The sequence below is a fragment of the Panicum virgatum genome, chromosome 6N, assembly GCF_016808335.1.
Source record: "Panicum virgatum strain AP13 chromosome 6N, P.virgatum_v5, whole genome shotgun sequence".
In the NCBI taxonomy this organism is placed as follows: Eukaryota; Viridiplantae; Streptophyta; class Magnoliopsida; order Poales; family Poaceae; genus Panicum; species Panicum virgatum.
In genome coordinates, this window is record NC_053150.1 from 49,463,639 (window position 1) to 49,583,426 (window position 119,788).

At 48.8% G+C, this 119,788-nt stretch overlaps 11 protein-coding genes and 2 long non-coding RNA genes across 22 annotated transcripts; 7 read left to right on the top strand and 6 right to left on the bottom strand.

The window, feature by feature from the left end:
* The first annotated feature begins 22,091 nt into the window (after positions 1–22,091).
* On the top strand, positions 22,092–26,277 carry LOC120678430 (pentatricopeptide repeat-containing protein At4g17616-like). Its single transcript, XM_039959616.1, has 4 exons — positions 22,092–22,418; positions 23,036–23,155; positions 23,256–25,209; positions 25,343–26,277. Exons 2-4 carry the CDS (start codon positions 23,078–23,080, stop codon positions 25,396–25,398), a joined length of 2,088 nt encoding a protein of 695 aa, XP_039815550.1. The 5' UTR covers positions 22,092–22,418; positions 23,036–23,077; the 3' UTR covers positions 25,399–26,277.
* A 2,067-nt stretch (positions 26,278–28,344) lies between these two features.
* LOC120677303 (triacylglycerol lipase 2-like) lies at positions 28,345–31,254 on the bottom strand. The gene is made up of 8 exons (XM_039958450.1): positions 30,966–31,254; positions 30,669–30,788; positions 30,131–30,271; positions 29,923–30,033; positions 29,682–29,825; positions 29,527–29,570; positions 29,235–29,410; positions 28,345–29,121 (listed from the first exon to the last, which is right to left on the bottom strand). The coding sequence occupies exons 1-8, from the start codon at positions 31,149–31,151 to the stop codon at positions 28,799–28,801; spliced, it is 1,245 nt and encodes a 414-aa protein (XP_039814384.1). The 5' UTR covers positions 31,152–31,254; the 3' UTR covers positions 28,345–28,798.
* Positions 31,255–37,969: 6,715 nt separating this feature from the next.
* Positions 37,970–44,364, top strand: LOC120678799 (uridine kinase-like protein 2, chloroplastic). The gene is made up of 14 exons (XM_039960176.1): positions 37,970–38,264; positions 38,402–38,493; positions 40,018–40,087; positions 40,182–40,300; positions 40,857–40,953; positions 41,121–41,200; positions 41,341–41,535; positions 41,620–41,703; positions 41,824–41,884; positions 42,576–42,636; positions 43,089–43,182; positions 43,281–43,353; positions 43,472–43,554; positions 43,643–44,364. The coding sequence occupies exons 1-14, from the start codon at positions 38,078–38,080 to the stop codon at positions 43,784–43,786; spliced, it is 1,440 nt and encodes a 479-aa protein (XP_039816110.1). The 5' UTR covers positions 37,970–38,077; the 3' UTR covers positions 43,787–44,364.
* A 994-nt stretch (positions 44,365–45,358) lies between these two features.
* LOC120679382 (uncharacterized protein At4g15970-like) lies at positions 45,359–47,994 on the top strand. The gene is made up of 3 exons (XM_039960967.1): positions 45,359–46,127; positions 46,818–47,189; positions 47,302–47,994. The coding sequence occupies exons 1-3, from the start codon at positions 45,900–45,902 to the stop codon at positions 47,788–47,790; spliced, it is 1,089 nt and encodes a 362-aa protein (XP_039816901.1). The 5' UTR covers positions 45,359–45,899; the 3' UTR covers positions 47,791–47,994.
* Positions 47,995–48,077: 83 nt separating this feature from the next.
* LOC120679383 (60S ribosomal protein L17-like) lies at positions 48,078–51,286 on the bottom strand. Its single transcript, XM_039960968.1, has 7 exons — positions 51,149–51,286; positions 51,017–51,053; positions 50,870–50,910; positions 49,120–49,350; positions 48,926–49,028; positions 48,783–48,850; positions 48,078–48,419 (listed from the first exon to the last, which is right to left on the bottom strand). Exons 1-7 carry the CDS (start codon positions 51,149–51,151, stop codon positions 48,387–48,389), a joined length of 516 nt encoding a protein of 171 aa, XP_039816902.1. The 5' UTR covers positions 51,152–51,286; the 3' UTR covers positions 48,078–48,386.
* A 4,064-nt stretch (positions 51,287–55,350) lies between these two features.
* On the top strand, positions 55,351–57,529 carry LOC120677248 (exocyst complex component EXO70B1-like). The gene has a single exon (XM_039958394.1). The coding sequence runs from the start codon at positions 55,527–55,529 to the stop codon at positions 57,333–57,335; it is 1,809 nt and encodes a 602-aa protein (XP_039814328.1). The 5' UTR covers positions 55,351–55,526; the 3' UTR covers positions 57,336–57,529.
* A 12,558-nt stretch (positions 57,530–70,087) lies between these two features.
* On the top strand, positions 70,088–73,244 carry LOC120679462 (sulfite oxidase-like). Of its 2 annotated transcripts, none has more exons than XM_039961053.1 (12): positions 70,088–70,254; positions 70,810–70,925; positions 71,006–71,068; positions 71,147–71,183; positions 71,292–71,373; positions 71,528–71,646; positions 71,723–71,818; positions 72,015–72,125; positions 72,203–72,304; positions 72,389–72,436; positions 72,541–72,756; positions 72,846–73,244. In XM_039961053.1, exons 1-12 carry the CDS (start codon positions 70,180–70,182, stop codon positions 72,972–72,974), a joined length of 1,194 nt encoding a protein of 397 aa, XP_039816987.1. In that variant the 5' UTR covers positions 70,088–70,179; the 3' UTR covers positions 72,975–73,244. The 2 variants fall into 2 exon arrangements, with proteins under 2 accessions (XP_039816987.1, XP_039816988.1); XM_039961054.1 differs by having other exon boundaries at positions 70,090–70,254; positions 72,569–72,756.
* A 220-nt stretch (positions 73,245–73,464) lies between these two features.
* LOC120679463 lies at positions 73,465–75,131 on the bottom strand. Of its 4 annotated transcripts, none has more exons than XM_039961057.1 (5): positions 74,832–75,131; positions 74,520–74,690; positions 74,308–74,421; positions 73,973–74,131; positions 73,465–73,876 (listed from the first exon to the last, which is right to left on the bottom strand). In XM_039961057.1, exons 1-5 carry the CDS (start codon positions 75,036–75,038, stop codon positions 73,874–73,876), a joined length of 654 nt encoding a protein of 217 aa, XP_039816991.1. In that variant the 5' UTR covers positions 75,039–75,131; the 3' UTR covers positions 73,465–73,873. The 4 variants fall into 4 exon arrangements, with proteins under 4 accessions (XP_039816991.1, XP_039816989.1, XP_039816990.1 ...); XM_039961055.1 differs by having other exon boundaries at positions 73,465–73,881; XM_039961056.1 differs by having other exon boundaries at positions 73,465–73,881; positions 73,994–74,131; positions 74,832–75,128.
* Positions 75,132–75,869: 738 nt separating this feature from the next.
* On the top strand, positions 75,870–80,497 carry LOC120679461 (nucleotide pyrophosphatase/phosphodiesterase-like). Of its 5 annotated transcripts, none has more exons than XM_039961050.1 (8): positions 75,870–76,171; positions 77,581–77,672; positions 77,813–77,873; positions 78,054–78,173; positions 78,469–78,816; positions 78,950–79,082; positions 79,168–79,373; positions 79,468–80,497. In XM_039961050.1, exons 2-8 carry the CDS (start codon positions 77,636–77,638, stop codon positions 80,207–80,209), a joined length of 1,647 nt encoding a protein of 548 aa, XP_039816984.1. In that variant the 5' UTR covers positions 75,870–76,171; positions 77,581–77,635; the 3' UTR covers positions 80,210–80,497. The 5 variants fall into 5 exon arrangements, with proteins under 5 accessions (XP_039816984.1, XP_039816981.1, XP_039816982.1 ...); XM_039961047.1 differs by having other exon boundaries at positions 78,506–78,816; XM_039961048.1 differs by having other exon boundaries at positions 75,921–76,171; positions 77,750–77,873.
* Positions 80,498–86,443: 5,946 nt separating this feature from the next.
* LOC120678279 lies at positions 86,444–87,759 on the bottom strand. Its single transcript, XM_039959415.1, has 2 exons — positions 87,708–87,759; positions 86,444–87,588 (listed from the first exon to the last, which is right to left on the bottom strand). The coding sequence occupies exons 1-2, from the start codon at positions 87,757–87,759 to the stop codon at positions 86,444–86,446; spliced, it is 1,197 nt and encodes a 398-aa protein (XP_039815349.1).
* Positions 87,760–90,080: 2,321 nt separating this feature from the next.
* LOC120679765 (2-alkenal reductase (NADP(+)-dependent)-like) lies at positions 90,081–92,242 on the bottom strand. The gene is made up of 5 exons (XM_039961420.1): positions 91,850–92,242; positions 91,517–91,694; positions 91,100–91,254; positions 90,788–90,870; positions 90,081–90,631 (listed from the first exon to the last, which is right to left on the bottom strand). Exons 1-5 carry the CDS (start codon positions 92,081–92,083, stop codon positions 90,253–90,255), a joined length of 1,029 nt encoding a protein of 342 aa, XP_039817354.1. The 5' UTR covers positions 92,084–92,242; the 3' UTR covers positions 90,081–90,252.
* Positions 92,243–96,344: 4,102 nt separating this feature from the next.
* On the top strand, positions 96,345–97,803 carry LOC120677451. The gene is made up of 2 exons (XR_005676331.1): positions 96,345–96,876; positions 97,645–97,803. It is a non-coding gene; the product is annotated as an uncharacterized LOC120677451 (long non-coding RNA).
* Positions 97,804–103,827: 6,024 nt separating this feature from the next.
* On the bottom strand, positions 103,828–105,883 carry LOC120677329. Of its 2 annotated transcripts, XR_005676271.1 has the most exons (4): positions 105,635–105,883; positions 105,037–105,520; positions 104,271–104,360; positions 103,828–104,090 (listed from the first exon to the last, which is right to left on the bottom strand). It is a non-coding gene; the product is annotated as an uncharacterized LOC120677329 (long non-coding RNA). The 2 variants fall into 2 exon arrangements; XR_005676270.1 differs by lacking the exons at positions 105,037–105,520; positions 105,635–105,883 and having other exon boundaries at positions 104,271–104,635.
* Positions 105,884–119,788: the final 13,905 nt, after the last annotated feature.

Sequence of the window (119,788 nt, forward strand, 5' to 3'; positions counted from 1 at the left end):
TTCCGCAATTTTTCCCCTTGAAATTTTTTTTATCACAAAACGACAAAAAAATTACTAAAAATAAAAAAAATGGTCGAAAAATCGACCGTACGGACCAAAAATTACGGTCGCCCGCAAACTAGCGAACCCCGAAAGGACCTCCCTCCTCCCGTTCCCTCGTCCCTGATGTGCGTGACAAATGGGGCCCAGCCGCCAGCTCTTTCTTCCCCACTGAACTGAACTAAGATTTAGTAATATTGTCATGGCATGTCACGGTGTAACATTACAATCCGGAGCCCTCCAAGAACTCATATTTAGTAACACTAGAAACCTGGCGCAGCTTTGCCGCGCCCTCCGGTGAGGTGAGCCAGTGTTATAAGGTGGGAAAACATTAAGCGTCATAGTACTATTTCACTTTTGTTTCAGATTAGATCGAGCTTTCTAATGGGGAAGGAATTTCTATGTAAGTTCAAGACGATGGGAAGCTGTGATAGAGTTGCGATCTTGCAGAAGGCAAAGAGTTTGTGAGATTTATGGAATTGCATGATGGATCGATTTGGGATGGGATCCAGAAAAGTCTAGAGATTTAATCCCTGACCAACGGAAGATCTCGTGTTCCGGCCGGCAAGCGACGTGGCTCGTCTTGTATTCTATTTTGGCCTGATCACAGGGTTAAGTTCCTAGAGATGCAGAAGGGTAAGCGTCCCTAGCTACCTTGCTGGAGTAGCACTGCGTGAGTTCAAGAAGCTTCGGGAAACTAACCTATGCGCTAGTTTTTGTCCAGCCGTTTGATCAGAATCGAATGGACCATATTTGTCGTAGGCGTGGCGCAATGGACATGCCCGTTGTATTACTGAAGTTGATGGTTAGTTTAGCCAAAGATAAATTTTGCATACTTGTAATCATTGTTTGAGCTATTGCTTTGTGTACCATAAAAGTGGTTTTTTCCTTTGTAATTAGGTATATGAACACGATTAATGTTATCTGAATTATTATTTATGTAGTATATTAGTGGTATTTGTTTGTTATAATTGGAAATTATCATTTAAAAGTAAAGACTTTGTTATAGCTGGCTGTATTTTTGTCCAGCTGCACGGCCACCGGATGTGCTTCATCCGTTCCACATTTTCACGAAGGGAAAATTGGCCGGTGGACACCGTTAGAATGTGTCTTTTGCTCCAAGCCACTAAAAAATGATGACTTTGCTGAGACACATTAGAATTCTATGTCAATTTGCTACTGGACATTATGGCTCAAATAATAATATTTTCTAACCAAATGGGTTACAAACCACTCATAAGGACGAGTATACCCCTGCCGCTGGTTGGCGCTCCCACGCAGCACAGATCGAGCCCCCATGCACGGGGGCGAGAGGGTTCGGCCGTGAGGCGAGCACCGGTGTGAGGGAGGAGGACAGGGCTGAGGGACTCATGAACTCACGGCGGCAGCGCTGGGAGCGGAGGTTGGCGTCAGGAGCGGTCCTGCCGCGAGAAGCGTCAGAAGCAGGGGGGATGTGGCTGGAGGTGCGCGCACCAGTGCGGACGCCGCGGCGTGCGAGTGCTGCTGTTGCCGCGTGCGAGCGCCGCCACCGCCGCAGCCGCCGCGAGCGGGTGCCGCGCCGTCGGGAGCGGCCGAGTGCGGGTACCGACGCCACCGGGAGCAGGGGCCGGGTGCGAGCCCCGTCGCCGCGAGGAGCAGGGTAGGAGGGCGCGTTCGCCGGACGACGGAGGGCCGCCGCCTCCGCTGGATGTCGTGGAGCCTGGCCGATGGGATACGGCTCGATGCAGGTTTAGGAGGTGATTGTTTTGTATGAGGTAGGGGGTAATTTTGTCATTCCTTCTTACTTTCCGTTTAATCTGAATAGAATATAGGATTTAGTGTCCTACAGCAAATTGGTATGGTAGTGCGGTGTGTCGTGGCAAAGACATGTATTTTTAGTGGCTTGCAGCAAATACCAACTTTGAGTAGTGTCCTCCGCCCAATTTTGCCTTTCACGAAAGAAGGGCCCGACCCAACTTCCCCCACCACCTACCCACTGTGACATCCCGGGAAATTTACTAATTAAATCACTCGCTAATTTATTTTCAAAATTTTTTATCGTTGAGCTCAAGACCTAATATCCGAATTTCTGCTGTCCCGACATTCGTTTTCCCACTGTCGTTTCATCTTTTTCCGCCGCCTGTACCCTCCCTCTTTTTCCTCGCCGCCGTCCCATCCCGCGCCGCTCGGCCGCCTGTCGGCCACGTGCGACCACTCGCCGCGGTCGGCGCCGACGCGTCTCTTCCTTTCTCTCTTTTCCCCTCTCTCCTTTTCTTTTTCTTTTTCTTTTCCCCTTTTCCCATTTTCTTTTCTCCATTTTCTTTTTCTCTCCCCTCTCTCCTTCCTTTCTCCTCTGCCGCGCGCTTGGCCCGGCCCCCTCGCCCCCTACTCCGCCACGCTCGCCCGGCCGCTACCGGCCCGGCCCTCGCGCGCACGCCTCCCCTCCCTGCCGCGCGCACCCGAGCCCCTGCTCCCTGCCCGCGCGCGCTCACCCCCGGCCGCCTCCATGCGCCCACGCACGCGGTGCTCGGCGCGCCGAGCCGCAACGCCGCACCACCCGCCACGACATCACTGCTCCCGGCCCCGCGTGTTGCGCCACTCGCGCGCAGGCGGCCGCGCGCAGCACCGCCATCACCGCTGGCCACCCCGGTCCCGCTCTCCCTTGCTCCCCATGTGCACCTGCCGCACCACTCGCCGCTGACCCACTCTGCTCCGCCGTGCGGTGCTGCACAGCTCGCCGTCGCCCCCGCGCGCGCGCATGCACACCATCCTCCCCTGTTTGGCCCATGTGCGCGCCTGCCCACGCCGCGACACCAGCCCGCTGCACGCCGCGCCGCACGCCGCTGGCGCCCTGCCCCGCCGCTGACCCCACGTGCGGCACCCCGCTGCTCGCGCTGTCGCAGAGCCGCCGCCTCGCCGCTCGCGCCAAGCCCAGCGCCCGGTCTTTCCCCTCCGCGTGCCACAGTGAGCGGCCTCGACGTCCTCGCCGCCGCACGACGCTCCGCGACAAGCCAACGCGGCCAAACGCTATTAACTCCGCCCGCACCGCTCGCCGGCCGACCTCGCCGCCACGGCCTCCCCCACCGACCTAAATCGCCTATAAAAGGGCACCCAGCGCGGCTCACACTCCCCACAACCCCGCTCGCCGGCCATAGCTTCCCTTCCTAGCCCGCAGCGCCGCCGCCGCAGTCTCCTCCACTCGCCGCCGCTCGCTCCCATCAACCCGCCTCTGCGCGCCGCCCCAACCCGAGGTGAGGACGGGAATCACACCCGTGCACCTCCCTTCCCCTTTCCCCCTCGTTCCCGATCGCCGCCGTGGCCCAGAATGGCCGGATTGGCCGCCGCCAACGCCCTATGGCCGCCTCCTCTGTTTCCCGTGGAGGGAGGAGGTAGAAAGGGGCATATTTGCCCATAGCCCCCTCCCCTTTCTGCTATTTGTTAAAGAGCCCTTCCAGCCTATTGGCATTTTCCAAAGGAAACCCTTTCAACAATTCTATTTCAAAATAAACCCTTCCCTCATATAAACTTAATTCTAAATAGACCCCTGACCTTTCCAGAATGATCCAGATGTTTCCAAAAATTATAAACGGTCCCCTGCCTTCTCGAGATTAATTACAAATAGGCCCCTAACTCTTTATTTAACCCCTAAACCTCTATATAACCTATCATTTCATACGCCAAATAATCTCAGATCGATCTGAAACTTTACCATGCCTCTCATGTTATAGTTTTGGCCATGCCATTAGGAAATCGCTCAACAATATTACTCCAAACTCCATATCTTAATTATTTCCGATTCGAGCTCAACGATAAAACTTATATTTCTTTTTCTTGATTGTGTGTTGTTTATTTGCGTCGTAGACCACGGTGTGAACGAAGGAGAGCCTGTTGATGAGCAGTACTGCGAGCCAGCGAATGAGGACCAGTTCCGCGACCCCGAGCCCGAAGGACAGTGCTTCGACCAGGACCTCCCCGAAGGATTCGAAGACGGCAAGTTCAATCCCATCCTTTGATGCATGCTTTTGTCCTAGTTTTTATAAACACAACCCATTGGCCTGTTTTACAAAATTGCAAATGTGTTGCTTGCTGAAATCACGGTTTGATAGCCACCCCTTGATTTGTTATGATCATTCCTTGACCACCTAGATTAATGTCTGAATGTGTTGTTTGGACGTTAATCGCTGCTAGAGCGCTACGCTTAGGACCTTAAAATTCAATACAATCTATTTTATAAAGGAAAATGTGTGAGTATGTGGGAAGAGAAAAATGTGAAATTTCGAAAGTTGAGTTAGACGGGATGGATGGCATTTTTGTGTGATTTGCCGTTGGTGTGCTCGTGCCTGTGTGGCAGAGCATGGAAGGGAGATATCCATCTTGTCACCCCTAAGGATCGAGTTGGTGTGTCATCTCACCTAACTCCACTATCGTGCAAACCACTCGACCGTTGAATGGGCAACGGCTTAGCATAAACCCCACTAGTTAGTCTGATAGCCATCAGGAGAGCTGAGAGCAACGGGTGATCAAGGAGAACGAATTAACTCTGTGTAACTTATGCCCCGGTTACAACCTCTGTGATAGGTCAATGACCCCTTGGTGCATCCCGTGATGGCTAGTCAGGTCTAGCTAAGGTGGGTAATGGCTTTGTTGGGATCTGCACCGACACTAAGGTGATCGAGTTGTGGTACCCCGCTTGTGGGTAAAGTTGCACACCTCTGCAGAGTTAAAACCTATTCGAATAGCCATGCCCACGGTACTGGGCGAGTTACGATGTGGTCACATAACTAATGTTTATTCTGGGATGGGTTGGCGTGAGTTGTTTTGGAAAAGTGTCCGGCAATTGTTCCGTGTGCTACGGCGGATGAGGAGTCCGGTAGCAGTTTAAAACTTGGATCCTGTGTGGATCAACCCTTTGTCTTACTCGGTACAAAAAAACTGGTTTTGGAAATACTTTCTTTCAAAACGAACCCTTGCATAAAATCTAGCTTTCCGCAAAAATAAGCCTTAACCTTATCCTTGAATTACCCTGTGCATTATAATCTGTTATTTCCCCCTCCGTGGGTGTGGTTGGACTTGCTGAGTACGTTTGTACTCACCCCATCCTTTATTTTTACAGAAGAAGATCCAGACTTCGTTCTAGACGACGCTGAGTAGGGTACCGTCCTGCACCCAGCCTAGCCTGTGGATTAGGGTCACCCGCAGGAGATACCGCATGGCGCAAGACTCCGATGACCCCCTTTTTATATTTAATATCATTGTGTGGGTGTGGGTTGTAATCCTCGCGATAGTGGCGCTTCTCTGCACACTACCGCGTAGAGTTGTACGGTGATGAACCATCTGATGTAATAAATGTGTCATCAGCCTCCTAGGACTGATGTTATTATCACATTTAAGTCTTCTCTTATGAGGGGACGCTTCACCTACCCATCGCCCCCACCCCCCACGCGGCTCTCTCGCGAGGTGATACCAGGACGCGCCGCCCACTGCCTCCCTCCCCCCACCTCCTCCTCCCGGCCGACGCCGTCGCTGAGGTCGCCAGTGGCGGCCAGCCACCCCCTCCACCCTCTCTCTATTCCCCATCCCCCCAGCCTCTCTACCTCCCACTGTACCCTGCAAACCCTAGGTCTCGCCATGGATGTGAGCTCGTCACCGGTCGTGATGCCGGTCTTCGTCAGGTCGCTGGACGACTCCTCCCCCGCCCGAATCTGTGCGCTCCCGAGTCATGGCCATCTCTCCTGCCCGCATCTCCACCCCTAGCCACGCACGCTTCCTGTTGGGGGGACTCGACTGGGTCGAGCTCCGCCGCGCCAGCTTCCGCGGCATCGTCTTCGACAAGGACAAGACGCTAACGGCCCCCTACGCCCCCGCATTATCGCGCCACTGGCCACTATGTTTGACTGGTGCCGGGCGGAGTTCCTGCCCGGCACCTTGCCGTCTATAGCGACTCCTCAGGTTTGGCTGCTCCCAAGAGCCATTGCTACGTGTTGGTGGGTGGGTGCAGGGTTGAAGGAGTACGATCTGGACAGTGTGGATGCTAGGGCGAATCGAGGCGGCCATGGAGGGTGTTCATGTGATCAGGCATGACAAGTTCAGACTCACTGCCACCAGGCCCAATAGTCTTAATAGTTCATACCTGATCATACTAATTTGGTTTGATTTATTGGACAATCCACATTATTAATTCTGTTATTGTGTGGAAATGGGTTTGTTCATGGTAGTGACTTAATGGGTACATTGCAAACTGTAGGAGTATGATGTTTGCATTATTTATGGAACTTTCTAAAATCTTCTGCAATATCCCCTAGTTGCTGGAAGAAAACTATTTACATTGAGCTAATTTTGTTCTTGATGGTCCATATGCATTCTGTTTTTGAACAATGTTCGTATGCATTTCATCGTTAACCCACTGTTTCGCATCATCACTTTGTTCGATACTTTTATTTGTATGAAGATACTGGGCACTGAAATTCACCTCACAATTTGAACAATAGGCATTCTGTTTTTGAACAATAGGCATTTTTATTAAATAATAGAAGCATTTTCCATACTTTCTTATAGAGAATTATATCAATTACTAGAAGCATTTTATTGCTTTTCAGTAGGCAAATACATCTGTCGTGGTGTGGCAAACCACAGCCGGGTGGCGGAAAGCACCCGCCTAAGCCCAAAGGGTGAGTACTCGGGGGTTAGCTAGGACTAGTTCGATCTCGCTCAAGAAGCACGATGAACACAGCAGGATTAGAGTGGTTCGGGCCACCGGAGCGTAATACCCTACGTCCACTGTGTGTTGTATTACTTGTGTTGTGAAGCTGAGTCACCGAGGGTCTTAGGTGTGTCTCAGTGAGCTTCAGAGCTTGTTGTGTATAGCGAGCACCTCCCTTTTATATCTCAAGGGAGGCGCGTACATGGCCGTTGGGTCCCCGACAGGTGGGCCCAACGATGTAGTATAAAATAACGTACTGTTCATATATTATGGCGTTGCAGGCGGAGGAGGTCTCATTCCTGGATTTCCTTGCCTGCCCGCGGGGATCCTCCGTACAACATATCCATGCCCCGTCTTGTCGAAACGGCGCCAGGGTATAGCTTGCGGCGTTGCCTGCAGCATAGCTGAACGGACCGTGTAGCTTGCGGCGTAGGCGGTATGATGGAAAAGTTCCGTGCTGTCGTATCAAATTAATGCGGCGGACGGGCTCTGCGCGGATGCGGCGTAGGCGGCTCCACTGTGTACCTCGGTAATACGCGATCTACAGTGGGACCTGACAAAGGCTGCCCCGCGTGCCGCTCCGGCGGTGCATGCCTCAACCACCCACATTAAATGCGGTGAGTGGGCGAGTCTTCTAGCGGAAGACTCGCGCCCGCGCCCGCGTCTGCGGGACACGTGGCGCCTCCAGACCCCCCCCCCCTCGGCGGTATGTTGGCTCACGCGCGTGGCAGGTCCGGATGGACGCGGGAAGTCCCGTGTAACGTCCCGCCTCCCCGAGGCCGGGCTCGCTTACATCTGGCTGCTTTCTAGGACATAGACTGTCCTCACAGACCAACACCAGTCTTTTCTGCACACTTTGTCCTCACTCGTGCGCATCCGGGAAGAACTTTCCGGTCGGTCACCCATCCCCAAATTTCTCCGGGCCAAGCACGCTTAACCTCGGAGTTCTTTGGAGACCGGCTTCCGGAAAAGAAGTTGCAACTTGTTGGTATGAGTATCCTATTAATCTTATTAAGCCCTGGGTCGTGGTGTTACATGCTCACCCCCTTAAGAGACCGACGTCCTCGTCGGTCAATCCTAAGCCAGGAACGTCCTCTCTTGGCCACGTCCCGTACGTCCAGTGCCAGCAGCCCATGTGCCACGTCCGTGCGTCCAGTGCCAATGGTCCCTATGCCACATCCGTGCGTCCAGTGCCAACGGCGCATCCCAGATTCCCGCGCACTGACCCGCCACGCGCCCGTGCACATGCCGGTGGCATCTGCGCCCACACGCGCCCATGCTCATTCCTCCGCACTTACGCCCGTACGTGCCCGTGAAACCGCGAGAGTTGGCTCTGATACTATTCTGTAACGTCCCGCCTCCTCGAGGCTGGGCCCGCTTACATCTGGCTGCTTTCTAGGACATAGATTGTCCTCACAGACCAACACCAGTCTTTTCTGCACACTTTGTCCTCACTCGTGCGCACCCAGGAAGAACTTCCCGGTCGGTCACCCATCCCCAAATTTCTCCAGGCCAAGCACGCTTAACCTCGGAGTTCTTTGAAGACCGGCTTCTGAAAAAGAAGTTGCAACTTGTTGGTATGAGTATCCTATTAATCCTATTAAGCCCTGGGCCGGGGTGTCACATCCTGGACCCCGATGGGGGGGTCCGAGCCTCGGCTGTTGGCTCGGAGCTTCCCCTCCTCAGGGATACGTGGCGTCACTGGACCCGTCCCAGAGCGTGGAGCCGGTCCGGGGCTGTTGGCCCGGTGAGGTAGGAGCCTGACCCGTGGGGCCCGGCTGCTCCGCCTCTTATGGCGTAGTTACGGATAACTACGCGAGTTCTGCCTTGCTGCAGTAGGAGTGGGTATCCCTGCTACAGGGTACTGACAGTGGCCCCCGGTCCCACCTCGGGAGAGGTGACGAACCGGCAGGTGGGGCCACTACTATGATTTGGCTCTGCATAACTTGAAGCCTCTAGCGCTAGACTTATGCATACTGCAGGAGTCCTGACCGGCTTTGACCATCCAACGGGTTTTTCGCTGCCTCATCACATCGCAACGGCTTACTGACTCATGGTCCCCACATACAGTGGTACACCTAGTCACGCGAGCAACGCTCGGCATTGTTGCGGCCGGAGTAAACGGGATATTTACCACCAGCGCAGTTCCCGAAAAGTCTGGTCATGCCAGCGCTTTATGCGCGCATGTCAGCTCAGCTTTCGCCTCGCTACGCGTGCGGCCGACGGTTCAGATCCCGCCTTCACACCTTTGTTTGTTACCCGCCCTCCCTGACAGGCGGGCCTGGGCCACCTTGTTATGGACAGGGTGGTTAACACTAGGTGTGAGCGTCGCTTGGGTTCCAGCGACGGTTCCGGGGCGCGCCAGTTGGGTCAGGCTTCATAAAGGAGCGAACCGCATACCGTGGTTACCTTTCCGCTTTCGCCTTCTTCCTTCCAAACTTTGCGCCCCTTTGCCTTCGAGCCTCCTCCCCCCTTGCTCTTCTGCGTAGATTGCTCCACACCTCCACAGCGTGATGGCGTCCCTCGCTCGCCCCCGTCGTTTCCAGACCGAGGAGGAGCTGAACACGGTGCGCCGCCTGCTAGGGTGGAGTCCACAGGAGACTGCCTAGGGGATCCGAGCAGGCTCGGTTCTCCTCGGCAACCTCCGCGCCGGGGAATTTGTGCTGTTCGTCTCGCACATTTCCATCGGCGTGGGGCTGCCGGTCTCTTCGTTCCCGCTGTTGCTGCTGGAAGACTTCGGCCTCCAACTCCAGCACCTCACTCCCCACTCTCTCCTCCTGACGTCCATCTTCATCCATCTATGCGAGATGTTCGTGGGGGTGCGGCCCTGCGTCATCCTCTTCCGCCACTTCTTCATTCTGGTGAAGTCTGGGAAGGGGAAGGATGAGGTGGGGGCGTACTACTTCCAGACGAGGAGCGACCTGCCGACGCCCTACATTCCTGGCCTCACTGGCGGGAAGTGGGAGGAGTGGCGCAAGGAATGGGTGATCGCCACCACCGAAGCCAACGAGCGCCTCTCCATGCCGACCGAGGGACCCGCCTCCGACCGCCAGTCTTGGCGGGCAAAGCCGTCCCTGCCGCTGGTGTTCAACCCCGTGCTGATCAAGATCAGGTAGCTATCGGAGGGCGCCTCACCTCGTTGCACGTGCTCGGGGATTTCCTGAAGTGCCGGATCGCCCCCCTGAAGCAGCGGACACGTCCTGCTTGGAGCTTTATCGGCCCCAACGACTGCAGCAGGACCCACCGCGGAGAGGGGAGCGATCTGACCCAGGAAGCCCTGGAGGTCCTGGTGCGGGCGGTGATGGGGGAGATCTTCATCCCGGAGCACCTAATCCTTCCTCAGGGCGTCGTCCCCCTCTGTGAGGACTCACGCCTGAGGACTCACGGTGGGCTGGCAGCGCGCCAGACTGGAGGCGACCCGGACCGTGGGATCCGGATCTCTGGTGCGTCCGGGGAGCAAGCTGTGCCTAGCGCCGTGGGGTCCGGCCCCACTGCCAAGGGCAAGCAGGCCATGGCTGGTAGCGCCGCCATGAGCGGTCCCACCCAGGCCCTAAGCAGCTCTGGCGTGTCGTCGAGGAAGCGGGCCGGCGTAGGTTGCACCGGGGTGACGGGACCCCAGTCATGGAGCACGCCGCGAAGTGTCAGAGGACCGTTGAGGACGCAGGCCAGGGTAGCTCCCGGGCCCCCGGCCCTCGCGGGACCCCCGGAGTAGCCGCGCCGCCGCCACCACCGACGGGAGATGCCTCCCCCCGGCAGCAACAGCAACAGTAGTAGCCACGGGTTGCGCCTCCGCCGCTGCCACGGGGGCCTCGGCGGCAACAGCGGGAGCGACGGCGGGTGCGGGGAGCTCGGGTGCGGTGGCTTTCGCTAACCCGATGGCGCCCAACGCGGCAATGGCGGGTGCGCCAGCACCAGGCGAGGCAACGCCCGACGCGGCGACGGCGGATGCGCCAGTGCCAGGTGCAGCAGCGCCCGACGCAGCAATGGCCGTCGCGCCAGTGCCAGGCGCAGCTGCACCCGACGCGGTGGCCCCCGAAGCCCCAGCTACGGTGGCAGCCGCGCCGACACCGGGCTTGGCGACGGCGAGCACAGCGGGAGCGGGCGCAGCGACGGCGAGCACCCCGGCAATCGAGGTCCCGACGCCTGTGCCGAACGTCCCCACCCCCAGCTCCGAACCTATAGCAGAGGAAGAGCTGGAGGCGGTCTCCGTTAGGCGGCTTCTACAGGGTCCCCCGGAGTAGGAAGCGGCTCCCCTCCCCCAGGTGCTGGTCCGGGTCCAGCAGTCGAAAGAGGAGGCGACCTCTACCGCCGAGGCAGCCTTCCAGCGGGAGTAGGCTGCTCTGGAGAGCGAGCGCCAGTGCCTCGGCGACTAGCACACCCACCTGGAGAGGCGCACGAAGGCCGAAGCCTCCCATGCTGCGCATGTTCGGTCTGAACTCAAGGCCGACCAAGAGTCCTACCGAGCCAACCTTCGGAAGGTGTTCGACCGGGAGTTTGCGGTGGCGAGCCGGGAAAAGGCCCTAGCGCTGCAGCGGTCCGAGCTTGAGACTCACAGCTAGGGTATCGAGATCCGCAAGCAGGAGCTCGACAAGCTCTCTGAGACTCTGCAAGGATGGCGCGAGCAGCTGCAGGAGACTGCCAGCAAGCAGACTGTTGCCGAGTTGGAGCTTGAGGAGGATAGGAAGTCCCTTGCAAAGCGGGAATCCCACGCCAACAACATGGAGCTCCAGCTCGCGCGCCAGCGCGACGCCCTCAAGTCCCGGAAGGAGTCGGCGGCGAAGAAGAAGGCCGAGCTCGAGGAGAGGACCCGCGAGGTGGAGGCGGCCAAGGCAGCACTGGACACCCAGGTGCAGGAGGCGGTCCAGGAGGCGGTCCGGAAGCTGCAGGAGGACCAGCGCCAGGGGGGCCAGTGGATCGTCGACTGGGCGAGCGAAGCAAGCTCAGCGTTGGTGCCACTTGGAATAAGTCCAATCCAAGTGGCGGGGCCGCCAGCTTCGATTGCTGACGCCCTCCCAGTGCTGAACTCTGCTTCAGACAGACTCCGGCGTTTGGAGCCGATCCTTGCTGGCCAGCTTGAAGCCGAGGGCCGCGAGCTGATCCGGATGGTGGCGGAGCACATTCTGACTTGCCTCCGGAGCCACGACCCAGCCATCTCGCTAGCCCCCGTGGTCGATGGTCCAGTGGCGGAGACGGAGGCCTCTGCTCGAGAAAGCGTGCGGGACGTCGTCGACTTCATCGCTGCTTACTTCAAGCGGGAGCCTGCAGATCCCTGAGCTGGACATTGTACTTTTGTTTTCTGTATTATGTAAATGTAAAAACATTGTACTTGTTGAAATTTTGAATAGAAGAAAATTTCAACTTAGTTGTTTGTCAGTTCTGGTTTGCGGTATGCAGCACCCCGGTGCCCTGGCCCCCTGGTAGATAGGTTCAGTTGTTAGGACCTATCTGCCATCGGAGCCGAAGAAGACACTCCGGACCCCCGTATGAGGTTGAGCAAGCATCCTTGGGCATAGGTGTAGCATAAACTGCAAGTCGAAAGAGCAACTTATTCCCTGTGTAGCAGAAAGAACTACAGAGAGGAAAATCAAATTCGCTTGTATGGTAGTAATGATACTGCAACTTAGCTGTTTGACGCATGCAGAATCGATCCGTGATGTCTGGCTCAAAGCGAATGCTCCGGGCCCCCTGGGAGACAGACTCAGTTGTTTTGAGTCTGTCTACCACCGAGACTGGACCTCGATCTGCATGAAGCCTTTAAATCAGATGCCGGGACCCCCTGGTAGGTAGGCTTAATGGTTTGAGGCTAGCTACCACCAGTCAAGGCTTAACCTGCGTACCACTCAAAGTCACAGCTTAGTAGCAGGCCCGCGGGACCTGTTCTGGACCGGCCCCCAGGCTAGTACGAGGTCCGAAGCTCCGGATACACAGGTCCAGGCAGTTCAATGCTTGTCACAGAGTGGTGGAGTGTGTAGGCTTAGGGTGCAGAACCAAGCTAAGGCGCTACACAGGGCTCCGGACCACTCGAGGAAACAAACATGACTTTACCGGACCTGGCTCCGACGTTCCAGACCCCTCCTAGCGGTGGGTGAGGTCATTCTGTCGTACTCGATCCTTTGAGATATGGAGCTGGACCTGCCGTGTAGGACTCAGGAAGCCAACCCTTGAGCCAGAACGAGGTCCGGGCCCCTAATTACCCAGCTCCGGGTACTAGAGTACTCATTACAGGGTGGTGGAGTGTGTAGGCTTTGGGTACGTAACCGGCTAAGCGACCACACTAGACTCCGGACCACCCCAGGAAACAAACACCCCCTCTCCAGAGCAGGTCCCTAGGGGTCCGGACCCCTGTCCCAGCAGCAAAGGGGTCCGGACCTACACAGCAGTCCAGCAACTCAATACAGATCTTAGCTGTAGCGACCAAAGTGGAAGTCCGCACGGGGGTTAGAGAGGTAAAAACTCGAGAATCAAAATGCGAAATAAAATTTGACACAAAGACAGAACTGGAAGAAAATCTTTCCTTTGCAAGTTGATATACATGGCTTGCGGGATGGATGCTAGAGGCCGGGTTTACGAGGGCGAACCTCTACCGCTCTGGGCCGCACGTTAATGCTAGTCGACGGTGCGATGGATGCCAGAGGCCGGGTTTACGAGGGCGAACCTCCACCGCTCTGGTCCGCACGCTGATTCTATCTTATTACAAAGGAAAAATTCATTTCCTTGCTCTGCCTAAGTGTAAAACATACGCAGATGCTCTATATTCCATGGGTTGGGCAGCGGCACCCCATCTTCTGTGGCGAGCCGAACGCATCCGGGCCGGCATACTTCTGTAACCTTGAAGGGACCCTCCCAGCTGGGGGAGAGTTTGTGGAGCCCTGCTCGGTTCAGGATCCGCCTCAGGACGAGGTCGCCAGCCCGGAGCTCCCTACTGTGCACGAATCGTTGATGATAGCGCCTGAGCGCCTGGATGTAGCGTGCATTTCGGATTGCTGCTCGCCACCTTCGTTCATCAACGAGGTCCACATCGTTACGCCGCTGTTGTTCCTGCATGGATTGGTTAAAAGCCTGGACCCGTGGTGAGCCCAGGTGAATTTCCGGGGGAAGGCATGCTTCAGCCCAGTAGACCAGGAAGAATGGAGTCTCCCCGATGGCTCGGCTGGGTGTGGTCCGGTTGCCCCATAGTACGCACGAAAGCTCATCAACCCATTTAGCACCATACTTCTTCAAGCAGTTGTAGGTGCGGGTCTTGAGTCCCCTGAGGATCTCTGCATTCGCTCTCTTGACTTTCCCATTGCTGCGGGGGTGTGCCACGGATGCAAAGTATAGCTGGATGCCGATGTCCTGACAGTACTCTTGGAAGCGTCTGCTTTTGAATTGGGTCCCGTTGTCCGCGATGGTGCGGTTTGGGATGCCAAATCTGCACACAATGGACTTGAGGAATGCGACTGCTGATTTTTTGGTGATGTTCACCACAGGGTAACCTCCGGCCATTTTGTGAATTTATCAATGGCGACATAGAGGAACCGGTACCCGTCGACGGCCTGGGGGAACGGCCCCAGGATATCCACGCCCCATACGGCGAATGGCCATGAGGGCGGGATCATTTGCAGAGTTTGAGCCGGTGTGTGTATTTGCTTTGCATGGAACTGGCATGCTTTGCAGGACTTTACCAGCTCAGCCGCATCCTAGAGTGCTGTCGGCCAGTAGAAGCCATGCCGAAAGGCCTTGCCAACAAGCGTGCGACATAAGGAATGACTTCCACACTCGCCTCCATGGATCTCCGCGAGCAACTCGCGGCCCTCTCCCTGGGAAATGCACCGCATGAGGATACCATTGGCGCCATGGCAGTAGAGATCCCCTTCTACCACTGTGCAGCGTTTAGACAATCGTACTATGCACTCAGCGGTCACATCGTCATCAGGGAGGATATTGTCTTTCAGGTAGTCCCGGATCTCGGAGATCCATGCATCGGGAGCTCCTTGAGCAGGTGGAAGTGGCTCCATGAGGTCTCCAGGATCCTCAACAGAGCTCACAACCCAGGGCGGGTACCACAGGTGGAATGCCGCCGGGACCGCTAGCTTCGAGGTGCTAGCTTGATCCCCTTCACCCAGTTCGGCAGGCTGGGTGGTAGGTCTCAGCAACCATCTTTCGAAGACGCCCTCGGGCACGGATGCCCAGGTAGATGCTCTCGTGGAGAGATCATCTGCTGCTGAGTTGAGTTCGCGGGGAACATGTTGCGGCGCTCCTCATTGTCGGAGTCGGAGTTGTCGCGGCGGTAAACGCCCTTCAGCTCCTTAGCGGGGGATTGGTACCCCAGCTCCTTTTCCTTGGCAGCGGTCTCGCTGTCGGAGGCTTTCTCCTTGCCAGACCGCTGGCGAGGAGGGGGTGAGCCATCCTTGGAGGAGTGCTCACGCCGCCCACTGACCTGCTTCGCGAGCTTCTGTATCTCGCGGCAATCAGTGGCTCTTGGGCGAGCGGTGGGATGCGCTGGGCATGAGCCTCCGCTGCCACCTTGCGGGCGCGGGCATTTGCTATGCGCATTCTGGCCCCCAACCGCTGCCGCAGCAGCTGGTGCCGCCGCTGCAGCGACTGGAGCGCCGGAATGTGGCTCTCAGCGACTCCGATTCTTGTTCTACTTCTTCTTGCCACCGCCCTGGGCGGTAGCCCTGGAGCCGCCAGCCTTGGCGTCTCCGTCTTGGGGGGGCTGAGTGTCATGCGCGGCCCTCAGCGGCCCTGGCGCACTTGTCGGCCAGGGAGAAAAGCGTGGTAACGCTTTCCACCTCGTGCGTCGCCAGTTTCTCGAGCATCTTATCATCACGTACCCCCTGGCGGAAAGCAGTGATAATAGATGCGTCAGAGATATGAGGAATGGTACCCTGAACCTTGGTGAAGCACGAGATGAATGCCCGGAGCGTCTCTCCGGGTTTCTGCCTCACGGCGTGGAAGTGAGCCTCCACACCATATTGCTGGTACGCACTGACGAAGTTCGCTGTGAACCTCGCACAGAGCTCCTCCCAGGACTGAATCGTCCTAGGAGTAAGGTTCATGAGCCAAGTCCGGGCTGGCCCGGTCAAGGCTACATGAAAGTAGCTCGCCATGACGGCGTCGTTACCACCAGCTGCTGTGATGGCAGTAACGTACACCTGTAGGAATTCCGACGGGTTAGTGGTACCGTCGTACTTCTCCGGCAGGTGTGGGCGGAACTTGGACGGCCATGCCACCGTGCGAAGGTGGTCCGCCAGCGCGGCGCAGCCCACCCTAGCCACCGGGGTGCTCGCCTGTATCCGGGCGTTTACCGGTGGCTTGGGTGCTGCTACATCCAAGTCGGCATTGAGGTTGCGGCCCTCAATGTTGAGGCGGCGCTCTCGCGCCGTCTCCACGGAGATGCGGGCGTCCTCAACCGCACGCCTGCGGTTGAGCTCCGCCCGCAGGTCTTCTGTTCGTGCACCCCCTCACTGTGGGGGAGCGCACGGACGGCGACGCACCGCCCTGGCACCGGTGGTAGGGTACCACCGCGTTGCCAGGCGGAGGTCGTTGCCCAGTCCTTGCAGAACTGGGGGAGGCCTGAGCCAGATGGAGGAGACGGTCAACGTCATCCCGCCACTGCCTCAGGGCGTCTGGCGAGGCCGCAGCAGCCGGAGGGTTGCGAAGCAACTCCCTAGCTGCCGCCAGCGCTCCGCCGCTCGCAGCTTGTGAGGGGGCCCTTGACGAGCGCCCTGACTCTTGCCGACGTGCAGCGCGCGTCGCCGCCGACGGTGGCTGCTCCGCGGGCACGGTTGACCCTGGAGCAGGAAGGCGAGAGGCATGTGGCGCAGACGACGCCACACCCTCCATCATCTCCATGTCATCCACCCGAACCATGGAGACGAGCAAGAGATGAACTGAAACCAGTTATACCCCTACCTGGCACGCCAAATGTCGTGGTGTGGCAAACCACAGCCAGGTGGCAGAATGCACCCGCCTAAGCCTAGAGGGTGAGTACTCGGGGGTTAGCTAGGACTAGTTCGATCTCGCTCAAGAAGCACGATGAACACAACAGGATTAGAGTGGTTCGGGCCGCCGGAGCATAATACCCTACGTCCACTGTGTGTTGTATTGCTTGTGTTGTGAAGCTGAGTCACCGAGGGTCTGAGGTGTGTCTCAGTGAGCTTGAGAGCTTGTTGTGTACAGCGAGCGCCTCCCTTTTATATCTCAAGGGAGGCGCGTACATGGCCGTTGGGTCCCCGACAGGTGGGCCCAACGATATAGTATAAAATAACATACTATTCATACATTATGGCGTTGCAGACGGAGGAGGTCTCATTCCTGGATTTCCTTGCCTGCCCGCGGGGATCCTCCGTCCAGCATATACATGCCCCATCTTGTCGAAACGGCGCCAGGGTATAGCTTGCGGCATTGCCTGCAGCATAGCTGAACAGACCGTGTAGCTTGCGGCATAGGCGGTATGTTGGAAAAGTTCCGTGCCGTCATATCCAATTAATGCGGCAGACGGGCTCTGCGCGGATGCGGCGCAAGCGTCTCCCCTGTGTACCTCGGTAATACGCGATCTACAGTGGGACCTGACAAAGGCTGCCCCGCGTGCCGCGGCGGCGGAGCACGCCTCAACCACCCGCATTAAATGCGGTGAGTGGGCGAGTCTTCCAGCGGAAGACTTGCGCCCGCACCTGCGGGACAAGTGGCGCCTCCGGACCCCCCCCCCCCCCCCCGCGGTATGTTGGCTCTACGCGCGTGGGAGGTCCGGATGGACGCGGGAGGTCCCGGACCCCTACGGGGGGTCCGCGCCTCGTCTGTTGGCTCGGAGCTTCCCCTCCTCAGGGACACGTGGCGTCGCCGAACCCGTCCCAGAGCGGGTCCGGGGCCGTTGGCCCGGTGAGGTAGGAGCCTGACCCGTGGAGCCCGGCTGCTCCGCCTCTTATGGTGTAGTTACGGATAACTACGCGAGTTCTGTCTTGCTGCAGTAGGAGTGGGTATCCCTGCTACAGGGTACCGACAACATCAAACACGAGAAGCATTTTAGTATTTTCCAGTAGGCAAATACATCAAACACGAGAAGCATTTTAGTACTCAACATGTGTGGGATGGTGGGTGATCTCTTGATAAGATTTCTCCTATTTTTACTATATTTTTTCCTCCACAATGTTAATCCTCCCTAGCACTTTGTCTGAAATCTGAATATCGTCTCCATGTCATTTAACTGAACATTGACAGTTGTCTGAAAATGAAGGGAGCATTCTCCATCCAATTGTCTATTTTTCTTTTTAAGGAATTCAGATCTTTATCTCAGCTTACTTAGGTTGGAATGGCAATATTTTTCTAGGAGTTGTCTCTATGGTTAGAACATGTTATTTGATCACTCTGTGCAATTTTTTCAGCTTTTCTCTTCTCCTATAAAATATGCAGCCCCCTGGCTATGTCCCTACTGAGAGAAGACTGTTGTGTCCCTAGTTTGATAGTGCAGAAAGGTTAGTCAAGCAGACCACCCCTTTTTTCAATTTCAGTATAAGGAATAGTACACCTTGCTAAGTTTAGTTTTTTATATCGGTAGTGATCTTTTCAAATATGCCCACACACCGCACACTAGCAACTTTTTCTGTATACACAGACATTAATATGACCTTATACAGGCAATAATATTACATTTGTTAGGCAATTTAAACATGCCCACACACCATCCACTAGCAACTTTTCCTATATACACAGGCATTAATATGACCTTATACATGCAATAATATTACATTTATTAGGCAAAGTACAATATCAAATTAAGGGTGGGGCTTCTGGCAGAAGGTTCCAAATCTGTAGAACTAAGCTCAAGTTTTTTTAGCCCGGGCTTTTTTTTTTGGTCCAGCACACCCATATAACAAGCATGCCTTGCTGATGTAGTTGCAGTAATGTAGTGATTCAAGCATGCTCTCTCTTTTTTTTTGGTAACATTATTCCCCCTTTTTTCCTGCAGCCTCTCATCCCCATTTGTCACAATGCCGAGATGACTGAACCTGCCGTCAACTAACACGGTACCCCCTATCAAACTATTTTTTCAGAGCCCCCTTCGTCATGATTGCTTTCATCGGATTGAGCAGTTGCATTGCCCTCTTTTGCCTTCTTCCCACGCCCTTCCCTATTACAAACAAGTAGACTTTGTGCTCCTCCCGTGGCAAATCTAATAGGCGTGAAGTGTCCGTTTTGCACATGAGTTGTAGAAATCTCTAGCTTCCTGCTTACTTGAAAATGCTTGCCCAGTGTATGGTACTGGAGGTGTCGACCAAACCTCATCCACATCTGCTATTTCTTGGGTGTTATCAACAATAGTCTGCACATCTTCGGGGTTTTCAGCTATATTATAGTTGCCAATAGCAGCCTCAACACTGCCCAAAGCAGGCAACACTTGTTGTTCTGTACCCTGCGCAATGTCATGTACTGCCCCCTGTACTGAAGCTTGAGCTGCTTGTGTGCAATATATATAATTTCCATCTAACTCATATAGGAAGTGATAATCAAATTCTGGCGGGAGATCATTTAAATCCATTCTTTTTCACTAGTCTTTTCCTATTTTATTATCCTGCACAGCCATTTTTGATCAAAGCACAAATCTGATTAGACAACAGCATACCCAATGAATCAAAAGCAAGTTAAGAATTGATATTTTATTGGTTTCTACTAGGCAGTATAAGTCAGGTTTCCAGGCAATAATGTTGTTCAATACAAGCAGATCAGTTTTTTTTCAGGCAATAATGTTGGTCCATTTTCAGCATCAAAATCACTAAGTATTCAATTTTGATTCAATCAGGCCACAATACTGGATTCAATTGTGTAGATGGGATGGGAGCAACTAGGCGCATCCAGCAGATCTGATGAGAAACTTACACATGCATGCTACTTCTCTTTTGACCTGTGTATAGCAATTTGCACATAAAAGATCCGTGGTTTTTTGTTTTTGGAGGATGTGATTTTGTATGGATGTGTTATGTTGCTAGAACCTTAAAACCAAATTGCAGATGATGGGGCACCTAAACAAGTACTAAAAGTCTCTTATCTGCGTACATACACTGTTTTTTTTTCCTGTTATTGGGTTATGGGACTGCCCAGTTGCTTTTTTTTTGCCCTCCCCCTGCCTTGATGCTCCAGATTGTCCTGTTTTGCTTTTTGTCTCTGCTGCAGTAAGCAATTTTAGAGGTGGCGTGGACAGGGAGGGGGGAGAAGGGGTTGCATGAGGGTTCTGACGTGATATGCGCAGTTTGCCGCCAAAAGACAGGGGTGACAGTTGTTGTCAAATCAAGATAGCAATAATATAATATACTTTCCATTTTTAGGTATGCGTACAGGAGGCTTAACTTACGGCCGGCCGTAAGTTATCCAGCTTACCGGTGATTATATATGTCACCGTGTTTTTTTTTTGTTCTCTATATATTTTGAGGGATAAATTGTCTTGCTTTTATTATATAAGTACATTTTTTTGCTTTGAGATATATGTATTATGTTTATTGGTTATGTATGTTGTGGTTGAAGAATGGTGGTAAATGTGTTAAGGTGGGAAAGCGGAGTTAGTATTAAGCTTTCATATTTGCCCATTAGAAATATAGGCAAAAGTGTACAGTTAAAAAAATTATAGTAAAACATACTCTATTATGGATCTAACGCATAGATATATTCATGAGGATTCCGAAACAATTTGATTTTCTATTTTATGATTTTCTATGATTTGCTGCGCAATTTCAAAGTTTGATCAAATTTATTTATAATTGTAAAAGAATAATAGATAAGGCAAACTAGCTTTGGGCCGAATTTGGCCCACCGAGGCCCACGGAGCGAGTGGCAAGCCAGCCCAAGAAAGCTTGGATGGCGGGTTGTATTTTTGAAAAACTCGGGGGCTTTTTTGCAAAAAGAACTGAGAGAGGATGGTGGACTGCGGGTTGATTTTGTAAGAAGCTGAGGGTTTTCTGGCAAAATTCTCCGAGAGAGGAGGTTGGACTACGGGTTGATTTTTGTAAAGTCCGAGGACTTTTTTGTAAAATGGCCGGGAAACAGAAGATCCGGACCGTTCGCCCGGCCGATCGGACGGTCGGAAAAAGCGGGAGACGTGGCCACATTCACAGGCCGGGGAATTGGCCAGGATTTGTAGGTAAAGATAAAGATTAATATGGCATATCACGGTGTAACATTGCGATCTGGAGCCTTCCAAATGAATCCAACGATTCGCTGCGCCGGCCCACCCCTACACCTCTGTTTTCACCCGGAATGCTGAGTTTAAGGTCGACCGTAACTACAACAACTTACGGTCGATTCTTTTTCATTCCCCTCCCCCTCCCCCGCACCTTTCCCCTTCCTTTCCTCCTCATTCTCTCATGACGGATCGAGACCCCGACCAGTTGCTACCGCCGCTGGCCCGCCTCCCCACTGCCGCCTCCCCGCCGCTGCCGCCGCCGCTCCCTCTCCCCCTTGAAGCCGCGCTCCCTTCCCTCCCGTCGCCGCCCCCCCCCCCCCCCCCTTTTCCTCCCTGAAGCTGCCGCGCGTCGCCGCCGCGCTGGTCCCGCCACCCTGGGCCGCCGCGCGCTGGACCCACCGCGCCGCCACTAGATCCCGCCTCCCTGGGCCGCTGCGCGCTCGCCCGCCGGCGGATCCGGCTCCCTAGGTTGTGCGGCGGGCGCACTCCCTTCCCTCCTATCGCCGGCTCCCCTTTTTCCTCCCTGAAGCTGCCGCGCGTCGCCGCCGCGCTGGTCCCGCCACCCTGGGCCGCCGCGTGCTGGACCCGCCGCCGCCGCCACTAGATCCCGCCCCCTGGGCCGCTGCGCGCTCGCCCGCCGGCGGATCCGGCTCCCTAGGTTGTGCGGCGGGCCGCCGACTGGGAGGCGGTGCCGCGGGCCGGCAACGCGGCGGGGAGGTAGGTTTTTTTTTATATAACAATTTTTTTAACGACTCCTTTTTTATTTTTTGATATAACAAATTTTTACCCAATCTTTTTTTTCTTTTTGATTTTGATGTAATTTTTTTATTCTAAGCATTTTTTTGTTTTCGGATGCAAAATTTTTTTACCAATTTTTTCTATTCTGAATGCAAAAAAAATTTCAAAATTTCGAAATTTTTTGTCTCTCAAATTTTTGTTTCTAATTTTTTTTCTCGTCAAAAATTTTTCTCTCTCCAAAATTTCTCTTAGAAAAAATTTCTAAAATCGAAAAACGACAAAAAAAATTTTAAAAATGAAAAAAAACTGCTGTCCGAAAATCGATACGAGAGCCTCGCGTACGGTTGACTAGCGATACCCGTTTTCACCCCAGACTCCGTTTGCCTCCCGTAGCGAGCGCCTCCTCCCGTTTTCAACTGGGCCGCTGAAGACGTCCGGCCAGAGCGCTCCCACCCCCCCCCCCCCCCCCCCCCCCAGCCGCAGCCGCAGCCGCTGGGAGGGGAGCCGCCGCCGCCGCGGGACTCCGGGAGCGGCCCGCCGCCGCAGGAGTCCGCCGGGGCCGCCGGCGCTGGAATCCGCCGCTGCGCGCGTGGAGGTGGCCGCGGTGGTCCTGCCACCGCGAGCAGAGGAGCGGCCGGCCACGGGCCTGCCCTCACGCGGGTATCTCTCCTCTCCCACTCCTCAGGAACCACGCCCGAGACGCCATTGGAGCTCTGGAGCAGCGCCGGCGACAGAGAAGAACCGCCGGCCCTGCCCTCCCCCACGAACCGGAGTCACCCCGCTGCCACCGTCCTTCCCCCGACCGGAGTAAGTTCCCTCCCTCTAATGCTATGCACTGGATGAATAATCTGTGGTAGAGAACTTGTATGCATATTTGCCAAAACAAAGATTAAGCTTTTTTGTTCAGGCATGGGCATCATATGATCCAAGAGATAAGCTAGATAGGAAAGCTACTTTTTTATACAATTCAGTCGTTTAGAGCAGGGAATGTCTTTGTGGGATGGTTGGCACTGCCAGCTAGAACTTATTAATTAGAATCAAATCTGGCACATGGCGAATGGATGAAGGCAGAGTAAATTGTTTGTTGGCTTGGTTTAGAGTTTTTCCCCCTATTAATAGAAGAACCAAATTATCCTAGCCAACGTATGTCGTGTTTGTAGAGGATGGGTAAACTTGTCCAGATTATGTGTTCTGTGACCCTTTTGAGTTGAAAATACTATTATATGGATTATAGTGTCCTACGGAAAATTAGTATGGTTGAAGAGTGTTTCCTATAGCAAAGAGATATTTTTTTGGTGGCTATGAGCAAAAGCCATGTTTGAATGATGTCCTCTAGCCAATTTTTCCATTGTTATTCTTCTTTGTCCCTAGAATTGGGCTTGTTTTCAGCTGAACCTTCATGTCCGGCATTAACACTCAGCTAGAGTACGACACTCTTGGCATTTGGCAATGAGGGGGATCCCGCAATGAGGAGCTTGTTTCAGGCATGCTACCACTACCGACGCCTCGCGTCCTTCCCTTGCGCTGCCGAAGCTGCCTCACCTGTAAGAGCATACTGCTGTAAACAATTTGAGCTATGCTTGTGCTGTTGTGCATAGTTTGCTTGCTTTTGTGACTAATAAGATGCATGCATGTGTTGTTCAGGCCAATGGCTATGAGCCATGGAGGAGGTATATTTCCACTAGCACCAGTAAGGTTCTACCATGGGAGGCGTCATCCCGTGAAACGCTGTTGAGAAAGATAGACAGTGGTATGAAGGATGGCAATGTCGAAGAGGCACTGCAATCATTTGGAAACTACAAGAAGCTGCACGGTCTTCCTGAACCACAGGTACTGAATAGCATGATCGTGTCGCTGTCCTACATGTCTAGTCGGAGGTGGCTTCAGAGGGCATTTGACATGGTTCTCTCAGTTCATCAAATTAACAGCAACCTTCTTAACTGTGACTCCCTGATGAAGCTAGCGTTGGCACTTGCAAGAGATCAGATGCCTGTTCCAGCCTCCACAGTCCTGAGGATCATACTTGAGAGTGGAAAGCTTCCTGATGTTGATTTGCTGAGCATGGTGTTTCTGCATATGTTGAAGTCACAGGTTGGATCCTATCTTGTCAGTGATGTTCTGATTGAGACTTGTGAGAGTTTCTTGGACCAAGTTGCAGATAGACGGGAAATGAAAAAACTGGATCCAATAAAGAACAGTGCCACCTTGTTCAATATGGTTTTAGAGTCATGTGTGAACTTTAAATGCATTATCAAAGCCCAGAAAATAATGGAACTGATGTCATTGGTCGGAGTTGTGGCCGATGTAAATACAGTGGTGATCGCTAGCCATGTCTTCGAGATGGTTGGGCAACGAGATGAGTTGATACAAATGAAAAGAAGTATTGACTCTTTAACATCTTTGCCATTTCTTCAGCACTATCAGCATTTTTATGACAGTCTATTGAGCCTGCATTTCAAATATAATGACATGGATGCTGCTGCAAAATTTTTAATCAACCTGCATCAGCAACGAAAACCTAGTGTTTTCTTTTGCAATGGCTTACAGAAACAAGGTGCCATACAAATTGGTTCTGGAAATCTGAAAACCGGATATAAAATAATGTTTGATCCTGGAAAAGTTGACAGAGGTTTCATTTTGGGTAGAGAAAGCCAATTTGGGCTTGTTGTCCTTACTGACGGAAATCTTCTTCATACTGAAAAGGCTCTTGCTAAACTTATTGCAGGCTGTGTGAAATCAAGGAATATGCATACACTATCTAACCTTTTTATTATGTTACATAAAGAAGATATAGATGTAATTTCTCTTCGAGATGTGGTTAATGCATGCATTCAAATGGGATGGTTGCATGCTGCTCATGATATCCTAGATGATTTAGAGTCAGCTGGAATCCAAGTCGGGATTGCTAGTTACATTTCTCTTTTGAGAGCATATGAGAAGGAGAATAAGTCAGAAGAGTTAAATGGGCTCCTCCAGCAGATACAGAAGATTTCATCTGTCATGGATGATATTCGTACTAATTCACCATTTACCATCAAGAATATTGCCAAAATAGTGAAGGATGAAATACCTCTCACTCATTCATCTCTGTTTGCTGCTTTGGCTGAAGAAATGAAACATTACAACCCTGGAGAGCACTTGACATTGGAGTTCAATAATTCCATTCTTTTCTTCTGCAAGGCAAAAATGATGGAAGATGCACTCTGCATATATAAGCGTATGAGAGAACAAAATATCTGGCCCACTTCTTATACATTTTGCCACATATTGTGCGGTTATTCTTCAATGGACATGCATAGGGAGATTACCATGCTCTGGGGAGAAATAAAGCGCAGACTTGAATATGGAGAGCTAGATGTGGATAGGGACTTGCTTGATTGCTTGGTTCTGGATTTCCTTAAAGGTGGGTATTTTTCTAGGGTGATGGAGGTCATTGGTTACATGTCAAAACATAATATTTACTGTGACAAGTGGAAATACAGGCATGTTTTTCTGAAGCTACACAGGAACCTGTATAGGAATTTGAACTCATTGCATAACAAAACCGAAGCTCAGAACAAAAGGATTGAAGATGTCCGAGCTTTCAGGTCATGGGCAGGTATTAGATAAATAGGGCTAGTGACCATTTTGGTCCCTCAAGTTAGCAAAGGTTCACTTTGGCCCATAATGTTTATTTTGATCCTTTGCATTTGCATGTTGGGCAACATCCATTTGATGACTTGTGGCGTCAGGTAAGCATGCCCTGTCACTACTTGTTCATCACCTCTCTTTACTGACTATGCTCTGACAAAAAGTTTACCCCTGCATCCAATTGGTTCTGTCGAACCATTCAAATCTGTTGCAGTTGCCAAATAGACCGATGCATGGAGGGGCAGTATTTCTAGCCAGGCTGGCTTGAGGTTGACTTGTATCCTACTAGTTGAATTCTACCATTTCAAAATTGTTGCCTTATATTTTTGGGGATGTTGTTTGCTTTGATACAACATATTGATTCAATATCTATGACGGCCATTTGCATTGTTTGTTGCTGTAGACAACTACAAGCAGTTACTTGTGTTTGGTGCAGCACTACTCTATGATGAAAACATTAGTCATTCAAATGGGTATTTGAGGTGTCTGCTGATGATATGTGTGTTAGGCGGCCACAAACTATTTTGATCGATGAGCGTCCTGTGTGCCGCAGCAGCAGCAGCAGAGGTCTGGCCTGGGAGCAACCGTTGCACAAGTGTGTGGCAAACGTACAACAGTTCAAAGAGGCACTTGAAGCAGGCTTTTGAAAGCTCAAAGAGTTTCAGCAATGCTTTGAGCCATTTTCTCTTTGACTATGAGGATGAGATGGAGTTCTTCTCAGCATGGGAAAGGCTAATTGAGAAACATGACATCAGCGAGAGTGAGTGGCTAAGTGGTCTTTTCATGGAGAAAGAAAAACGGGCTTCACCTTATCAGAGAACCATCTCTTCTGATGATATACTCACCACTCTTCAGAAGGATGTATCGTATAATGATTTGAAAGATATATTTGAAAAGTTACCGCTGTTCGTTTTGTTGAAATTTCAGTTGATAAAGAAATGTCAATTAATACAGAGAACATGTTACTGAAAAGTCAGCTGTACAAAAGTTAGCTAATACTATATATTTATCCAAAATCAAATGTTTGTTCTTGCAACAACAATCAATTCGGCTACTAACATTGTGGTTTAGTTATCTCAAGGCAAGCCCAACGAAACAGTAGAAGCCGCATCAAATGGATCTATATTCGAGTGGCAAACTGGCAACAGCACACGGTAATAAAGTTGGTTCTGCGAGAGTCTGCATTTTGTTCAGAGCTGCTAGCGAACGCCATTCGATTCGCTGGTAACAGATGAGATAAGATCAATTAACGTGCTACTGCAACAATTGTGAGGCTCCAGAATTACATGATTCAATATGTTTATTACACTAGGTAAGATTTACATGCCATAGTCATATATTTAATTTTTCTTCCATCAAGCAATGATTTTATTTATTTTATTTCCAAAAGTAATACACATCTTTCTTTTTCTTCCATAAAACAATTATGACAATTAATATCCTTCAAAAACCATCAAGCAACAATGCCATTTATTTTTCTTCTAAAAATAATATACGTCTTTTTTTTCCTTCTATAAACAATGATAATAATATCAATTATTATCCTTCCAAAAAAAATGCGGCGCGAGGTAAGCAAGCTGCGCACGGGCGCCCAATAAGAATTTCGCCCGCCGGCAGTTCAGCTTCAACTGGCGCGGCGGTGCCGGCGCATAACCACCTGCAACGAACGATGCGTGCTGCCCCGTACACCGCGTCGCCACGCCCACGCACTCACCGAACGCGGCCACCGGAGCCGGCCGGCGCCCCGCGCCACCACTGCCCCCCTGGACCCTGGTGTCTCCGGTGGGTGTTTTTTTTTTCTTTTTTTGACTCGCGGTGGAAGAGCCGAACAGGTGAGACGGAGGAGGAGAAACTGGAACGAACTGGAACCGAGACACTTCAACATTTCGGCGCGAGCACGTGTCACGGCAAGCCGGGCCTCTCACGGCCATGGACTCGGCTCCAAGGGACACGTGGCGTACACGCAGATGCCGTGCAAGCCTGAACCGGTAAACCCAGGCACGTGCCCCGGGTAAAACAAATCGGCTACCTAAACTCTGACCTGAGGTGGCTACCTGCCTACCTATTAAAGCCCCAAGGCGTAAGCCTCGATCATGGCGTCTACGTCGCGCCAATCTTCTCAGCAAACTCTCGCTTAAATCAGCGGGTTACCTTGCGCACTGTACATTTTTTACGTTAGCCGATGCTTACTTTGTCAAATGTGTCATAGTTTGTATATACGTTGTCCTGTAAAGGTCTAAAGGAGGATTTGCTAAAGAAGGAATTTTGAAACACTGGCAAGGAGAAGAATGCTGCTTTTGGTTGATCAGTAGTTCCATACTTGAGTAGAAGAGTACGCTGCATTCTCTTCTGGTGGGCATGAGCGATGTCATGCCAAGTTTGTCGAGATGGAAATATTCAGAAACACAAGCAGGGGACCTGAAGGTTTCTTGATGTTTCTGAATTCTGACATGCCTACAGCAGTAAAGGTTTTTGGCGGCCATATATGAAGATACCTTATTCTTAGCTTAAGTAGTTGTAGGTCACCATGACTATATATTCCAGCAACAGTAGCTTATTTGTTATCAGTGGTAGTGCCCCTGGTTGTCTGACATGTCACTGTCAAGAAAGTCAGCTGATTTATCTGCTAAACAAATCAGAATACATGCAGCACCATAGCGACCTGTGTTTTCTTTTAATTTTCCAGGCCCATAGAACAGATATAAACAAGATACATAAAAATAAGGGTCAGTTTGATCCATGCCACTACAATTTCACGAAGTTGGATTTCATGTTGAAATCCATGCCACTGAGTGGCATGATTTTCAACGTGAAACCCAATTTCACGGAGTTGTGGTGGCATGAATCGAATTTTCCCTAAAAATAAACTGAACGGAATCCACCGTTCCACGTTGGTGACTTACGTAAATACAAGATCTAAATCACCTTAAAAGAAGTAAATCTCTAAAAATAAACAATTTTGAAACTCATGTATGGTCGTTCTTTCTAAGACGTATTGCAAATTCTTAAGATATGAAAATCTCGGTGTCCATGCTGTCAGCTGCTTGATCTTATCCTCCTCAAGTCTATCAGTCATCTCCAGTCGTTTCCAAGCAAATAAAAGAAAAAAAGGTACCAGTGTCTATATACGTGTAGCAGAGGTACAACCGTACAACTGAAATTTCTAGAGTAAATTATTGCAGATGTGGACTGGATAAAAAAACGTTCTAATTTTCAAATTTCTTCCTGCACCTAGATGTAGATTGAATCTCATGTAATAAGATGTTTTTTTTCTAATAGTTTCATTGTTGCAAACAGACAAGGAGAGCAAACTTTTGCAATACAGAGTGACCCGTCTGCTGACCACTGTTCCAGCGATCAACAACCTTCCCGTTTCACATCTAGTTACCAGCTAGCCTCCTTGCTCTCTCAACTAAATATCTATTTAATTACTGGATACTATATTATAACCTCTGATATACGTGTACGAAACAATCTTTAGTTCTTCAGTGTATGTAGTGAGTAGTGACCTTTCTTCCTTCTTTCCTCTTGAGACTGAATTGAAGTCACTCACTGAGCTAGTTGAAGCGATCGAAGAAGGCGATCATGTCCTTGTAGACGTACTCCCTGGCGCAGACGCCGATGACGAAGTCGAGGTGCGCGAACTGGTCCAGGAACTGCACCGTGAGCTTGTCGCGGTCGTGGCCCCGGAGGTCGTCGAGGAGGAGGCGCACGTCGGCGGGGTCGGCCAGCGAGTCCCGGCCGCCGTAGCTGAGGAAGAGCGGGAAGCTCGCCGGGATGCTGGACATCTCGTACACCGGCGGCTCCGCCTGCCCGTAGCTGGCGATGTTCAGCTCCGGCAGCACGTAGTCGTACTTGGTCAGCACGCCGTCGCGCACGGCTGCCGGTGCCGAAAAGGAGGGGGGGGGGGAAAACGCAACGGTTTTACTTCACCACTCCGTTGAGTAACTAGCGTTGACTGGCCGGACAGCGGTTAGAGAAGCAGGCTCGTACTCTGGGCGAAGTGGACCATGGTCTTGGTCGACGTCGGCTGGGGCTCGTACTTGAGGAAGACGTCGACGGCGGAGCTGTTGAGGCAGTAGTTCTTGCCGGTGATGGAGGCGACGAGGTCGTAGCAGTTCGTCCCAGGCCCGCGGCAGAACGCCCTGATCAGGTTCGTCACCGGAGGCCTGCACTCATCAAACAGAGCACGCAGAAACGGCCATCATGAGCGCACAATGAATCGATCTGAACTCAGCCACGGAGAAATCTAATTCTGGAGGAATAACGAGGACGCCGTGCGTACGCTAGCGGGTTGAACTCAGCCACGCCAAGGATGCCCGAGATGATCTGTGCTTCGAAGACGGTGAATCATTTGGTCAGTCAGCTGAAGAGGGTTTAGTCTCGGAGCAGAATGATGATGCGATGGTGGTTAGCAGTTAGCACAATGTCGTCGGTTACCTCTCCGACGAACGCTCTGGCGAGCAGGATGCCGACGGGCGTGGTGATGTGGGCGAGGTAGGCGACCGGCGTCAGCAGCGCCGCCGACTTGAGCTGGTCCACCACCCGGCCCTCCGAGAAGGCCGCGAGTGCCACCAGCGTCCCCTGAAACCGAAAGGCAGAGAGAGAGTTGATGCCGGCCTGAACTTCGTCGGCTCTGCACGACTGCAGCTAGCAAAATCGTTGGGTTGGGCCGTAGTACCATGGAGTGCCCAACGTAGTGGGGCTTCTGCCCGGTCTGCCCGCAGACGAAGTCGACCATGGCCGGCAGGTCGTTGACCACCATGTCGTCCCAGGACCAGTTCCAGTAGAGCTGAGGAGCAGAACGGATCGAAATCATCTATTAGCATTTCAGCAAGCAGCGAAGTACTCAACTCGATCGGCGTACACGTGCAGCTCGTCGTTGTTACCCGGCTTGACGGGTCGAGCGAGACGTGGCGGCGGCTCCAGCGCGTGCCCCGGTTGTTGGCGACCCAGACGTCGAAGCCGCGGTCGGCGAGGATGAACGGCAGCGACTCCTCCGGCGACGCCAGCAGCCACGACATGCCGTCCTGCCATGCCAGCACCCGGCCACGAGTGACCACGTCACACGACTTGTTGTTCTCCACTTCTCAGCTAAAACACCAGCACGCACACAAAAGGAGCGGCCAGGATCGTCACGTTCGTAAATGTTCACCCAACTGTGCGTGTGCACTGACCGATACAGGCATGCGCAAGGCCAGATCCATCATCCACGGTTAAGAGAAAGATATGTTTGGGCCCATACACGCTGACACACGCGTACACACTTTGCAGCAGAGAGATACTTGGTTTGGCTGTAAAGCTTGAGCCAAAGGAGGAAGATACCCCAGCTTGTAGCTTGCTATGAATATGATAGGGTGGGTGCTGGGCACATGAAACTGACAGGAAAGGAAAAAAAGAATGCAGGAGCCATGCACGCGCGCGTACCGCAAGGACCCCATGCTGCAGGAGCACCGGCTGCCCCGCGCGCGCGCCGCCGCCGCCGCCGCGGCCGCGGCCCCTCGGGATCCTTTGCAGGCTCAAGATGTACCCGTCCGCCGTCGTCACCTGCGTACACATGTTTCCAGGGAATTAGAGCCAATCAGGGCACGCGCAAAAGCTTTTCTTTCCTTTCGTTCTTCCTGCCTCCGGATGGATGCCGGGGGGGATCCGCTTCCTGGTGTGCGCGAAACGGATCCGGCCACGATCACGCATGCCAAGGTCGGGATGGAAGGAGCAGAGAACCTGGTGCTCCTCGCAGGGGTAGCCGAGCGGCGCCACGGCCAGCGCGCAGGGGCCGCCGCTGCCGGCAATGTCGTGGCCGCGGAAGGACGGCTGCTGGCCGGCGGCGACGGCGAGGTGCAAGGACGACACCACCACGAGCGCGACGGCGACCGCCGCGGAGGAGGAGAGGCCGGCTGGGACGATCATGCTGGCCGGCGGTGCCGGCGCGGCGGCCGTGCGCGCGGTAGCTCGCTGCTGCGCCGCCACTAGCGGTAGCGGCGGTGTGCGCGTATCGTAGTCGTAGTGCGATCGAGACGAGCAGACGCGTGCGCGCGCGGGTATTTAAAGTGCGCGGCCGCCGGCCGGGGATGGCAATGGATGGATGGATGGGTGGATCAGGAGCATTACCCCCTTACAAAATGGGGTGCACCGGTGCAGGCAGAGCGAGAGTGTCATGCGTGTGAACGTGTGAGAATCCTGGTGCGTCGCTTTCGACAACGTGGCACCTTAGGCTCCGGCGTAGCAGCGCCAATGATAGCACGAGGCATCCATCCACTTTGGGGCGTTTGGTTCAAGGAGATGGGGTGGTTGTTCATCATGAGTTCGTCTCGGTCATAAACTTTGAGGGGATGACAGTACCCCACCCCTCATGTTTACATTACACTAAGGAAATATTAGATTGTGAGAGCGATGATGTAGTGATATGATTGACTGTTCCATTTTATTTTCACAAACTAAAACAGAAAGAAGTGAGAAGTGAGGAGATGATGGACTACCCCATTTCTCAAACCAAGCAAACACCTCACTTATTCTTTTTTTATTGGCGACTTCGTTATTAGGCATCACTATGCGTCTACACAAATTTCGGTTCGTAAATTCTCACCTTGTTTGAATTTTTGAGTGATAAAGAGGTAGCAACTGCAGTGGTCTCCGCAAAGATGAAAGGAGTAGCTGCAACAGAGAAACAGAATATTATATTGATGTCCAGGTAAAACTCAGAACAGAAATGAAAGGTTGTTTTCTGAGACCTTCCAATAGCTATTCAATGCTTTGTTCTCCTTGGGCAAAAAGCATGCAGGCGTTCATGCAGCAGGACAGACAGTTAAGGCTGCGTTTAGTTTGTGAAAAAGTTTGCACAGCAACTATTCCATCGAATTTTTGGACACATATATGAAGCATTAAATGCTGTTGAAAAAAATAACTAATACATAGTTTTCTGAGACCTTCCAATAGCTATTCAATGCTCTGTTCTCCTTGGGCAAAAATTTTTCTAGCATGCAGCCGTTCGTGCAGCAGGACAGACAGTTAAGTAAGAATTTTCCTGGCAGTGATACCCTGCCGCGACAATGACGCGAGCGGTTCCAATCCATGCATGCGACCATGCCACACGGTCAGGTCAACCTCTGAAATCTAGTCTAACAGTGACGGCAGTAAATGCTGGTAGTAAAATTAGAGTACCGTATTCATTACTCGATTAAACCATGCTGCTACAGTACATTGCATTTTTTTGTGACATAAATGCATTTTAAATAATTTACCATGACTGCATACAAATTGTTATTATCTTATTTTGTTAACTACTCCATCAACGTGTGCAAACTAGTGCTTTTAAAGTTTTAATCGATACAAGTGTTATAAATTCATGGTTTTATTTTAGTCCTATAGCTTTTTTTTAATCTTTGTCCTCCCTCATTTCTTTACATTTTAACAGAATGGTCAATATAAATACTTGGTAGTCGTTTGGTTGTGAAGCTTTAGCTACTACCAATTACTCTATATATACATTTTCCATCCTTGGTCATACTTTTTTCCTAGTTCGTAATGGTAAGATATTTCGGTATGATGAGAGGCAACAGGGCGTGCATGTACCACCAATCCACCATTTGGAGTTCATGATTAAAGCAAACGAACCTTTTGAGTTGGTACAACCAGAATGTTGGAGCGAAAAGACGCAAAATGTTGGCCCAAAAGAACACATCCATTCACTAGTGGCGCTTGTAATTGTGGAGCAATACGCTTATCTCTTCATGCAAAAACACAGCACACCTGACTTCCTAGAAACTGAGCTAGAGGTACAAGAAAATCGCACCGTGCACTGTCGGCAACAAGAAACTATGAAGTTGCTTCAGAATTCAACAAGATAACAGTGTTCGCCTGCTGCAAATATTTTGCCGCTCCCAGCTGATGGGCAAAAAAAGAAAAAAAATCAAGTTCGGTCAAGCAACATGTCGTCGCACGGGGATGACATGATCAACTTCGTTTGGACTTCGCACATCAGTGTGGGCTCTGCTCGTCAGCATCCAGTACCCCGTCTCGCACACGTCTCCTTGAACATTCAGAACCCGTTCAGACGCCCGCCGGTGATGGCGGAAGGCCCCAGCTCGAAGACGCAAGTGAGAAACGGACATGCCCCACATGCCCTCCATGGCTCCATGCTCCTCGCCGCCGTCGACCTGATCTCTTGGTTTCATTGGGCTCCGAGAGGCAGAGGCTCATCCGCTCGCGTCTTTTCTTGCGGGAACAAGGCTTCGAGTAGCGGACGTGCCTTCTCGGTAACCCAAGGCGCGGCATGGCGCGTGCGAGGCGGCGGCATGGGGGCCGGCAATCATCTATTCGTCTAAGAACTGAACTTTCCAGTCCTCTGAACAAAAGGAGACTCTGGGCGTCAGCTCGAGCGTTCACATCTCCAGCAGCATGCTTGGTGCGTAGATAGTGGTGGAGTCACTCAAGTAATTCAGTGCCCTGTTGTGCTGGCAACTGGTGCCCCATCTATATGGTGGTGTTTTTTTTTTCTGTCGTTGTTGCTGCAGCTAGCACTTGTTCGGTGCCTCCGATTGTAGAGTAGAACGTGTGATCCATTTTTGCCATTGGTGAGTGCACTCGAATCGTTTATAGATAGGCCACTACACATCCTGCCTCCAACAAAAAATGGTAGCGATCGGGATTTTAAAATAGCCAAATCATCTTCTTGTAAATCGAACAGCCACCATATAATTGAAAGGATTACACTAATCATTCATGCCTGCCGACTAAAGTTTAATCATTCATGCTTGTAAATTTGAAGACCAAGACCCACCCCCGCGTCATCCTTCGTAGGCGACTCAGGGGCGACTCGCAGCCCCCGCCCACCACCTTCCGCAGGCCGCCGTCGGGGCCGCCGGCGCCGGCGCCGGCGCCCGGCTGTCGTGCCGAAGCCGGCTCGGTTGACGCCATCCCTCCTCCTAACCCCTCCGTATTCTACGTCCTCGCAAACCTGGGCTCTCCCTGCGCCGCCGCCGGTCGTCGGCCGTCTGGGGTCGGATCCGACGCCCCCTTCACCGGATCGGGGCTTGCCCGGTCCGGATCTGTGCTCCCCCAAGTGGATTTGGCCGGGTCCGGCCCTCCTCCCGCTTGGACTCCACATGTGGCTTGGGTTCCCCTTGCTGGGGCTCGCCACTGCTGGTGGCCGGGCCTCCCTTGCTGGGGCTCGCCTTGTCAAGTGCTGGTGCTGCGCCACTCCGTGCGCTTGGATGGGCGGTCGCTCTACTGGTCGCTGCCTCCTTGGCCAACGCTTGGGTGGCCACCGCCCTGTCGCCGCGCCGTGCTCTGGTGGGCGCGTGGTAGGGGCCTCTGGCTGCGTGCTCCTGAGTGCTTTGCCTCCGGCAGCTCGGGTGGCCGTAGCCCGTGGCTGCTCCTCTGCCGGGTCGTCGCGCTCACACGCGCCATCCAGTCTGCTGCTCTTTTCTGGTGGCCAGTTGGCGGGCTCTGCTTTGTTGTGGCGGTGTTTCTTCGGTCCTCGGCTCTGGGGAGGGACTGAGGTGGACGCGAAAGCCTTGGGTCTTCTCGTGGACCTATGACGACGACATCTGCGGGCGCCGTTCACCTTCTTGAAAGGCATCATCTTTCCCACCTCTTCCCTCCTCACCGGCGTGCTTTTCGCGCGAAAGCCTTGACCTTTATGGTCGGACGACGACGGCGCCTGCGGCGTTGCTCCCTCCTTGGAGGCGTTGTTTTGGAAGCTCTTCTGGTGGTGGTCGTATGCTCTCTTCGGAGAGTTCTTGCTCCTGCTCCTGCCTTCGCTCGTCTACAACGTCTGGGTTGCATTGGTCGTCATCTTGGCGGATGCTTTGCTGCCCTGTTCACTGGCGGATACTTTGCCGCCGTTGTCGTCTTGGTGATCGTTTTGGCGGATGCTTTGCCGTCTTGGTGGGTCGGGTGGATGCTTTGCCACCTTTATTGTGTTGCCGATCCTTGCACCTTTAGCGTTGTAATATCCTTTTGCAGGTTTCAGTTGCGGTCGTGTCTAGGTTCGCGGGGTTGCTATTGTCTTCCCTGTTTTTCTTGCTGTTCTTATTTGTTTTGGGGTCGTCTGCCACCTACTTGGTGGTGGCTCTATTGCCGCCTTAATAGCCTCTGCCTATTAAGATTTGTATTGGTCGTATTGCTTTTCTCTTAATGAAATATGTGCTCAAGCACGTTCGCGAAAAAAAATAGCTAGCGAATTCTTTCTGCTGCACTGCAGCACCACTTCTGGTCTTCCGTCAACAGGTGGTCCTTCACATGTCTGCCATCGCTTTAATTTGCTCTTCTTTCCCCATCAAGATCAAGGCCCTGTTTAGATCTCAAAATGTAAAATATAAAATTTTTGTAAATCGCTTGCATGGTATACTAAATGTAGTCGAAAAATAAATCGCATTACACAAATGGATTGTAAATCGCGAGACGAATCTAATGAACCTAATTAGGATGTGATTAGACACTAAATTGCTACAGTAATGCTACAATAAACATACTCTAATGATGGATTAATTATGCTCGTTAGATTCGTCTCGTAGTTTACAGACGAGATCTGTAATTAGTTTTGTAATTAGTCTATATTTAATATTTTAAATGTTGAAGATTCTCTTTTAAAAATACAAAAATATAAAATACAAAATGAACTAAACAAGACCCAAATGGCCAAAATCTGCCAGTTTTTCTGAAGCTGACTGAACTTCTCTTCAGAGTTCAGACTTCCATTGGAAGAAGCAAGCTGTCGAGTGTCGTCAGTATGGAATGGCAGCCATTACCACTTTACCAGCCGTAGGGACGGACATGGGTCGGTCTCGATCCCAGCAGTGCCAGTCTCCACGTCTGCAGGAGAAGAGCTGAGAGGTCATACTCGTATCGTATCTTGCAGCAGCGTCAAGCTGTTGAGTGCAAGCAACGTGGCTGATCCCTTGGAAGCCTGCCACACTGAATCGTTCGAGGCCATCAATTCTAGTTCCCAAGGTGGCATGCGAAAGGAGGAGTGAAAAGAATGGTGCTCCATTTGACGTGTTTTGTGCTTATCCCGAACGATCACGTAGGACTGCTGGTTGCTCTTCTGAAGCAAAGCTGGAAAAGGCAAAGATTCTTGACATCTTGCAGATGACAAACGTCGATGTGCTCCATGGCCTCCTCCTTTTGAGTTTTGACAATGGAGTACTCGTAGCAACTGTCAGCTGCTACAGTGCTACTCTTTTAAAGAGCTCTGATCTCTGGGGACATGACATGAAATTGGTGATTCGGCAGGCTGTTTTTTTCAGCCGAGATAGGCTTTCCTGAATTCCTTCTTGAGTTCTCTGACGTTGAACGGTTGAAGCGGAGAATGTAGGTGTAGAATGGAGTAGGAGGGACCATTTCCCCGGCCCACGCTTTGTACAGTTGGATGAGAGACACGTGGCGCCGCCGTATGGGGCGAAAAGCCCAACTGAAGCGATCCTGTTTCGTTTTGCCCCAAGTTTAGGCCCACTTTGTGAAAAACCAATTTTCAGCCCAGGTAAAGCTCGTCGGTCCGCGAAGTCCCCCAACCCAAAAGTCAAGCTCGGCTCTCTCAGTCACTGAGTTTGACCTTTCTAAAATGGGCCGTCTCAGCCCAAATCACCTTTCTAATAAGTTTTCCTCCAATATGTGAATTTTTAATTGCTTGATTGTTGGATGAGGTCTTGCTTAGTCCCCTGGGTGTGCCGTCATGACTCATGAGATGAGGGGCACAGAGGTCATGCTTAGTCGATTAAGTAATGGGACTTACGTGCCAGTCTCTTCAAGCACTATTAATTATTCACTTGGCGTCCAGTTGTGCATTGGCCTGATCTGTGATCTGATTAGGAGTATTTTTTTAAAGCACACTGCGCGTACAATTGCAAGATGTTTGACTGATTTTTTATTTCCTTGATCTTATCCTCAAGACCTCAACGCCGAGAGAGACTTGGAAATAGCATGTCGTTGCTGTACCAACTGGCAAGAGGCTCAAGTCATTATTTATTCATTGGGATCTGATCCCCTCCTCCCAAAGGAACTTCAATGTGCCATTAACATGCTACTAAACCCTAGAGCGTGACCCTCGAGGAATTAAAATACCACTCCCACTACCGTCTAATTTGATCTTCTAATTCATACTCCTGCTGCAACATTTTCTTAGCAACATAAATAGTATCATTTTCGGCGTCCATTCTCCAAAGGAGGCGATGGGGAAAGCTCGTGCAATCACTTTCCCCGTTGGATTTCAGTTTTGCTACCGTCTCACATGCACCGCCCTATGCTCCACTTGTCAGTGAGAGATGGCTAAACGGGGAGCATGTGGGTATTGGTTGCAGGAGCAGTCGAGCAGATGGAAGTATCTGAAACTGTCCCTAGCACATCAATGTCCATGTACTCAAGTAGCCAGCGACAGCAAGAATGGATCAGTTGGTCCACAAATATGCATTGCCAAGAGAAAAAGGAATCTTAAAAACCTAGCGAGACTTGCAGTTAGCGGCATGCAGAAAAAAATTTAATAAAATCCCAAGAAAACCAAATTGGACCAGCAGCTTCAAGGCCAGGAACCCAAGAATGAAGAATCTACCTTTCATATTCGTTACTCTACAGCGAAATGCTCCAAAAAAAATTCCAGAGAGAACTCCGCTGCCCCACTCTCTCGCCCCACTGGCCCCCGCCCCTGCACCCGTCCTTCCAGCGCCACGTGGAAAGGGCGCCCCGCTGGCCCGAGCCGGTCTACATAAACCGTCTCCACGCCTCCGCCTCCGCTACCCTCCCCCACCCAAACCCCACCTCCTCCCCGTGTCAAAACCTCCGAGCCCCGAAGCGATCGCCAGCTCAGCGCGCCGGCGACGGCGGCGGTCGCCGGAGGGGAGATGGAGGACGTGATGGACTCCGCGGTGGGGCCCCACTTCAGCGGGCTCCGCCTCGACTCGCGCCGCCTCTCGTCCTCCTCGCTCCCGTCCCCCACCTCCGCCAACGGCAACGGCAACGGCACGGCCGACGCCGTCAAAGGGCTCGCGTCCCCCAGGGCGGACGGGACCAAGCAGCCCTTCGTGATAGGTACCCGGAATCGTCTCGCGGCGGCCGCGCCCCGCCGATTGGTTTATCTCTCTCTCGTGCTTGGAATTTTCCGCTTGCCGTGGTGTGGTTTTGAATTTTGGTTTGTGGGGGGGTGTTTTTGGCTGGTGGTCTTGAAGGCGTGTCGGGAGGGACGGCGTCGGGGAAGACGACGGTGTGCGACATGATCATCCAGCAGCTCCACGACCACCGCGTCGTGCTGGTCAACCAGGTGCGGTTTCTCCTGCTCCTCGGACTCGGAGTAGTATATGTATTTTTTGTGTTCTGAGCTTGTTCAGCTTTCGTTCTATTTAGTATTTACTGTGGCTGCGCTATCGATGCGTTTGTGTTGCGAACTCCAGTCATTTAAGTGTGTTACCAAATCGTAGGTTTGGTTGCAGATTTGGATATTATTTATTTTGTCGATGCTGCAAATTGCTCTGCCTCCATATAGGATTGCAGTTGTTGGTGCGTTTGAATGCTATTCGTTTGGGGATTTAGATAGATTACGGTTGGATTATTCCTTACTTTACTCTTATCGACATATAGATTTTCATATAAACCTGGAGTGCTGGAGTAGGCTTGTATGACTTCTAAAACGTCTCATCATATCCTCATAGGTTCTGAATGAGATTTAACGGTAAAGCAAGACGCATCTTACTAGGCCTTTTAACTTGTGGATTATGTTTGTTTTGAAATGGTAGAGAGTTGATTTCTTCTAGGGAGGTAACTGCGCAGAGACCATTAGTTTGGCTGCGACGTTTTGAAATCGTTTACTCTGTCAGTGCTGTAAATTGCCTCTTCCATACAGAACTGCAGCGTTTGCATGTTAGGATGCTCGTGGTTTGGGAATTTGGATAGACTATGGCTAGATTATTTGTTGCGTTAGTCTTACTCGACTTATAGATTTCCATATTAACTTGGACTAAGCTTGTATGACTGTAAAAGCATCTCATTTCGTCTTCATAGTCGTTGAAATGAATTCAGTAGTAAACCAGGTCAAAGGGTACAAGGTGCTTTTAACTTCTGGATAGTGTTGTTTTGGAATGGCCATATTTCTGTTATGCTAACACAAGCATGAAATGGTGAGATACTTTGTCACTACTCACTAGGAAGTGACTGCACAGAACATCAGCTGATGCTGGTCAAAAACTGGTGTGCCTGTAGAACTAACATGGCATTTCTGTTAAGTGTGGAAGTCTACTGAATGTTTCCTAAATAGCATACAATATTTCATCACAATGTTCTTGAGATGTTATTTTTGGTGTTCATTTGGAGATACCTTTTAAGTTTCTTTAAGGCAAGTAGGCGACATGTTGCTTTATTACAGCTTGTAACACAAAGTTCAATGTGAGCAGCTGCTTATTTTCGTAAGGTAGCATGAGTCCATTTATACATGAATACATGATTCACAAGTACGCATTGAATTGTTGTTTAGATTATATGTTGACCAAGCTAGAAAAATATCACTTCGAGAAACAGTGCACACTGTGTAATCTGCATTCAATAATCTTGTCCTATTTCTTGAATGTTGATCTGTGTCCTTCCAACTTTCAAAGCATACTGAGGCAGGCTGACAGTTATCATTTGATGAAAACCTGGCATTAGTTTCATCAAGAGATAACAAACTCCAAGTTGGTTAATGGTTATAGTAGGCACAATTATATATACTCTAAATAGTACGCAATCATAGAAGCATTGTTTCAGAGGATTCTGACATCCATTACAATTCACCCTGGGCTGTAATTTCTTGCAGGATTCATTCTACCACGGTTTAACTGAGGAACAGTCTGAGCACGTGCAAGACTACAACTTTGATCACCCTGGTACTTGATATGCAATCATGTAAAAAATTATGCTTGTTTTAGTTTTTTAGAGATTTATAGTTAGCTTCAGCTGTGATTTTTTTTTCTTTTGCAGATGCATTTGATACAGATCAACTTCTGGAGTGCATGGGAAAGCTAAAAAGTGGGCAATCTGTGAATATTCCTATATATGATTTTAAGAATCATCGGCGATGCTCTGAAAGTTTTAGAAAGGTAGTGATTGCATAATTAACTACTGATGTGAACAAATCCTTGTATCATTTATGATCTAATTTTGGATAACCTTGTTTACAATGCTTTTCCCTAAAATATGAAATTGATATAAAAATTGGCGGCATGTTCATGCATGTTATTTATTGTGAGTGAATTTAATTTCTGTTGCCGAAGCTTACTTTTTATTTTTGGCCGGAATGCTATTGTACTTTTCTGTTTTTGTCATTTCATAGTCTAGCCATTGGCACCAACCCATTGAACTTATTAGTAGGTATTTACTGCAGACTTGAAGTTTTTGCTTTCAAATAAGCTACATATGATACAGCAGTAGTGGATGCAGAAAATGATGAACCTTCTTGGGTGGGTCATATGTAACATACAATGGCACAACACATATAATAAACAGTGTCATGCTTCCTTGATTTTCATAGCAGTGACTGCCTTGAGACCTCAGGCCTCAGCACTCAATCCCCACCCCTACCCACTGCGTAACTATGGTTCAATTTGCCTTGCGCTCCTCTTATGACTCAAATCACTGATCATTTATTTTTGTTAGGTCAATGCATCAGATGTCATCATTTTGGAGGGGATCTTAGTTTTTCATGACCAAAGGGTTCGTGATTTGATGGACATGAAAATTTTTGTTGATACAGGTTCGTGCTTTAGTGGCTCTTCTCTTTGTTAGATATGCGCTTATCAATACCATGGCGGCTGTTTAAAGACAAGTATATGCTTAAATAGTATTGCAGCTTTAATTGGTTGTCCATATTCGTATTTGATCATTTATCCATATCTGCTGTTCTTTTGTGCATGCATGTAGATGCTGATATTAGGCTTGCTCGACGTATAAGGCGTGATACAGATGAAAGAGGTAGAGATGTTATCTCGGTGCTTGAACAGGTATTTAAACACTGTATCATTGTGGCACTTTCTTTTTAACGGATGCTACTTGCATATGTTACAAATACCTCCATGCTTTTATGCCTGCGGCAAGAGTAAAAATATGGCATTCTAATACGAGTTTCCATTGAAATAATCAGTATGGGAGGTTTGTCAAGCCTGCCTTCGATGATTTTGTCCTGCCTTCCAAGAAATATGCTGATGTGATCATACCAAAAGGGGGAGATAACCATGTTGCAATTGATTTAATTGTGCAACACATCCGTACAAAACTTGGACAGCATGACTTGTGCAAAATCTATCCAAATGTCTTTGTAGTTCACACAACTTTCCAGGTACACTTAACAATGTTCCTCTTAAGCTTTACAATGTTCTTAGATTTGCAAACTCTTGATGCTTTGGATGATTCATCTGAACAGATACGAGGAATGTGTACGCTGATTCGTGACAGGAACATCACAACACCTGACTTTGTTTTCTACTCAGATCGGCTGATCCGTCTGGTACTGCTCTTAGTTCTTATGACCTCTACTAATTTTTTTGATACAATGTCCAGTTTGAGAGCTATTCTGTGTAATTTAATATATACTAACACATTTTTTTGTATGTAAAATGTCTTCTAGGTAGTTGAGCATGGTCTTGGGCATTTGCCATTTACAGAGAAGCAGATAGTTACACCAACAGGTATATCGTTAGCTTCCTGTTTTCATAAACCTTTCTTCTTCTTTTTTATTGTAATATGTCCTATACATTATTATTTGGCATAATTTATCATAATATGTATGTTCTTTCTTCAAATTGGCTCTAACATTATAACATGGGAAGCTATGGTATATTAGAATGGTTTTCAGCGAAGGGAAGGAACATGTTTTAGCAAACCTGGGTTTTCATTGAATCTATACTTATTTGTGGTCTTTCCCAGAACAATTGAGATTCGATGTCTGTTTTGTTGATGACTGTTTCCGATTGTTTTTGCAATAAACGTTCAAGTAGAATTTATGTGAATTTACTTCTTATGTTTTGCCCTATAAATATTAAGTGTGATTGTTGAGCGCTGTACTTGCCCCTAAAAAATATTACAACTTATTTTCCTTGTCATCGAGTACCAGAGTTTGTACGGAGATATAGTAGCTTAAGGTTTCAAAGACAACTAGAGATTGTATTCCTTAACCTGTTGTGCATCATGAAATTTGTTTGGCTTTTCCCAGAATGCATGTGAAAGAAACCTTCTGGAAGCTCTAGGCTGCCTAAAAGATTTTCTTCTATCTACTGTCCATTTCTTCCAGAACTGCTCTACTGTTCCATATTTTTAGGATATAATTAAAAAATTGAACTTTTACAATCTACTGTATAATGCTGTTTGTCCTGTGTCCAGGATCTGTTTACATGGGAGTTGACTTCTGCAAGAAGCTCTGTGGAGTGTCTATTGTTAGAAGGTAAAGCCCAGAATAGTTTTTTTTTCTGAGAAAGTTTGGTAGTTTGATAGGCAATAAGTTTTTATGTGTTATGGTTTCATCATCTGTATTTTCCCAGTATAATATATCTGGTTCAGCACACACTTAAGAAATTGCATTCGTGAGCTCTTCGATTTTTCTACAGACACTATTTGAGATGTACCAGAGTTTCAAACTCCAGATTTTCTATGTTCTTGCAAATTTTATTTTTCAAGGCATGGTTACAAAGCTATAACTTCTGCCATGTTAAGTATGTTACTAATGACTCTTAACAGCTAAAAACTGCAGATCAATATGTAGTTATATTTATGATCGTGTTTTCACCTTATTTCCATTTTGGTTTTTTCTAGCCGTATGTTTGCAATGAAATCACTTGTAATATGTTAACACCTTTCTTTCGTTTTCTTGTGCACATCAAATTGATATCTCTGCAGTGGTGAAAGCATGGAAAATGCTCTGCGTGCTTGCTGTAAGGGGATAAAAATTGGTAAAATTCTAATACATCGGGTTGGAGACAATGGACAACAAGTAAGATTTCTTAGCACATACTAGTTTCCTTGAAAAATTAATGAAAACATTTCAGTTTGTGGTATTGTGAACATACTGAATTTATTTTCTGTACCCAGCTCATATACCATAAGCTTCCAATGGATATTGCTGAACGTCATGTTCTGCTTCTGGATCCTGTGCTTGGTACAGGTTAGCGTTGTATATTAGTTTTCCATTTTATCAATGAGTTCCTTTTGCATGCTTGTTTGTATTCCAAATGTTCTTGTTAGTTAGCTACTGGCTGAAGTTTCTTATCTTGTTTCTGCAGGTAACTCAGCTAATCAAGCTATTGAGCTTCTTATAAGGAAAGGGGTTCCTGAGGACCGGATCATTTTTCTTAATCTCATCTCGGTAAAAGTTGTCTTGCTGAATCATAGATTGGTTACTACTGCATCTTCCTGTTTTTTTTTGTCAGTTTATTTATCTCTTCCACAAACAGGCCCCTGAAGGTGTCAATTGTGTCTGCAAGCGCTTCCCTCGTTTGAAGATTGTAACCTCAGAGATTGATGGTGGGTTGAACGATGAATATCGGGTCATCCCGGGACTTGGAGAATATGGGGACCGCTACTTCGGCACAGACTAATCCAGGATTGGAACTGCTGTAGTTGGCATTGTGAAAAGATACTCAAGCTAGAGCTAACATCACCGTGACAGATATACTAGTGTTTGGTTGGTTATGGTATACTGGAAGCAAACGTGGAAAGGTTTCCCCGGAGTTGCTGAAACCGTGTGGTCTTGTCCATTATCACATGACTCGGTAATACTGTTGGTTCTCTTGGTGTGTCCGTGTGTGACAAACAGAATCTGGTTTGCATTTTGAAGCTCCTGGCTGAAAGGACATGTTCCGCAGTTACAGGCCCGCGAAATGTATGACTAAAACCCTGTTTCCCGGCTTCCAACAGATGCCGTGCGATCTCAGCTGTGATTGAACTGAGTTTCCGAATGAAATTCGATGGTAGTGGCAATCGTAATCGCAGAGTATTCGCAGTGTTGGAGTGGTGATGCATTTCTTTACTTTTTTTCTCTGTTCCTGATTATATCATGTACTGGTGAAGCGGTGATGCGTAGTTTGCATTACCAATTCCCTTCAGTTCAACTAGTGTTGCTGATTAGACGAGCAACACTAACCTTTATCTTTGTTTAACTAATATTGTGTTGCCTGCATTCTGGTACTTTTATTCGCACGAAATGTTGTTTCCTTCAGGAACAGTTGATGCGAAATTGGGTTTAGGATTGTGCGACCATGACCAAAATATGCTCTTGTTACAATGGCGCAAGTCTGGACCGATGTATTTTGAGTTTGTGGGCTGTGTTTAGATCCTGTAAAATCTTGTAGCACTTTTCGTTTGTTTGTGGTAAATATTATCCTACCATGGGGTAACTAGACTCAAAAGATTCGTATTGAAATGTACATCTAAACTGTGAAATTAATTATTTTGTTTACCTACATTTCATACTCCATGCATACGTCTTTTGTTACATTTAATAATTCGATGTGATGGGAATTTTGGAAATTTTGGAGGAAGTTGGGGAAACTGAACACAGTCGCGGTCCTTTTGCGAGACGTTCTCTTTCGTGCAGCTTCGCAACTGCACAAACCACAGGCAACAGAATGAAGTACGAGGCCGTGTCATCATCTGGTTCTTTCGCGCGACTGATCGCACCGGACCCGGCCGCCCGGGCCAGCAGCAGCTTGTAGCGGTGTTGCCAACCTGGCGCCGGAGGTGGTCGTGCCTTCAGCGCTGGGAAACGAGGTTAGTGAGCCAACAACTGTGCGCGCGCGGCGGCGGCGATGGTGCCGCCGGCGCCGGGCTGGAGCGAGCGGGAGAATAGGCGCTCGTAGTCTTGCCACCGCTGCCGGTATGGACGGCGAGGCCTTCGTGCTGGCAGCAAACATGGCTGGGGAGGCGAAGATCATCGGCTCAGTTTCTTTTCTTTTATGCAAGTTTTTCTTTTTCTTTTTTTCGTTTTCAACTGCCTTTCTTTCATGTAAGGTTGCTGCAGCATACGGTCAAGGATTGGTAAGCGACCGCAAATACGGCCAGCACAGAATTGAGTGGAAAATGCCGCCATGGAAACCGCTCATCTCCAGGGGGGCTTTGGCCTGTTGGTGCGGCAGTTACAGATGTTATAAATGCCCTCTAGAGAAATATAGGAGTGTCTATCCCCTTAGGATGCTCTTTGATAATGGACAAGGTTGGAATCATTTCGCTGGTACTAATAAATCCAAACAAATCCTAGACACCCATGCTGCAGGTTCGTTTGCAGGGTGTAGAGAGCATCTGAGCTCATCACAAAGCTTTGGTTCACCAATCGGCATTGCGCAAAACCTATTGCTTGGGCGTCAGGCCAGCATATTCCTCCCCGTTCCATCACTCATAGTCTCATACCACTTTCTCCATTTTGCTTCTGGATCACAAGTTCTGAAGCCTGGATTCTGATTTGGCGCGGCCTATCTAAAGCCTCCAGAAGAAATCTTCAGCATTTGATGATCAGTTCCAACTCAGAGCAAAATTCCAAAAAAGAAAAAGGAAGAAAGTTAATGCTCAGGATCCTTCTGCAACCAGGATTAATTGCCTCTTTGGATTGGACAGCACATGAGTAGATACTATCCATCTCATTTTCCCCAAAGGGAGTGCAGGAAAACAGTATAAGAAGGAAGCAATAGATGCCGTCTGCCTGTTGCCATATAAACCATGCCGATGTTCTCTGACGACCCGTCGTCCTGCGTCTCCCCTTCTTCTCCCTCGAGGTCCAAGAACATGGACTGGAAGGTGAGGGGGGACATGAACAGGCCCCTCCCGGTCTTCGCCTTCTTCCTCGGCGCGGCGCTGACGGCGGCGTTCGTCTTCCTCGGCGCGACGCTGGACGTGAACTGGCGGTTCTCCGAGATGGCCGTGTGGGGGAACGGCGCCCGGGACGAGGTTAGCATCTGGTCACTACTTCTGACGCATGATTGATTCCCTTGTTCATGTGCTTGCTGTCAAACGAAGTTGCAAATACTGGATTTGCAATTGCAGCGTAGGATGCATACGTTACTGCTCTTTCATTAGATTTCAGAGTGGAAGATAACAAACAGCATGGCTGTACCGCTATAGTTTCAAATTTTCAGTTTCTAGTAATCCTAAAAAGCTCAATAAGGATACATCAGAGAACTTGATTTTTGAAAGAAGCACATGCATGGTATATGAATGGATAAGCATCAAGAGGAACCAAGTGGAAATTGATCATGTACATTCTTCTGCAATTCTTTTAGAGCTGAATCTGCAGAAAGGTGTGCGGTCCGAAGTTCTGAACCAAAGAATATTTTACAACGTTTCTGATTACCTGAACTTGCTACTGGAAATGTAGTTTTGTCATATTCAGAAACCAAAAGCATAGGTAAATGCCAACTAGAGCTTTGTCATATTCAGAAACCAAAAGGCCTTTAAAGCTAAAGTTGGCTACTGAACAGGCAAAGAATATGCTAACCCTGTTGTCCACGCAGCAGGCTTATTGGTTTTGTTTCAAGTGCCACGAGGCATGCTGCACAGAATTTTGAACTCCACTTCCACTCAATTCGTTCATATTTCGAATCAAATTCAAATGCGTCTAATCATGCGCGAAATGTGCAGGCGAAACCGTATGCAGAGCTGGCCGAGCTGCTGAAGAACGCATCGATGGAGGACAACACGGTGATCGTGACGTCCATCAACCAGGCGTACGCGGCGCCGGGCTCCCTCCTGGACCTCTTCCTCGAGAGCTTCCGGCTCGGCGAGGGCACGGCGCGGCTGCTGGACCACCTCCTCATCGTGGCCGTCGACCCCGGCGCTCTCCAGACGTGCCGGTCGGTGCACCGCCACTGCTACCTCCTCCGGCCGGACGGCGCCGCCGCCGACACCGGCGCCGAGAAGCACTACATGACCGCGGAGTACCTCGACATGATGTGGGCCCGGAACCGGTTCCAGCTGACCATCCTCGAGCTCGGCTTCAACTTCCTCTTCACGGTATACACACGCACCGACCTTGCATGCAAGTCGATCAGTTGGGTTCCCTCAAAAAAAAAGTCGATCAGTTGGGGGACCTGCAAGCTTTTCATGGTGTTTTGATTTGATTCAGGACATTGACATCCTGTGGTTCCGGAACCCGATGCGGCACATCGCGATCACGTCGGACATCGCCATCGCCAGCGACTACTTCAACGGCGACCCGGACGGCCTGCACAACCTGCCCAACGGCGGCTTCCTGTACGTCAGGTCCAAGAACCGGACGGTGGAGTTCTACCGGCGGTGGCGGGCGGCGCGGCGCCAGTTCCCGCCGGGGACCAACGAGCAGCACATCCTGGCGCAGGTGCAGGCGCCGCTGACCGGGCAGGTCGGCGTGCGGATGCAGTTCCTCGACACGGCCAACTGCGGCGGCTTCTGCCAGCTGAGCGGCGACCTGCGCCGGGTGTCCACCATGCACGCCAACTGCTGCACCGGCCTCCCAAACAAGGTGCACGACCTCCGGAGCGTGCTCCGGGACTGGCAGAACTACACGGCGGCGCCGCGGGAGCTCCGGCGACGGGGAGGGTATGGCTGGACCAAGCCCGGCAGGTGCATCCGCTGACAGACGGACGAAAAAGCGAGGACGTGAAGTTCGGCAGCTGCAGCGATGCTCATGTGCTTCTTTGATTTCTTTGTGAGCGACTGCCGTCTTGGATTGCTTTGTGATAATGCTGCAACCTCATTTTTCTATCTAATAGGTAGAAGAATCACATGGATGTACCAAAGTTTCTCTTCTTTTTGGTTGGAAAGCGATGCTCAGGTAGAAAAACACTCAAGTTAACCATATTCACTTCAAGCAAAATTTGGTTGGGGAAAAATCTCACAAGAATCATGTCTGCTTGACCCATATATCTTAGAACACTGCAAATTTTGTAATTAACTTCCAATGCATAGTCTGGCCAAATAAATCTCGCTATAACCATATTCAAGTTGATCAAATGAGTCCAAGCAGACATGTGCTCAGATATCTTAAAACTATTGTAAAATATATTGAGAATCCCCCGTACAATCTGAAGCACGGCATCAAGCTCAGCAAATCCTGATTCAAGCGTTGTAACCAGGAATATCTCAAGAGGCAAGGCTGCCAGAAAAAGAACATAAGAGCTACAGCTATAATTCTTCGACAAATTAAAATAGCCTTGCTCAAGCTAACGTACTTCACTGCTTCCTTGATGCAACAATATTGTCAGCCTACAAAATAAGTATCACAATGATCAAGAAAACAGCTAATTAAATACAAACCACTTCTAACAGAAGGTTGTATAGAAACACCAGAAACATATAATATTTCTACCATATTAACTTCCTCGAAGGAAAAGGGAAACCACAAAGTAAGAGGGTGGATGCAATTTCCTTAATCATGATAATTTGCTTTGGTGTAAGAAGAATTAATACTCGTATGGCACGTAATGATATTTCTTCCAGCTCAGTAGTTTTACCGAATTAAAATGATAGGATGCTTCAAAATATGTATCATAAGAATTTGAAGTCAAACTGCTCTGAAATATCAAGATCATGTTTGATAAACCCAATCCACAGGGCTTAAAGAAATACCTCTTTCTTAACAGGCTCTTCCTTCTCTGACAGGATCAACTCAATGTGGCAAGGTGAGGACATGTAAGCTGCAGCCAAGCAAAATTAGATAAGACATTGACATTCATAAAAGCCACAAGAACAAAATATCCTTTAATACGTACGATTGATGCGTCCATGAGCACGGTACGTGCGACGCCTCTGCTTCTGAGCTTGGTTCACCTGGATGTGTGAAACATAGAGGTTGTCGACATCCAATCCTTTCACCTGGAAGTAACAGAAAATTAAGCTAACCCAAACAGTAGGAGTGTAATGCACATTAAGAAAAAGGGAAAAAAAGAGGGCAGCAGCATTATACATCAGCGTTACTCTCAGCATTCTTCAGCAAATCCAATATGAACCTGGCTGATTTCACAGGCCAGCGACCCTGGCCATTTGAGTGGCGAGACTTTGCTTGAGCAGTGCGACCAACGCCCCCGCAGTATCTCCGGAAGGGAATTGCCTGCTTGTGAGCCATAACATCCTCAAGGTACCGCTTAGCCTTGGCCAAAGGAAGCTTGCAAAGTGCAAAAGCTGTCTCCCTTGTGTTCTGCAAAGATCAATACCAGGTTATTAAGAGAAACTGCAAATATATTGTGAACGTCAGAGGCGTCATATGATATCAACTAATCAGTTAACTCAGTATTACAGTATGCCTAAGACAAATGTGGAAAAGCTCCATAAAATATTTCAAGCCTGCAGACCCTTTCCATGCCAGGTTGATAGGGTAGCCTAAACACCTAAGCTTCTAACAGTAGGTACAGAAATTCACCTAAATATTCTGTCGAAACATATTTATGATGACTGTGACTTTGATTGATTAGTGATAAGACCAAATAGAGAATAGCAACACTAGTTTTTGTGGGAGAACTATACACTGTTTCAAATACAAGCCAGAAAGATAAAAAGTAGCAAGAGTGCAAGACTGGTAGAGAACGCATCAGCTTAAAAAGGAGACGCCGGACCATAGTCACAAGATTCGGGATCGATGCCTCGTCCCTCGACCCGGGAACGTCGTTCCGATTCGAGGGTCGGGGTCGAAGAGGGTCAGTGTCCCATTCAAGTTTGGATCGTGTCCCGGTTTGAAAGGGGTCGCAGCCCCATTGCTAGCAGATTTAATTGGGATAAGAAGGTTAAGGACAGTGGATTGGTGTGGTTTTTGTTAGACAATGAGCTGAGTACGTGTAGCATGGTCTAAATGTACTCTTTTATATGTTTCTTATATGCTTGTGCAGATTAGTTTCTTCATTAGTAGCACATATATAGTTTTTGTCTTTATCGACCCGAAGATATCGACCCCGATGAATCAGGGTCGCATCCCACATAATAATTTATCGTTTCATAGATGTATACCCCCTTCGTACCACAATTTTATAAAATGACGACCCTCGACCCTCGACCCCGTTCCTCGACCCGGTCGACCCAGGAACTTTGTGACTATGCGCCGGACAGTGCTTTAGAAGGGGGAAAAGCTGCTAGCTGCACCCCAGCCACATGAGTAACTTATGATGATCCATGATGCTCACAATAAAATCAGCAATCAAAAGTTCCTCAATAAACTTAATACAAGGTGACAAAAAATTGCAAAATCAATCACAGAGTTTGTTTGAGCTGTGGTTAGCATGATGCAAGCCATGTTACGACAATATTTGAGGCTCCTATTATCCTACAAAGTACTGTTTAGAAGCTTCAGGTGCTGAAACTCTACTTAGGTGAATCTCCAGCAAAAATAAAACATGTCCAATATGTCACATTGTCAATGAACCATTTGCGATGGAAACAACACAACAGTTCATCAATAACAATCAACAATGTGTTGATGTCCCTAAAGTAACGTGGGAACTGCTCATTTGAAGAACATGGCAGAACCTTTACTCTTTAGGTTTCCCACATTGTAACCCATTCATGCATGATGCCACACTTATCCAGAATGCCCCATACATGATTGTTACCAAGCGGTCACAAAGCTCCAATAATGCCATAAGCCGACTTAGTTCACCATAAATCCATAATTACATCAACTCCACAGCAAAGTAATGAGGAAACAGTCAATTCGCAAGGAAACGCACCTTGAAGTGGACCCTGAGATCCCTGCCCATGGCCTTGGCCGCTGCACAGATAACACAAACAACCCATCAGAACCACCACAAGAAGAGGAGAGCGCCTCCAACACAAGACCAGAAGCATTGCAGAAGCGAAGCAGGGCGAGATCTTACACTTGGTCGGGTTGCCCGGCTCCTGCGAGTACTTCACCTGCGACGCAACAGCAAAGATGTCAGTCGGATCAACGGCACAAAGCATGGCAGCACATGGTTGAGGAGATGGCAGCGGAGAGAGGGGGGCCTGACCATGGCGTCGGCGGTCGGAGTGCGGAGGTGGAGGGGAGGGAGGGGTAGCCTTCGCACGAACACTCTCCGCACTGAGTGACGAAGCAACGAGGCGGCGGCGGCCAAGCAAAGAGGTGGGGAAACCCTAGTCGATTTAGAGATGGGAGAAGTGCGGACGGCCCAAGTACTTCGGAAGCCCATGTAGGGGGGCAGAGCTGGCCCAGAATACCTGGTCCTTGGGGCCCGTGAGCCCGTCCCAAGTCGTCATCTCTCGCGTGGGAAAAAGAACTAATTTCGTGACTCCAAACTTGACTCATTTGCTCAATACGAGAGGGTTCAATGAAATAATAATTCCTTTGAAGCTTTTAAAAAAAACATTTCCTTTGCGGATATCTAAATGGTTGATCGCGTAGTGGAGATCACTTAAGATCATATTCGTTTTGATGCATTCATGCATAACGATAATGATCCGGCGAAGGAGAGACGTCATTCTAAATTTTTAAATTTGAAAACAAGTTTAGTGGGAAAATCGCCATGATTGATTTTGACGAGTAATTAAATTTTACAGGAAATGCCAATCAACCCACTCAGCGAGAGCGTACGTGTTTGTCCGATGATTGGTGCAAAATATCCAGAAAATTAAATCGTCATGATCCAAGTTTAGTATTTTATTCTATCGTCTAAAAAATGTGTTTCACCATATGTAACAGGTATAGCTGATTGGTGCAAAATAGACAGAAGTCTAGATTAAAATGAACGAGTGTACTAAACTATGAAAGGAAGGAGACATGTTTGATCTTTATCACTACCTGTCAGAATCAAAAGCTTTTATGCGAATCTGGACTTGAAGATCAAGGTATATTAATGAAAAGGACAATGTAGCATTCAGCTGTTGATGGGGAATAATGAATCTTACCCGAATATTTGGGTGATGCTGACATGAATGCTCAATTTTCTACCAAAAAGAAAGATATGTTGCAAGGACACTTTTTAATTCTTTTTCTTCTTGCAAAACACTTGTAGTAATTTTACACCTTGTAAATGACATGCATTTTTTAAGGAGTTTCATGAGAAAGGGGACTACTCCTTGCAAAGTTATTACGAGACTTGTGACCACGAAAAAGTTACAACGACACTTGTGACCACGAAAGCACCAGAAATAAATTTGTTTAATTCTTCAAGGAATAGGTTGCGAGCTTCAGTTTGGATGCGGAGAGAGGGCCATTCGTCATTCGTGAAACATTTTTAAACAACCGAAACACTATTAAAAAATAGATTTTTTAAGGTGGGTAAAAACATATTTATAGAGAGCTTCTTGTAGCTAGAAACATGACCCACCCTTGAAAACACATTTTCAAAGGGCGGGTTATGCCCTAACTCAACTCTGGAAACATCCAGCTCACTTTGAATTTAAATTATTTTAGTTTGTTTCCTGTTATTTTTAAATTTAGATTCCCGCTAACTTCGACATATCAAATTAGTGCGCGATCAAATGTTATAGTGATTGACATACAATATGTTTCATAAATATAATAAATCAAGCATACAAAATTAAATCATATTAAAACACAACATATATTTCTAGATAAAAGTGCACACTGAATACATATTTTATGTAGCCCCGAACGCTATTGGAGGAGACACGGTGCTACGGATTCTTTCACTCACGAATATCAATATATTTTTCTTCTGTTGCTAGTTCATATTTAGGGTGACAAAATTCTCGCATGTGTGTGGATCACTTATGCATAATGAAACGGCATAAACCGGCGTCTACATTTAGAACTTTCTCATGAAGTTTGTCGATTGTGGATTGGAGGCCGAATCTGCAATTAAAAAAAATTAAGCCAAGTGCTAGATACATGCAAAAACAAAAGGCACATACGCATCTATCCCTAATAAAAAATATCTCCTTACACGATAAAGATCAGTTGTGTATCTTCCAAGTATCTTCATGTGCTCGCACATGTAATACCCACAGTAAACGGCCTCATTTTCAGGGATGAGTGATGGCATCACCCATTCCTAAAAAAATCCCATGTGCAAATCGGATGCTACAGTACTCCCCGCTCCTTTTATAGGAGCGGATTATCTTTTGACCTGCCTCTGAAAAAATCAGGGTGTTCCAATCGAATGTGTTTTTAGGAGTGTAAGAAATCTAACCATTAGAACATCTCCAACGGCTTCTCTAAAAATAAATAGCTAAAATCTTAATTTTGCTATTATGTAAAACGAAATAGCTAGCAAAAAGGTGATGAAATCCAACAGCTTATCTAAATCCAACCGCAAGTAGCAACACCTCTTCCTCCTCTATCTCCAAGCGCCAGGGTCAAAAGGCTTAGAATGGCGGCGTTCCCACACTACGAGAATCATCGGCGACCAAGAAGCATAACACGGTGTTCAGAAATTCGAGGCACACACGGTGACACACTTGGCACAGGTAGACGGTGACTGGAGCTCGCCGAAGATGAGGAAGAACACGGCAGCGACATTCGCCGACGTGGCCACTAGCTCCCGCGGCGGCAACTTCGCGTTCCTCGTCAAACGAGCTGCGAACGCGGAGACTTAACGAGAGCACCATGATCCACTCGACGAGAGGATTCCATTTTGGTAGTTCGTGGGATCTGATTCGGAGATTGGAAGGGGGCTCACCGGAGAGGTCAAGGTCAGCTATTCTAGGCAACCATGGCATGATTGCACGATGTATCTTCGGCGGGGGATTTGGTTGGCTGGGTTAAGGGATCGAGGGAGGAGGTCATGGAGCTGTTGTTCCCATGAGGAATTGGATTAATTTGGCTCGTGGACAGAGTATTGAAGATGGGGGTGGAGCTTGGCCTCCATGCAGCCATGGTGACGTTCGCATCCATGGCGGGAGGGAGGGAGCGCGCGGGAGGGGATAGCGAGCAGGGGTAGCTTGGCATAGATGCGAGGGACGGGAGCCATATCCCGAGCCGGCTGACCAGCGCTTTCTAGAAGGCAATGTTGGATGGCGATTTTTTCTGGTATAGCGAGATAGATAGCGATGCCGAGCTGTTTTCCTACTCTTTTAGAAATGCTCTTAGAGCAACTCCAAGAGACTTTATATATCTCTCCTCATTGTTAGAAATAGATATTTTGATAAAAAAAACTGCCCTCCAACAGATTCTCTAAGTGGTTATTCAAATGTAATCATTCTCCATTTCACGTTTCTAGCTAGTCAAAGATAGATAACGAAAATGACTTTGTAGAGTATACATAAGATATAGAAAAGCTGTTGGAGAGTAAAAACATATAGAAAACGATCTTTATGCATAAGGCTCTCCAAATGATAATTTAGAGACTAAAATTTAGAAAAACTCTTGGAGATGCTTTTAGACTAGTCTGACCTCAAGGCATGTGCTACACTAGAGGATTTTCTATCTCCTTTACATTTTCCTTTTGTTTTGGACCAACGATCTTTCTTCTTGATCTCCATTGTAGGCCAATAGGTCATTGGCACTTGATGGCCCCCGTGCATAATTTGTCTTTGGTCCATTGGACCCACGACGCAAACTGCCCGTCCCAAAGACTGAGTAAACCCTGACCAGACCAATTGACTTTGTAAAAGAACTCTACAAGTGGCCAGTAACCAGTGGCCATGGGTCACATTGGACGTGTTGAGCCGTCTGATCAGAAACTGGCAAGCGCAGAATGGAACAAGAAAACCAAAAGAAAATTGCTTGAAGGACGTTGCTTCCGTCTCAACTCAAATCTTGCCTGTTCGGTGGCAGTGTTCTTTTTCTTTTAAAAAAAGGCAAAAAATGATTGCGCCGACTAGAGCAAATTGCTCCTAAAATATGGTCAAGTTAACAAACATCATTATAAAATTGAAAGGTTTCATTGACCTCTTGATCTCGGTTTTTTTTTCTGGTCGTCGCATTCTAGCTAGCTACCAAACTCTGTGAAGTTGCCATGAAACTTTCACATCCTACGTAACTTGTTCAGCAGCTGCACACATCTCCATCTCCTCAAGTGGTGTTGCATACGAAGCTACTGTAACTCTGTAAGACTTGTAGACTACTTGTCGAATTGAACCTGCTCGTCCGCATCTACACGTCGACGGACCAAATGTCCTCCAATAGCACACACCGGACGACGATCCATTTCATTTTAACGACTTCTCCAACGAAAAGGACACATGCATTCCCTTGACATGGTCTAAAATCATCTGGAATACAAAAAGTTGGATACCTGTTGGTATATACTCCAAGTTAAAAAAGAAAGAAATTATTCTGTCTGGTTATCAAAGGCAAGTATAAATTGCCATCGAGATCTTTCTCTTTTGCCTACCAGAATTGCACCTTTAGAATCGATCCAGTGATCCAAGTCGCGGCGACGACCAACAAAGGTTGCTGCGTGTGTTCGCACGGCGGCTGCTTCCATGGAGAGGCAGAGCGCGTCGTCGCCGGACGCCGGGCAGGAGAGGGTCGTGGCGGCCGCGAAGCACATCGTGAAGAGCCTGGCCGTGTCCAAGAACGCCGCCGACGACATGATGCACTTCTTGTCGACCTTCGACCCTCGCCTGCAAACCCTCTCCTCTCCGGAGACGGGCGACGAGGCGTCCGACAGCGGCCCCGACGACGCGCCCGGCCGTGGCGGCGAGGAGGAAGAGATCGCCGCCGCGGAGGAGGTCATCCGCCGCTGCAACTCCTCGTCTTCTTCCTCCGAAATGATCGGTTTGATGGACTACCTGTACGCCGTGGACGACGCCATCACCGCGGCGGGCCACTCGGCCCGCGCCGCCGCCGCCGTGCACGCCGCCATGCCGCGCCTGGAAGAGGAGGTGCGCTCCCTGCTTTCTTCCTCTCCGCGGCCAGTCTCGCTCTCCTCGGACGACGTCGACGAGGCGACGCCCAGCGCGTCGCCACGCCACGGCACGCTCTCCCCGGACGCCACGGCCTCCGTCCGCGACGTCGCGGACCGCATGCTCCGCGCCGGGTACGGCCCGGAACTCGCGCAGGTCTACGTCTCCGTCCGCCGCGACGCGCTCGCGGAGTCCGTGGCGCTCCTCGGCGTCGAGGCCGTCGCCATCGAGGAGGTGATCAGGATGGAGTGGAACGTGCTCGACCAGAAGATGCGGCGGTGGAGCCACGCCGTCAGGGCCGTGGTCAGGACCTTCCTCGCCGGCGAGCGCCTGCTGTGCGACGAGGTCTTCGAATCGGATGAGGAGCTGGGCCACGAGTGCTTCGCCGACGTCGCCAGGGGCTGCGTCCTGCAGCTGCTGGGATTCGCGGACGCGGTCGCCGTGTCGGCGCGCGCCACCGAGAAGCTCTACCGCACGGTCGGCATGTACGAGGCGCTCACCGACGTCCAGCCGGAGCTCGAAGCCCTCTTCTCCGGCGATGGCGCGCGCGAATTCTTCTCGGGCGAGGTATCGAGCACCGTCGAGCAGCTGGGCTCCACCTTGCGCTACACGATCGAGGAGTTCGGCCACGCCATCCACGGCGAGGCGTCGCGGAAGGCCGTCCACGGCGGCGAGATCCACCCCATGACCCGCTACGTTCTCAACTACAGCGGCCTCCTCGCCGACAGCCACGGCACCCTGGACGTGGTCCTCGGCGACGCCGGCCTCGACGACGCTGACGAGGCCTCCACCGACGGCGGCGCCGCCTCGACGCCGTCCGCGCGCTGCATCCGCGAGCTGCTCACGCTCCTCCTCCGCAAGATGAACGAGAAGTCCCGGCTGTACGACGACGCCGGGCTGCAGAACATCTTCCTGATGAACAACCTCTACTACGTGGTGCAGAAGGTGAGGGAGTCGCCGCCGCTCCGGGAGCTCCTGGGCGACGACTGGCTCCGCCGGCACCGCGGCCAGATCCGGCAGTACGAGGCCGCGTACCTCCGGGCGTCATGGATGGCTGTGCTGTCCACCCACCTGAGGCGGGACGACGGCGCGGCGTCGAGGCCGCCGGCAGGGCACAGGGCGGCGCAGGCGCAGGGCGCGTCGGCGAGGGGCTTCAACGCGGCGTTCCAGGAGCTGTACCGGGCCCAGACGGCGTGGAAGGTGACGGACCCCCAGCTCCGCGAGGAGCTGCGCATCGCCGTGTCGGAGCGGCTGATCCCGGCGTACCGGGCGTTCCTCGGGCAGGGGAGCCGGCACCCGGCGAGGCACGTCAAGTGCAGCCTCGAGGACCTCGAGAACTACATGCTGGACTTCTTCGAAGGCGTGCCCAAGTTCGTCAGGTGGTGATCGCCGGAGCAGAGGACCATCAGCGCTCATGCATTTGATCCCGCTTCTCCTGATAATCTGATCCTGTAGCTGTTGATTCCTCCAACCTTTCTAGGTTCCTTGGGTTTCAAATTGATCTTCGTTTCAGTCAAGCTGCAGCTTTTCAGATGTACATATACAGCAAATTCAGGAGTGTATATATCTTGCTTTATTCCGGATCGAGTCTCTGTCAGGTTTGCCAATCAAAGCGCGCCAATTTCACTGACCTTTGCCGATGATGCCGGGCAGCCTGGGCGTTAGTTTGAGCACACGTTTAGGTTTCAGACAAACGGCAATTGTTGTAGAACAAATTCTTGGCTTTCGGAGATGAAGACTGTAACAACCACCACGCGGACAGTCCGCGAGGTGACGGCGGACAGTCCGCGAGGCGTCGCCCAGATATTTATCTGGATGGGCTTGGGACCCACTCGTCAATCCTCTCTTCTTCCTCTTCTCTTGCAGAGCCGAGCGGAGCTCGAGCTCCCGCGCCATCGTCGCCCCTTGCTTCGATCTCCCTCCTCCGTCCACCAGACCTCGATTCCTCGCGCAGGAACCTTCCTCGTCACCTCCTCCACCTTCCCAAACCCCTGAACCGGCTTATCCCCGGCCGGAATCTTTCCACCACCGCCGGACACCATTGGGGGTGCTTGAAGCTTGCTCCACCGCCGATCCGCCTCTCCGGTCGTCCTCCACTCGAACCGACCGTGGGAATGGAGTCGTGGTGAGTCCCTTATGCTTCACAGCCTTTTTCCCCTTCCATGACGTGTCGCCGGCGCCGGAGCACGGCCTCCGCCGTCGCCGCCGCCCTTGCTGCCGCCTAGGGCGAAGGTCAGAAATTAGTTATCGCGGACGGTCCGCCTGGGAGGCGCGGACGGTCCGCCGGTCAGGTTAGTTTTTGTCCAGAGACGATGTTGCCTCTGGTCGTTTTTGCAAGGTTGACTGCGGACAGTCCGCTATAGGGGAGCGGACGGTCCGCCGTTGAGGCTTGAATTTGTTCCAGAGACGATGTCGTCTCTGGGGGTTCGCAGGGGTGAACTGCGGACGGTCCGCCACTTGGGCGCGGACAGTCCGCAGTAGAGTCTAGGAAATTGTCCAGAGACGTTTTCGTCTCTGGTGGGTTGAGTACTTGAACTGCGGACGGTCCGCCAGGGGTGGCCGGACAGTCCGCAGGTAAAATGGGAAAAAGTTCCAGAGACGTTGTTGCCTCTGCTGGGTTGGTAGTATAGTGCGGCGGACAGTCCGCCACTCGGGCGCGGACAGTCCGCAGGGTAATTCAGTTAAAGTAAACTAGTTACATTCTTGGGCTGCACTCGTTTAATTCATATGCATACGTGTAGCATCCGCATCTGAGGGAGCCGTCTTTGAGGCGATCGCGGCACCACAAGAGCAAACGACGCAAGCCCAAGAGGAGAGGTGTGAGCACCCGGCCCAAGGCCCGTCTGGCCCCAGTGTTGAGCAGCAGGCGCAAGGCAAGCCCCGGTGCACATCCTAGTATTTTAAATTAAGACACCTATGTATGTTTCTACTACTTGTGCATTAAGTTCAGGAATTGTTTGGAACCCTAGTTGCATGATTCATAGGATTCCCGGAGTTATACTAGCATGTATATGACGATAGTTGTGCTAAGCTTAATGTTACCGGTAGAAGACGAGTGGTCTCCTGCACTCGCGAGATGTAGGATGTTAGGAGTCGAGTAATTTCCGGTTACTCGCGAGATACGTTATTATCTTTATATAATTCAGTATGTGAGATTGGTTTCGAAATGAACATGGAAATGTGAGACCGGGCGGGGATGATGGATAGGTATGGCAGCAGGACAGGGTTCCTGGGTGTCTTAGCCCCGTCTGTGTCGATTAAGGACCGGTGGATGTGGCAGTGCTGATCGGGGATTGAACTGTACTAACCGCATGCCGGGAGTAGGAGGTAGTCGAAACCGGTAAGCCGAGTACTGCCTTGCTTCGAAAGTACAGGAACCCGCACCCAACTCCTGGGGCGAGTCGAGTAGTCGCGGAGAATTGGGATGCATGTGTTTACTTTTGGTGGTCTCACGTTGAGCTCGGCTGACCATATGTCGTTGGGCTGGTTCCTGTAGTTCGAGGCGGGGAGGGGAATGGTTGGTATGTATAGTCCGACGGGGCAAATACGTGCCGTGTTGGTTAGGTCCACCTTGCAAGGCTAAATCGGATCGATTCGCCGTGTCTCGCGGTTATGAGGGCCTTGGTCTCTTTGTCACACCGTAGCAAAAATATAGAATATGAGTTAGGTATGTTATATAAAATATTGAGCTCACCAAATTATTTTGCTTGCATCACCATGATTGCTATAGTAGGTCTTTGCGAATATGAGATGAGAGTTAATTTTTATAGAATCTGAAGCTAAAATAATGAAAGTAAGGAATTACTTTAGTTGCTTTTTCTGCAAAATAACCACCAGCCAAAAGCCTTGCATGTCTAGCTATGTGGGCTAAGTTATACCCACTGGTCGGGTAAGCCTTGCTGAGTATTAGAATACTCAGGGTTTGTTGCCAACATTATTTCAGGGCACGCAGACGTAGACTTCTGTCCCTGCTGCGCCAAGTTCATCCGCCGGGATGCAGAGGGATGGGTGGTCGTGGAGCCGGACGTCTAGTTAGGGATCTCTCTAGGACTCACTTTTGGTAGCTGTAGGCCCCGTTCCTCTAGACGAACTCACTTTTGGTAGCTGTAGGCCCCGTTCCTCTAGACGAACCAGGATTTCAGTATTGTAAAGTTTGTGAATTATGTATTTATTCAAACTCGGTTTGTAAAACTTAAGGTCAAGTTCTATGTATATTTGTTGCATATTCAAATATGTGACGTGCTTGTACCATCTGCGCCCACCTTCGCGTGGGACTATCGGTGATGTTTCGATCGGGACGTGGGTTGCGAAAGGATCGCCAAATTAAGCCGTTAAGCTAATGAGCCCGATGTGTTCAAGTGACGGCCATTACGCTTAATTAGAGTTTTAATTTGGCGGTTCCGTCACAGCTGGTATCAGAGCCGAAACTCACCGAGGGTGGTACAGGCGTGACTAAATTTCGAGTTTTTCTAAAAATATAAAAATGGGTTTTGTGCGTAGGGCGAGCATGCATCTCATTTTTGTAAGGTTTTTGGGGTTTTTCCGTGGGAATTGGTGGGGGTGTGAGTCTACGATCCTAAGGACCTTTGTAGATGACGTGCGGATCGAGAGGGTTGGTAGGGGGGCGTGAAAGGTTGCGAGAGTATCGTCGGCCGGACCGGAGGCACTGTCGCGAGGCATGTTCAGCGGACAGTCCGGTTAGGACCCGCGGACGGTCCGCCGGACCTTGAGAAAAATTTACCAGAGCCGGGTGGAACTGAATCTGGTTGACAGTGCGCACGGCGGACGGTCCGCAGACTCTCCGCGGACAGTCCGGTCAACTAGGATTTTGGGAAGCGGACGGTCCGCCCATGTACTGCGGACGGTCCGCCGTACTAATTTCGGCTGGACCAGGGCAGCTCGGTCAGACCAATTGGTGGCGCCGATCGATCGCCTGGCCCCGCCTGCTAGTATCCTTCAGAATTGTTTTGAAGCCCTACATTCTGCATTGTGCCATGACTTGCAAGGATTAGTTGCTATCGGTTTTGTCTTGATTTACCATGGATGATGGAACTAACCTCGTCATGGTTGAATGCAGAATGGGAGAACCACCGAACCCTCCTGAGTTGGCCCAGGCCATTGCGGCCATGCTCACTGGGCGCGATGAGCAGACGGCACTCCTCCGTGAGCTCGTGGCGCAGGGCAGAGCGCCGCAGCCTGGACATCACCACCAGCCGCCTGCTCCTGGATATCCAGAGTTTTTGGCTACTCAACCACCGCTCTTCCATAAAGCGGATGAACCGCTGGAGGCAGACAGCTGGCTTCGGACTATCGAGTCCAAATTCACCCTGCACTAGTACAATGATGGGGACAAGGCAGGATTTGCCGCTCAGCAGCTTAGGGGCCCAGCACGCACATGGTGGGATAATCATGTGACAATGTTCCCCGCGGACACTCGTTTCACTTGGGAACAGTTCAAGGAAGCCTTCAGAGCGCATCATATTCCTGCAGGGGTTATTCGCAGGAAGCTCACCGAGTTCTTGGCCCTGAAGCAGGGCAATAACAGTGTACTACAGTACTCCCAAGCATTCAACACTCTCTCACAGTATGCTGGGTACCATGTGGACACTGACGAGAAGAAGCAGGCCTGTTTCAGGCAGGGGCTCAGTACCAAGCTCCAGGATCGCTTGGCGATGGTCAGGTTCGACAGTTTCAGTGAGCTAGTCAACAGGGCTATCATACAGGAGGACGCCCACCTAGCTCACAAGGCAGAAAAGAAGAGAAAGGCGCCGGCAGCGGGATCCTCTAGCAGTGCCCCTCAGAGGTTTCGCTTGGTGCAGTCGGGCCCACAGCGAGCCCCCTTTCAGCACCAGCCACAGCAGAAGTGGGGATACAGGCCCCCTCAGTACACTCAGCCACAGGGGACGGTCAGGCCTCCTGCTCCTCAGCTGAATGAGCAGAAGGTCTGGGTGCAGCAGCCGGGGGTGCGCCCCAATCTGTTTCCGTGCTACAACTGCGGGCAGCCGGGTCACTTTGCACGGAATTGCCCAATGCCACCCAAGCAAGGCCAGCAGTCGAGCTAGCAGGGTCAGAAGCAGCAAGTGGCCCACTTCAAGCCGGGGCAGGTGCACTACACCACCCTCGAGGGTATTCCTGAGGGAGCTCCAGTGATGTCGGGTACGTTCTCAGTAAATGAACAACCCGTTACAGTATTATTTGATTCAGGGGCGTCTCATACCTTTATTAGCAAGGGGTGTATTGTTAGACTGGGATTAAAAATTGAAAGCATGCCCAAGCCATACCACATTCATTCGCCTGGGGGAAAGTTAATCACCAATCAGTTTGTTAAGCAAGTACCCCTACAGTTGCAAGGAAAAATTTTCCCTATGGCCCTGATAATGTTACCAACCCAAAGGATAGATATTATATTGGGTATGAACTGGATGGAGGGTCAGGGAGTTACTCTGGACACGACCTCACAATCCGTGCACATCAACTCCTCTATTCATGGTAGTATGACTTTGAATTTGAGGGATCCAGCGTCTTTGACTCATGCAGTGCACCACGCTGAGGGCAAGAAGCTAGAGGACATACCAGTGGTGTGTGAATATCCGGATGTCTTTCCGGATGATTTGCCTGGAATGCCACCGGACCGTGATGTGGAATTTGCCATTGAGTTGCAACCGGGTACGGCACCGATATCTAGGAGACCTTACCGGATGCCACCCAATGAGCTAGTAGAGCTAAAGAAGCAATTGCAGGAATTGCTTGATAAGGGCTACATCCGTCCTAGCAAGTCACCCTGGGGCTGTCCTGCACTCTTTGTGAAAAAGAAGGATGAAAGCCTCAGGTTGTGTGTGGACTACAGACTTCTAAATGCTGTCACAATCAAGAATAAATATCCCCTTCCCCGGATTGATATTCTGTTTGATCAGCTATTCGGGGCCAAAGTATTTTCCAAGATTGATCTCCGCTCTGGCTATTATCAGATAAAGATTAGAGCTGAGGATATTCCCAAGACAGCTTTTTCCACCAGATACGGACTTTTTGAATATCTGGTCATGTCTTTCGGGCTAACCAATGCCCCTGCTCATTTCATGTACCTCATGAACTCGGTATTCATGCCCGAGCTAGATAAGTTTGTCGTTGTTTTCATCGACGACATTCTTATATTTTCCAAGAATGAAGAAGAGCATGCAGAGCATCTCCGCATTGTGCTTCAGCGCCTGCGGGAGCACAAGCTGTATGCCAAATTTAGCAAATGCGATTTTTGGCTCAAGGAAGTCCAGTTCTTGGGCCACATCATCTCGGACAAAGGGATTTCTGTTGATCCTAGCAAGATTCAGGATGTCCTGGATTGGCAGGCTCCTACCTCTGTTCCTGAGATTCGAAGTTTTCTTGGGCTAGCAGGATATTATCGCCGGTTTGTACCGGAGTTCTCAAAAATTGCTAGGCCCATGACCGAATTACTCAAGAAAGGAGTGAGATTTAGTTGGGGCAACAATTGTGAGCAGGCTTTCCAGACCTTGAGAAGACTTCTGACGTCTGCTCCTGTCCTGGCTCAGCCATATATCACTCGACCATTTGATGTTTATTGTGATGCATCAGGTATGAGTTTTGGCCGCATTCTCATTTCCGCCTTTGACTTAGCCAGGTATGATTCTGGCCTTGATGTTTGTATGTGATGCATTAGGTACGGGCCTTGGCTGCGTCCTTATGCAAGATCAGCGGGTGATAGCTTATGCTTCCAGAGCACTTAGGCGACACGAAGAGAATTATGCCACTCATGATTTGGAATTGGCAGCAGTGGTGCATGCGCTGAAGATTTGGCGTCATTATCTTCTGGGTAATCCTGTGCATATATACTCCGACCACAAGAGTCTAAAGTATATTTTTACTCAGAATGAGCTAAACTTGCGCCAGAGACGGTGGTTGGAATTGATTAAGGATTTTGATCTGGAAATCCACTATCACCCGGGCAAAGCTAATGTGGTAGTAGATGCATTGAGCAGAAAGGCAAGTTGCAACTGTATCTCAGTAACCCCTATGCATGCAACTCTATGCCAAGAGATGGAGAAGTTGAATTTGGCTATAGTAGCTGAGGGTACACTTACTCATATTACCCTCACTCCAACACTGCGGGATCAAATTATTGCCGCTCAAAGAGATAATATTGGCATGGAAAGGATTAGGCAGAGGCTCATGGAAGGTGACCCTCGTGTGGCATGTTTTCAGTTAGATGGCGAGGGTGTGTTATGGTTTAAGAACCGGCTGGTGGTACCTAAGGATTTAGAACTCCGGAAACAAATTCTTGATGAGGCTCACCTCTCTAGGTATTCTATCCATCCTGGCAGCAACAAGATGTATCAGGATCTGAAACAGCGGTTTTGGTGGACAAGGATGAAGCGGGAAATCGCAAGTTATGTGTCAGAATGTGACACCTGTCGGAGGGTTAAGGCTAGCCACTTGAGATCAGCCGGCCCCTTGCAGCCATTGAGTATTCCATCCTGGAAGTGGGAAGACATTAGTATGGATTTCATCGTCGGTCTACCCAAAACTTCCAAGGGGTATGACTCGATATGGGTTATTGTAGATCGTCTCACCAAGTCGGCCCATTTTCTACCGGTAAAGACCACACATGCGGCGAAGCAATACGCTCAGCTATATATAGATCGCATTGTGAGTCTTCATGGAATTCCAAAAACAATCATTTCAGACCGGGGTGCTCAGTTCATTGCCCGGTTTTGGGAGCACTTTCATGCCGCCCTCGGCACTCGGCTCCTCCGCAGCTCGGCTTATCATCCCCAGACTGACGGTCAGACAGAGAGAATAAACCAAATATTAGAGGACATGCTTAGAGCTTGCGTGCTCACCTACAGTCAGAAATGGGATGAGTGCTTGCCATTGGCCGAGTTTGCTTATAACAACAGTTATCAAGAAAGCATCAAGATGGCTCCATTTGCGGCCTTATATGGACGGAAATGTAGAACGCCTTTGAATTGGTCAGAAGTGGGGGAGAGAACTTTCTTTGGGCCCGATATGGTGAATGAAGCAGAAGAGCAGGTTCGGGTCATTCAGGAAAATTTGAAGATTGCCCAATCCCGACAAAAGAGTTATGCGGACAAGAAGCGTCAATCCACCCTGTTTCTAGTGGGGGATCATGTCTATCTGCGGGTATCTCCAATGAAAGGGGTTCAACGGTTCGGGGTGAAAGGAAAGCTCGCACCTCGTTATGTTGGGCCTTTTCTTATTGTTGAGCAATGTGGGCCAGTGGCATACCGTTTGGAGCTTCCTGCCCACTTATCCGCGGTTCATAATATATTCCACGTATCTCAGCTCAGGAAATGCCTCCGTGTTCCAGAGAAGGTGCTTGACATTGAGAAACTACAAGTGGAACCCGATCTTGTCTATCCCGAATACCCAATCAAAATCGTTGATCACAAAACCAGGGTCACTCGGAATCAAACCAGTATTTTCTATAAAGTGCAATGGAGCAACCACTCCGAGCGGGAAGCTACTTGGGAGACGGAGGAATTTGTTCAGGCTAAATGTCCGGAATTGCTACAAGTCTATCAAGGTACACACCAATTTATAACTCTCCCTTTAGCTATTCCTTAAATCTCGGGGCGAGATTTCTTTTAGGGGGTAGGATTGTAACAACCACCACGCGGACAGTCTGCGAGGTGACGGCGGACAGTCCGCGAGGCGTCGCCCAGATATTTATCTGGATGGGCTTGGGACCCACTCGTCAATCCTCTCTTCTTCCTCTTCTCTTGCAGAGCCGAGCGGAGCTCGAGCTCCCGCGCCATCGTCGCCCCTTGCTTCGATCTCCCTCCTCCGTCCACCAGACCTCGATTCCTCGCGCAGGAACCTTCCTCGTCACCTCCTCCACCTTCCCAAACCCCTAAACCGGCTTATCCCCGGCCGGAATCTTTCCACCACCGCCGGACACCATTGGGGGTGCTTGAAGCTTGCTCCACCGCCGATCCGCCTCTCCGGTCGTCCTCCACTCGAACCGACCGTGGGAATGGAGTCGTGGTGAGTCCCTTATGCTTCACAGCCTTTTTCCCCTTCCATGACGTGTCGCCGGCGCCGGAGCACGGCCTCCGCCGTCGCCGCCGCCCTTGCTGCCGCCTAGGGCGAAGGTCAGAAATTAGTTATCGCGGACGGTCCGCCTGGGAGGCGCAGACGGTCCGCCGGTCAGGTTAGTTTTTGTCCAGAGACGATGTTGCCTCTGGTCGTTTTTGCAAGGTTGACTGCGGACAGTCCGCTATAGGGGAGCGGACGGTCCGCCGTTGAGGCTTGAATTTGTTCCAGAGACGATGTCGTCTCTGGGGGTTCGCAGGGGTGAACTGCGGACGGTCCGCCACTTGGGCGCGGACAGTCCGCAGTAGAGTCTAGGAAATTGTCCAGAGACGTTTTCGTCTCTGGTGGGTTGAGTACTTGAACTGCGGACGGTCCGCCAGGGGTGGCCGGACAGTCCGCAGGTAAAATGGGAAAAAGTTCCAGAGACGTTGTTGCCTCTGCTGGGTTGGTAGGATAGTGCGGCGGACAGTCCGCCACTCGGGCGCGGACAGTCCGCAGGGTAATTCAGTTAAAGTAAACTAGTTACATTCTTGGGCTGCACTCGTTTAATTCATATGCATACGTGTAGCATCCGCATATGAGGGAGCCGTCTTTGAGGCGATCGCGGCACCACAAGAGCAAACGACGCAAGCCCAAGAGGAGAGGTGTGAGCACCCGGCCCAAGGCCCATCTGGCCCCAGTGTTGAGCAGCAGGCGCAAGGCAAGCCCCGGTGCACATCCTAGTATTTTAAATTAAGACACCTATGTATGTTTCTACTACTTGTGCATTAAGTTCAGGAATTGTTTGGAACCCTAGTTGCATGATTCATAGGATTCCCGGAGTTATACTAGCATGTATAGGACGATAGTTGTGCTAAGCTTAATGTTACCGGTAGAAGACGAGTGGTCTCCTGCACTCGCGAGATGTAGGATGTTAGGAGTCGAGTAATTTCCGGTTACTCGCGAGATACGTTATTATCTTTATATAATTCAGTATGTGAGATTGGTTTCGAAATGAACATGGAAATGTGAGACCGGGCGGGGATGATGGATAGGTATGGCAGCAGGACAGGGTTCCTGGGTGTCTTAGCCCCGTCTGTGTCGATTAAGGACCGGTGGATGTGGCAGTGCTGATCGGGGATTGAACTGTACTAACCGCATGCCGGGAGTAGGAGGTAGTCGAAACCGGTAAGCCGAGTACTGCCTTGCTTCGAAAGTACAGGAACCCGCACCCAACTCCTGGGGCGAGTCGAGTAGTCGCGGAGAATTGGGATGCATGTGTTTACTTTTGGTGGTCTCACGTTGAGCTCGGCTGACCATATGTCGTTGGGCTGGTTCCTGTAGTTCGAGGCGGGGAGGGGAATGGTTGGTATGTATAGTCCGACGGGGCAAATACGTGCCGTGTTGGTTAGGTCCACCTTGCAAGGCTAAATCGGATCGATTCGCCGTGTCTCGCGGTTATGAGGGCCTTGGTCTCTTTGTCACACCGTAGCAAAAATGTAGAATATGAGTTAGGTATGTTATATAAAATATTGAGCTCACCAAATTATTTTGCTTGCATCACCATGATTGCTATAGTAGGTCTTTGCGAATATGAGATGAGAGTTAATTTTTATAGAATCTGAAGCTAAAATAATGAAAGTAAGGAATTACTTTAGTTGCTTTTTCTGCAAAATAACCACCAGCCAAAAGCCTTGCATGTCTAGCTATGTGGGCTAAGTTATACCCACTGGTCGGGTAAGCCTTGCTGAGTATTAGAATACTCAGGGTTTGTTGCCAACATTATTTCAGGGCACGCAGACGTAGACTTCTGTCCCTGCTGCGCCAAGTTCATCCGCCGGGATGCAGAGGGATGGGTGGTCGTGGAGCCGGACGTCTAGTTAGGGATCTCTCTAGGGCTCACTTTTGGTAGCTGTAGGCCCCGTTCCTCTAGACGAACTCACTTTTGGTAGCTGTAGGCCCCGTTCCTCTAGACGAACCAGGATTTCAGTATTGTAAAGTTTGTGAATTATGTATTTATTCAAACTCGGTTTGTAAAACTTAAGGTCAAGTTCTATGTATATTTGTTGCATATTCAAATATGTGACGTGCTTGTACCATCTGCGCCCACCTTCGCGTGGGACTATCGGTGATGTTTCGATCGGGACGTGGGTTGCGAAAGGATCGCCAAATTAAGCCGTTAAGCTAATGAACCCGATGTGTTCAAGTGACGGCCATTACGCTTAATTAGAGTTTTAATTTGGCGGTTCCGTCACAAAGACATAATATGGCAAGGCAAGCAATCATGCAGAGTCGCATGGCAAACTAGAACTTCATGAATGGTGGATGGATTGCGATTGGAAAGCATCTGTCTTGTGATTTTGTATCCAAGACCTAAAATTTGCAACCTGAGAGCATCTTCAAGAGATGAGCTAAAAATCCTAGCTAAATAATTAGGTAAAAGATTAGGTAAAAACTAAAAAGCTAATTAATCCTCCTCCTCCGGAGCGCCGCTCGTCGAAGCCGGCCACCGTCGGCGACCCGAGCCGTCAGGCCACCAGTCGCAGCACCTCCTAGAACTCGCCACGCGCTAGTAGCACCACTCCAGCCAGGAGGAACAAACGTACTTGAGGATGTCGAACCCGGCCTCCTCGCTGACCTCTGAGAGGTCCATGGACACCAAGGCGGCCATTGAGGCCTCGTCGGCACCACCGACCCGCCCAAGGTCGAAGTACCTTTGCTGAACCAGTCGCTCCATCAGTTCGATCCACTCGGGCTAGGGGTGCACCAGCTCCATCTCCCTCCGCAGCACCTCCTCCCCACCTCATTGCCCGCTGCCACCGCCGCCTCTGCTTCCTTCTTCGGTTCGTCGGGTTCTGGTCCCAGCTTCTGGCAACAGTCCTGCCTCTCCCTCCAGTGGTGGCGCCTCAGGAGAGGTGTGGGGCGGCGCCTGGACTGGATGCGGTGGAGGGCGGTGTCACGGGCTGAGAGGTCGGAGGAGCGGGTTCGGTTGATGGCGTCGAGCTGGTCGAAGATAAAGGTGAGGTGGGCGTAGAGGGCGAGGGCAGGGAGGGGCGGCGACACTAAGCCGCACCGACAGGGAGGAGGCGTCGCCAAGCCCATCACGGACGAGGGAGGGGAGGAGCAGAGGGGTGGGGCGGGCGAACATGAGGGGCAGCGACAGCGGGCGAGAGTGACTGAGTGAGATGGTGAGTGGAATCGCTCCGGCAAACATGCCTAGCGGATGGGAAGGGATATCGAGCCAGATAGAATAGAGAGAAAGGAGAGGCTGTTGGATTATCTTTTTTTTTCTAGTTTTTTTATTTATACAGATTTGAATGGATTTAGCTCATCTTGAAGATGCTCCGACGTTGAACAACATTCGCAAAAAAAAAAAATTGAACAAGTCGACAGTAAAACAACCATTCACCAACAACCTAACCTGAACAAGGCAACCGGCCCGTTCCACCCATTTCATCTGCTGTTTTGGGTCAGAAATCAAGGTCCGCTAGTAATGCAAGGCCCACTATTAAGTTAGGCTTCAAGCCCATGTTAATGTAGCAAGGCCTCCTCCTTTCCTTGCCCACAGAAACCTCCAGAATACAACCATCAAATTCAAGTGGCGGCGTGGGCCCACATGTCATTCCACTGAAATGTTAGGTCGGGAAAGTGGCCGCCGGCCTCGCGCTTGCCGACTCAGGGGTGTTTCGATTAAAATTTTTGGTAGAAAGATCACATTAAATATTAAATATTTGATTAGATGTCGGAAGAGATTTTTGGGTACTAATTAAATAATTAATTTCAGAACTTGTTTGGAAACCGCGAGACGAATCTTTTGAGACATTTGACCGCATCATCAGTATATATGGGTTACTGTAGCACTTATGGCTAATCATACACTAATTAGACTCAAAATATTTATCTCGTCGTGTACATCTAAACTGTGCAATTAGTTTTATTTTTAAATTATATTTAATACTCCATACATGTGTCTAAAAATGAGGAAAAATTTTTGGGTTAAAATTTTCGGTAACTAAACGGGCTCTCAACCCACACACAGCGAGGAGGGAGCCCACTTCGAGGCCGCGGCGTTGGCTGTCTCGGTGTCATCGTCTCGTCTCGTCTTCCCCGTCATTTTGCGGATCAGCGAACCCAAACGAACAGGGACAGGGAGCGAGCTCGGACCTCGGAGGCCACGCGCGACGAGATGCCGGGGCTCACGGCGCCGTCCGACTACGCGGAGGAGCCGCCGCGCCACCCGGCCCTCAGGATCAACTCCAAGGTCAGCGCCGCTCCCTGTCTTCCCCCGCGCCCGTGTTTCCTCCCCACCTTGGAGATTCGAGTGGTTGGGCGCCTTGTGGTGTCGCCAAGCGCGCGGATTCGTTCTCCGGCCGGCCGGACGCCTCCGAGGGTTTCGACGGTGCCGGTGCATAATCAGAGCGCCGCCGTTGATGCTGTGTGCAGGAGCGCGGAGCGCCCCACTCGGGCACTCCCCCGTACCGTTTGCGGCATGCGTGCACGTCTGTTAGTGTGTGTGGCTGCGATTGGTGAAGTGTGGCGAGCAGGAAGTTTTGCAGCCTGTGTCAGTGTGCAAATAGATCCCCGTTCAGTTTGAGGAACAAGGCGAACGGATCGTGTATTCTGCAGTCCACGGCAGTTGGATGTAGTTCTCTGTCCGCTGCCATCCTGATGCAGGGTGTCCATTGGCAACAGCTGCTCCTGAATAATTGTGTAGATTATCAAGGGCTATAAGTTTGTACGTTAGCAGGAAGTATTCCTCAGTAATTCAGTGAGATACAGAAATGGACTAATGTGGTAGCATTATGTTGCTGTGCAGGAGCCGTTTAATGCTGAGCCTCACCGGTCGGCACTAGTCACATCTTACATTACCCCGGTGGATTTCTTCTACAAGAGGAATCATGGACCCATTCCAAAAGTCGAGGACCTCTCAAGGTTTCTTAATAGGAACTGTGAGTTTCCATTTGTTATAATCAGTTGCAGACCCTGACGTTACAATATGAATGGATCGACAGATACAGTGTTTACATTTCTGGTCTTGTCAACAAGCCTATTCAGCTGTCCATGGCTGACATTTGGTAAGGTCTTTTGGTATATTATCATGTGAATGTGATACTATATCGTGCTTAAAAAATTGACATAAACTTCTCATTCAGGGCTCTTCCAAAGTACAATGTCACTGCAACTTTACAGGTTGTCTATTGATACCTTACATGCCTTGCTCTCCTTAATCTTTCTTTGATGTCAAATATATTAGCATCACAAATTTTTGACAATGAGATTCCGATATGATATTTACAGTGTGCTGGAAACAGGAGAACTGCAATGAGTAAGGTACGGAAAGTGAGAGGTGTTGGTTGGGACATATCTGCTCTTGGAAATGGTAAGAGCTGTGCTGTTTTTAGAATATTCAGAACTTAAGGGATGCATTTTGTTTCAAATATATAGAAATGCATTCAGTGCGCTCATCTCAGTGCATACTGGCACCCAAAGTAAAATGCTTTACTACTGTGTTCTGATCTTTTATATTGTTCCAGCAACTTGGGGAGGAGCAAAACTATCTGATGTCCTTGAGTTAGTTGGAATACCCAAACTCAGTTCGGTTACATCTTTAGGAGGGAAGCATGTTGAGTTTGTTAGTGTTGACAAGTGTAAAGTGAGTATATTGGTCTTTATTGACTGGCAGCAGCTTTTAGGGTCACCTCATTGATCTCATGTTGTTTGTGTTTCAGGAGGAAAAAGGTGGTCCTTATACTGCATCTATTCCATTAAAGCAGGCAACAGATCCTGATGCTGATGTATTACTTGCATATGAAATGAATGGAGAGGTGTCCAAACGTTGACCTTTCTTTCATTGCTGAAATTTTATTTTGCATAGTCTTCGGTCAGATGTTTAAGTTTGTTCCGAAAAGTGGATTTTTCATAATGTCGTTGTTGCACTTTTACTTCTTGTTTGCCTTGTCATTTAATCTAGATGTGTTCCAGAATCCAGACTTCACACTTGTTATAAATTACCATGTATAGGTCCTCAATCGTGACCATGGATACCCACTCCGTGTTGTTGTTCCTGGTGTTATTGGTGCACGATCTGTAAAATGGCTGGACAGTATCAATATAATCGAGGAAGAATGTCAGGTCTTCTGAAAATACGAGTGCAATGCCTTTTCAGCTTTATATTTCTATGTTTGAAACTGACAGCTATTCTCAACCAGGGTTTTTTTACGCAAAAAGATTACAAAATGTTTCCACCAACCGTGGACTGGGACAATATTAACTGGTCAACTAGAAGGCCACAGATGGATTTTCCTGTACAGGTATGCTACATTATCATTTCTTCTAGGCTATCTGTTCTGCTTGGCTTCTTGATAACTTATCTTCACTTACTTTTGATCAAGCAGTCTGCTATCTGTACACTTGAAGATGTGGATGTTATTAAGGAAGGAAAGGTTAGTGTTATTTCATAATAATGTACTCCGAGACTTCATCATGTGTGCATACCATGGGCTAGAATAAAATCTTATTCACACGCAGCTATGATTGCTAACTGCAGGCCAGGATTGCTGGATATGCACTTTCAGGTGGTGGCCGTGGTATTGAGAGAGTGGATATATCTGTTGATGGGGGTAAAACCTGGGTTGAGGCTCGCAGATATCAGAAAGACAACGTGCCATATGTATCTGATGGACCTCAGAGTGATAAGTGGGCTTGGGTTCTCTTCGAGGCTACATTAGACATACCAGCAAATGCTGAGATAGTAGCAAAGGCGGTAAGTGAAACCCATTGCAACCCCATGTTTCAGCAACTTTTGTTGCTTTGCATAAAACAGATTGTGAAAATGCATCTTCTGGATTGCAGGTGGACTCAGCTGCGAATGTCCAACCTGAAAAAGTGGAAGACATATGGAACCTGAGAGGAATCCTCAACACATCTTGGCATCGGATCAAAATACAGAGTTCGTCATGCATTGGAAGATCTAAGCTGTGAAATAAGCATGTCTGAAATCGTGGAGCAATTATGGTGGTGATCCTTACGAAGTGTTACCATTGTACCAAAATAATAACAAGTGTCATTTCAGCTTTCAGTGTTTCTCGCATCGGACTGTAACATACGTGATGGGGCTGTGTCGTATGGAATTGGAGTTTGACTGTGACAGTATGAATCATGTACCGGCAGCAGCAGCTGACCCCCCGCCCAAATACGGATAAATGCAGATGTTTGGTATGTGATATCAAGAAAATGTCATTGTATTCTGCATTCGAGAATTTCTGTTGGAGGATACTCCCTCCAAACTGAAATATAGGTCCATTAGGACGTCAGCACGGCCTAATACTTCAATTAACAATAGCCATGCGAGCGTACTATTTCAAATACAAAGTGATATGTTTGGAATAGGAGATAAAAGATCATTTCTGTAGGCAAAATGGCAACCGAGGGGAGAAAGAGGCACACTTCATCGCAGCTTGAACATTAAAACGATCCAAAGAATGCTGCTGCTTGAAACAATACATTAATACATAGGAGTTAGAGATACCTAAGATATGAACAACATATTATAAGCTGGACACACGTGAAGACATATGTTCCCTTCTCAGCAATGTAAATGGAAGAATCAGTTTCCGTATGCCATAGCCCACGGCACCGATACCAGCAATGGACTTAAAACATGTATCAATTTACAAGAAGTCAGGACTCAGGAACATCCTTTCGATTTACATTTGCCCCTTGGCAGATACGGAATGCAGTTGCCGCAACGATCTAGAGCAAACTAACACAACCAAGCATTGTTATGCTTATGCCAAATTACTAACAAGCACTAGACTAATGATGTTGGCAAATCCCATCACATTTTAGAAGTGCTTCCTTCTACCTCTTGATGACCATTGCTACTGCCCTACAAAAGCAATGAGGGAAAACATCTGGAAGTTAGAATCAGACTATTAATACTACAACTACTACAAACAAAGAATATTGCATAATCAGACCGGCAATCCAAGTATGCTTACAGCAACTGGCATTTGATCCTTGGTTGAGAACAAGTCATTGAGCATTTTATCCAAAGAATCCTTAGCCAATGGAAACTTCTTCACTACTTTCTCTCCTGATTTTATAGGATCCTGAAAAGATGCAGTACCATTTTGATACTGCAGTGACAACAATAGTTTAGCCTGATCAGATCCTTACATCCTAGAGCACTATATATCAGTTGGTTCAGGTAAACACTAGAGAGGATAGTGATCATCCGGCTTCAAGTTAAGAAATATTTCTCAAGTGAAGAACATCCATGAAAAAATCATAACACAGCAATTGCTCCACCTACCGCTGCATCAGGAACATCTGGATGCTCTGATGTGTCTCCATTCTGGTTCAACTGACATTCTGCATCAGGAACATCTGGCTGCTCTGTTGTGTCTCCATTATGCGGGGCAGATGCCTGCAGAACAGCCCCACGCGTTAGAATGAGCAAAAAGTGATCGAGATAACGGTGAGCAGGTATCATCTAAACATCAGATCACCGTGTCAGCTCCTCACCTGATCCTTTGAAGCATCCTCCTGCCACTCTGGCTGGAACTTCTGCAGCAGTAACGTGAGCAGCTTCTGCAACTCGGGCGGCACCTCGTCGGGGAAGAGCTTGGGGATGTCGTCCTTGGAGACGTCCTCGCTGACGCACCGCCTGATCAGTATCCTCAGGCACACCAGCAGCTGCAGCGGAGGCCGAAGAAGAACAGAGTTGAGTTGGGGGCTGAACATTCTGAACTCGCAACACCCGCGACGGCATCACAGCAACGCGCGCGGAAAGGAGGCGGGGGGAAGAAAAGGTAGGTGGGGTGAGGGGGTGCTGACGGGGTCGAGCTCGGCGTCGCAGGCGAGCTGGAGGGCGTCGCGGGCCACGGCGCGATCGGCGGCGTCGAGGCCGGTGCGGCGGGTGCGCCAGAGCGCCTGCAGGATGTACTCCAGCGACTCCTTGGACCCCGCGCGCGCCAGCAGCGGGAGGTGCTTGTGCCCCCACAGCGCCGCCGCCGCCGCTGGCGCGCGGTGCCCGCGATCCATCACTGCACCGACCGACCGGGATTCGGTTCCGCCGCCGCCGCTAGACCCAGCGGTGGTGGAAGAGGAAGAGAGGTCCGGTTCAGTTGTGGTGGGCCGAAAAAGCAGCACATGAGGTATGAGGAAATTAGCCCAATTACAGGAGACAGATAACTGGTAGAGGCCCACGTAGTTAGTGGGCCGCAGGAAGGCTGGATCATCCCAAAGACCCTGGAAATCAGATGGTCCGCTCTAGAGATGCAGCGCTAGAGATGTAAATGGTACGGATATTTTCCGACCGTATCTGAATTTAATCTGGTTTGGGAGAGTTTTTATTCGTCGTTACCTGATCACAGATATTCAATATCTGTAACCGTGATCGTATCTGGATACTAAAGTTACATTTTTATGATGTTGATATTCGTTACAATCTTATCTGGCAAAAAACAACACTATCCGTATCCGATCTGTATTTGAACAAAAATATAAAACAAATATGATGTTAATAATATCCGTCTGTATTCGATTTGTTTGAAGGAACATGCGGGCGCGAATTTGATATTTGAAGGATCGGTTTGAAGCTAGGAAGAGGGGGATAAACCAGGGGCAAAACTGTCCGCTCAGGTGATTGGGAAGAGGAAAATGAAAGAAGAAAAGAAGTAGAAATATTTAAAATGAAGAATTCGCAGCCTGCTCCCGTGTTAAATTTTGAAAGATTTACAAATTAGGTGTCAAATATTGAAAACGTGCGAATTGAAATCTAAATACTAAAATTTCTCCACAATCACGTGGCAACTCCTCCGTGGAGCCCTCTCTGGCTTTCTATCTCTCTCCCCTGTCCCCAGCCGGCCACTGTTAGCAATCGCCTCTTGTATATAAGAAGGCCAGCAGGCCACTGCGCCCTTCAGTTTAGCAGCGGCGACCAGCAAAGCAGCAACACCTAGTGCCGAGCTAGCTAGCTGCTTCCCATGGGGAGGAGAGACGCCGCGGCGGCTCTGGCGGTGGTGCTGGCTGCCGCGGCGGCGGCGGCGGTGATGAGCGCGTCGTCGCCGGCGGAAGGGTTCCAGCCGCTGTCCAAGATCGCCGTCCACATGACCACCGTCGAGATGCAGCCGTCGGCGTACGTGCGGGCGACGCCATCGCTGCTCGGCGGGCAGGTACGCGCACGCTCAGCTCGATCGCCACCGCCGGCGCTCGCTAGTAGGCTCTCTGTGTTTCTTCTTCATTCATCCACCTACCTGTCGCTAACTTCATTTGTTGTGCAAACGTTTCCGTCATCCAGCTTGCAGAGGTCGAAATAAACCGTGTCAGGTTTGGCGCTTAAATTCATTAGTAGGATCAGTGTTCAATTCAGACAGTATTAGGTCATGTTTAGTTCCCACAAATTTTCCTACAATATCTATCACATCGAATCTTTGGACATATACATGGAATATTAAATGCAGTTAAAAAATAACTAATTATACAGTTTAACTGTAAATGACGAGATAATTTTTAAGCCTAATTAATCCATGATTAGACATTAATTACCAAAAAATAATGAAAGTGCTACATTACCTAAACCTAAAAATGTTCGCGAACTAAACAATTGCCAAATAACCAATACTCCCTCCGTCCCAAAAAAACAAGTCATTCTGGGATTCAAAATTTGTCCCGAAAAACAAGTCACTTTACCCTATTTAGAAAGTGCATGTACATGTAAGAATCAATTACTACTAAATATGGGTAACAAATAGGTGTAAACATGGTCATTTTACCTTCTAGTAAATTTGTCCTAAAATTTTTAGAATGACTTGTATTTTGGGACGAGAGGAGTATGTCAGGAACAATCGATATTTTTTCTTTTTTAGGGAAAATATTGTTTTTCCCTTTAAAAATCTGTCTCTTCCACAGTTCGTCAGTTCCTGTGCTACGACAAGGACAGCGAGCGCGAGATCTGGCTGTGGTAGATATTTGTTTGCTTCGTCTAGAGATTAGAGGACGTATACAACTTCTCGTCCACGTTCATGGCGTATTGGCGTCGACCTCTTGCCGATCGTGCCATCATGTCGACATGTTCATCCCATCGTTCGTTGTCTGTGGTAGGTTTCGGTCGACAAGCCAATAACCATCCCTGTTTTAATGCACGACGACGAACCTTCACGATCATGTCGACATGTGTGTTTTTTCTTTGGGGAAAAAAAATCAGAGCAACTTATTGCTTGTTAGCTACAGTAACATTCACTTTGAACAATTTGGCTACTAAAAATGGACTACTTGTGTTTAGATTTTTTTTTTTGAACTCCTGTACCGAAACGAGGACTCAAAACCGGATAGTTAGATTACACCAAAAGAAACATCAACATATTTTGATTTTTGGACTGAACTGTTCTGCTTTATACAAACTTTGTAAAAGAGATATGCTGATGTATCGAGGCAAACTCGGCAATATAAAATGAGCTAAAAACATGATCATCCCTCATATATATGAGCTACAATCCAATAACAAAAGAATCATTTAATAGTGTTTCGCAAAAAAAAAGAATCATTTGACAAAACCAAACTTGAGTTTCTGACACTCTGACAGGGAGGAGACACCGAATGGGTGACGGTGAAGTACGGCTGGACAAGCCCGTCCGTCGATGACTGGATCGCCGTTTTCTCTCCAGCTGATTTCATGTAAGCTTGATCGATCAAAATTGCTCTTCGTCCCATAGGCATTTCAAACGACGTAGCACGAATTCAGTTATTGGCAGCTAGCCGAGATCTTCAATGGCTGACACCTCATGCATGGTCGTCATGGATTCATGGTGTGGCAGCTCGGGCACGTGCCCTAACCCTGCGAGAGACCCACCGCTCCTCTGCACGGCTCCTATCAAGGTTACTTTGCTTTTTCTTTTTTTAAGAGGATATATATCAAGGTTACTTTGCACTCATCAAACTCTAATCTTCGTGTTTTTGCACTCGCTTAATAAGTAGCCATTGGGAAATGAATTTACAGCATCTGAATTTAATCTGTACTTTTTTTGCTTACTGAAACTTGTTGCTGCATGGTTGCAGTATCAGTATGCCAATTACTCGGCGAACTACATCTATTGGGGCAAGGGCAGCGTCCGGTTCCAGCTCATCAACCAACGCTACAACTTTTCCTTCGCCCTCTTCACCGGCGGTCTCGAGAACGTATGTGACCTCGAATCCCTACATCCTTGGCCATCATGTCATTTCTAAAAAAAATCAATACTTTTTTAATTGTTACTAGTTGTTTTTTATGATATACTCCATCAGTCCTAAATTATTAGTCATTTTAGCTTTTTTTTAGATATATAAATTTTGTTATGCATCTAGTGTGTGTGTATACATAACAAAATCTATGCATCTAGAAAATTCAAAATGACTAATAATTTGGAATAGAAAGAGTATGTAAGTAAATTGTCCACCTGTTTAAGTTTCAAGTTAAATTGGTCGGTACACGCAGTTCAATACGCCGTCTCATTGCATCGAGATCCATGCAGCCGAAGCTGATCGCGGTGTCGGAGCCGATCTCGTTCAAGAACCCCAAGGCGCCCGTGTTCCCGCGCCTCGCGCAGGGCAAGACCCACGACGAGATGGCTGTGACATGGACCAGCGGCTACGACATCAGCGAGGCGTACCCGTTCGTGGAGTGGGGCGCGGTCGGCGGCGGCCAGCCCGCCGCGCGGTCGCCCGCCGGGACGCTCACCTTCAGCCGCGGCAGCATGTGCGGCGAGCCGGCGCGCACCGTCGGGTGGAGGGAGCCCGGCTTCATCCACACCGCGTTCATGAGGAATCTCTGGCCGAACAAGGAGTGAGCACACTGCTCTTGGCACGAGACATGTCCTCTTCATTCAGTCGTGTTTGTAGGATGAGCAGTTATATAGTTGTTGTCAGATTTACGGTTCAGAGACAGACAAGTTGTTGCCAACGTGTCGCAATTTCAGGTACTACTACAAGATTGGGCACGAGCTGCAGGACGGGTCCGTGGTGTGGGGGAAGCCCTACACGTTCCGTGCTCCGCCGTCGCCGGGGCAGAACTCGCTGCAGCGCGTCATCGTCTTCGGCGACATGGGAAAGGTGACCAAATCTCTGACGATGATGCATGGGTTGTTCAGCTCTGATCCACTTGCATTGTAACACCAGAGCGAACTGCTAATGGCAGGCGGAGAGGGACGGGTCGAACGAGTTCGCGAACTACCAGCCGGGGTCGCTGAACACGACGGACACGCTGGTCAAGGATCTGGACAACTACGACATCGTCTTCCACATCGGCGACCTGCCCTACGCCAACGGCTACATCTCCCAGTGGGACCAGTTCACTGCGCAGGTCGCGCCCATCACCGCCAAGAGGCCCTACATGATCGCAAGGTACAGACCGATCTGCTGATGGCTGCATCCTGCATGTCAGACTCACACACCTTTTTTTTCTGAAAAACTCTGCATCTCAAATCTGTGTGTGCAGCGGCAACCATGAGAGGGACTGGCCCAACACCGGAGGCTTCTTCGACGTCAAGGACTCCGGCGGCGAGTGCGGCGTGCCGGCCGAGACCTACTACTACTACCCGGCGGAGAACCGGGCCAGGTTCTGGTACAAGGTGGACTACGGCATGTTCCGGTTCTGCGTCGCCGACTCGGAGCACGACTGGCGGGAGGGCACGCCGCAGCACGCGTTCATCGAGCGGTGCCTCTCGACGGTGGACCGGAAGCACCAGCCGTGGCTCGTCTTCGCGGCGCACCGCGTGCTGGGCTACTCCTCCAACGACTGGTACGCCATGGAGGGCTCCTTCGAGGAGCCCGAGGGCCGCGAGAGCCTGCAGAAGCTCTGGCAGAAGTACCGCGTCGACATCGCCTTCTTCGGCCACGTCCACAACTACGAGAGGACCTGCCCCGTCTACCAGAGCCGGTGCATGACCAGCGAGAAGAGCCACTACTCGGGGACGATGAACGGGACCATCTTCGTGGTGGCCGGCGGCGGCGGCAGCCACCTGTCGGACTACACGACGGCGATCCCCAGGTGGAGCATCTTCCGCGACCGGGACTTCGGGTTCGTGAAGCTCACGGCGTTCAACCACTCGTCGCTGCTGTTCGAGTACAAGAGGAGCAGCGACGGCAGGGTGTACGACTCCTTCACCGTCGACAGGGACTACCGGGACGTGCTCAGCTGCGTGCACGACAGCTGCTTCCCGACCACGCTAGCCACCTGACCTGACAACCGTACGTCGCCGTGCTGGGTGCCGCGAGTAGTAGGGTGGTGATGTCTTGGTCTTGTAGCTGAGCACGATCAGGAACGTGTGTTGTGTAACGAGTGATTCGATTGGCTGTGTCTCTTTCATCCCAAAAAAGGCTGCCTCTCGGTGACGTGGCAATTGTTTTCAGTAGCTTCTGCAATCGTCATTGGCACTTGCCCAGCGACTGGTCAGTGATCTTTATTTTTTACTGTCAGAGATGTGGCCTAATGTTTTCATTAGGAAGTGATTTTTTTCTTAAAAAAACATTCACATCTTGGCACAATAGAGCAGGAGACTAGACACCGTCAGACGTCGTTTCAATCTTTTTTTTTTTTGAAGAACACTGATGATCTGAGTTTGCCTTGCTGTGTAGAATAAAGATCGCGACTTGCGCGATCGAATTGAGCTTGAGATGCGTTACCTCCAGCCCGTAGAAATGAAGAAGCCCGCAGAAGAAGGCCCCCGCAGGCAGTGCGAATCCCTTCTCGTAGAAGGACCGAAACACGACGATCTCGGTCCGGTCCTCCATCGGGAACTCCTTGCTATAGCAGCATTTCCACCCGGAGATTTGCTTCTCCGGTAGGACGCCGCGCTCCACCATGTCCTGGATGTCCGCCTCCTGCAGCGTGCACCGCTGCCACGACTTCGATGGCGGCGGAACCTCCCCGGCACTCCCTGAGGTGCAGGAGGAAGAAGCAGCGGGGGTGACGGCCATGGCGATGGCGGCGAGTCTAGGACGGGAGGAGGAATGGGCGGAGGATGCGAGAAGAGGATGGGACGGGAGGAGGAATGGGCGGAGGATGCGAGAAGAGGATGGTCCGGGAAGCTCTGGAAGCGGGGTGCTTCAGCAAGGCGGTGGAAGGCTCTGAAGTGCTCGCGAACAGGGTGGGCGCTCCAGGTCAGGTTGGTCGCTTAAATACCCCAGAGCCTCCAACAGGCGGATCCGAAATCAACGGCCATTTTCGAATCGGCCACGGGATCGTGCGGTGAAAGGAGCGTGCAAAACGGTAACTTCGTTTTTTACCGTTGGCTCTGACAGCCCCGCTCCCCCTCCGTTGCGTCAGAATGAGTCAGAAGATAACATTTTGATTTTTTTACCAAACTGGGAATATGTTTCGAATATTCCTGAGGAGTTTGCCAAAACCACCTAGCGTGTCTCCGTGACCCCGCCAGTACCTCAGGGTCTGGGCGCCGTGATCACTCGGTGCGTCTCCATGACTCCGCCAGCGACCCACTTGGGGGCTGGGCGCCACTACCACCTGGCGTGTCTCCGTGACCCCGCTAGTACCTTAGGGTCTAAGCGTCGTGACCACTTGGAGCGTCTCCGTGACTCCATCAGCGACCCCGCTCGGGGGCTGGGCACCACTACCACCTGGTGTGTCTCCATGACCCGCCAGTACCTTAGGGTCTGGGTGCCGTGACCACTCGGTGCGTCTCCGTAACTCCGCCCGCGACCCTGCTCGGGGACTGGGCGCCACTACCACCCGGCGTGTCTCCGTGACCCCGCCAGCACCTCAAGGTCTGGACGCCGTGACCACTTGGCACGTCTCCGTGACTCCGCTAGCGACCCCGCTTCGGGCTGAGTGCCACTACCACCTGGCGCGTCTCCGTGACCCCACCAGTACCTCAGGGTCTGGGCGCCGTGACCACTCGGCACGTCTCCGTGACTCCGCCAGCGACCCCGCTCGGGGGCTGGGCGCCACTACCACCCGGCGTGTCTCTATAACCCCGCCAGTACCTCGTGGTCTGGGCGCTGTGACCACTCGGCGCGTCTCCGTGACTCCGCTAGCGACCCCGCTCGGGGGCTGGGCGCCACTACCACCCGGCGTGTCTCCGTGACCCTACCAGTACCTTAGGGTCTGGATACCGTGACGACTCGGCATGTCTCCATGACCCTGCCAAAACTACTCGGCACGTCTCCGTGACTCCGCCAATGGCCCTGGTCGGGAATTGGGTGTCGAGGTAAGTTCTGGGAACCTCTGGGTGCCCAGGATCTAGCCTTTTCTGGAAATCGGCATAACACATTTGGATGCAGATAAAGCTTCATGACTTGGCTGGCTACATCATAAAGGATAGCTGGGTACTCTGATAGTCTGCTGGGTGTTCAGGCACTCGGACTACGAAAAGCAAGGGATCAAATCTTTGACCCTCGAAATGCTTCTCCGAAACCTTCCGAGGCTCGGGGGCTACACCCAATGGGTGTGCCCAGGACCGCATCCTATTCAGGATTGTTTTTACATGGTTCAAGAAGTTCTCAAGAGCACCGAAAGACCTCATCCAAGACGTCAAGGTTCGACTCGGCCCTCCAGTGCTCGGGGGTGACATAGGTAGATCTACCTACCTTTCTGCCGAGTAGGGTCCCCGCATCCGGGTGGCTACCCTGTTCGGTGACTCGGCTACAACTACTCGGCATGCCGGGATTTGGCTGCATGAAGGGATGATCTTCTGCGGATCAGGATGAAGGCTCCAACTAGACGCCCGGATACCTAGGGATCTTACCCGACCTTCTTCCTTGTGACAACCCGAGCAAATCCTGCTATACTTGTACCCCACGACTCCTGGTCTATATAAAGGGGGCGTGGGTAGACCCATAGGACGTAGGGTATTATGCTCATTGCTATATCATCTGAAAACCCCAATACCAAACTGAACACAAGACGTAGGGTATTACGCTCATTGCGGCCTGAATCTGTCTAAGTCCCTACGTCTTCGTGTTACCATCGAGCTCTTGGTCCTGAGATCCCCATCCTAAAACTCTACTGTCGGGTACCCCCCTAGTGGACTTGCCGGAATAGCAATCTGACAGTTTGGTCCTAAACTATTCGACCCAGCAAACCAAACCAGACTGAACCAGCAGAAGCAATTTGAGCGGGTTAGCATCTTTCTGGTTTCAACTGGTATGCACGGGCATCCGGGTTGGTTTAGCATAGGTTACAAACCAGCAAACCATCTCAACCTATTGTCCAGTAGGGGCAACTTGTGCAAGCAACGGTGTAGGCTGCCGTCTTCCCTGTCACGTGCGGTGCGGTGGTTGCAACCGAGTCCGGCGATGGCGGCAGGCCTACAGCTCTCACCCAGCCATCCTCCGCGGCGAGGCCAGGCACGACGCTGTACACGGAGACGAAGAGCCAGTACTGCACCCCCATGGCGGCGATATTTCACAACGCCAGTGCCACCGCGGATGCCTCTGCCGGCGCGAAGCTAATAACGAGGCCGGAATGGACAGGGGCCAGCAGCTTCCAGCTTAGGTTGATTTGCCGGACCACCTAGTTGACCGCTGTCAACACCGCTGGAAGGTGCCCGCTCGAGATCCCACCACGCTGCGCACCAATTTTTTCGTAGAAAGTATTCATCACATCGCATCACTGCGCAAAACCGAGATGATGCGGTGGCCGCACTGAACAATCGAGGACGACGGCTACACACCGCCTTGTGTCTCCTGTCGACAAGAGGAAGTCAACGCCTCAAACGAGCGAGATTGTCATGTATCTCCGGGAACTGCAGAGTAATTCGCTGCCAAGCAGCTTTGTTGCGGATGGCCTTTTAGCATCCGTCAAGGCAGGGCCGGCAGGACAGGATGCACCATGGGCTCCCTGATCGAAGAAGTCCAAGCTTTCCATGCAGTATATACTCATCAGGTTACAATCCGACTAAACCGTGTAACTAGTCGAAAACAAACCATGAATACGCAGCCACAAAACCATATAAACCAGACCAACCCAGCGAAGATGGCCCACCAGCGGGTTGGTTTGACAAACCGGACAAAATCTAACGAAACCGTGAATGAACAGTGCTAACAGATCCCATGGCCCACTTGTTAGTGGTGATCCATGGCCCTCAACCGGAAACCGCCTCCAGGAGGTCACCTAGGTCGTCTAGAGGCTGTCGAATGGCCAATTGACCCAGATCAAGGGCCAGCTAGTGCCTTGCCCACTGCACGGCGCGCTAACGTACGTAACCGTCACAGCACCTGTCTGGTTCCAACCACCTTGCATAAGGGAATCAGGACGTCCATGTACCCCCTGCGCCGAACTGCCTCGGATCAGGGGTTGGCCCGCGTGTGCACGTGCCGCTCAGCGCCCCACAGCACTGGACAACGATTCGTTGGTGATGTGGCCTACCTCGGCCTATAAAAGATGCCCTAGGGTCACTTACCAATCATCAGCTTCAGCAGCAGCAACTCAAGCACGATCTCGGAGTCTCAAGTGCTATAGTGTTAGGATTAGTGTAGCGTTGGGAGTTAGAGTCGGGAATCTTTTCTAGGGTTCTGGAAGCATTCTTCAGAATTTCTATAAAAAGTTCTTGTATCTTTTCCTTTATTTTGTAGAACTTATTTATCTTGCCTGGCTACTATTTCAATGTTATCTATCATATCTGCGGCATTCCTATTTTGTATCTTTTCCTTTACTTTGTAGAACTTGTTTATCTTGCCTATCTACTATTTCAAAGTATCTATCATATCTGCTACATTCCTATAGTTTAACTTTATTCTAGTTGTGAAGCAGTAGATCTTAGGCTCCTTCAGAGCCTAAGTCCCAGTTTAGCGGTAGACATTAGTTTTTTGGATTAATTAGGTTGGTGCCATTATAATTTTCCCGTTTTTGAAGCGCGCCATTACTACTCGCAAAACTATGCTCGCGCCATTATAATTCTCCCCCAGTTTGAGCCACGCCACTGTGTACGCCCGACAGCGTATCGGGCCCATTTGCAGGCGTATCCGAGTGATGTGTATTTGCATATGGACTCAAATGCCCTCCTCTGTCCATTCGACCCTCCTCTGTCCATTCGACCGCGGACCGCCGCCTCTGTTCTGCCGATCCCCAATCCCTAACCCTAGAACACCCGCAGTCGTCCCCGTCTTCTGCCGTTCTTGGTCGTCGCCGGCGACGACGCTCTCCATCGGCTTCTCCGCTCTCCATCAGCTTCTCCGCTCTCCATCAGCTGCGCCTTGAGCATCTGGGGCAATGGACAGCGGCGCATCGTCCAGCAGGGCCCTGGTTGGAGACCTCCCTAGGGTGAACTGCCCCAAGTGCAACCTCCTGGTGATAAGATGCATAAGCAAGAACAATGATGTGTACTACAAGTGCCCTAACCACTATCCGGTACGTTGGTTTCTTGGCTCTGGTTTCCTTTGTATTGTCTGTTTGTTGGTTTGAGCAAGACATTTGTTCTTGCAGAATGACAACAGCAAGTGTCCATACTACTGGTTTGAGGTTTCCTATGTGGAGTACCTACGCTCGAATCACCCTGAATTGCTGAATTCGGTTTGTACAGAAGGAGTGAAATCAGTACCAGGTCAGGTGAATGGCGACCTGAAGCTCGAAATCTGTGAGTCGAAGCTGCAGATGTGTGAGATGAAGTCCCAGCTTGCTCAAATGATGGTTAAGATGATGGAAGGCAAGGAAGAGATCAAGGAAGAGATCAACGAAGCCAAAAGAGAGATCAAGGAAGAGATCAAGGAAGAGATGAAGGGAAACAAGTCCCCACCAGTGTTTACTTGTCAGATTAGTTAGTTTAGCTGTTTATTTACTTTAGTTGGCACTGTAATAGTCAATAATTTGGCAGTTGTTATGTGAACCCTCGGCTGAATGTGGTTGTTATGCACTGGAACTAGTTCATGAATGAATGGTGAATGTCTCTGTTATCTTAATGGATGATATGTTGTACCCTTGTTCATATGTTGACTCAATCCAGCATTGCAATTCAGATGAGCAAACATCATTGTCCATGCAACATAACATAACATATCTAACTGAAATCATTCATGCATCATAACAGTACACATCACGACTGTAACAGGTTCGATTTGTCCATGCATCATAACATAACAGTACACATCATGACTCTAGACCATAACAGGTTCAATTCAGGTGCTACTTTAACAGTTCACAAAAGGCACCCTTCATCAGTTGCCTAGCAACAACAGTTCATCAAAAGAGATGACAAGCTTCTGAGTCATCTATTCGACACCAAGCCAACTCTTCAGGCTTCGGACCACTCTTGCTTCAGGTGCAGAGGCAGCTTTCTTTAGCTTCTTCTTGATAGGAGTCTTTTTCTTCTTCTTTGCCGGCTGCTTGCTCCCACTTGTCTTCTTTTTTTTCTGCTTTGGTGGATGGCTACTTCCTTCACCTTCTTCTCTAACCCTACAACAGTAGCAGATGTTAGGTAAGTCAGTCAAATTTGTAGTTAAAGAGTTGGGGAACTTTTGATTCACATTTTAAGTGATTCAAGTGTGGCTGCTTCATCAACACCATTGTCATCTTCTGTTGGTTCAGCCAGCTTGCAGGTCTTCTGAAAGTGTCCAAAGCCTTTGCACCTTCTGCATTTCACCTTCTTCCTGTTTGCCCTTTGTTCCATGGTCCCTCTAATCCTGACAACTCTTGGCCTACCTGCTGCCCTCCTTTGCAGTGGTGGAAACAATGTAAACCCTAGTTCCACCTCAGGCCAGTCAGCCCTATCAGGCATGGGTGGAACTCTGTCTGCATATGCTGCTCTAAACATCTCAACAGAGTAGTATGGATGCACAAAATCCTTGATTGGCAAGCCTCTATTGGACAAGATCCAAGCAAGTGCATGTCTACATGGTTTTCCACTAACTTGCCATGCCCTACAACTGCATTTATGGTTCACAAGGTCCACAGTGTGCTTCCTTGCATTGTTCCAATCATCAAGTAGGGTCACCTCTGCAAAATCATCATCACTCACTGCAATTTTGACTACTTTCAAGTTGTTGCTAGTAAGGTTGAGCTCCTTGATGACACTTGGCAAAATGTCTCCAGTGAATTCCCTCCCAACCTTTCTCCTAAGATACATCTTCTCCATGACCATCTCCCTGAGCCCATCAACCAACTCATGTATCAGCAACCCTTTCATGTGTTTTACTTGACTGTTGAAGCTCTCTGATACGTTGTTTGTCAGATAGTCACATTTACTGTCCTCTGAAAACCCACACCTATACCAGATCCAATTGTGGTGATCATGCAAGTATTGAATTGCAGCTGGAGCAAAGTCATGTATCTTCTGCATATGCCACTTGAACAGACCTTCAGTGTAGCTCCTAGCAGCTGGATATAGATGAGTTGTGAAAATATCTCCACTGTACTGCTTCATGAAGTTGGCATATAGATGTCTCATGCACTCTCTGTTCTCAGCCTCAGGAAACACAGCACCAACTGCACTCTCCAGCCCCTTACATGCATCTGTGCAAATCACTAGTCCTTTAGGGCTCCCAACAGCCCTTCTCAACTGCTGCATGAACCATGTCCAGTTGTCCTCATTTTCACAGTCAAAAATTCCATATGCAATGTAATACAACCAGTTATGTCCATCAACTCCTGTGGCAGATGCCAACTGTCCTGTGTATTTACCAGTTAGAGTAGAGGCACTACACCAATGAATGGCCTACAACTAGCTAGAAACCCATCAACACATGGTTTAAGAGCTACAAATATCCTCTTAAACCTTCTTTTCTTGCCAACTTTCTGCACTTCTATCTCTACAATGCTACCAGGGCAAGTTATGTCCATCTGAGCTTTCCAATTAAAGAGCAATTTGAATGACTCATCATATTTACCATAAATTTGTTGCAGTGCCAGCTGCATGCCTGAGTATGCCTTGCTGTACTTGAGTTTTATTCCGTAGTCTCCCTCCACTTTCTCCTTTGCTGCCTTGGGCCCCTTGCTTGGATTGTTTTTCAACCAGTCAGTCAGTCTATCTGCCACCCAGCTTTGAGAAGCCATTTTCCCTTCAACAAGCTTCGTGGTTGGACAATTGTGGGCTGCTGGTAGGACTTTAATCTGCACAATTGTGATTTCAAAATAATCAGCATTGACAAGGACAGTGATTAGTATGCACATCCAAACTGAATTAATACAATAATGTACATGTATAGTTTTCTCATCATGAATCCTAGAAGCATGAATGCGCCAAGGACAGCCAGGATGTTTGCATCTTGCAATAAACCTGGTTGGGTCTGTCTCGATGGCAGGAGCAAATTCAAAACATGTCTTCACTGTATAGTGCCTCACTGCTTTCCTGAATGCTGTTATGTCAGGAAACAAAGCACCCTTCTCAATTCTTGGGTTCTTAGGATCATGAAGTACCCTTATCTCATTCGGATCTGCATCAGTAACCTCTGCATCAGGAGGTATAGCTCCTTCAGCAGCAGCAACATTTTCATTGGCATCATTAGTAGGCATAGATGAATCTGTTTGTGCATTCATAGATGGCTGTGCAGGTGGAATTGAAATGTAAACATGCTCATCATGGACACCAACATACTCTTCTTCATTATCAAAGATGTCAGGCATAGATGGCTGTTCTGGTTCAGGCTGCATTGGTTCAGGCTGCATTGGATCAGGCTGCATTGGATGATCAGGCTGCATTGTTGGCTCAAACTGTGGTTCAGGGTGCATTGGTTCTGTGTCAGGTGGAATGACACACAGGGGTTCTAACGCATCAAACTGATGTTCTTCCCACAAAGTCTTATCAACCACAACTAAGAGGACTTGGCAATGCATCTCAGACTTATACATTTCAATCAAGTTTTGTAATTGCACTTCTTCTATAAGCATTACATCCTCACCCATAGTCTTGTCAAAGAACCAAATTGTGGGCTTCTGGTTAGAGCTCCAACTGACCACACTAGATAGGCTAGAAAGCAGTAAATCAAGCGTAAGCGTGCCTACCTCCACTGCCCAGTTAATAGTCATTCCCTTACAGTACGTTTTTTTTCCCATCAATGTCTTTCTTAACAAAGGCTTCAACTTTGATCTCTAACGAAAAGAAAGGGGCCCTAGCACAAGAGAAATAACAAGAAAAACAATCAAATCTGGATTAAACAGAGAAGAGCAGAAAAAAAAGACTAATTTCAACCTTAACAATGCATAATCGACCCAAGTTAGCCCACGCAAATTTCAACCACGATTTAACATTATAGAGCATACCTGGATCCAGTGTCGTCTTCTTCAGGCGCCGGCGCCTGCGCCGAAGTCACAGGTGGGAGGTCGCCGGTCTTCATGGCCGCTGCAAGACTACCAGACCAGCGCATTCATGGTTGCCCACTCCACCAAGTCTTCGGCGCCGCTGCACCTCACCGTTGCCGCTGAACACGGTCGCCGCCGCTCGAGTTCTAGGGTTAGGGATTGCGGCGGTATGCGGATGCAATTGGGGAACGGGGTGGGGAAGGGGGGACACGTCTGAATGGTCGTGGGCGACCTTATCCTTTCAGGGAGGGCATTTGAGTCCATATGCAAATACACATCACTCGGATACGCCTGCAAATGGGCCTGATACGCTGTCGGGCGTACACAGTGGCGTGGCTCAAACTGGGGGAGAATTATAATGGCACGAGCATAGTTTTGCGAGTAGTAATGGCGCGCTTCAAAAACGGGAAAATTATAATGGCACCAACCTAATTAATCCTAGTTTTTTTAACCCGTCATGCACTTTAGTGTCTCGGTGACTCCTGTTTGCCTCTGCTTTTGTCAACTGTCGGGAATACCTGGAGTGGTTCCCCCGATGCCAAGGGAGCTTCTTGAGTGCTGGCTTAACGTAGTCTTAGTGTCAACATAAGACTGAGAGGGACACCCTATCCACCGGTCAGGCGGTAGGTGGCAGGTGGTGACAGCCGCGTAGCCTCTCGCTGCGTGATGAAACACCCTGACGACAAGTATTAGTATCAGGGAGGAAGTTACCCATAGGGAGGGCGGCTGTCCCGAGAGCCCAGTCCGTCCAACCTCGCCACCTCGGCGCTTCTCTGCTAAGTTGTTTTACATGCATGATAGCTATGTTTAGTAGGAGTCATAGGACCCTAAGTAGTAGTAAACTGCTAAGGATCCAAACAATCAATGATAATCCAAAGCATTTTATCAGAACCAGATTGGATGCACACCGAAGGTACAACCATCGAAGGCGCAAGAAAACAAGTAACGCAACACGTGGCTGGAGCAATTATTTTCGTGAATATACAAGAGCCTCCACATGATTCATTTCTGCAGAACAAAACCCAATCCCTGGGCTCACTCTCTGGCAACGACAACTAGCTGCTTGCCAATGTTCTTCCCAGAGAAGAGACCGATGAGCGCTGCCGGCGCCTTCTCAAGACCATCAGCAATGTCCTCGACGCAGCTGATCTTGCCCTCCTTTATAAACCCAACCATCTCTTCCTCAAACTTGCGGTACTTGACAAAGTGGTCAAACACCAAAAACCCCTCCACGAGCAATTGTTTGGCGAGGATCATTATCGCATTGCTCAAACCCTCTGGCTTCTTCAAGTTGTATTGTGAGATCATCCCCACCACGGGGATCCGCCCGTGCTTGCGCATATTGAGCAGCACGGCATCGAGCATTTGACCTCCCACATTCTCGAAGTAGATGTCAATGCCCTCGGGGAAGTATCTAGCCAATGATATGACTTGAGGTGAGAAAAATGTGATCACAAATAATAACTTCCGTACTGGCACTTTTTTTGGAGCACTTAAATTTTGTGGAAAAGTAGTTCATCACTGAATTTTCTTGGTATGTTCATACTGACGATGCTAGAGTAGTTCAAACCTCTTTAAGGCTGCATCAAGGTCCGGCTCCTTTTTGTAGTTGAAAGCATCGTCGAACCCAAACTTGGTTTTCAGAAGATTAACCTGAAAAACCATGACTTTTCAGATAACATTTTTGGATTACGGAGGTTACTATTGCATTGGATTGCAATTATCTACCAATGGACACTAATTCGAACAAATGAAGCGACCGCAAAAAAAAGAAGAAATGGTACTAAGAAGGCGATAAACTTCAGAAAAAAGTATATGAAGTAGAGCGAGGAAGACAATATATATATGAACTGAAGAGAAAGGAAAACGAATTGTCACAAACCTTCTCGTCAGAACCAACACTGCCTACCACATAGCAGCCTGTGAGCTTAGCAAGCTGCCCAACCGCGCCCGATGCGGCCGAGACGAAGACATAGTCGCCTTTCTTAGGCTTGCCCACATCGAAGAATGCAGCCCATGCAGTAAGGCCAGTCATACCTGGAAAGTTGGAATCGTAGCAACTTCAGTGAAAAGTTATGTGCAGTGCTAAGTGAAAGATTTGAGGTAGGTTTCTTTTCGGAGGAACAAGGTAACATTTGCTCTCAGTAAGACCAATTAACAATCACCTCACAACTCAGAGACTGTGCTGGACAAATGGTACCATGTTTCACCTGTGAGGAAGTTAACTATATATGCAGTAACATATTGGTTGCAAGAGAACACTAAGTGCTGCTATTCCGAGTTCTGACAATTGACTTACCAAGAATACCGGTGTAGTACGACAGAGGCAAATCAGGATGATTGATCTTGAAGAACGACTCTGGCTTTGGGGCGAAACTGTACTCCTCCCACCCAGTCACTCCCCACACAAGATCGCCAACCTCGAAGTCCGGGTGCCCAGATGCTATCACCTTGCTTACACCAAAGTTCTCCAGAACCTGTGACAAGGACAGCAGAAAGGTCCCCAGTTTGAGAAAGAAATGGAAGATAAAAAGGAGAGCAGAGCAGAGTACAGCAGAGCCGGCTGTCAGTAGCACTTGTAATTAGTACCAAGTAATTAGTACGGAGTACTAAACGATGATTATTAATTTACCTCGCCGGGGACGAAGTCCGCGACGTAGCTGGGCGGGTCGTGCTTGGTCATGCGGCCGCGCATGTAGGGGTCGCAGGAGAGGTAGAGGTTCTTGAGCACGAGGCCCGGCGTTCCCGGCGGCACGGCGAGCCGCGCGATGCCGGCTACCACCTCCATGTCGTCCTCCGTGGGAAACCCCGTCACGTAGCGCTTCAGCACCACCTGCTTGTTCGGCACCTCCTGCCCCTCTGCCATGGCTGATGGCTCGGTCGATCTGCTGCTGCTGCGCGAGAGACGAGGATACAGAGATATATATAAGGAGGCTGCCCTGCTGCGCGAGAGCCGCGGACGGGCTTCCTGGAACGCCCGCGGCCGGCGGCGAACGCCTGCGGAGGAACATGGTGGTTAAGTGGTTGGCGCGTCGGCGTCGAGCCTGCCGCCGCCCAGGTGACTGCCGGCGCGGGCGATATCTGCTGGCGACTTGTAGTAGTGGCAGGAGTATAGAAGGTGACGACGCCGGTGACGACAGTAGTGGTAGTATAGAACATCATGACGCTAGTGAAAACGTTTAGCTGATTTGTTGCCGATGTTGAATTCAAAGTTCCGGAAAGGTAAAATTGCAAAAATAAGTAAATAAACAACAAGATCACCCTATAAGCTAGTCACTTATACAATGTTTTGAGATTTACTTGTATGATGTTTGTTACAAATCCTGGGCTCCTCGCCCATATAATTTTTTTTATTATAAAAACCACTCACCACATATGACATATGGACTCACTAGATTACACCTACGCAATTTTTGTCAACTTGGTGGCCACCATGGTTGTATTCAAGTGACTCATGTGACACATATATAGACCGACATAGGTCATAAAGTTTTCACTTCCCGAAACCCTAGTCCATGCGAATACCCCATTTGTACAGATCTGGGTTTTAGAATATGAAGTAAATTTGAGATTTTGAGATATTTTGATTTTACATAGTTGTAACAACAGATCAACCGAAATTTATCTTTAATTTAGGGAGACAATGTTTTCTGGCAAAATTATCAGCTACTTGAACTCCTCTTATATATACTTGAATTGACTATCCTCTTCATGGGATCATAAGAACGTGCATTCACTACATACCACAGTTTCAGAAAATAAACTAAGAGCTGGTATATATAAAACAAGAGTTGCCATAGTGAAGTTTTAGAGAGCGTGTCTACATAGACAGCAATGCTACATTATAGTGAAACCACAACAAATATGATTTAGCCAATAATATATTTTGCCCAACGAGGGTTTTCCCAAACATATGAACATGTCTCCCCGCAGGTGCTGTCCAGAGGAACATATTGGATCCGATTTTGAGCATTGCTGCAAAAAGAAGAGGAAATACTGCTGGTGTTAGAGGGGTGTCGCGCACTTGAGTGTTCTGCCATGGAAATCTTTGCTTTGAATGGATGGCCTTTCATTAATCAGACTAGAAAGGCGCCGCGGCATTGCCGCGCTGGCCAGTAGAGGACCCTTTAATTTTAGCAGTTGAGACTTCAGTTATATGTCAATGAAATTAGGAATCTAAGTTTTTCATTCATATAAGTGTGAAGCTTTGATGATGTCGGCAATGAATGTTTAACTGGAGATGCATTTTGTAACCACTTAAAGAAATAAAACTGTTAAATAAGCACGAAGTACTAATTTAAATATTATGGCAAACACGAAATACTGAGAATTATAAACTACACAGTCGCTACACTGATAACAGGTCGCAGGAGACAATAGTAGATGACAGCAACAGCCATTAGTAGAGAGTACAGTGAGGTTTTCAGTTGAGATCCTCCTATGCAAAAGATCACCATATTGAGAGCCTATAACTATGAGGCTACTAAAATGGTGCTTGTACTTATAACATTGGTAGTCTAAATTATAGCTAGCTCCCACGTGGCTTTGCACTCCAAAATATTGCTCCCAGAACCTGTGAGTACGAAAAAAGGAAATTAATTTTAATGGGTCATTAAAGTAATTAGTGTATAAAGCACTAAATAAAAGTTGTGTATATATAATTTAATTTTTAGAGAGTAATTGAATAATGAGTAGGAAATGGATATTATGTCATAAGTTATAGGTATCTTACAAGTGTCTTTGCTGACCAAAATGCTTCCCCCTGAACCTCTTGCGCTTCAAAGAAAAAACACAAACAAGCACAAATTATTATAGGTGGTTTGTGGAAGGAAAAAGTGTATGTAGCATTAGTTAAAAGTTTTGCGCGCGCACAAACACACACAGAGAGAGAGAAAACACATTTAAAATTACAGAAAGGGGTTGTTTTGGTACCTTGTCTTATTCTTGAAGCTTTAGCTTCTTTGTTTCCTCCTTATCGTCTTTCTCATCATCAATGTTGTTATGGTTCTCAGTCTGATCCCAAGCACTGCAAATTTATTTTCATATACGGAACTACTCATCTGTTATCTAAATTGTTGTTTCCTCTTCTTATATAAATCTTACTGTCGCGTCTGCGATATAGAGTAAACCCATCATCTGTAAATGTTGTTTCATGTCTAAAATCTTTAGGATAATATTTTGAGCATTTTAGGATAATATTACGTTACGTGTTCAAAGTGCAAAAGACCTGACTCGTGATGTCATAAAGGTTAGGATGCATCCTGTTTACAATAAATCGTATGCTTATACGCAAGATTTATGACCATATGCCTAGCATAGGTAAATTAATGTTGCTTTAGTACTATATCTCAAGATTATTTGGCATTAACAACATGTTATCTCCTGTCAGGGAGTTCGAGTGACTATAGGCAGCAGGTAGGATTCGGAGGGTTGAATGTCAAATGTCGAAGTTGTTGCAGTGATCGATTAAGGGAACAGATCAGCTTACCTGTTGATTTGTTGCTTTGGTCTTCTTTAGTGGCGTTGAGTTTCAGATTTTGGGTTAGTGCACAAAGCGGAGAGAAGGAATAGTAGTAGAATGGAGTAGTGGTTGAAGACAATTAATAAGAATGCAGCGTGTGTGTATATTTGTTGTTTCCCAGAGATTTGGTGACCTGTTTGGAACGGTGTGGAACATCCTTTTCACCGGACGCCTCCCCTGGTGTAACGGGCCGAGCAGACCAGCCTGCTCTAGAAGTTTCATTGCCCATGACAAATTGATTTTATATTTACTTAGCTTTCGGATTACGTGCAGTATATATATTGTTGTGTGTCCTTTTTTTAAAAAAATATTCACCGTAACTACTTGAGAAACTATTTGTATTTTAATCAATCCAGACGACTGTATATCTTAGATACGGGGTATATGACTTAAATTAGGATATTGCCCCCATTTTAAACTCTTATTTAACAAAAGGAATGGATATAGCACTGGTGTACATAGTGCTTTAGGTTGGATGCACAGTATCACTCTGCTTTAATTAGATATCTTTATTTTTTACTTTTGTTCTTATTTTTTCTCTATGCTGGACGCTCCTTTTCTCGCTCTTGTCTGGGAATGTGTGAGCATTGTGGTCCATTCATTTTTTTGGTCTCTTAGTTTCATCTCCCCTGTGCCCCAAGGGCAGCGTTATCCGAGACCCTGTTTGGCAGGGCTCCATGAGCGGCTCCACGAGCGTCTCCAGCCGGAGCCCTGCCAAACGATAGTTTGGGAACCAGCTCCACATGTGAAGCCCCTGCTGGAGCCGCCGGCGGCTTCCACAGGTGGCGTGAAGCCGGCAAAACGAGGCTCCGCACGGCTCCGGCAGCAGACCATCGCCCTTACTTCCACGATTGCCCCTAAACTTTGCCGAAATAACCACAATTTTGCCACTCCCCCAACCCTCCAAGCCCCGGCGGGAGAAAAAAAAAGAGCGCTGACCTTCCCCTGCTCCCAGCGATACAGAGAGGCCATGAATCCTCTCCGGCGGCCGCCGGCGGCGGTGCTCAGGGAGGGCTCCCCGGCCACCGGAATCGATGGATCCACTCCGGCGGAGGTGGATCCAGGCGACGGCGGAGGTGCAGGGTCCCTGTACAGGGCGGGGGCGGATCCAGACCGAGCTGCGACTGGAGGCCAAGGCGCGGCGCGCGCTGAGCATCCTCCAATGGGGAGGGGCCTGGACGCTGGTGGAGGCGGAGAGGCGGCTGCTGGCGAGCGCGCTCCTGGACCACGGCAACGAGCGGTTACGTGCTGCTGTCGGAGGCGTGCATACCCGTCCGCAACTTCACCGCCGTGCATACCTATTTATTTACCTAACCAATATTTACCTATTTATTTATCTATTTTATTTCCACATGAATTCACTTAAATCCGTCATGTTTCCTTGTATGTATTGCACCACAACTCATCAGTTTAAGCAGCTCAAGTACCTGAGGGCATATTGGACATTTGATCATGCCAATGCATTCATGAAAAACAGAATAGAACGGTTTTGTCAAATATTTTGCAAAACAGCTCCAGCTCCACCAGAGAAGCCACTCCACCAGAAAAACCGAAGCTGGAGCTGTTTTTGAAGAAACCGGAACCCTACCAAACACGCCCTGATTCTCTCTCCCCATTCACTCCTTCAAGACCATGGGGTCGCTGCTTGCTGCTGCTCCTCCTTCGCTGCTTTGGCGCTTGCGGCTCTCCACACGGAGGTGAGGTCGGCTGTCCTGCCTCCCTTATCTTGCGCAGCAGGGAGTTCCTGTCCTCGGATCTGCGACTACAGTTCTACCTTCTCCCCTGCTTTCCTACGCATGGCGTGGGGTAAGGGAGGTTGCTGCGGCAGCGGCAGCGGCGAAGCTTGAAGCTAAGCTTGGGGGTCGCGGTGGAAGAAGACGGTGGCTTCGGCGAGCTTCCTGAACTCGCCTCATTTATCTCGGCGTTTTTGGTGCGTTGGCCTACCCATCCTCCGGATCTCGGCTTGGCAGTGGCACATCTACCCAGACTGGGACCAGGTGTGGCCCTCTGAACGCCGGTGGAGGCAAGACATGAGGTGTAGCAACGACGCGCCGGCGGCGGCGTGCACGCCCGAGAACCTGCACGGGCGCCCAGGTTTGGCTTAACGGGCCGATCTACGCGCCCGGGCCATTTACCAGGTAGGAGGCCCGATCCATTGCATGGTCCGAGTTTGCGGGTGAGACCCGATCCGACGGCTAATATTGTGTACTGTGGGAATCCGACGGTTATCGGGTTAACGGGCGACGTGGATCGGGTCTCTACCCGTGGAATAGTACAGTTTTCGTAGGTAGAAGATTGCTTATGTCTAAGTATTTTTTAGTCTTTTTTATGCTACTCTGTTTTATTTCGCTCGGACGCTTGTTGTGTGGATTGTATTTTTGAACAGCTATATGTATCAATCGATACTGAAGCTAGAATATGTTTAATATATCCCAATTCTAAACAAAATGAACACGTCTCCCTCTGCCCCCGCTCCAGGAAATTCCCATATCCAGGCTTAATCATTATTATCCAGATGTAGATATTTCATGATCATGATATCTCAAGCCCTCCAGTAGGAAAGATTTTGGCACAACTCTTCATCTCATTCCTTTTAAATCCAACACGGCATTATTACCATGTCACCTTATTTTAACCGTTTGCCGCCGCCGGCCTAGGTCGCATATATAGCTGCCCCACTTGTGAGTATTCTTTGGGATCCAGTTTTAGCAGCCAAGGTTTAAATAACACAAAATTACTAACTTCCTAGCAACTTCTATCTTAGTGCAATAATAGACAACTTTTATATGTATTCTGAATAAAAAAATACATCATGTAATTAGTTACAGTATACTCGAGCAGATATGTGTATGGTAGTTGTTGACTTGTTGTCGTATGTTAACCACAACCTTGTCTTTCTTTTTCAGGCGACACATTACTCGCAGCCTAATGACGTCTTAGACACGTAAAGACAAGTTAATGGAGGTTTGGTGATGGGAGTATGAATCTATAATACCTATAAAGTTAGTCCTCATTAAGAGTCATTAATTCTATTTATCTTAACATGCAAGCTATCTACATCATCATCCACTAAAACATTCTATTTATGCATTCTACCGATTTTCTATGCACAACCGCAAGTCACTTTTGTAAGCCATCAATTCTATCGCAAATAATTCCACCACAACAAACACACTTGAAAGGAGCTGAAGAAAACCAAAGGCCGTGACTGCAATACGAAGAAACCCAAAGATCGTCCCTGCAATAGAGTTTAAATAACTCCAGTCCACCTCTGGCATGCCCTCTTCGGTAACGCCGCTGCCGTGCTACAGGGCTGCAACCTCCATGCCCGCCGTCCGCTCCCCAACCAGAGCAGCATCTAGGAAAAAGGAGATGAAAGGTATTTGGTGGTGTTTACGCTCATCTTCAAGGTGTTTGGTTTTCAATTTCTTTTTTTATGGTTTCTGATGGGAAGGAAAGGGGTGGGTAAAGAATAATATAATAATAAGAATACAAGGATAAGAATTAAAGAGAAAAAAGAACAAGAACAAGAAAAGAAAGGGGAAAAGGAAAAAATAGAGAAAATAAACAGGAAAAAATAAAATAAGAGAGAAAAAGAAAAAATATAAAGAAATAAAAAAGAAAAATTGTCTCATACTTTACGAGTGCTATTTTGTCGTTAATTTTTATTTAGCTAAAATAATCTACCTTCTATATTTCAAGTCCCGCAGCAACGCGCTGGGAATCACCTAGTAATTAATTACTCCCCCCTCCAAATTATAGGTCGCTTTAAGCTTTTCTAGATACATGTATTTTGCTATGCACTTAGATATATACTATGTGTAGGTACTTAGTGAATACGATGTATTTAGAAAAACCAAAATGACCTACAATATAAAACAAATTAGCTATGATTATACGTAGCCAATATGATGTATCTAAAAAAACAAAAATGACCTATAATATAAAATGGATTAAGTACGATTAGTTACTATGTTTAACTAATTGATTGGATGTGTGGGGGTTTTTCTTTGTGACATCATGTATAAAGTGAAGCTAGTTGTAGATCGATAAATCAATAATTCAATATATCAATAGCAATGGAACCGTTTTTTAGCCGTAATTTTGTTGTTCTAGGTCATCTTCTAAATAAAGTGAGTGCGGATGTTGTTTGTTTTAGTTTTGTGGAAATTTGGATTGGAGTCTGGAGATTAATACAATTACGATGTAGTGACTCTCGTCTTTCTGGGAGGCTCTGCTCGCTTAGACTCGGGGCTCCGCGCTCTATCAGCTATCAGTTAGTTGGCGCTACGCGCGACTTCAGTTGACATTTGCTTATAAGAATTCTGGTAGTGGTACAGTATCGGAATCAGCCAACATCCAGCCTTAGTGGCCCCTCTCTCATAAGGTTTGAAACGAGTGTGAGTTCCGATCCTCTCTTCCCAGGCAATAATGAAATTGGACGGGCACTGACTTTCCCCCTCCCTTTTTCGTAATAACAAAAGTTTCTCATTCAGTGGTGAGGTGTTCATAGAAAGCAAGGCCTCGCCCAAGCTCGTTGCGAGACTTAACCCAACACCTTACGGCACGAGCTGATGTTCTGACCTCCATACCTCGATCGAGATAGTGGACATAGGATGCCACTCTTTAAAATGAAAAAAATCCAAAAAGTTGGAGATCCAACTACAAGGAGACAGGCAGCCTGATACCACTTTTCCCAATAGGAAAATTTGTTGGTGTATATTTTAGTGAAGAGCTGAAGTATGCTTGCGATTTGGGTTATAAAAAAAACTAATAAACTAGAAATGATGGATAAATGATCAAGATCAAACTTTCACATTTTCCATTCTGACCTGTTGTGTCTGCCCTCGACTTAGCCGTCTTAGAATAGAAAGGTTTCGCAGGTTCAGATTTTTTTTCTTTTTAAAAAAGAAATCGAAATTCTTCGATACATGTAGAACTCGACCATCGCATTTCCACAGATCGTTTTAACCAGGCAAGCAATCTACCATGAATCCATGTTACTAATATGTAGGGATGGTCCGGTGCCATGAATAAAAGACATGTCTGCATTTATATGTACATCGATCTCTGCCTATATATGTTCTCTACCACCATGCCAAGCGGAAAATACTTGGAATCGCGCACGCGACCCCGAGTCGTTGGGTAGCCAAAACCCACATGCCCCCCCCTCTCTCTCTCTCTCTCTCTCTCAGTCATGTGGGTCCTGCACATTAGGCACATCTCCCAACCTCCAGCAGGGGGCGACAGCGAGTGAGCGGCGGAGCGAGCGAGCGGGACCGAGCGGCGACAAGCCGACGATGACCTCCTGCCCTAGAAGAAGAAAGAGGAAGAAGGGAGGCTGGCGGTGGAGACGGGCAAGACAGCAAGAGTGGAGTGACGGGGTACCATCCGATGGGCGGCAGAGATGGCAGGGGTATGGAGCATAATGGTTAGCACGGGGAAGGTCACGGGCAGTGGCGGAGGTGCAGCCGTAGCCCAGGGTGGCAGCGGAGGCATGATGGCAGCGCGGAAGAAGGGATGGCGGTTGCGAGTGGCAGCGGGGGCGATACAAAGGAGGAGGCAGCGGCAGCCGGGGTGGAATTTGGTCTTTGAGGGGAGTTGGGCCGGGGCCCAAAGAAAAATATTCTGAGCATGCTTTGAGCAAATTAAACAACACCAAATCATTGGCATGCCCTAAATCAGTGGCGGAGCCAACGGGTGGGGGGGGGGGCTGGGGGGGCTCCAGCCCCCCTACTGGCCGACTGCCCATGGAGCCTCCATGCTTCATCATCTTGTCTAGCATTCAAATAACAGTGTTTAGCCCCCCTAAACACAATGTCACGTTGGCTCAGCCCCCCTAATCCTTCAGCCCGGCTCCGCCCCTGGCCTAAATAGTCGTTTTTTTGTTTGTTTGGAAGGACAACATTGGTCATGAAATAAAAACAAATAAAACAAAGATTAACCTAACCACTTGTATTTGTCATGAGCACTTGAACCAAGTAACTACGAGCTAGTAGGAGCGTTTGTTTGGTGCTGCTGTCTTCGTTCCATCCTTGGACCCTTTACACATTTATATTTTACACGCTATTACATAAAAGCAAGCGCTTAATTTAGCAATAATTAAGCCTCTCGCGTTTCCTAGCACTACTACGAGTTTTTGAATTATATATGCCCGATCGAGCCCCGATGAATATAAAGTAGGTCAGCGCAAAGCTCAATAAATAAAACAATTCGATAGCCATTGCCTTGTCCTCTGCATTGTCACGTACTGGCGTACTGCCGAAGTGCTGATGCATCTATATAAGTTGTTACGAGTGCAGAGATACAAGTTTAGAATTCAGAAGGCGTCCTGACAACAACAAGAAGTAACTAAAAAGGTTGTAAAAAAAGGTTGCTGATCCGACATCGCAAGCAGAAGGAAATGACCGCCGTCCTCGTCGGCGCCGGGAGAGGAAGGGGAGGGGGGTGGAATCGACCGCCGGTGTCCATACTAGTCTAAATAGGTTAGTCTAGGCGTAGTTAGGTTCCTTGTCGTCGGCTCCGGCGGAGAATAAGGTACTTGCCGTCGGGTCCCGGCGGTGGAGTTTCGGTTTGCCGGGAAGGAGAAGCCATCGATTCCGTTCGGCATCGAAGGGAGGACATGGTCTTCTTCCTTTTGCGGCTGGCTTTCCTTCCGCTTGCTGTTGCCGCCGGCGACGGGGCGGAGCGGATTTTGGTCCTCCGAGTCGATTCGGGTGAGCTCTGGTTCTTCGGTTTGGCCTGTGAGGTTGGTTGGGGTCCCCCGGGTTCTCGGATGGATCTCGTGTGCTGCGTCTTCTTCTTTGGAGTTGCTGGTCTTGGTCGCTTTGCTGGAGTTGAGGTGGTGCTCTGGTTTTCGGGGTTCGTGGTCGCCGGTGGAGTTGGGGCCGATTCGAAGACGCCGACGGCTGTGCCCAAGTATCGAGGATCTCATGCAGCTTACCAAGGTTGGAAGTCCGCTCTTCGTGTCGGTACCCTGTAGCAGGGATACCCACTCTTACTGCAGCAAGACAGGACTCGCGTAGTTATCCGTAATTACTCCCTAAAGGGTGGAGCAGCCGGGCCCCACGGGTCAGGCTCTTACCTCACCGGGCCAACGGCCCGGACCCGCTCCCCGCTCTGGGACGGGTCCGGTGACGCCACGTGTCCCTGAGGAAGAGGAGCTCCGAACCAACAGCCGAAGGCTCGGACCCCCCGTAGGGGTCCGGGACCTCCCGCGTCCATCCGGACCTCCCACATGGTAGAACCAACATACCATCGGGGGGGTCCGGAGCCGCCACGTGTCCCGCAGGCGCGGGCGCGGGCGCAAGTCCTCCACTGGAAGACTCGCCCACCCACCGCATTCAATGCGGGTGGTTGAGGCATGCTCTGCCGCCGCGGCACGCGGGGCAGTCTTTGTCAGGCCTCACTGAAGACAGCGTATTACCAAGGTACACAGTGCAGCCGCCTGCGCCGCACCCGCGCAGAGCCCGTCTGCCATATTAATTGGATACGACGGCACGGCACTTTTCCATCATGCCGCCTACGCTGCAAGCTACACGGCCCGTTCAGCTACTCTGCAAGCGATGCCGCAAGCTACGCCTGGCGCCGTTTCGACAAGACAGCACCTGGACATGCTGAACGGGGGATTCCAGGAGCAGGCAAGGGAATCCAGGAATGAGATTTCCTTCGCCTGCAACGCCATAATGTATGAACAGTGCGTTATTTTATACTACATTGTTTGGGCCCACCTGTCGGGGACCCAACAGCCATGTACGCGCCTCCCTTGAGATATAAAAGGGAGGCGCACGCTGTACACATTCAGACACACACAGACGCACGCTGGACTGAGCACAAGCTCTCGCAGACTCTCTCGAGGTAAGGCAATACAACACACAGTGGACGTAGGATATTACGCTCCGGCGGCCCGAACCACTCTAAACCTGCTGTGTTCATCGTGTTCTTGAGCGAGATCGAACTAGTCCTAGCTAACCCCCGAGTACTCACCCTCTGGGCTTAGGTGGGTGCATTCCGCCACCCGGCTGTGGTTTGCCACACCACGACACTTCGGGTTGCAAAGTGGAAGAACGGCGGTTCGAAGTCCAGACGCCATGCTTGGCGCAAGGCGGAGCTTCGGAGGCAACGACTCCGAGGGAAGACGACGATAAACAGTAGGTTTAAGGACCTTGCTGTAATTTCGGTGTTCCTCAGGGTCCTTTCTGCAAGAAAGGCTTGTACTGTGCTCCTGTTTTCAATATAAGTTTCAGTCTTTCGTCGCAAAAAAAAAAAGGAGAAGGAAGTTGTTTTTACCATTTCAGCTCAGTAAGAATGTCTGAATAATTCTATGCACTTACACTACAAGAACATGGCTTTAAATAAAGACAATGCGAGAGTTCAGACGAGAGAAATAGATGTCAGTTTTGATGTTCAGCAAAAACCACAAGAACATGGCTTAGAGTCCAGACGAGAGAAACAGATGCCAGTTTTGGTCTTCAGCAAAACAGTACAGGAGAGGATCAAGAGAAAAGACTTTGCTCCCGGTGATGTGGTGTGTGTTGAATTCTGGACCGCGGAACGGAGTGCAGTCGAGTGGGCTTCTGCCTATTTTCTAGCAATCGGTGTTGGCCCATGGGTTATGGGTGGAATCCATCTGAAACCACATCGTTAAAGCCCATGTCATGCCAACCCACCCTAAATCATGGGCTGTTTTGTTCAGCGCCATCACTTGCCACGCCACAGCAGTGGCTGCCATTGAATATTGGCTGTTGTTTGGATTGCAGTTAACTTGAGGCAGCCACCGGGCTTTTGTGAATGGTGGCTCGCCACAGCTTGGGTGGCTGCACGCCTGCACCACACTTGCATGGCGTGAGGTGGCCGCCAACTATGGATGCAAGCGGGGCGGGTGGCGGCTGCCCGCCCCACGTCCGCATGCGCCGCAAACTCTCACGCGGGCAGCTGCGGCGGCCCGCATAGCGCCACAAGTTTTTGCGGGCTTTGCGGCAGCCCGCGTAGGCCGCGTCACCTCGAGAACACTGTCCGCACTAGCAAAGCTAGCAGAGCTGACCGTCCGCACTAGCAAGCTAGCAGAGCTGACGTTTCCAGATTTTGCAACTAATGTGTAACAAGTCTATAACAACTATATGTTCCAGATTTTGCAACACCATAAATCGAAATCCAAATATGTGTTACAACTATACTTCAGCATCCGATGATGACATCGGCAAGTGCTCGGAAAGACTAAAATGGATTACATTACAGAACCACACTAATCTATTAGCACTGTACTTGGAATCACTTTTTCTCCTCATTTTTTCTTCTACGTGGCTTAGCAATCCTGCTGCTGCAGCTTCTTCGATTGCAGTCTAACATCTACCTGCATTCTCAAAAAAGAACACATCATTAGTGAATTGAAGGAAAAGGTGGTTGTACTTAATAATGGGATCAAATAGTTAGAAATTAATGCAAGTAAAAGATCTAGGGCACCAAAATATGCAGTTAAAGATTTGCCTAGTTTTGTATTGTGCAAATCTGATGACACTAAAGTATGAAATACCATTTTGAAATACCATCTTCAACTAGGCTGCTCTTTCAAGGCTCCTGTTCTTGTGATCTGAAGAAATGCGGTCCAAAGGACTCCCTACTACTGCAAATCAATGATCAGCAAACTGGAAGCGAAAATGAGCCCAGTTGGAATACAAGTTTAGGCAACTCCTTGTTCACTAAAGAAAAAGTAAACTGCATGCAAGTTAACTGCTATCAAAACTATCCACTACATCCAATTTATTTGAAGGCATAGGCAGTTACTAGCCATTCACTGCATGATGTAAAAAGGTTTTCCATACCCAACTGGTAGTTGATACATGCTCAAACCTTCAGTAGCTCTAATTAACTAGCATAAAATCTTTTACTGCAATGAGAAACTTGCGCCGTGTTTAGTTGCAAAAATTTTAGGGTGTAAAACACTGTAGTACTTTCGTTTGTATTTGGTAATTATTGTTCTGTTATAGATTAATTAGGCTCATTAGATTCGTCTCGTGATTTACAAGCAAACTATGCAATTAGTTTTTTATTTCGTGTAGATTTAATACTTCATGCATGCGTTAAAAAATTCGATGTGACGGAGAATCTTGTAAAGTTTTGGAATTTTGGATGCAACTAAACAGGGCCTTGGTCACAAAGATGTAGTCAAGATGGTTAATTAACAAAGTTTTCAGTACGGATGGTGCATTGCTTGGATTTATTTCTCAGGGTGCACACCTTTTAAGTGGAAAGATTACAGTTTGTAGTCTGCTGAAAAGCAATTAAGACAGAAAGATCACCTCAGTTCAAGAATGCAAGCCTTATTTCCCAAAAGCTCTGTGTAAGAGAATTATTGTTGGGCGAGCTAGTTATCTCCGGCCAGTGATCAAGCACATTTGTTTAGGAACATGCATGGACAAGTCAGTATAGTTAGGAATATGAGATTAAGAAGATCTAGGAAGTTGCTGTGCCTGATGTCCAGCTGTGGGAATGGTGGCAGCAGGGGAGGAGCCCTGATGTGCAGGTCGGAGCACCTTTGCCCTCTTGCCAAATTCAGAGCTGACCTTTCGTTTTTTCCCTGTTGTCTAGATTCCTCCCTGTTCTTGACGATGGGGTTCAGGGACCTGGGAAGGGATGGGTGCTGCAACGAAGGTAGGAGTAGTAGGGCCAGGGGAAGCAGCAAGGAGGCCTGGAACCATTCTTTTCGATGGCACACGAGCGGACGGAGACACCATGGATACGCCTCCTACACAGATACCAATAGATCTTGCGCGCGCAGAGCCGCTGAGGAAGAAGAAAATGGAACATAACAAATCAAGAATCGTCATGCTCCCTGAGAGTGCCCGCACTATCTCCCGAAGAAAAAATGACCGAGGCGAGGGAGTAAGTATTCCTTACCAACAAATCGAGACGGATCCGGTGCTCGAGTCGCCGCTGGAGTGGACGCTCCGGTGGGTTGGTGGGGGGTGGTGCCGGCGTCGGCGGAGACGGAGCGGAGACGAAGACGAAGTGGTGCCGGCGGCTTCGGAGGAGGAGCGGAGTGGCGCCGGCGGCTTCGGAGCCGCCGGCCGGCGGAGTGGATCGAGGGGAGATGCCGGATGCGAGCCTTTGGTTTTGCGAGCTACGCGGCGCCGCTGGGCATCGCGGCCAGGCCGCGAAGCGCCGCTTCAGCTCTGCGGGCCCATTAGCGGCGTTACGCGGGTATGCGGCGCGGGTCAGCCCAGCGGGCTTGCGGCAGAACCCGCCCCGCTTGCATCCCTACCGCCAACCAAACATCCCCTAGAACAGAAGTGTTGGTCCAGTCCCACCCAACCAAAGGCCGCCAAAAAGAGAAAAATCCCTATTTGGTCCTAAAATAAATGACACTTGCTTATTTGGTTCTAAAAACCAATCTTCCTTATTTGGCCCTCTTTTTAATTTTTTATGCCTTATTTAGCCCTTACATCCAGCTGAACACACGGACTATTTTACCTTAAAGCATAAATTATTTGGCCCCTTCTGTCCAACTTAAAGCACAAATTATTCCAATGATAATTCTTTAAACTTATTGTTGAAGTTACAACATAAAATTTTCACCTTGATTTTTGAGGGCCAAAAAAAAGGAAGGGTCAATTGTTTTAGGGCCGAATAGGGAATTCTCTCCACCAAAAACAAAATCCAAACCATGGAGCAAGTTTACAGGGTGATCGTACAGATTAATCGGTGTGGATGACTTCACCACACACACCCCCTCCCTCCTGTAATTTCGACCTAATAAGACCCATTAGAAATGATTAGAATTTTTTATAATTTTTAGATTAGGTATCCAAATGAAATTTTGATTGCACCTTTAGTTATATATATTGCTTGTGGTAAGATCTTTGAAATAAGTCCACATTTGATCGTGTTAGGATGAATTTTTTTAGAATGTTTCAAATAATAGAATAATCTTTTCTGAACTTGGAACATTTGTTCCAGCTCCATAATAAAAATGTTTTGCACAAAATGTTATCCAAATATATCCAAATGTGGTTTGTTTAAAAGGTCTCTTCGTGAGGATCACAATGGTGCAATCAAAATTTTATTTGGATGTTTGGTTTTTAAACTACGAGTTTTTTCTTCATATTAATGTTTGGTACATTTTTTCAACCAGTGGGTCCAGTTGTGCAGTAGCGGGTAGATTTCTAATCCAGGGGTGGAGTAGACCACATGGTTTCGACCCTAACCCCATAAGGAAGTTGTTCCCATCATGATGACTTCTCAACCCTAACCCCATAAGGAAGTTGTTCCCATCATGATGACTTCTCAACCCTAACCCCATAAGGAAATTGTTCCCATCATGATGACTCCTCCATCTCCACCTCCACCTCTACTTCCACAACAACAGCAGGCACAAGCAGATCCGCCTCCACAACAGCATCAGGAGCAGAAGAAAGTCCACTGTCACATCCAACAAGCTCAATGTTGACCGCTGCAGCAGCATATCCACCTCTGGTAGTGTCTAAGAAAGTTGCTCGGTTTGAAAAAGGTCAACCACAGCCCATTGGAGGTGGTAGGATGTAGGGATGAAAGCGGAAACAGGAAAATTCCGTACCGACCGACACCGTATACCGAATATACCGATCGTATTATGTTTTTGCAGGAAAACAGGAACAGAAAACAGGAAAAAAATAGGAACAGGAACAGGATCGAAATCAGGGAGAGGGTATTCCCGATCGTATTTGCGGATCCCGTATATACACAGAAAAATTCCCGCGGTATTTCCCGAATATACACAGACCAAACTTAAGCCGTGTTTAGATGTTTTGCAAAAAAAATTTGCGATGGAATCTTGCTAATTTGAAGTACTAAATGAAGTCTATTTACAAAACTTTTTGCACAGATGGGTTGTAAATCGCGAGACGAATCTAATGATGCTAATTAATCCATAATCAATTAATAATTAGCGGATGATTATTGTAGCATCACTGTTGCAAATCATGAATTAAGTAGGCTCATTAGATTCGTCTTGCGATTTACAGCCCATCTGTGTAAAAAGTTTTATAAATAAATTTTATTTAGTACTCTATACATATGTCGAAACATTCGATGTGACATTTTTTTTACGTTTACGGGGTTTATGGGGGTTTATGGGGTGGGAACTAAACAAGACCTTAGTATTCAACCCACGGCCCATTACCCGCTCGGCCACCCTCCCACCCCGCGTGTCCAGCGGCCCATGGCCCACCTCCGCTCTGTCAGACGTCGAACCGAGCACGATGTTGCCTGCTGCCTGCTGCCTGCTGCCTGCTGCACTGCTGCACTGCTGCGGGCCTACGGTGCTGGCGTGCTGCTGCCTTCTGCAGCGTGCCGTACTGCCGTGTGCTGTGCCGCCCAAGCGGTGCTAGCTGCTGACTGCTTCTCCTTGTACATCCATGGTCCAAGCTAGTACGCTGTACGCTGTACGACCAAGCGGCTTGCTCCGGTGCCGCTACTGCTAGCGCTACTCCAATCAAAGGAATGCTGGTGCAGGCGTGCAGCCATGGAAGCTGGGCCAAGGACTGCCTATGTTCCCGTTATAAATTACCAATTTCCGATCATAATCGATATATTTCCGATCAAAATATTTCGTTTCTGATATTTTGTAATACCGGTTTCGTTTTCCTGCTCGGCTTTCCTGTTTCCAATCCCGTTTCCGGCCAAAAAATACAGAAAAAGAGAATGGTTTAGAGATTTTCCTGACTGTTTTCATCCCTAGTAGGATGGATGGTATCCCGTGGGAAGAAGGTGCAATCAGTGGCTCTTACAAAAGAGCACAGGCAAAGGCAAGCAAGACACTGAGCAAAGAACCATCTTCTGATCTTGACCCGCATGAGGCGTGACATGTTCCTGACCAATATGAACATGGGTGTAACGAACAGGGCACCATTTATGCCATTTCGAGTGATTTTGATGATCGTATGACAACACAATCAATGGGACTAATGATTTTGTTAAGTGAACATTTCTAGACCCCAGGGATGAAGTAAAAAGGTCATGCAAAGCAAAACACGAAGAAAGAACTCAAAAAACGCTGAATTGGACGAGTTCTACTGAAATCAGTAGCACCGGAAGAACCGATGCCTACGCATCGGTGCATCCGATGGTTGTCGGAAGATCCGACGGCCTAGCTTTGGTGCAAGACTGAGCGCCTCTGGAGATCAAGTGAAGAAAGAATGAAGCACCGGTTGAACCGACGGCATCAAGAGAAGCGTCGGTGCATTCAACATACCATGTTCCAGAGACGTTGTCAAGCGTGCAGCAGTCAAACCTTCAGCACCGGATGAACCGGTGGTGCGTCGAAGCAAGGCGTCGATGCAATGACGTCAGCAAGAGCAACGGCTATCTGCGGATCAAGTGTCACCGGAAGAACTGACGCCTAAGCATCGGATCAACCGATGGTCCCTGAAGGTGTTGCGGCTGTGTCAGAGAAGCCAACGGCTAGTTCAGATTGCAGAGTGACCGGAAGAACCGATGTACTATGCACCGGATGTTCCGATGCCTACGCAGAAAGCTGCTAACGGCTAGTTTGACTTGGAGGCCTATATATATGAGCTCCCCCGGCCATTTGGAGTTTACTGGAGTCCCAAGATATCTCATACACACCCAAGAACACCTCCAAGCCATACAAGAGCTCATTGATCATATCCTTAGGTTTTATCACTAGCTTTGTAAAGTGTGAGTGCTAAATTAGCTCTTGAGTGAGTGAACAAGCAAGGTTGAGATCCTTGTGCCTGGTTCTAGAGTGAACCACACTATTATTACGGTGCGCCAGCCCCTTGGAGCAATTGGTGGCTCGCCGGCAAGTCAACGACCCTCCGGCTTGGTGTGAAGCGGCGTCGACGACATTGTGCGGGGGACGGAGACCCCTCCTTCGTGGGCAATCTCCCTTAGTGAAGATCGGGATCAAGGTGACCGTGATTGTGTTCACGGAAGAGACTTGATTGCCGGGAAGCAATACTCTTCGTGAGTGCTTCAACAACGTGGACGTAGGGGTGCCTTTATGGCAAACCGAACCACGGGATATATCCTCGTGTCGAGAGTTTGCTTTCTCTCATCCCTCTCCTTTAGCTTCCGCATTTCATATTGCAACTTGTGTGCCTTTACTTTCTTAGTGTAGTATCTTGCTAGGATTGGCTATAGGTTGCAAAACTCTTTTGGGATGAGGGTTTCATACTAAGGTGAACCGTAGTTGCACATCTAGATAGTTTGTTTTAGTTTAAGTTTTGTGGAAACTAGTTGGAGCCATAGGTTAAGGTTTTTAGAGTGCCTAATTCACTCCCTCTTCCTCTTAGCCTAGAGCACCCGATCTCTTTCGATGGGAATCCATTTCTCATTAAAAAAAAGAGTTAGCTAACCTGCCATGGAAATGAGGTGGTGGAACCAATGGTAGATGAAGGCCTCTGCCTGGGAAAGGTTTAAACATGGTCTACGCATATATCAGTCCTAAAGCCTGGATGAATGGGTTGTGCATGTGGTTGATTTCTAGGACACGTGGAACATGTATCGCCTCTGCAAAATGGATGCTCATCTTGTCGCCATTTTGTACCTATAAGTCCCGCTTATTAAGTAATGTAATTCTCATCAATGATATACATATGTCATATTATGTCACGTGCAGTTGCAGAATGCAAATCGAGGTGGCAAAAGTTTATAAGCAGAAAGTAAGATATACACCAACCCAAGTATTGATTTGCCAGGCCACTCAGAGAAGGCCCATCAGCAACCCAAAAGCGTCAAGTAATAGGAAAGACTCAAGCATAGCTAGATGTGGATGCAAACAAGCAGTTGTCTAAAAACAATCAACAGACAACAACGTACACAAAAAGATGTGATGGTCCAGCTGTACAATCACGAATGCATCTACGTCAGATACCACTATGAGTGAGTTTGCTCGATTCCTTGTTTGCAACATTTGAAAACACACTTCAGTTCCTATAATCATCAAAGACATCATGTACCAATGCAGGGGCCACTTTATTTGCTCTGTACTATTCGCGAGGGGTGGCAAAGTGGTAGTCCTCGACTCTGGTAACAAAGACAAGAAAACTTCACACGGAATGAAAGAAATTATATAAAGCTGTGAAATGGGCAAATATATTTCATTCATCTTGTATATATATAATCAACTTCCATGTTTAACACTGTATTTTTCATTAATAGAGCAGAGTGTACGCATCATTTGTGAAAGAGATGGCCAAAAAGTATAAAATATGAAAATGAAGTCACCTCGGAAGGATGAAGATGCAACTCGAATCTCGCATTGAAATAAACTTTTTGTGAAATATATTCTAATAATTCTTCCTATACTTTCTTTTTTTTTGGAGTCAATTGTTCCTATACTCTCTGAAGTGCCACAAATAACCAGCTAGAACTGCCCTATATATGTGTATACTACATATGCGAATTCATAAGGATCAACAGGAGATATATAGGCTCTAGGGTACATAATTAATTAATTAATTAATTGTTCAATGGTTTTTTTTAACATGCATGACTCTATAAAAATTCTCACAAATGCATATGCACCTTTTTGTGTTGTATATTAAAAAAAATCAAAAGCCATAGTGGCGTTCTTACTGAGAAACAAATCTACAATGTCATCCACAACCTGTGCCGCCTCATCCACCAACAAGTTTGTCATAGGATTGAAAGGTATTTCAACGATGAAGATGCTTTGACAGATGATCCGGAGTGAGAATCGCTATTCAATTAGGCATTCAGAGGAAAACATTTGAAACATCAATTTGTATTAATAAATATATAAATTCTATGTGTAGTTTGTATTTGTAAATGAATGCACAATAAACATAATTATATGTGTCTTTTATTATTTGTGTATATTTTATTGGAAAATTATTTCCTATTTATTTTTATATTAATAATTACACCTTGCAAAAAATAATTTATTGTTTTGTAAATGTACATTATTGATAATTTGTGGGATATTTAAAATTTTGAACTAAAATTATAGCAAAAAATCATTTTCAGAGACGGCTAAATAAACACTGCCACCTATGAAAATGATTTTCAACGGTGAGAGGGGGGGGGGGGGCGCATTGGTACAGATGGGCAACATGGCATCTGCCATTGTAAACAGAATTTCGCCTGCCTCTGTTTGCATGATATAGAGGTGTGTGCTGTTCTGCCGCCTTTGTAAACACTATTTTTAGAGACGGGCACAACGTCACCCGCCTCTGTAGATGCCTTTTACAAAAGCGGATACCTGATCACGCATGAAACACTTGATTTACAAGATGACTAGATGAGATCCTCTGACGTCAATTTCATCCTGACGCGTGAATCCAGTGGCGGATCCAAGATAATTGTTAGGAGTGACTTCTATCTCTAAACAACTTTTGCTTCTCCTCACAATATTCATGTCAAAAAATTATAGAAGGGGATCCATGAATCCAGTGGCGATAGGAAAGGCTGGAGCCCCTCCAGACCTACTGTTGGATCCGGCCATAAGCTTTTCCTTGATTTACAGGTGGCCCATATGCCCACCTCTGTGGAACGATTTTGACCACAAGAGAAAAATTGTTTCTGCAGCAGTGATAGCAGGTGATCCGTGTGCGCAGGCCTCTGGGAGATTTGGTTAGGTAAACTTCGTGATCATATCGCTAGGTCATGGCCAGGGCGGGACCGTCAGGGTAATCTTGGTGCGAAAAATTGTTTATGCTTTTGCTCGTGGTATACGTACGAGCTGCTGCAAAACGTCCAGCACTTATAAGTAATGCTGACAAAAATACAGGAAGAGCAGGTACAGCATATCTCAAAGGAATGGCACAAGTTTTAGCAGGTTTCAGTGCTACTCATTCATGAGAGAACCGCTTTAACATTGACTAATGAATTAACATCCATCAGATTACAGTGATATCATTGCCAAGCAGAGGCAGGGTAACACATGGTGAAAGTGATCGGATCGTGTGCTCTAGCCTAAAAGAAGAAGGGGGTGAATTAGGCAACTTAAAACCTTAACCTATGGCTCTAACTAAATTGCACAATATTAAACTAAAACATGCTATCTATATGTGCAACTATAGTTTATCTAGTGTGAAACCCCTATCCAAAAAAAATTTAGCAACCTATAGCTTTTTCTATCAAGAAACTACTCTACGAAAGTAAAGGCACACAAGAATTGCTAGTATGAAATAAGGAAACGTAAAGAACGAGATAGAAGGAAGCAAACTCTCGACGCGGGTGTTTATCCCGTGGTTCGGTTAGCCACAAAGACACACCTACATCCACGTTGTTGAAGCACTCACTAAGAGTATCGCTTTCCGGCAATCAAGTCTCTTTCGTGGACTCAACCACGGTCACATTGATCCCGTTTTCTACTAAGTAGCTTCTTCACAAAGGATGGGGTCTCCACGTCCCCGGCACAAGATCGTCCACGCCGCTCCACACCAAGTCGGAGGGTCGTTGACGTTGCCGGCGAGCCTCAAAGCTCCAAGGGGCCGGCAAACCAAGATATCTTGTTGGTTCACTAAAGAGCCACAGCACAAAGGCTCAAAGCCTTACTCTCTCACTCTCTAAAGAGCTAATCTAGTACTAACACTCTCAAATGTGTGCTAAGGACTAAAGATATGATCACTAAGCTCTTGGATGACTTGGAGATGTTTTTGGGTGTGGGTGTGATGTTCCTGAACTCCAGCAACTCCAAAATGGCCAAGGGATGGCATATATATAGCCCACCAAGTCTATAGAGCCGTTTGTAGCCGTTGGGGCTTTTCTGCGCAGTGCGCCGGTTAGACCGGTGAGGGGGCACTGGTGCAACCGGTCACTCACGGCTTTTGCACTAGCCGTTGGCCTCTGACAACTGACGTGGCTGTCACCAGTTAGATCGGTGCCTTGTCTTCGGTTCAACCGGTGCTGAAGAGATTAGCCTTCTCTCCCTTGCAGATGACGTGGCATTGCACCGGTGCTTACTCCGGTGGCTCACCGGTGTAACCGGTGCTGAACAATCTTCACTTGCACGCCAAACATGCTCTCTGAGTGATGGCATGGTGATTGCACTTGGACTTCTCCACTTGGCTGGGTATTGCTCGGCTCTTTGCACCGGTGATAGGACACCGGTGTATTCTAAGCCAACTGGTTAGACCGGTGCTTAGTCACCGGTTCATCCGGTGCAACTGGTTTCTGTTGAACTCGTCTAATTCATTGTTTCTTTGAATTTTTTCTTCGTGTTTTGTTTTGTTTGGCCTTTTGCTTCATCTCTGGGATCTAGAATTGTTTACTTGACAAACTCATTAGTCACATTGATTGCGTTGTTACTCAATCACCAAAATCACGAAATAATGACTTAAATGGGCCATGTTCCTTACACATAGGATATCATTAGATTCAGTAGAGATGGAACTAAGCATACAACTGCAGACTCGCAGAAACAAAAGAAACGACTGAGAATGCGATGCTGCTGAATAAGGAATTCATCGTTGGATACATAGACGGTGAATACGGGGGCTACACAGGGCATGCATGGTGATATATGAATAATCCTACTGTTGCTACGACTAGATAACTTTATAAGGGGAAAAAAAAGGCTCCTGACCTGGTTTGGTTTGGGCTTAAGGTTCGTCGTCGGTGACCTCGACCTCGACGTGGCCGCATCCCTTGGTGGCGAGCTGTTGGCGGTAATCCTCCTGGAGCTTGCGTAGGATCTCGTTGTTGGACCTGACAACCTCGTCGACCCAGGCAGATTGGCGCCGGTCTCTTCGGACATCTCCATGGGCTGCAACACAGGCCTGCTGCGAACAGTGGGCTTGGCGGCCAGGACGATGTCCACATGCTCCTTGGAGACCGCCGCCATCACCGTCTGCGTCTTCTTCTTCTGCGCCGCCGCTGCTGGTGGCGCCTCGTAACCCGCCGCCTCCTTCACCGTCTTGATCTCCTTCGCGGATCCCTCTCCAGCCTCCGCCGCGCCGTGCCCCCTCGAGATGTCGAGGCTGGCCGTCATCTCCATCTCCGGGCTAGGGATTGGTGGCCGATCGATCTCTGGGTTGGTTGGGCTGGGCCTGGTAGCCCGCCGCCCACCCTCTACTTATTCCCTCGCCCCGCTCGGATTGGACTTGGACACGGACTCTGTCAAGCTGGTCCCACCCACTTCTAGCCGTCTCGGTCTCGGGCTCGAGGTCCAGAAATTCTACCCGAATTCAATAACAATTATTCGACGCACTTTGCGCGCCCTATTATAATTCTAATATTATATTTTAAAAGTATGATAATACAACCCATAAGGTTCTATATAGAGATTACATATTTATATATCATACCGATAATTTATAGCTAGCAAACAATTTAGCTACAGTGATCCAAATAAGCAGAATAGTGAATTCACTAAATCTGTAGCCGTCCGTTGCTGCGGGTAAAATAAATTTATAATCTAGATTTGACAAGTACTAAGCATTAGCAATGTGTTGGCATTTAATTATAATTTAGACATATGCTATCGATGTATAAATATCTAAGATTTAGAGAAATCAAAATTACGCAGTCAAATTTGTTTAAAAAAATATTTATAGTTCAGTTTTTAACCTTTTTATTTTGATAATTAGCATTTTAATGTTATGATTATCCTTTTTTCCTTTTAAAATATACAAAATCATTCTATTATAAGGAATATTTGTCTGTTTCTCTGTTTATCACCTAAGTGTGATCAATTTTCTGTAGTTCTCACTTCTGCTTTTATTATGCTCCTTCATCTTCAACTATAGCGAAGTTTACTTTATACCTCTGATATCATGATTTATACTACATGCAAATTTGATTGGCATTGCAGTGCTCATGGCCTCATAAGTGCAGCATCCAGTACTTTCTCTATATTCATGTTCCATTAGGGAAACCAAATCACGAACCAGAAACCATCAGTAGCTCTTTATTATTGGGAGGCATGATGCTTTTTGTAACGACCCGACCCGGGATAACGGCTAAGGTCTACTCTGCATGTTGAGTAAATCACACTTGCTAAATAACTCTCTTGCGCTTTTGTCCTCGCTTCGCGCAAAAGGTTGCAACCGGAGTTATTCAACTACCCTGGGCCTGGTATTTAAGCTGGTCTGGGTTCTACAGTATTTTTCGGCGCTACAGTAGCCGAGCTACAGACTCAGAGGACTCGGAGGATGACGAGGACTTCATTCCCACTGTTACCGTCCCTCGAGGTGCTCATGACGATGAGGCAGGATCCTCTGGTGCAGCCCACGCCCCTGCTCCTCCAGTTACCACTGCTCAGGTAGCTCAGCCCGATGCACTTGCTGCCATTCTTACTCGGCTACCAGACCAGCAGGACAGATTTGCTGCAGCTCAGCTGAGTATGCAAGCCGAGCAGGCTCGCCAGCAGGAGGCCCAGACACTAGTGCTTGAAGGGATCCGACAGCAGCAGGAGGCCATGAGGTTACAGCTTCAGCAGCAGTCCCAGATCCAGCAGCAGATGTTCACCTTCTTCTCGGGATGCTTCGGTCAGCTGTACCGTCACACTGGACTGCCTGAGCCTCAGCTCCCTACACCCCAGCAGCTCCAGTTCGACCCCACTGCTCCCGCTCCACCTGTTGGCGGTTTTGTGCAGACACCCCTGGCGTCATTCCCGATGTCACCCCTTCTTCAGACCGGGTTGTTTGCCAGTCCTGTTCCTACTTCTGCTCCGGCTCCTGCTCCTCAGCCTAGTGTTTGGACTGCCGAGCAGCGTGCAGAGTTCCTTAGGCAGCAACAGATCCTACACCAGCTCCAGCACCCCTCGGCTCAGTCACTCACGTTCGACTCACCTTCTCAGCCTGAGGTGCTTCGTCCGTCCGTCGTGCGCCCTACACAGCCAGACCTGACTCCCGTCACGTCTGCTCCTCATACGGACTCCACGGTCGTCGCCGAGCCAGCTACTACCGCTACACCAGCTACTTCTGCTGCTCCGACGACTCCGGTCGAGCAGAAGTCCTCTTCGGTCGACGACGACTGGACGGACGACGACGCCGACGACTCCGCCGCTCAGTTCTCCACCGGACCGAGTCTGAAGACCCCGCCTTCTCCAGCTCAGGATTAGATCGCCTTCTTTTTTGGTGCTTTGTTGCCAAAGGGGGAGATAGATAGGGGGAGTAGAGATAGGGGGAGCTTGGTGGGTTGTGGCGTGATTGGATCTTCATGGTTTTTGTGTATGGACATGTTATTTGGATATTGTGTATGCTCTGTGCTGACATGTCCCTACATGTGCTTTATTTCGAGTAATGCATGCTTGTTTATCGCTTTCAATTTCATATCTTGTGTATCTCTACTTTGTGTTGTCATCAATCACCAAAAAGGGGGAGATTGAAGTGCATCTAGGCCGATAGATGTTAATGGTAAGTTTCGGTGATTAATGACAACCGTATGCGACTAACGTGTGTTTTGAAGAAAAAATTAATGACTAATTTAGTCTCATATAAAATGTGAAAAGAGACCCCTCAATTCGGAACAATCATGCGTGCCAATGACTCAATTTCAAAAATTAAGGACCTTTCTAGTCTCAAGTGTCACAAGGAGATGAAGGACACTCAATTTAGATAGGGTTTATAGTTTTTAGTTCTTGACCGTACTATTAAGAGGGGTTCATGAGTTAGTAGCTTGATCAAAATTGAGTTGGCCTTAGAAATCTTGCACACTCGCTCAAAAACAGCTCAAGATGGTCAATAGAAGTTAACACAACACTTGAAAGAAGAAACAATCGAAGTTACATTTAAATCCAAGTCAATTCAGCTGAAAACAAAGAAAAACAGCAGCACCGGTTGAACCGGTGCCCTAGCGTCGGAGCATCCGATGCTTGGCGGAAGGACCGATGCCCTGTCGGTCTATCTTCTCTGGGTACAGGCAGGAATCAAGTCGAAAACTCTATAGCACCGGTTGAACCGATGGTCAAAAGATAAGCACCGGTGCATTGGATGTACCTTGTTCCAGAGAGCGTGTTTTGGTGGACTTCTTCTTCTCTTCAGCACCGGTTGAACCGACGCTTCAGAATCAAAGCACCGGTGCATTAGACGTCCTATGTTTCAGAGAGCTTGTTTGAGTTGATCAGTGAACCTCTTCAGCACCGGTTGAACCGATGCCCCTACGGAGCATGCACCGGTGCAATGACGCAAGCCTGGATACTGTGTCAGAACCCCAACCCCTAAAATTTGGACACAGAGAGACCGGTTGAACCGACGCCTCAAATCTGACACCCATCGGTTCTTCCGCTGCTCACGGTTTCTCTGCAGTGGACTTCCAACGGCTATGTAACTCTTTCCACTCTATATAAGGGCACCCCATGGCTCATTTCAGTTGCCTTTGACACCCTGAATACTTGAGGCCACCCTTGAAAAGAAGAGAAAGTGCTTTGAGCAAACAAGAGAAGATCTAGCACTTTGTTTGTGCTTCAACCTTGAAGAATCCATCCTTTGCAAGTGTAGCAAGTGTGCTTGAGCTAGGGCCAACTGAGTGTAGGTCAAGTGAAGGCTTAGGAGCTTGTTACTCTTGGTGTTTGACGGCACCTAGCCGGTCTTGGTGATCGGGAGGTTCTTGGTGAGCTCTTGGAGTTTGTGGGAGCCCCAAGACAAGAAGATTGTACACGGTGTGAAGCTCGCCGTTCCGGAGATGGAGAAGGAGCATTCTTAGTGATCACTTGCTTCTTGGTGAAGCAAGGGAGCTATACCCTTGTGTGGGTGCTCCAACGTGGATTAGGGGGGAGCGTCAACTCCTCGATACCACGGGAAAAAATCCGGTTGTCTCGTGTCTCTTACTTTTATTTCAAGCAATTAAATCTTTTCGTTGTTACTCTTGCTTTTGATTGCTTGTAGTTTGACTAGGACAACTTGCATGGTAGTGTGATCTTTTGCTTAGGTTTGATCTTGCTAGTGTGAATTCTTTAAGATAAAATGATCATGATAGTGTGCTTACCTACCTAAGGATCTTTTGCTAGCATGCTATAGTGACTAGGTTTCAAATTTATAGATTTGGCAATACTAGTCTAGGTTAAGGACTAGATAGAAATTGAAAAAGTCCCAATTCAACCCCCCTTCTTGGGCCACGATCCTTTCAAAGGAGAGATTTAAAAGGTGGGCTACATCAAAATGAAAATAAATGCTACTGAGAACAGAAAAACTTTCTTGGTAAAGACATGAGAAAATATTCTAAAGTGGTTTGTTTGGAAGAAGATAGAAGTGTTTATATATAGGAATATAGAAGTTGCTCGTTTCCGAGGGATGCTTGAGTTTTATTCCAATTGTACCTCATCAGTATTCTTTCAAGAACTATTTTTAGGTGCTTGATGGGTTAGATATCTATTTATTTTGTTGGGTTTGTAGCAGCGAAGAACAATTATTTGTTGACAGATGACTATGACGAGGCAGTAAAACCTTCCCAAACTAATGGTTCTGCTCGGAAACATCAATAGAAGGATATGCCCCCCCCTCCCCCTGAACAATAATTTAATGGAAATGAGATACAATCTACCCCTGTTGATAGAGCAGATGACGATGACATTTTTGTCAGAGATGGGGTTGACTATTCTGTCCCTAACAAGGAAATGAGCCAGAGCCCTGTTTCTGAGGATATGGATGAATCCCCACATAACAATCAGAAGGAGACTTGTTTTACTGAACCCATGTATGGCCCAATACCACCATCTGAACCTGCTCAAGCTTGGCAGGAGCCGGTAAGCCTATAAATATTCAGGGACTTAGGTTCTGGTGGATATCTGTAATTTGAACCATGCACTTTGAATGCTAGAGGCTGACAATTTATTTGCTATTTCTCCATACCTGTTTTTAGTTCTCTATATTCCAATTTATCCAACTTGGTTGTAATATTTAATGTTTCTGGGTTCAGAATGGGTATGATGCTGTTGAAGCCAAGATGGCAGCTGCCGGGTATCAAGGCGACCGGTCAGGCTATGTGTATGCAGAACAACAGTTCTGTTATCCGGAATAGTATTTGCGAGGTTCATGACTCAAGCAGACAAGGATCGGGGCCTAGGTTCTGTTTTCAAAAGTGATGATCAAAGACTTAATCAGCTGAGAGAAAAGGATACACGAGAGAGATAGAGAGATCCAAAAT

Bases quoted from the DNA above. Each gene is read 5' to 3' on its own strand.
- LOC120677248 (XM_039958394.1), top strand. From the start codon at position 55,527: ATGGAGAGGCAGAGCGCGTCGTCGCCGGACGCCGGGCAGGAGAGGGTC.
- LOC120679463 (XM_039961055.1), bottom strand. From the start codon at position 75,038: ATGGATCGCGGGCACCGCGCGCCAGCGGCGGCGGCGGCGCTGTGGGGG. The intron at 74,132-74,307 runs GTAGGTGGAGCA...TTGTCACTGCAG, and splicing joins CAGATGTTCCTGATGCAGCG to TATCAAAATGGTACTGCATC. The intron at 73,882-73,972 runs GTCTGATTATGC...TTGCTTTTGTAG, and splicing joins TAAGCATACTTGGATTGCCG to GGCAGTAGCAATGGTCATCA.
- LOC120679382 (XM_039960967.1), top strand. From the start codon at position 45,900: ATGCCGATGTTCTCTGACGACCCGTCGTCCTGCGTCTCCCCTTCTTCT. The intron at 46,128-46,817 runs GTTAGCATCTGG...CGAAATGTGCAG, and splicing joins GGAACGGCGCCCGGGACGAG to GCGAAACCGTATGCAGAGCT. The intron at 47,190-47,301 runs GTATACACACGC...GATTTGATTCAG, and splicing joins GCTTCAACTTCCTCTTCACG to GACATTGACATCCTGTGGTT.
- LOC120678799 (XM_039960176.1), top strand. From the start codon at position 38,078: ATGGAGGACGTGATGGACTCCGCGGTGGGGCCCCACTTCAGCGGGCTC. The intron at 40,954-41,120 runs GTTCGTGCTTTA...GCATGCATGTAG, and splicing joins GAAAATTTTTGTTGATACAG to ATGCTGATATTAGGCTTGCT. The intron at 43,354-43,471 runs GTTAGCGTTGTA...TTGTTTCTGCAG, and splicing joins GGATCCTGTGCTTGGTACAG to GTAACTCAGCTAATCAAGCT.
- LOC120677303 (XM_039958450.1), bottom strand. From the start codon at position 31,151: ATGATCGTCCCAGCCGGCCTCTCCTCCTCCGCGGCGGTCGCCGTCGCG. The intron at 30,034-30,130 runs GTAACAACGACG...TCTGCTCCTCAG, and splicing joins CGCTCGACCCGTCAAGCCGG to CTCTACTGGAACTGGTCCTG. The intron at 29,826-29,922 runs GTACTACGGCCC...TTTCGGTTTCAG, and splicing joins ACTACGTTGGGCACTCCATG to GGGACGCTGGTGGCACTCGC.
- LOC120678430 (XM_039959616.1), top strand. From the start codon at position 23,078: ATGAGGAGCTTGTTTCAGGCATGCTACCACTACCGACGCCTCGCGTCC. The intron at 23,156-23,255 runs GTAAGAGCATAC...TGTGTTGTTCAG, and splicing joins CTGCCGAAGCTGCCTCACCT to GCCAATGGCTATGAGCCATG. The intron at 25,210-25,342 runs GTATTAGATAAA...TTGTGGCGTCAG, and splicing joins AGCTTTCAGGTCATGGGCAG to GTAAGCATGCCCTGTCACTA.
- LOC120679765 (XM_039961420.1), bottom strand. From the start codon at position 92,083: ATGGCAGAGGGGCAGGAGGTGCCGAACAAGCAGGTGGTGCTGAAGCGC. The intron at 91,255-91,516 runs GTAAGTCAATTG...CCAACTTTCCAG, and splicing joins GTACTACACCGGTATTCTTG to GTATGACTGGCCTTACTGCA. The intron at 90,632-90,787 runs GTTTGAACTACT...ATCATTGGCTAG, and splicing joins CTTGATGCAGCCTTAAAGAG to ATACTTCCCCGAGGGCATTG.
- LOC120678279 (XM_039959415.1), bottom strand. From the start codon at position 87,759: ATGGACATAACTTGCCCTGGTAGCATTGTAGAGATAGAAGTGCAGAAA. The intron at 87,589-87,707 runs GCAAGAAAAGAA...GTAAATACACAG, and splicing joins GATAGAAGTGCAGAAAGTTG to GACAGTTGGCATCTGCCACA.
- LOC120679383 (XM_039960968.1), bottom strand. The intron at 50,911-51,016 runs GTAAGATCTCGC...TTATCTGTGCAG, and splicing joins GCCGGGCAACCCGACCAAGT to CGGCCAAGGCCATGGGCAGG. The intron at 48,851-48,925 runs GTACGTATTAAA...GCTTGGCTGCAG, and splicing joins TGCTCATGGACGCATCAATC to CTTACATGTCCTCACCTTGC.
- LOC120679462 (XM_039961053.1), top strand. From the start codon at position 70,180: ATGCCGGGGCTCACGGCGCCGTCCGACTACGCGGAGGAGCCGCCGCGC. The intron at 72,305-72,388 runs GTATGCTACATT...TTGATCAAGCAG, and splicing joins AGATGGATTTTCCTGTACAG to TCTGCTATCTGTACACTTGA. The intron at 72,437-72,540 runs GTTAGTGTTATT...TGCTAACTGCAG, and splicing joins ATGTTATTAAGGAAGGAAAG to GCCAGGATTGCTGGATATGC.
- LOC120679461 (XM_039961047.1), top strand. From the start codon at position 75,983: ATGGGGAGGAGAGACGCCGCGGCGGCTCTGGCGGTGGTGCTGGCTGCC. The intron at 79,083-79,167 runs GTGACCAAATCT...TGCTAATGGCAG, and splicing joins TCTTCGGCGACATGGGAAAG to GCGGAGAGGGACGGGTCGAA. The intron at 79,374-79,467 runs GTACAGACCGAT...CTGTGTGTGCAG, and splicing joins AGGCCCTACATGATCGCAAG to CGGCAACCATGAGAGGGACT.